The 129,443-nt window shown below is 48.4% G+C and overlaps 1 protein-coding gene across 2 annotated transcripts; it reads right to left on the bottom strand.

The window, feature by feature from the left end:
- Positions 1 to 8,262: 8,262 nt before the first annotated feature.
- P3H2 (prolyl 3-hydroxylase 2) lies at positions 8,263 to 117,191 on the bottom strand. Of its 2 annotated transcripts, XM_020806564.3 has the most exons (15): positions 116,124 to 117,191; positions 46,042 to 46,188; positions 44,198 to 44,387; positions 40,478 to 40,609; positions 36,276 to 36,418; positions 31,843 to 31,932; positions 28,606 to 28,646; positions 26,809 to 26,903; positions 22,845 to 22,972; positions 21,644 to 21,739; positions 19,709 to 19,859; positions 18,254 to 18,371; positions 17,482 to 17,557; positions 14,033 to 14,173; positions 8,263 to 11,100 (listed from the first exon to the last, which is right to left on the bottom strand). In XM_020806564.3, exons 1-15 carry the CDS (start codon positions 116,634 to 116,636, stop codon positions 11,008 to 11,010), a joined length of 2,154 nt encoding a protein of 717 aa, XP_020662223.3. In that variant the 5' UTR covers positions 116,637 to 117,191; the 3' UTR covers positions 8,263 to 11,007. The 2 variants fall into 2 exon arrangements, with proteins under 2 accessions (XP_020662223.3, XP_078245828.1); XM_078389702.1 differs by lacking the exons at positions 8,263 to 11,100; positions 14,033 to 14,173 and adding an exon at positions 16,184 to 16,924 and having other exon boundaries at positions 17,443 to 17,557.
- Positions 117,192 to 129,443: the final 12,252 nt, after the last annotated feature.

The following is a 129,443-nucleotide window of genomic DNA, read 5'->3' as shown; positions in this document are numbered from 1 at the left end:
GCCCATTTTTAAAAAGTGCTACTAGATCAATGTTGTGTCTTTTAGAGACCGCCAAATTGTTTAGATCACTTTTCCCTCAACTGGTGTCTCTCAAATTTCTTAAGATAGCCATGAGGGCAAGGATGATGGTCATTGTGATCTAACATACTCAGAGGATGCTAAGTTGGGTGAAGCTGGAGTTGACTCTGCCAGGTCCACTGCCTCCTTGGGAAACCAAGTTAGTCTCAAAGCAAAGGGGCCGGGGGGGGGGGGGAGAATAAGTGGCAGGATGCTCCAACTTCTAAATCTCCCTGTGGAAAGAGCATCATCTTAGCTGCTCTTGCGTGACTGCACATATACAAAACTAAGCAGAGAAAAGTTCCTTTCGAGGCTCCGATTCCAGCATGGCTAAGAAGATCGTGTTATCCAACTTCTGGGACGTTTAATTTCAAAAAGTCATTTCCCTGGGACTCCTTTTCACCCCTTTTTTTCTAGTACCTGGACAGGTAATAGTTTCATACTTCTTTTGCAAAGCGCTGATGGGTTATGTTTAAGGTGGTGCAGCGGTCAAGCTGCAGTCCTGCCGTCCAGCCACTCTGCTCACTCCCAGAGTTCAACCCCAACAACCTCAGGAACCCGGCTCACAGTTGACCCAGTAAAATGCGTGCCCAGCTTGCTGGAGGAGGCAATGTGTAGCCTGCATTCTTAAAGGATAGCATTTGCTTTCCCTCCTTTTCACAATCTCGTTCTTTAACTTATTTCTCTAAATCGTATTTCTTTTTTCAACTGTGACTTGGCGAACTACTGATGAATTGCTTTTTTTATATAAACAATTAGGAATCATGGAAATGAACTATTTAAAACTTAACTTTCCAAGTTAGGGAAGGATGGTTTTGGAGCCCGGGAGCTGGAAAACCTGACGAGATGGTCAGAAGCTTGGGAGCGTGTCTGTGTTGGTGTATGATTCCACGTCGTGATGATTGGTACTTCTTATGAACCCAGCCTTTTGACTGGAGGCTGCCTTTACCAGCATTGCTGGCTGTCTTCCGCCCCTGCCCTGTTAAACTTTACAGTGAGGAGCCGACCCGTTTTGCCTTCGCTTTGACCACCCACATCCATCGCATGAGAGATGATTTATTTTTTGGCCGTTGTCTTTTACGTGCTAATCCAGGGAGGTGAGATTTCTTGGGGGGGGTGCCCATCACCCACAGCTGGGCTTCTGGGGTCCACTTTGCCCACAGAGGCCACTTTTCAGCAAAAATGATGCCAGTGGTGCTGCAGAGCAAACGTAGGTAAATATCTAGGACTAAAGAAAAACAACCCTGCAAGGGTGGGTTGGGTGGAAAAGGGCAGAGGAGTGTGAGCCCACTGAACTGTGTGAAGCCAGAAAAAAAAAAAGGCTCAGATCAGGTTTCCAGTAGGTCAGAGCTTCAGTGTTTTTGGCCCTCTTATTTCTTGGCGTTTTTGCAACCTTGCAGGCTGCCTTTAGTAGATTTATCGGGGAGGGACCTTTCAGGGCTGGGGTGATTGTCAATCAATCCAGCATGGACCAATCATTCCTTCCCTGCCTCTTCATTCCAAGATAACCCCGCCTCCCTGCTCTGTTTTTCTTCCCCTCTCTAGAGCCCATTGAAGTCTGTTGTTGAAGTTAGCCACGTTTATCCGTTTGCTTTTTGACCTGTTTAGCGATCAGCAACGAAGCCTTTTATTCTTTCTCTTACTAATATCTCAGAGTGAGTTATTGAGACGGCAAGCAACCATTGATGAGGAAAGGGACGGACTTCTCTGGGAAACATGAGGCTATGCTGTTCTGTGGACCCCTGCAATTCTCAGAGGAATTTAACCAAAAGTTCCAAACTCTGCAACATTATTAAGTAGCACAACTGGAATAAAATGTGCAAGCCAGAAAGACTGCAGAACAAACTCTGCAGAATGTAAGATACGACATACACTTTTCTGCGGTTTGCATCATATATTGTAAGCTGAGAATGGTCGCAATGACGAGATAGGCGGGAAATAAATAAATAAATAAATAAATAAATAAATAAATAAATAAATAAATAAATAAATAAATATATTCTGATTGCAGAAACTGGTGCAGAAAATAGACAGCACGGACCTACTTCTTTCCCCGTCTCTTCACCAGCTGGCTTTGCAGACTCCACGTCTTCCTTAATTCCCCTGAGGATCCCGTCTCCCTCCATATTCAATCTGATTTTTCACTGAACGGACCACTGGTTTTATATCAGGGCTCTGCCTTAAGCTGGGTGCTCATACTGGTGCATTGCCTACACTACCTCTGTCCATCATGACATCTGGACTCTTTTAAGAAATCAACCATGAAGGAAACAGCCGATCGCTTCAGTGGCAAATCTATTCCAGATGTTCTGCTGCAACTGCAACCAGGCGGCAAGCAAGGATAATTCGGCAAATATAATCAAGCTTGAGCTACAGAATTACAAGGTATCACAGATGTTTCGGGCGAGTTCACAGATGTGGGAGATTTCCTGTCAACTCAAGCTCAGGAAATCTTCCTGTCTGCACACGGATCACATTCTCTGGGTGAGGGTTTTGTTCTCTGTAACCTGTTGATCCCTCTGGTTTATCATGGCAGAGCTTCCACTTTCCCTGAATGCTTGCTATTTCATCTGCAAGGAGCGCTTCCACCTTTCGAAAAGAGGGAGGTCTTCATCACTGCCACCAGAGCCGCTCACACTTGCTCACACTTGTCCTTTTAAGGTCAGAGGCTGGCCAGGGTTGGACCTGGGAATTTCTGGACGCAGGATGGGTGGGGGGCTCCACGGTCTTCTTTCTGCACCCTAAGGAGTCTTCTATCATTTGCTGTAAGCATGAGATGGATCTTTTCTGCTTTGTGATGTCCTTTGAGAAAAGGATGTTCCTAAGACAGAGGTGCTAAGAAGGCGCTTCCTACATGCCCACATGAACCACGTTCCCTCTCCTGTTTGTGGACAAACACATTAAGGAGGAACGTGTCACCAGATTTCTGCAGGGCAATGCAAAATTCTCCAATAGTTTTTTCAGAGGTGGCATCCGGTGCCCACCCTTCACAGTGATTGTAGTGCAACCATCTTCTTTCTATTGCCAGAAGGATGTTGGGTTTTCAGGCTGCCGTAGCCAGTGGATGCCATTTTCACAAATGACCACCATTTTGCTTCCTTTATCATTGCCCTCTGCTGAGTGATATTCGAGGGCACCGGGGCGGTGATGAGGACACAGCTACCCCAAACAAAGAAGGAGCCTATTTTGGAAATACAGTGGTGCCTTGCTAGACGATTACCTCAGAAAATGGTTAATTTGCAAGACGATGGGTTTTTGCAAACGCTATAGTGGTTCACAAAACAATTTTCCCTATGGGCGACTTTTGCTAGACGATGTTTTGGTCTGTGCTTCGGAAGATGGGTTTTTTTCGGGAATGTTTTTTGCAAGATGACAATTTTGACAGCTGAGTCCATGCTTCGCAAAACGATTTTTTTTAAGGGATGGTTTTTCGCAAGACAGCGATTTTGACAGCTGGGTCCGTGCTTTGCAAAACGGTTTCTCTATGGGCGTTTTTCGCAAGACAACAATCCCCCCCCCCATTGGAACACATTAAATGGATTTCAATGCATTCCAATGGGGAACCACATTTCACAAGATGATGTTTTCACAAGACAGAGATTTTCGCAAAATGAATTAACATTGTCTTGCGAGGCACCACTGTAATACTGGAAATGCTGTTGCGAAGAAGAAGAAAAGTTTTGGCACTTCGTGTCATACATCAGAGGGAAGACTTCCTCCAAGACATCCGAAATGTCACTAGCAAAGGGGGGGTAAGGAGGGGCTGCAAGATAGCAGGGCTCAAGGGAACAATCTCTCTCTCTCTCTCTCTCTCACACACACACACACACACATACACACAGACAGAGAGAGAGAGAGAGGAAAGGATTTCAACATTCCCTTTGAGCAGCATGACAGATATTCTCCTCCTGGGAAGTTTTGCTCCATCTCTTGGGGCCGTGGAAGGAGGGGAGAGGAGGCTGGAGATGATGGGGAAGATTTCTCAGGAGAAAATGTTCCTGGTCCAGCTGGAAATTCTGGTCGGGAAGGAGATGTTCATCTCCTGTCAAGGTGGACCAACTTGTTTTCCCTCGGCTGGAACCCTTCCTGTTATCCTCCCACCCCTTCCGTGATAGTTTTTCCCCCTGCCAAGAGTCATTTTGTCACCTGCGGTTGTTGTAATATCAAACTGGGACAGATGTGAAAGAGCTGCAGCATGGGTCAGGCCAGGCAAATGGAAAAAGGAGACCAAAGAAGCATCTCACTTAGAAACACAGTAGTCTGTAGCCTGTAGTCTGGCTGAGACTGGAAGTCCGTGGGAGCTCAGGTTTGGTAAAGTCAAACAAACCCGGGTTCAGCCTGTTGCCAAATTCCTTCGGTTCCTATTTTAAGCAGAACCGACCTCGTTGGGCACTTCCCGAAACAATACATGAAATGAAAAGGGGTCGTTCTGCAGAATTCTCTGCTCTCCTGAATTTTGCCGTGGCACAATCCTACCAAACCATGTTTATAAGAACTGCCTGCACTGGGGGAAAAGTGAAGCCAAGGCCTTTCTTATCTTTTCCAACGAGAAGGGAGCAGGCCTGGTGAGACACAAGCTCATGAACCAAACAGGGAAGTTACCCCACTTGTGAAGAGGGCCACCATCGTCGCCCACTTGCCAACACCTCCTCTCCGGCTGCAGGGTGAGGACCCTGGTGCAGGTGCGAGCTCTCGGGCTTTGAACGGGGAGCCCTCTCGTTTTCTAAGCCCAGCCATCTTGGGGGAGCGTCTGTAGTTCCCATGCTTCCAAAACATTGTGGTTTTTTTCAGCCACACAGTAGCTGTGTGATAAAGTTACCAAACCAGTCTGGGTCCCACCCTGCCCTGTTTTCAGCCCAGGGTGGGGCCGTGTGTGGGATAAGCCAGATTCCTGCAGCGCTCCGTGGCTCACCTCCCAGGGATAGATTTAATAATCCGTTTACTTCAGACTCAAGGTACTGTATTGTAAATAAATCTTTCATCCTCTCAAGGTGTGGCCGACGATTCGGCAGGTTTCCCAGCCCCACGACGACGGCTCCGTTCCTCACCCTGGAGATCTGCAGGCTTGAGTTGGCGCTTTCCATCCTTCGGGCTCAGTTTACCAAAACACACACCTGTACAACGGGCCCACCAATGGAAGAGACCTCGCTCACAACCCACAACTGGTTTTCCCATTCCGTTACAGTACGTAGTCCTTCTAGATGTGTTCAATGCAGCAACAGCACCACCTGCTGACTGTCCATGGGATAACTTCTCAATGCACTTCAGAACATGGCCATGTTGTCCACCTAACTGCAATCATTCTCTTTCTCTTTACGAAGTCACACTCACAAATGACATCCGATTGTCGTGGTTGGAGAGACAAAATGGCTTCTCATGCGCAGGATCATGGAGCAGACATCAGGGTGGTGGAAATCATTCCAAATCAGATAAATCCTATGTATGAAAACTTTTGGGGCACCATCTTCCGTGAAATTTAACTCCTGCATTCTTGTGTGATGTTATGGAATGTTTACAGTCATTAAACGGTTCAGAATATTTAGAACCTGCCAGTACATCAGGCCAGAGGACATTGTGGGTCCTGATGAGAAGGGAGTAATTCAGCAGAGAGAGAGAGAGAGAGGTGGAAGTAGTCCCATCACGGCCTGTGCTGGACTGTGCCTTGCAATTCGTGTCAATGGGAGAATGGCTGAGAAAAAGGTGGGACTTAAACGCCCACATGGTTAAGCCCAAGTTCTAGTTACCTTGGTTCGCACACCAGTAGCAGGTGCGTCGGCTGATCAAGACCCATCCTCTTTGATCACGCCTTTACTATTGGCAGCTGTAACTAGTACAGTCATGGCCTCCTTCCATCTTGGACAACAGCACACCTTTCTCAGCACAGTACAATGTTTTGAGCAAAAAAACCCAAACAAACAACATTTATCTTTCCCCAACAGCTCCGAAACAGATGCTGAAGCAGCTGCAAGGGGACAGGTACTTCAATCTGAGTGCTCCTTTCTGCCTTGGTGGTTGGAGCAGCCAGAGAAGATCGTGGGATGGATCGCCACCCACCCATTTGTAAAGTGCTTCTGAAATCCCCTTCCCTCATGTCAAATCGTGAACCATCTGTTGAAGAGATTATGAAGGAACATGAAAATGAAGTACATTATATGGACTTTTTCTGCCTGCCTGTAAGGGCATGGGAACATGAACTTTCACCCCCTGGAAACTGTCTGTTCACACCTCTTCCCTATCTCCAATCTGGGGTTACTTCAAAGGACTATCAAGAAGACTTCAAAGAGGAGCCTAACACTCAAACTTCGTTTATCTCTTCTGTATATCAGAGTCACCAAATTGTTGTATCTATAAGTTAGGAAGTTGGCATGCTGCCTTGCCTGAGGGTCGGCAGTTCTTGAAGCTGGAAAGGAAGCATGCGAGAATGATCAAAGAGGATTAAGAATAATTATGTAATGGTCAGGCCTGGTGTCAATGGGACATTCATGTGTCTAAAGGAGAATTTAGCTTTTGAGTCTTTTGAAGCTTAGCATAGTTTGGGGAAGCTGTGTTTTGTTTCCTAGTGGCTGAGTTAGTCACAAGTAGACCTCTGTCTGCCATATAAGAATTTGTGCCTGGGGAACACAGGTAGTGTCTCCTCAGTTTTACTCCATCACTCTACTCAGCTATGAGATAAGAGTATTTAGAATTTTCTGGTATTTCTCTTTTGTATCCTGTAATCCTGTACCCATAATTTGTCCTGTTGTCAGCCGGTCAGAGTGGTATAATTATACCAGATGGGCGGGATATAAATCAAATAAATAAATAAATAATAAATAATTGTTTTGTACCTGGAATTCCCATCTCCCAATTTTTGAATTGACCTTTAATTTTTTTTTACCTCTTCTTGTTCTTCTTTCTTGAAAAACTATACCAATCCTTTCAAGCCAGTATCTGGAAGGTGAGTGAGAGGGGAATTGTAATACTAACCTTCCAGTTCTTGCCTCGGTTAAACTCCTGAATGGCTAATATTGATTTCTATGGGAGCTAGTAGCCTCCTATCAGCATTCTAAGGTTGGGAACCTCTGGAGCACACATTGACTTGCAGACTGAAAAGCATGTTGGAGCAGAAAGATCCCAGCCATTGCTCACAGCTCTCCCCATTTTTAGTTCTTCCAGACATTCCCACTGAAAGGGAGAGGTAGCATGGCAGAGTGGCTACAGTCAAAAGCCTGGTTCAGGAACTGTGACAACATTGTGCAAGTACAGAACGAATTACAAACGGATCTGTTATGGTACTGCTCCGTTTTGAACGGCAGCTCCATGCTGTGCCCCGTAGCCACCCTTGATTGCCCAGCTCATCCTGGCTTGCCCCCTTTGTCCATTTGTCCCAAGGCAGTGCCTACACTTAATCCTTCTGCTCCAATTCCCCTACCCTTATATGTGCGGGCTGTCCCTTACTTCTCTATTTTAACTGGAGGTGGGTCCAAAGTTAATTCCAGAAGAAAATGGTGCTGTTTGTCTCAACTTTCAACTCAGATGGCATCTCCTTAGCTCTGATTCCTATGGATGCAGATATCACCATAAGTGCGCATTGAGCACACTTCCCAAAACAATGCTCAAGTGCTCTCCCAAACGAGATGTCTTGTTTTTTTTTTCTATGCATGCACAACTCCTGTGCATCAGCAAAAGGCCAGTGAAAAATAATGTTCACAGGTGACTAGACCTCCCAGCAGCGCTGCGGATGCTTCTTTGCAGTTCGCTATCAATGTGGTTCAGGCGGGTCAGGAATTGAACCAAAGATGCAACTTGGCTGAGGGAGTGAAAAATGCTAAGACACCATGCGGCATGAACCTCGTGAGAAGATACCACAAAGGTGAGCCAGTAAGCATCGCATCCCCCCCCCCAGCTGCTGGCTATTCTCCTGCACAAGGCTTGGTGAAAGAAGGGGGACTTTGGAGCTGATCCTTCTGAAGTACAAGAACTGGCAAGACGTTTGGATTGCAGGAAAACAGGAAGCTTTCCTTTCAGATGCCATTGACATGGTGACAAAAGCAGACCAACCAGAAGGATCATCGGGCAAGAAATAATGCTTCTTCTTCTTCTTCTCCAGATGGAAACATAGGGAGGGTTGCAGTGACTGAAAAAGACTCCGGTTTCCGGTTTTAGTTCCTTCTCGTTGCTTTCCTGAAAATCAAAATAAAAAAGGAGACCGAACACACACAGATCTTTTTTTTTCTGAGTTTAATTTATTTTCCCTGGGTTCAGACACAGCTCTGTGGTTCACTTCGCACCCCCCCCAAACCAACCCGGCAGGGCAGGCATGATCTAGGAGCCCCCTCCCTGCATATTCTTGGATGCCGCTTATTCTTGAGACCCATGAAAGTAGCGCCAATGTGTGGTCCAGGCTTGATTACAGATCAGTTGTGGTTTAAAAAGCAAAAACAAAACACACATACACACAAAAACTACCCAGAGCACAATCTTGTGGTCGAAAGCAACTCAGAGTGCAACTGCATTGAAATATACTCCTCCACTCACTTCAGGTTTAGTATGATGCGAATCAATTCAAATTTCCTGATTACATGACATGATTGTAAGCGCGGGGAAAACTCACACTTTTCTTCAAGGGATTGTGTCTTTTAAAACACCGGTTGGTGTTCAATAATTTTAAATCACTCTACATTGCTGCTTTTTGACCCCTTTTTTGGTTGTGTGAACGGTTCTGTCATTGTATTCTGGAGGTGGGACCACTCCCTGCGGTGACATCTTGGTCATGTGTTTGAGGTCGTGCAGGATGCTGTTCCATCAAGAAACCAGCAATTATTCCTGCTCTCTGAACTGTATCCCTTTTAAAACAGTTTTTAAACTAACAACTTGACTTTAATGTTGTATCACCTAGGGGCTGGAGCCTCTCTGTCTATGACTCACACAGCGCTATGCCGCTTAGAATTAAAAAAGAGAGGGAAAAATAAGCGCTGGACAAGGTTATGGACCAAGATAGAATTCAGGACACAGATGGAGTATCAAAGTGCCAGTTTAGGTCTATTGAAGCCAAATTAAATAGTGGTGTAGTTTCCTGACCCGAAACAACATGGTTCAAATTGAGGCTGCCCCGGGAGAACAGCGACAGTGATACAAAGAACATGTGGCATGAATCAATACCGAAATATCATGAGACAACTCTCAGATTATTTGGGCAGTGTAGTTGCACCCTGAGCCAGAAGAAACAGAGGACCAAACAGCCAGATGCATCCAACCCAATTCTGTCTCTGGAATTCTGCTGGCAGACAAAGCCTCCACCGCCGACAGAAGTAGAGCCTCTCTTTCTCCTGTGTCACAGAATCATAGGTCCTCAAACTTTGGGGATTTCTCATTCATTCTTTACTCATCTCTCCTTCTTTCCCTGGGAAACAGGTGATAAAACTATTCCCATCTCAAAGACTGGAGCTCCTTTCTATTTCCTTTGGGGTTCCCCCAATTCTTTTTTCCATTGTAAAACTCCCTGGAGTGTCAAGGCTGGCTTATTTGGGGCTCCTCCAATCAAGGTTCTGGCATCGCGTTCAGGAGGAGCGCTTCCTCGCTCAACACACTATGGAAGCCAGCCCTGGAGATGAGCCGTTTTGCAAATTGGTCTGACAGATCCTTAAGAGTGGGGACCTGCCTAAAGAACAACTAGAACCACCAGAAAGCAGCACACTTACATGCCATAGGGTGGAGGGCCAAGAGCAGACAGAGGAAGAATTTCCATCCATTTACAGGAATGTTCTTAACCCAGGCCAGACCCCTGTTTCTCTGACTCAGGATTGTTCAGATCTACAAGCAGATCTTCAAAGTTCCAGGCTGTGGAGGTTGTTGTTGTTTTTTTTACCCCAGTTGAAAAATTAAATTTTTGGAACAGGAGTCCAGAAATGTATGGCTGTTCAGTCGCCAGACATGCTGGTTGACTGGTTTTGGATGCTATGGTCTCCAGAAAAAATAGCAACTACAAGATTTGGATGCTCTTCCCATCACCTGCCCTTGATCGTTGTTCAGATGGCGATTGGAGGGGTGGTGACGCTTCTTCAGGAAAAGTGGAGGGTTCTCCTCTGACTTGGGCTGCCACTCTTGGGATCAAAGGGTTGGCTATTGACAGAAGTAGCAGGGGTTAGAGGAACCTTTGACTTTGGCTAACCCAGCCTGATCCAATTTTCCTTTCCCACCAAGGATGAAGAAATCCAGAGCAGGATGATTTACGGTTTAGAAAAGGGGACTCTCACCGCAACCCCCAATACAAATGATTTAAAAGAGATTCATTTGCACCAAAAAGCCAAATGAGGTTTCTCTAGCACATGGCCCAAGGTCCAGCACAAAGGGGCTGAGTTATTTTTAATACCAGGGGACTCAGGCCTGGCACATTCTTGGGCATGTGGGAAAGAAAGGACTTGCATCCGAGGAGACAGGCGAAACCTCGGACTAGAGGCAAAGCAGGCCGAGAGAAAAGATCCAGGTTCACGCTGGTACCATTTGGCCAAAGGAGGGAGGAGACTGGCTGGTAGAAACGGGGTCCGGACCGTAGTTTAGAGCACTGGTTCTTAACCTTGGGTTACTCAGGAGTTTTGGACTGCAACTCCCAGAAGCCTTCACCACCAGCTGTCCTGACTGGGGTTTCTAGGAGTTGCAGTTCAAAAGCATCCGAGTAACAAAGGTTAAGAACCACTGGTTTAGAGCAGGAATCCAGAAAAGTGTTTGGGGAGACACTCGAGATGCCCAGAAGACGCATGATTTGCATCCATGATGCGGGGAGGGGGAGCAACGTCCGCTAATGCCCAAGGCAGGAAGTGGAGCGTGGGGGGTGCTTTGGAACCATTCCATGTCAAACCCGCCCCTGTTAATTTATACCAAAGCTTTGTACAAAAATAAAGGGTTTTGATAAGATTTTTTAAAAAAAACAAATATTAAATAAATATTTTAATCGGGTGTCCTTGGCCAGGTTCATAGCTCATCCTTGGGGTTGATGCCGAGTTCGGTGGACCCAAAGCGTTCTTGGTCTAAGGCCGCAATGACTTCATCTGCCTGGATTCGCTCCTGGTGGGGGGAAAAGAGGAGAAAAAACGTGATAGGTGAGAGGGATGGTGGTGGTGGGCCTTCGAGACTCCATTACACCTTCATGGTTCAGTTGACGTCTCTGTTTTAAGTGGCTGGGTCCAGTCGGCTGTGCACAGCTAGCTACCTTATTTGAAACTTGCCTTTATTTAATAGGAGCAGAAGGAGGGAGACGGAAGCATGACGGGATGGGTGGCTGTTCTTCCTACCTGGCACGTAGAGATGGACACGAACCAGAAAACCCAACGAATCTGGCTGGCTTGTGGTTCGGTTTGCGAACTGGTTCGGGGGATCCTATTTTGCTGAAGCAAAAACAAAGCGTTGAACCCTCCCCCCCCCCGTGCTTTGTTTTGACAAAACTGAAACCCGTCTGCTCCTTTTCCACTGCCCTCTCCATCACCTTACTTCCTCGTCCTGCTGCGGTGATCATCATCATCATCATCTGCCATCATCAGAGACAGCAGGCTGGCTTCCCTTCTAGGAGCCGGCTCAAAGCCTCTGCGCATGCGCCCGCTGCCCAGCCGATAGCGGGGTCCTGGGAAGGGGGCAGGCAGGCACCTAAAAAACAAACTGTGAACTGGTTCATTTTTTGGGGCGGGGGAATCACGATGGTTTATGATTTGTGGGTAGCCACGAACCATCATGAACCACCCCCGTTTCCTGGTTTGCACCCATCTCTGCCAGTAAGTTTTAGATGGTTGGGCAGGCCTTCTGTATTGTATTAGGCACCATGCTAAAACAGAGAAGCTAAAATATTGGGATATGTGACTTTGTTGTTGAAATCAAGAGGATGAAAGGGGCTTAAATTCTCTCCGTCAAATAGCCTTTACTCCCTTTCTGCTGCACCGATGATGCATAGGACTCAAGACATTTCCATAAAGACCTCGGTGTGATTCAACCGCTTTCCTGTTTTTCATCCACTGGAGCCGTTCCCCTTTCCAGCTACCTTTCTAGATCCAGCCAGCAGGGGGAAGGAGAAGGCTGGAGAACTCTTCTTTAAGCTCCATTAAGTTATATATATTTTTTTCATAGAGTCTCTCTTTGGCTTCAAGAGTCTTTGGGGGGTTTCTCAGCTTGAATCATTTAGCCAGCTGGATCCCTCTATTCTGGCAACGTCTCGAAATGGATGGGACAAATTTCCTAAGAGAGAACAGGGTGGCCTTCTGCAGCACCAGCCCTGCTGGGCTCCTCTCCACCATTACTCGTGAACAACTATAATGGCAGGATTGAACCTCTCCTTGCTCATTTCAGACTTGGAGGGTTTTCTCAAAGCCCGTGCATTTCTCCTCTTTACGTGGTTTAGAAAACTGGGTCCCTGTCCTCTTGAGAAACAGGGTGAGTTGGTGGGATGTTCTGATGGTCAAGTTTCCGAAGTGGCTACCAAAGAATCTGGGCCCACAAACCTCAAGAGGTTCAAAGTACCTAGTTACAAATGAAGTTGTTCCTGCAACTACTTCCGTACTTTCCCGCCACAGACTTCAACGCGATGCTTTGAGGGAACACGTGCTCTGTGAATTCCCCAAATAGGCCGCCAGAGGCCAGAGTCGTGCTTTAGTTTCAGCAACACTGCCGGGATATTGGAGTTGCGTGTGGAGGGTGCTTGATCTGGTAAAAGCTGTCCAAAACGCGTGCCGTCCTTCAGGGACGTGACCGTGGGACATCAGCAGGACCTCCGTCAGCAGGACCGAGAAGCGGACGCTGAGAAAGACTTTGACAAGATCCCCCACCAAATGAACAACATACTCTGGGGCTGCACACAATTCAGCCGGCAACAGCTAACGCCTACGGTGACTTCTGAACTTGAGTTCCTTTGCCTCCAAAAATTCTTGATTTCTTTGATTTCTTTACCACCCTCTCAGTGTGACGCACTCTTCTGGGCGGTCTACAACAATGAATAAAACATAGCTAACAAGCTACAAATAAACAATAAAAAATGAAAAATGTTACGATAAAGCAAACGACACCAAGAGTGAGTTCTCAACGAGACGGCAGGACTAGAGGCCGAAAAGTCAAGCAGGGTCAGCGTGGAAGGCCTCCCTGAAAAGCAGCATTTTAAGTCACCTTCTAAACATGAACAGGGAGGGAGGGAGGAAGACAGGCTGTATGTAGGAGCTGGTCCCGTGTGTGTGTGTGTGTGTGTGTGTGTGTGTGTGTGTGTCAGCACCACTGCAATACCATTTGTGCTAAAAAGCAAAGTACGCTGGCTGTATTACCACCTCACCGCACTTAATTTCGTTGTATGTGTATATACTTACAATGACAATAAATTATTATTATTAAATCACTCTCTGGGGGTTTTGCAATTTAATCATGCACGCTACACACCGCCTCGCCTCCAATGAGCCGGGTACTCTCTTGAGCAACCTAGGAAGGATAGAAGGCTGAGTGAACCTCAAGTGGGCTATTTGAGCCTGAGATTGAACTCCAGTCGCGAGCTGAGTCTTCACGGCCATGCTGCGCTTCAACCCCTCTGCTACAAGGCTCCTTTTGTTCCCTTAGCCACAGCCTTGGCTTGAAGTCAAGAATACCAGTTTGTGAACCGTTCTTTGCCGTTTGTCTCTTGATCATTTTTTGGGTGTATCCAGAGGGCACTTTTACCGTGCCCCTTTGGGAGATATTTTTGGAGAGTCTCGGCATGGTCGACATCAGTCTGCAGCCCTCCCACATCTTCTGCCACCCTTCTTCGTGGATAGAAAATCCCTGAAGCCAAAAGGTGTGGATGGCCCTCCGCCTGCCTCCAGGTGCCAGCGGAAATAAGCCTGCAGGGTCTCCAGATTTCAACCTGTCGGCTGACTCGCCTTTTCCTGACCAGAGAGGAAATGCACACCCAGAGGAGGGGACCCTCCGAGCTTTGGGGACCTCTCTTCCCCCACATGCCCTCGGCTTGCATTCTCCCCATCACGCTCCAACTCACCAGCTCCCGGTAGAGTGGGTTGAGAGTAAACCACAAGGCAACCGCACACCTTTGGCCCCGGGTCACTGCCTTCACGCCGTGAGGGTTTTCCCCGCCGGAAGAGAAGCTGATCATGCGCCCACATTTCGGTGTTATGGAGGCCTGATGAGAAAACAACAGCACAGGGATAATGGAGGAAGAAAGAGTCCCACCAGACTTGAGCATCCGGCTGCCCGATGCATCTTGGGGAAGTCCAGGCACGGAGGCAAGCCTCTCACGGCCCCGATTCTCACCTGTTGAACATTCTCACATTTTAAAAAAATAAACAATAGCATCAGGTTTTAAGATCTGAGTATTTACTGCTGTTTCCGTTGCCAGAAACACTCTGAAGATTGACTCCTACAGTACCTGGAGCTAAACCCTGTGTATTCCTCCTGTCTGTCTCTGACTTTCTACTTCTTCCACTTACATTTTTTTCTTCCAAGGACTGACAGCAAAGAATCATCCCATACATTGCAAATAAATCACCCTCTAGAAAGCTGTTGTTTTAGAAGAGGTAGCCTTGTTAGTCTGTGCAAGCATATCAGGCCAAATCCAAAGAAAGAAAAGAAAGGGGGAAAAAAGAGAAAAAATTACATGGCACCTTAAAGACGTTTACATGTTTTAAAGAAAGTATTTTTAAGGCACTACACAAGATTTTTCCACGTCTTGGTAAGTTCGGTTGTTATTTCTAGATCCGGCCAGCAGGGGGAAGGAGAAGGCTGGAGAACTCTTCTTTAATCTCCATTAAGTTATATATATATTTTTTCATGGAGTCTCTCTTTGGCTTCAAGAGTCTTTGGGGGAGTTCTCTGCTTGAATCATTTGGCCAGCTGGATCCCTGAACCCTGGCAACCTCTTGAAATGGATGGGACGAATTTCCCAAGAGAGAACAGGGTGGCCTTCTGCAGCGCCAGCCCTGCTGGGCTCCTCTGCACCGTTACTCGTGAACAGCTATAACGGCAGGATTGAACCTCTCCTTGCTCATTTCAGACTTGGAGGGTTTTCTCAAAGCCCGTGCATTTCTCCTCTTTACGTGGTTTAGAAAACTGGATCCCTGCCCTCTTGGGAAACAGGGTGAGTGGGTGGGATGTTCTGATGGACAAGTTTCCGAAGTGGCTACCAAAAAACCCAGACCCAGGAACGGCAACCTTCCCTGTTCCACAAACCTCAAAGTACCTAGTTACAAATGAAGTTGTTCCTGCAACTACTTTCGGGCGAGGAGTAATGTAACCATGAACTGCGAAGTTACTCTCTTTTTTTGGTGTAATGAGGACTAACCAACAAGGCTACTGGGTTGAAAAATACAGAAATAATGAATAACACATTGGACAACACTATTGCTTATCATAGAAAATTGCACAAGAGTAGGCCCACTGAATCAATGGGAATTCCTTCAGTCAGCTCTTCTGTACGCTCCATTGAGTCAAAAGGGCCTACTCTAACTACCGCTTTCTTCAGCACAGTGACAACGAGAACTGCTGGATAGCTCAGGGGGGTTGAGGTCTCTGGCTGCAGAGCTGGAGGTTGGGGGTTCGATTCCCCCACGGGGCCTCCTTGGGAGGGATTGGACTGGATGATCTCACAGAGTCCCTTCCAGCTCTGCAGTTCAAAGATTATTATTAGAGTAGTTCCATTTGAATCAGTGGAACCTGGCTCACTAATTCCTCTTTGATTCAATGGGCCTACTTTAGTGCAATTTATTGTGTTAAGAGACAAGATTTTGACCACAACTTTTAAGGGTAGACAAGGATTCCCTTCCCTCCCTCCCTCCCTCTTCTGTTTAGAAATATTCCTGAGATACAATATTAGAATTGGAAACCAGAGGAAACCAGAGAGTATTTCTCTACGTTTTCCTGCTCAGTTGGTAGTGACTGTTCAGTGGCCCAAATCCTCTAGTAAGCATCCACTAGAGTAGACCTATTGAATCAGCAGAATTTGCAGAGGGTTTGACTCAACAAATCCCCATTGATTCAACAGGCTAAGGGTGAGGCCGTGTAATTTTATGGAGATCTTGTTGTGACGTTTTATTTTGTGATCTCAGGCTTTCTGTATAAAGCAGGCTGCCTTATCACACCTCTGGATTTTATACTCAATTAGCCCGACTCACAACCTCCCAGGCCGGTGGGTTAAATGGGCGAGTGGAACCCAATCCACGATGGCTGAAATCCAGTCCTATGTTGCAACTAGAGCAGGTCCATAGAACCGACGGGACTTATGTCAGAGTTGACTCACCAAATCTCTAGTGATTTGATAGTTCTACTCTAGTTCTGACATACGACTGGATATCAGCCAAGGGTTTAATGAGGCACAACACTGGCTGAAGTCCAGCAATGAGTCGTAACCAGAGCAGGCCCACTGAATCAGTGGGGATTTGGTGACTCCACTTCTCTGGAAGGTCCACTGACTCAAGGGCGCTACTTTAGTTGTGACTCTCTCCTGGATCTCGGCCAGTGCATTCCTGTGAACAACAACTCTTTGGCTGCTGCTGAGAAGTAATGGATAACATGATGAATTCCTTTTAAAATGTAAGGTCCCAAATTGTGGTTGATCCCACCAACAGTCTCAGCATCTTCACAGTGATGTGAAAGGCTGCCAAACACCGGGTGTGCAACTAAATAAATAAATAAAATAAATAAATTTCAAATACAAAACCCACCTCACTATAGTCAACCCAGTTTCCTTCCTTTGTTCCTTCTATCCATCATGAGCTCCTTCCTTCCTTCGTTCCTTTTGTCCAGCATCACTTCCTTCCTTCCTTCCTTCCTTCCTTCCTTCCTTCCTTCCTTCCTTCCTTCCTTCTGTTCATCATCAGCTCTTTCCTTCCTTCCTTCTCCCTATCTGTCCTTCCTTCCTTCCTTCCTTCCTTCCTTCCTTCCATCCATCCATCATGACCTTCCTTCCTTTCCTCCCTCCCTCCCTCCCTCCTTCCTTCCTTCCTTCCTTCCTTCCTTCCTTCCTTCCTTCCTTCCTCTCTCACTCCCTCCCTCCCTCCTTCCTTCCTTCCTTCCTTCCTTCCTTCCTTCCTTCCTCCCTCTCTCCCTCCCTCCCTCCCTCCTTCCTTCCTTCCTTCCTTCCTTCCTTCCTTCCTTCCTTCCTTCCTTCCTTCCTTCCTTCCTTTTATCCATCATGACCTTCCTTCCTTCCTTCCTCTCTCCCTCCCTCCCTCCCTTCCTTCCTTCCTTCCTTCCTCTTTCTTTCTTCCTTTCTTCCTTTCTTTCTTTCTTCCTTCCTTCCTTCCTTCCTCCCTCCCTCCCTCCCTCCTTCCTTCCTTCCTTCCTTCCTTCCTTCCTTCCTTCCTTCCTTCCTTCCTTCCTTCCTTCCTTCCTTCCTTCCTTCCTTCCTTCCTTCCTTCCTTCCTTCCTTCCTTCCTTCCTTTTATCCATCATGACCTTCCTTCCTTCCTTCCTTCCTTAAGGAGGTTAGCTTACCGTAACTGTCTTGGCATCCATCTCAGTGAAAATGAATTCGCCACCATCAAAATCGCTGTTCATGTAGAGGAGGGCACTAGGAAGAAAAGAAGGAGGGATACTGCATGAAGGTTAGTTTCAGGGGCTGACACACAGAGATAGACCTACTCTGGAGAAAGTCCCGCTGGCTGAAATCCTGTTGCTGTAACTCTGTCTGTGGAAAGGCAACAACATCAGTAGGAGCAGTGACTTCCAGTAATTAACAAACTTCCTACTTCTGCCCGGTGGCTTTTCTGACTCCCATGTAATCCCTTTCATTGTGTGGAAGCCCTGGAAATGATGGGACAGAAGGAGGAAGTTTTTATTTACTGGAAATCACCCCCTGCTCGTGACAACATCACTCTTCCAAAGGGATAGTTATGCCTGCAGCCTTTCAGCTCCTTTGTGTCTTGTAGCTTCATCTAGGTTAGGGTCACATGACATGCAACGGACAGCATCTGTTTGTTGCAGGAAAGGACACTTCAGGGAAATGTCTGTAGAAAACTCTAGGCGTTCACATTTTTTCCAGACTTGTTCAGAGTTTGTTCAGCTCAAGGTTTGGCCATCCAAAAAAATTCTAGTTTTTGCAAGCTCTGTGCCTAGCCAGAGTTGAGACAAGCAGGGTCCTTGCAGAGGTGTGAGGTGCGTTCCGCAGCTGAGACGACGCAATGTCCCTATGCTTCTGGACCTAAGGACTTTGCACAAAGGCAGAAACTGGGCAAGGTCTCCGCGTCCTCCAGGGTGCGAGACCTACCTGTAATCTCGGAAGGTGTATGCTGGGGGCTCTTTCCAACATTCATTGGCTTCGGGGTCCAGGAGGCAATTGTCAGCATGGATGGGGTGGCTGAGGTCATTCCTTCGCTCCTGTTGGCCTGCACAGGACAAGAAAGGGGGCTTTCAGCCTCTCGTTCCCTAAGGGGACCCTTAACGCATTTGTTTATTGGCAGATGGTGGTGCCATTCTAGCAGCGAAATGATGTGTTTTAGCACATCCGTAGTGGGGAGCTTTGCATTTGGGGCTTTGCTGCCTTATGGGTTAAGCTTCAGTCACCTGAGACTGCCATCGGGTTGGGAAGGAATGAGGAAGAGGCCCTGGGGCCTTACTGGTTCCCTCTTTGCCCAGGGAGGAATGGCCAGAGGTTGTAAACACACTCAGGGGGAGGAGTGGATTCGCACACAGCCTTCCAGCAGAAAATACCCAGAGGTGGCTTTACACCTTTCCAGCAGTGCATTTTATGTCTAAACTTCAGGGCCCTGGCTGAAGCTCCATGCAGTGGTGAAAGGGGAGGTATGCTAGTTTTCTTTCAGATAGAATCCTTCCATCCTTCCATCCATCCATCCAATCTCTCAGTCCATCCATCCTTTATTCTCTCTATCTCAGTCAATCCATCCATCCATCTCTCTCTCTTCTCAAGCCATCCATCCATCCGTCCGTCCGTCCGTCCGTCCGTCCGTCCGTCCGTCCATCCATCTCTCTCTTGTCAATCAATCAATCAATCAATCAATCAATCAATCAATCAATCAATCAATCAATCAATCAATCAATCAATCAATCAATCCATCCATCTCTCTCTCGTCAATCCATCCATCTCTCTCTCGTCAATCCATCCATCCATCCATCCATCCATCCATCCATCCATCCATCCATCCATCCATCCATCCATCCATCCACCCATCCATCCATCCACCCATCCATCCATCCATCCATCCATCCATCCATCCATCCATCCATCCATCCATCCATCCATCCATCCATCCCATTGAATACCTTTTTACCCCGTCTTTCCCCTTGAGAAGGACCCAAGCTGACTTACATCATTAAAAAACAATATTTAAAGGCTAAAAACAATGTAAACCAACATTTAAAAGAATCAAAGAAAAGCCACACTTAAAAAGCAATAAACCAAAGCAACCCCAAAACCCCATTCAACGCAGTAAAGGCACAACCATCCAGTTAAAAACCCCACTCAGGTTGGCAGTCATGCAGGGAACTACACAACCTTAACACCGGCGCCCATCCATCGTGTCAGAGACATGTTGTGTGGCCATCTCTGCACAGAAAGCCGAGGAAGAAGAGGGGGAAATGGCATTGTTGGTGGGAGTGACGCAAAGGCCAAGCCAGGCGAGAGACGTCTGGCCTCATTCTAACGCCACGAGGAGGGGGCGAAGGGGCGCTCCTACCCGGGACTGTCGCCTCATGTCAGCCTTACCTGAGAGGGCAGTCCGGCACACCAGGTGCGTGTAGGAGAAATAGAGGGTGGAATTGAGCATGAAGTAGGACTGCACGATCTTGCGGGCTTTCTCACTGACGTCGTAGAAGAGGCGGGCGCTCTTCAGCGGGACACGTCCCTCGTAGCCGAACTGGAAGCCAACCAAATCAGCACCTTTGAACGATTTCTGATCATTTCCCATCCAACCAACAAGAGACTGGGTCAGGGCGAGAGCTGGCCTGCCCCAGACAAGAAAGGGGGTTTCAGCCTTTTTGGGTCACCTCCTATTCCACATGAGAGACTCTTCATGCATTAGCTTGTAGGCAAGGGGTCATGCCATCATCCTCACTGTGGGACAGAAGTGTTGCTAAATGGCTGTTCTCAAGAAGGCAAGATAAATGAGGAGAAGGCAAAAGTATTTCTCCCAGAGTGTTGAACGGGGAAGACCAACGCATTTTCTAGAAGCAAACTCCTAGGTTGTAAGAGCTACTTAGATTACTACCCAAACTGCACTGTTGAGAAGGAAGAGATAGTACAGTAGGAATCCCTTATCCGTGGGATCAGTCTCTGCCGATTCACTTATCCAGGCACTGAAAATATTAAAAGAAAAAATCCTAGAAATACATATTTCTAAAGACGAAGTTACCAGAACTGGCCACTAGAAGGAGCAAGAGACCACAGTATTCCTATTAAAATTCTCTTTGCTCTAATTCCGGCTTTCCATCATCCATGTGTGTGTGTGTGGGAATTGGAACTCGGCCCCCGCAGATACAAGGGTCCTACTGTATCAGGATGCTACCATTTAAAGAATGAACTTAAAGAAGTAAAAAGAATGAATTGCTATTTCTAAAATTTAAATTTTTATCCCAACTAATTCAAGACAAAAGCCATGTCATGCTTCTCCTTACTTTCACAAGTACAGTGGTGCCTCGCATTACGATCGCTTCGTTTAACGACAAAATCGCATTATGATGAACTTTTTGCGATCGCTTTTTGTGATTGTAAAACAATGTTTCCTATGGGGGAATTTCGCTTTGCGATGATCGGTTCCCTGCTTCGGGAACCGATTCTTTGCAAAACGACGATTTTCCAACAGCTGATTGGAGGTTTCAAAATGGCTGCCAGGTAAATAAAATGGCTCCCTGCTTTGTTTAGGGACAGATTCCTCACAGGACAGGCAGCGAAAATGGCCGCCCTATGGAGGATGTTCCCTGGACAGTGAGTTTTAAGCAGGTTTTAATACATTTCTATGGGCTTTTAAATTTCGCTTTACGATGTTTTCATTCTACAGCGATTTCGCTGGAACGAATTAACATCGCAATGCGAGGCACCACTGTACCCACAGTGGTCGGCCAGGCTGAGAAAGAGGAAGTGGTCCAAGACAGCTACTGAGCCTGTGGCTCAGCTGGGGACGATGACCTCCAACTCTCAAACCCCTTACTCTCTTTCTTGTCTTTCTAAACAATCTGATGAGGATTGAGTCTTCTAAGTGGGGGGGGGAGCAGAATCCTTGAAGCCTTCGGTCTGACTCAGGATGGCTGTTCTCAAGTTCTCAGTTCTGCTCAGCCCCATGCAGTCTGGGCATGAGGCACACAAGAAGTGGCCTTTTCCCACGTTAGACCCACGACTCAACGAGCCTTGGTTTGCCAACTCTGAATGGCAGCCATGGTCCTCCATGCTGTCTGCCTCTACGGGGAGATCCCTTGTATTCCCTGGCGGGTGTGTGTGTGGGTGTCGGTGTCCCCCACCTCCAAGTGCTTACCAGACCTGACCCTGCTTAGCTTCCAAAATCAGGTGAGAGGAGCGATCGGATTCAAGGTGGCGGGAGGGTGCCGCCAGATCTTTGCTTTCCTCCAGCGGTGCAGCAATTGGCATGAACCAAAAGTTAAAATGGGGACACGGAAGTCCCAGGAAAGGCGAGACCAAACGTCTTACCTTAAGAGCTTTGAGGACAGTGGCCCCTTCAAACTTCTCATTGGGGGTGTGGGGGGACGTCTTTCCCCGGTATCCGTCACCAGCCAGCAAAATGCCCTGAAACGGAAGGAAGACAGGTCAGGTATTGAGTTCTAGAACCTGTTTGGCGCCAACACACCGAGCCCTGTGTCTTTTGGGGCATTGTGAACACCAAATCCTAGCTATCAAGCAGCAGGAGCTACACCAGAGGACGGCATCACAGAATCATAGACTAATGGAGTTGGGAGGAGGGCCAATAAGGCCATTGGGTCCAAGATCACAGAGGTGGTGGTAATGTGTGTGTGTGTGTGGGAGGCAGAAGAGCCTGATTCTTAAGAAAGACACAGACAACCCATTCAGTGCTTCAGAGTCTTAAATGTCATCATAGAATCATAGGATAGTGAAGTTGGAAGGGGCCTATAAGGTCATCAAGTCCAACTTCTCTTCGATGCAGGAATGTAGATCAAAGGAGATCTCCCAGGTGGTTGTCTAAGTTTCCTCTTGAAGGCCTCCAGTGTTGGAGCGCTCACCTCCTCTTGAGGTCATGGGTTCCATTGTCGTACTGCTCTAACAGTTAGGAAGATTTTCTTGATATTCAACTGAAATCCGGCTTCATGGAGCTTTAGTATTATGATGTATCCTGCATTCTGGGATGGAGATCAGATCCTAGTCTCTGGCGATCCAATATATCACAAGAAAGTAGAATACTATCTTACAAAACAGGAAAAGGCATCCAATGTGGCTGTCCATTGATTTCCTCCACTTAATCCAGCATCGAAAACTCTTTTGCAGCGTTGAGAAGAGAACCGACTGCCCATCGGCTGCTGAGACACGACAGGTACAGCGTTGGAGTCGCGCTGGGGAATTACAGCCTCGTAAGAGGCAAGTCCGAGTTTTCTAACATTGCAGCTCCCCAGAAAGTCTACGGCACCTCAGGGTGAAATCCAGGCCCACAGCCGTTCCCCCGAACGAGACCCGTTTCCTCCATTAACTCCAGCCGCCTCCAAGAGAGCAGGCCAACCCTAAAACAGACCTCCCCACAGTGTGAACGCTGGAACGCCTGACACGTCAACCACGGCTCCCCTGGTTTTGTTCCCATCAGGAACATGGGCCCACTCCCCCCGCCATCAACCCCTGCCAATCCTGTGGGTGCGCTCAGTGATCCTGAGTCGCCGACGCTCACATTAGCAACCCGGTGCAGCTCCCGGCACTCTTCCTCAGAGATGACGTTGTCCAGAAGCACCCGCTGGGTCCCATTCAGCTGCTCCGAGTTGTAGACAAATTTCACCTCGCTAAAGAGGAGGGGGCCTCCTGGAAACCAAGGACAGAGACAGTGAGAGCGAGAGAGAGAGAGAGAGAAGCAAAGAGAGAGGGAACCGAATCAGACCAAAGACGCACACAGGGAGAGCGGTCGTAGGCTGAGTTGGCTCGTGGCCCAATCAGCTCCCTCTTGCCCATGCGGACCGGTTGCCAAGGCTCTCCATGGGGTCAACCCAAGACGGTTTCAAGCTTCCAGGACCAAACTGGAAAGGCTCACCATGGACAGAAGGGCGTCTAATACCAGAAGCGAAGCAAAGTCTGCTGCTGGTTAGGGATCGCTCTCTAGCGCTTAAAGCCCTCTCTGGGTGGATGACCATTTGGTCCTGCCAGCTACACACTTGGCTTGTCCAAAAACAGCCACCAATGAGTTGGGCACTCAATCTACCAACCTCGGAAGGATGGAAAGCTGAATGAGCAACCTACCTGGGATTGAACCCGGGTTGTGAGCGGAGTTTTGGCTGCAGTGCTGCAGCTTAACCATTTTGCCGTAAGGCTCCTGCCCTTGAGGAAGGGCCTCTCCCTCCTCTCCGGGAAGCCCATGAGTAGGACGCGAGTGGTTCCCCCATCACTGCCATGAATACCTGCCCAACACCGCTGGCGGCCACCAGCGGCCTCCGTTTTCATGCCTTGGTCTCATCTCCTTTCAAAGGCACCCCAGGTTGTTGGTGCCGACCCATGGATGAGCAGTCACACCTACTCAGAACGGCAGAGCTGGAAGGGACCCCCTGGGGATCATCAAGTCCAACCCCTTTCGAGGAGGCCCGGCGGGGAATCAAACTCCCCAATCTTGCCTCCTCCTCTAACCTTCCCCTTCTGCAAAGCCTAAAGGGACAACATGACCCTGCTTAGCTTCTCCCAGCAGCTTTGTATCATGGCGTGCGAGCTGCACACCCTGAACTCAGAAAAGAAACTCTTCAATGGGCAGCAGTCGGCGGCCGCTGGGGATGCCCGACCCGTGCTGCAGGCAGAGCCACATGGCAGGATGCGGGCCATCCAGAACCTCCATATGCACCACCAACACTTCAACGCCCTTTCAGTCGGCACAAAATCTGAACCCCTCAGCCTGCCCAGGGGAGTTCGCGTTGTAGTATTTCAAAAAAGGGGCAATGGTTCTAGCCAGTCTTTATGGACCTCGGCCGTCCCTGATTCTTGGGCATTCAGCATTTTTCTCGTTTAGATTTGTTAATTTTTGCAATGCTGAAACAAAAGGAATTTTGACTGTGTTGTGTTAAATCTGCTTGCTGTTGGAGAGTGGCTTCACACCAACCTCCGGGGGGCTTCAAGGAAATCGAGGGCTCAGACGCCACGGATTGACAAAAAGGCTCTAGCCGGCTCCGGATGCCAAAGTGGGAGAAAAGAGCATCGTGTAAATCCTGAAATGGAATCTCCTCGAAAACATCACCGGCCATTTAACGGTGTAGAATTTGGATCTCCCGCCTTCATGATTGAGGTGCCCGACTCTCCCAGCAAGGAGAGTTTCTTCAACCCAACCCACGTTCAGATTTGTTCAGAATTGGCAATGGGGAGGCTGGAGAGTGAGGGAGTTTATCTTATTGATCAGATCTCCCTGAGAGGTTCTGCTATCTTTTGCCATGTTTATAAGGAGGGGAGATAAAGATGCACTAGTGTTGGAGAGAAATGATTCAGGCAGTCTTTCATGTTTGGGAAATCAAAGTTCCCTACTCAAGTCCAGTAGACCAATCACACACAAAGCACGTGAATTTGCACACTCAGATTTTTAGGGAGGCAAAAGGAACTCCACTGTGACACACACAACCTGTCCTTAACAATCTTCTAATGATGGGCTGTTTCTAATGCCTTACGAAATCCTGGAAATTGCTACCAGCTAAGCAAAAGTCCTTACTGACACAGTACAGCATCTCCAGAGTTTTGAAAAATTAAGCTTTGTGACAGCCACCATCAAATCCCCTGGGAGGCTAGGACCTGTAGATCAATAAAACGATTTACCAAGTTCTAACATTCTCAACTCTTGAGAGTCCCTTGGACTGCAAGGAGAAGAAACCTATCCATTTTGAAGGAAATCAACCCTGAGTGCTCCGGAAGGGCAGATCCTGAAGCTGAGGCTCCCGTACTTTGGCCATCTCATGAGAAGAGAAGACTCCCTGGAAAAGACCCTGATGTTAGGAAAGTGTGAAGGCAAGAGGAGAAGGGGAAAGACAGAGGACGAGATGGTTGGACAGGGTCATCGAAGCGACCAACATGAATTTGACCCAACTCCGGGAGGCAGTGGAAGACAAGAAGGCCTGGCCTGCTCTGGTCCATGGGGTCACGAAGAGTCGGACACGACTGAACGACTAAACAACAACGAACAATCTCAACATAAAGGAGAAACCTTCTGTTATAGTAAAACTATTCAAGCAGCAGCGATGGTTTTGGAAAAAGCTGTTTGCTGCTTCGCAGGATTGGCGAAGACCCAAGGCAGATTTCAGGACAACCAAGCACCCTCCAAATTGCTGTAGATAATAACAGGCCTGCCTCCGGAACGAAACCAGCCCCATGTTTTTCTGACCACTGTTGGAATCCATGGTCAGTAGAGGCCTATTAAAATTTTATTCCATTTTATTTTTTTTTTGAAGATTGGATGGATTCTTTGTAATATGTAATCTAGCAACCCAGCCACGTGTCCTATGAAACCTTGTGGGGGTATAATTATTTCCCTCTTTGCCACTGAACTGGTTTAAAGCCTGTTTTTTTCCCCCCTCTGGCACGGGGAGAAGGGCCTGCTTCTTTTCCCCAGCTTAGTCTGACAAGGAATAACAACCCCCTCCTCAAAAAACGTAAATAAATTTGAGAGAGGGAGAGAAAAGCCGGGCCTTCGAGATCGGCGAGCCCCATGCCCTGGGACGGAGCAAACACGAACCAAACCAGATGTGAAGAAGGTGCAACAACTTTATCCTGTGTGAAATTTTGCTAAGCTTACAAAACAGCAAAGGATTTTCTTCCTAAAAAAAGGCAGGGGAGGAATCAAGGAGAAAAGCATCTGTCTAAACAGTGACCCTATGGAACATTTCAATTAAAGAGGATTCATTTTTTCCCTGCCCTAAGCCAGAGAACAACCTTTAGTCTGTGGCTTCCCAGGTGACCGGTTTGGGCCTGCAGAGAAGGGTTTGACTGTATAGGAACAAAGTCTATAAAATTCCGTGTACAGCCACCTCCCGACAACCCCCCCCCCCAGGACTTTCTTTCTCCAACTACAACTCCCACCATCTCAGCAAACAGACTGGGAGTGATGGGAGTTGTAGGACTAGCCGTGGATGGCAGGGAAAGCATCCTTTACAAGACAGGAAGAACCTGCATTATTTATTGGACAGTAACTCTCAGGACAGCCACGTCGACTGTGACTGTAGTGATTCTGGAAGCGGTCACTGGAAAATGTAATTTTCGGAGTCCTTAGGTTGGATAACGTGTTAAGTTGAACCAAGGAAAATCTTTTCTTGTTGTTTAGTCGTTAGGTCGTGTCCAACTCTTCGTGACCCCATGGACCAGGGCACGCCAGGCCCTCCTGTCTTCCACGGCCTCCAATTCACGTTGGTCGCTTCGATGACACTGTCCATCCATCTCATCCTCTGTCATCCCCTTCTGCCAGGCCACGCCCCTCGCAGCTCACACGCAGATTTCAATCCTTCTTCCACATCCCAGCTAAATGCATCTGGCATCTCTGCCTCTTCAGTCCAGGCACATTTCATGCGGAATGGAGGGTCTTAAGTTACCTTAAGGTGATTTCTCCTCCTCCTCCTGGTGCTATTCCTACAGAAAACTCCCCCTTCTCTCCTGGGGAGACTCCAGGCCTTTTGAGAGATGCTTACCTTCCCTTAGTTCCCGGTCTACTCTGACGGCGGTCTTTTTTCCTATCAGCTTCTCGGAGTTGTCGGTTGCATCACCCAAAACTCCCGACGGGATTCTGTGGAGCAAAAGCCATCCAAAATTTTTGTACGCGTTTATGTGTGCTGAAAGGGGGAAAAATCACCACGGCACCCCCATTGAGCAGGGACAGGTGGGGTGACATGTAGAATCAGGCAACCCCAGGGCACCGAAATTGAAGAGGACACTGGAATCTAGAGGTGATCCTACCGGTCAGTGCCAGGAAAATAAACAGCCCGGCTTCCCAGGCTGATGAAGGCTTGGGAGCTTTTCTCTTGCTTTTGTAGGGATTCATACCTACAGAACAGAGACGGTGTTTTGTAGGTATGAATCCCTACAAAATTCATACAACAGAGTCGGTGGGAGAGGGTGTTGGTGGCCCCAGGGGCCAAAAACAGCTAAGAAACGGCTCTGCTCACGGGGGCAGAGTTTGCTGGAATGATCGCAAACGTCATCTGCTGCCTTTCAAAGGTTTTGGCTGAGAGGACTCGGGTGGCTGTCAGTCACACTCCAGCAGTGACCAACGGGAGAAAGAATAAAATTGTTTTATTTTAAAACTGATCACAGTTTTATTTTACTCTCTGCCTCACCTTCTGGGGACAGCCACGCCTTTCTCCTTAACAATATTTCCCCCATTCTTTTTCAGTCTGTGGGCAGTTAAGAGTTAGTTAGAATGCAGTTATGACTCAGTTAAGCTCTGTTTCTGTAACCAGTCATTATTTTTCTACAATAGGCTGTTTTTTATGTATTCAGAACTGTGAGTAAATAGAACTTTTTACTCTTTCTCCTACCACTGTCTCAGAGTGAGTGACTGAGACTGTAAGTGCCACCTGATGAGAACAATAAGAGATGGATGGTCTACTGTGGGAAGCCTTGGAGCTAATTCTGCTCTGGAAGTCCCTGAACCTTTTTTCTACTATGGACTTTAAGCTAATAATTTCCATACTCTGCCAAGAGACTCTCGCTCCCTCCATAAACCAGGCTCAGAAGGATGGCTGGCAATCTCTGGGGTGCATTTGAACAAGCTAGAGGTTGCCCCAGTTTCTGCCTGGACAAGGGTTTTGCAAGTTCCCACGTGCACAGATGATGCCCAAAGAGAAAGTGGGCGCAGAATGGACTGTCCTGAGGGCAGCTAAGAACCACTAGGATATCAGCCAAAGAGGAAAGGCTAGGTATTAAGGGGAGTGTGTCTTTCCTGGGACTAATGTAAGCCGCCCAGAGACCTCTGGGTAGTGTGGGCGGCATATAAATTGAATAAATAAATAAATAAATAAATAAATAAATAAATAAATAAATAAATAAATAAATAAATAAATAAATAAATCATTCAATCAATCAATCAATCAATCAATCAATCAATCAATCAATCAATAATGTGTTTGTCTTCCTACAAATGTGATTTCCAGCACAGTCAGACATCCAGATTAAACCTGGGTTTACCTTCCAAAGACTGATCACAAAACAAAATATCATGAATGCAAAATGTATTGGTATGAAAAATAGTATGCTGTGACAGAACAACATCTTTCCCATTTGAGAGAACACTTCTTCAAAATACATGCTCAGCACCATTGTCTAGTTTGATCCTTATGATTAATGAAAGAAATTCTGGGCCACACAGTTTATTTTGAGGGGTACAGGGCACTCCCAAGCCCCCATTTTTTCCTTCACATACTCCTGCCTTAGAAAGGAACATTTCTGAGCAGCAGCACTCAAGAACTGCTTTGCGTGGGGAAGCCTACCTGTGTTCATCTTGCCGAGCCCCGGAGACGGTCCAATAATTCTGAAATGAAGAAGAGAGGGCAGTTGGTTATAAAACATGGCTCCAGCGAATTAAAGGACACTTAAAAGGAACAAGCCTATGAGAAAAAAGTTCTCTTTGACTGAGATTTTGATCAAGACAGGCTACCTGAACATGACAGAACAGCTTGCAGACGAATCTCTAGTCACGGCAAAAAATAAAAATAAAATAAAATAAATCTCAGATCCAGCAGTGTTCCCGCTGACCCAAGTTGACTTTTGCAATTTGTACAAAACGATAGTCTGTAAAGCGAAGCACGCATGCAAAACTCCAAGCACAGAAGAAATGGCTTGATTGATCAAAGAGATGAAAGCAACCCATCGAGTCCTATTACTCTTATGGGTCAAAACATCATAGAATCATGGAGTTGGAAGGGGGCCTCTAAGGCCATCGAGTCCAACGCCCTGCTCTGTGCACGAACCCAAATCAAAGCAGATCTGATAGACAGTTGCCCAATTTTCTCTTGAAGGCCTGGAGGAGCGCTCAGCACCTCCCGAGGTCATGGGTTCCGTTGTCGTACTGCTCCAACAGTTAAGAAGTTTTTCCTGATCTTCAGCCTAAATCTGTCTTTCTGTCGCTTGAGCCCATTCTTACATGCTGTGGCAATCACCCTGCTTTGGTTCATGTAGGAGGTTACTGGCATGAACCAATAGGAGCTGTTGGGAGCAAAGCCAGAGAAACAAGAAGGGAAAGGTGAGTCAGATAGGAGGAGTTTAGTCAGTCTGTTAGAGTCACAGAGGAGAGTCTGAACTAGAAGTTAGTCTGTGGGGATTAGAGAGTGTGGTAAAGTGAGGAGTTAAGGGAGGCAGTTAAGAGTGTGGAACTTATAGAGTTAAGAGTGGAACAAGTTATTACTAATACTTTAAAGTCTGAAGAACCTGTTTAAGTGAACTGTAACCAATAAGCCTGTTTTGTTCAACTTTATACGCAACATGGACCTCAGTCTTTCAAATTAAAGAGCGTTGACAGAGGTCAACTGGTGGCAGCATAAAGGAGGGAATGTGTCGTGGACCTCAGGCTAGTGAAATAATCTGGGGGCACATTAGGGGCACTTCACATGTGTCCTGCATTCTGGGATGATCGAGAACAGATCCTGCCCCTCCTCTGTAGGACGGCCTTTCAAGGATTTTAAAAGTGCTCTCCTATCACCCCTCAGCCTTCTTTTCTCAAGGCTGAACATTCCCAGTTCTTTCAGCCTTTCCTCACAGGGCTTGGCTTCCAGTCCCCTGATCACCATCCTTGTCGCCGTCTTCTGAAACTTGTTCCAGTTTGTTAGCATCCTTCTTGAAGTGGGGTGTCCGGAACTAGACACAATCCTCAAGTGCTGAATTAGAGGGGGCCTGGCACCTCATGGGATTTGGAGACCAGACTTCTATTAATGCAGCATACATTAGCATTTTTCTTTTTTTGCAGCCAGACGGCACTGTTGGCAAATATTCAGCTTGTGATCTACAACAATTCCCAGGTCCTTTTCGCTTGTCGAGTCAAGTATCCACCATCTTGTAACTATACATTCCCCCCCCCCCGCAGGTGTAGAACTTTGTATTCGTCCTTGTTAAATTCCATCCTGTTGTTTTCAGCCCAGTGCTCAAGCAAATCAAGATCTTTCTGAGTTTTGTTCCTGTCTTCCAGGGTATTAGCTATTCCATCCAATTCAAGGCCAGAGTTAATGTCCATGTGACAAGCGAAACGTGAAAAACCTAGCCTTGGAGGTGTGAAAAAATCTTTATCTGGTTGTCATCCACTAAGGTAATTTCTTTTCCTTTTCAGTTGCCCCAATTTGCTTCAGAAGGACACACCAAGTCAGCAGTTCGATAAACAGGGACAAGAGGATGTTCTGGAATGAGGTCTCCCGACAGCCATTGCAGGCCAGTGAGATGTCCGTCTTCAGAAACAAAGGATGGCTGAAAATGAAGGACTTTCGCCAACCACCATGCCCTGATTATGAGCTTCTGGAGGCATTTGGCTGGATCATGTTTGTAAAGAGAATATTGTACTCCGTGGACCTCGGCTCAGCCCAGCTTTCTAAAAGAACAAGGTATGTTGAGCTTAACAAAGAGGCGACTGAGGGCAGACATGAGAACCGTCTTCCAAGATCTGAAGGGTTGCCCCAGGGAAGAGGGCATCGATTGATTCTCCATTTCGCCCGAGGGTAGGACAAGAACCCATGGGTGGGAACTCGTCAGAGGGAGATCCAACCTGGAAACAAGGAGGAATTTCGAGACGGTGAGAACCATGAAGCCGTGGAACGGCTTGCCTCCCGAGGTGGTGGGTTACCCATCGCTGGAGGTTTTCAACAAACGATTGGGCAGCCATCCGTCCAGGATGGTATGAAGTCTCCTGCCGTCGGACTGGAAGACCTCTGAGGTCCCTTCCAGCCCTTTGATGATTCTGTGATTCTATCATGATTCTTGGCTACACAGCCAGTCCTAAAAAAACTTTGTTTCTCATGGAGGCTGCAATGAAACTTGGGCGCAGCTAATTGATGACTCCTAATTTGTCACAATGAGGATTTTAACACCCTCACCACCGACATTCAACTCTGGAATAACCATTAACATGTTCCATTAATTGACTTGGCTATTTGGCACAAGGGAATATCTGTGGGCTCGGGATCCTTTGGGCTACTTTTTGGTGGTTTTAATACTTTTGAAATGTAAAACCAACACAAAAAGAGTTAATGTAAGAAATTATTGCTTTTTAATGTCCTCTTGACAGCTTAATATGAATGCATCCATTTCCTTTATAGATTTGCTGAAAAGGCCAGTCCTTCTTTATGGAAAGGTACTAAACACAACATCGAGATGGTTGGACAGTGTCATCAAAGCAACCAACATGAATTTGACTCAACTCTGAGAGGCAGTGGAAGACGGGAGGGCCTGGCATGCTCTGGTCCATGGGGGTCACAAAGAGTTGGGCACGACTAAATGACTAAACATCAACAACTAAACATAAGCTAGACCATGATCAGTCAAGGGAGCTTTTCCTGTAGATTTCTTTTCCTTGAGGATCCTTCCAACTTCACAATTCCATGATTTTTTGATTCAAAGCTCAATGCTAAACATTCAACAGGGATTTCTTGAGCCGCACCCCACCCTGGTCACATTGGCCACACAAGCACCGGGTCCCAAACATCACCCCACGCTTCCTTGGTGGCCCCGCAGAATTCTATCCTTACCGGCTCCGTGTACAGGAAGCCCAGGCCAGCTGCTCCTGTCTGTAGCAAGTACGCTTCCAGCTTATGTCGCCTCAGGAATGTCACAGCTTCCTGAAATAACCGAGAGAAAGGTTTAAAGCCAAGCCAGTTGTGGGAGGATCACTCCCAAGGAGGTCATGCAGAGCCGACTGTTGTCTGCAGCTCCTCGGGAAATCCATGCTGGCAAACAAACCGCCCAACAAGAGAGGGTGATCGCAAGCCAGAGCCGTTGTGAGATACACAGCATCACAAATGCAACCAGTCACTCATTGCTGTTTCTCTCACTCTTTCATTTATGTTTCTGGAAATATACTCAGCGAAGCCATCACAACACAGGTTGGGGGCACAGCCCCTAGTTTCTCCCCAGAGGCTAAGACTCACAAATCTCATTGTACATGATGCTGAATTGAACTTCCTTTTTTGGGGATTGTTAGACATTCAGATGTTAAACAGAGAGGGTGGCCCTGGAGGCCCCTGGAGCCAGCCAAGGGCAACGGCCTGCCCCGCCATCCATGCCCACTGACTTGTTTCGCTTCCTGCTCTGTTGCTCGGTAAGGGAAGATCTAGGAGAGCCCAGGATTCATCAGGAGTCACATCCTAAGGTTAATGTTGAGGTGGTGCTGGGTAGGGGAGCCACTGAGGTGGTGCTGGGTAGGGGAAGGAATGGCGGTGGGGGTAGAACATGCCCGCGTAGGAGAAGAGAGGTTAGATATCTTACATCTATCCCCTCTTCTAGTCCTACCTCCAACCAGATGGTATCAGGCGACCATATCAGCAAACCCTCGAGCCACACGGTGCTGTTGATGAACGCCAGGTCAGTACAAAACAAAACTGCCCTCATCCATGATGTAATTCTGGATGAGGGGGCTGACCTGGCGTGCATTACTGAGACCTGGGTGGGAGAGGAAGGTGGTGTCCCCCTCTCCCAGCTGTGTCCTCCTGGGTACTCAGTCCAGCACCAGTGTCGCTCAGAGGGTCGGGGAGGGGGAGTTGCTATAGTCTATAGGAGTTCTATCTCCTTGACCAGGCTTCCTATCCCTTTGAGAGGAGGTCTTGAGGGCCTGTATTGTGTGTTGGGCTCACGAGACAGATTAGGGATTCTGTTGGTGTACCGCCCACCCTGCTGCGTACCAACAGTCTCCCTACCTGAGCTGACGGAGGCAGTCTCGGACCTGGTGTTGAGGACTCCCAGGCTGCTGGTGCTGGGGGACCTCAACATCCATGCTGAGGCTGCCTTGACTGGGGCAGCTCAGGACTTCATGGCCGCCATGACAACCATGGGGCTGTCTCAATGTGTCATCGGCCCGACACATGAGAAGGGCCACACCTTGGACCTGGTTTTCACAACGGGACTGGAAGGTGGTGGTTTGGATGTGGAGGGGCTGGTCGTGACCCCATTGTCATGGTCAGACCACTTCCTGGTCAAATTCAGTCTATTAGCTTCTTCTTCCCTCTGCAAGGGTGGGGGATCGATTAAGATGATCCGCCCCCGGAGACTAATGGATCCGGATGGTTTCCTGAATGCTCTGGGGGAGTATCCGTCTGATATGGTCGGCGCTCCTGTCGAAGCTCAGATCATCCTATGGAATAGGGAGATGACCCGGGCGGTTGACACGATTGCGCCTAAGCGCCCTCTCCCTGCTCGCCGAGCCCAGACAGCTCCCTGGTATACTTCTGAACTGCGGGCGATGAAGCAAGAGGGGAGACGGCTAGAGCGCAGGTGGAGGAAGTCCCGCTGGGAATCCGATCGAACACGACTTAGAGCCCATTATCGGGCCTATTTCGTGGCAATACGGCTGGCGAAACGGCAATATTTCTCCAGCCGTATTGCTTCCTCAGAATGTCGTCCAGCTGAGCTGTTTCGGGTGGTCCGGGATCTTCTTCAACCGGGAAACCCGGTGGAGGTCCCGGACTGCTCATCAGCTCGCTGTGATGAGTTTGCTATTCATTTTGAGGAAAAAATCGCTCAGATTCGCAGTGGGCTGGACTCCACTGTTACTGCAGAATCGGAAGATGTGTCCAGTGTGCCGTGCTTAGGTCAAACTTTAATGGATGAGTTTCAACTGTTGAGACCCGAGGATGTGGACAGGGTGCTTGGATCTGTCCGTTCTACCACCACGCCGCTCGACCCTTGCCCATCTTGGCTAATTGGAAGATCTGCCAGGGGGGTTCGCACTTGGGTCCAGGAGGCCGTGAACGCCTCTCTGAGAGAGGGAGTGGTCCCTACCGCCTTGAAAGAGGCGGTAATTCGACCACTCCTTAAAAAGCCTAACCTGGACCCAAGGCTGGTGGTCAACTACCGACCAGTGGCGAACCTCCCTTATTTGGGCAAGGTGTTGGAGCGGGTTGTGGCCGGGCAACTCCAGGCGCTGCTGGATGAAACGGATTTTCTGGATCCATTTCAATCGGGTTTCAGGCCGGGTTTTGGTACAGAGACAGCCTTGGTCGCCCTGTATGATGACCTTTGCCGGGAGAGAGACAGGGGGAGTGTGACCCTGTTGATACTCCTGGACCTCTCAGCGGCTTTCGACACCATCGACCATGGTGTCCTTCTGGATAGGCTGGCTGGGTTAGGAGTTGGGGGCACTGTTTTACGGTGGTTCCGCTCCTTCCTAGCTGACCGTATCCAGAGGGTGGTGCTGGGGGACAGTTGCTCTGCCCCATGGCATTTATGTCATGGGGTTCCTCAGGGCTCGATACTGTCCCCCATGCTGTTCAACATCTACATGAAACCGCTGGGAGAGGTCATCAGGAGGTTTGGGCTGAGGAGTCAGCAATATGCTGACGACACTCAGCTCTACCTCTCGTTTTCCACCAATCCAGGTGAGGCGGTTTCTGTGCTGAACTCGTGTCTGGACCTGATAATGGACTGGATGAGGGTTAATAAATTGAAACTCAATCCAGACAAGACGGAAGTGCTGTTAGTGGGTGCTTCGCCGGACAGGTTGGAGGGCCACTTCCCTGTCCTGAATGGGGTTACACTCCCCCTAAGGGACAGGGTCCGCAGCTTGGGGGTGCTCCTGGACCCCAGTCTAACACTGGAAGCCCAGGTGGACTCGGTGGCCAGGGGCGCCTTCCTCCAGCTGCGGAAATTATACCAGCTACGGCCCTACCTGGACGAGCGGAGTCTCATGACAGTTACACATGCACTGGTAACATCTCGTATTGATTATTGCAATGCGCTCTACGTGGGGCTGCCTTTGAAGACGGTCCGGCGACTGCAACTGGTCCAGAATCGAGCTGCGCGGCTGGTGAGTGGTGGGGCCGCCAGAGAGCACATCAAGCCGATTCTGTATGATTTACACTGGTTACCAGTTGCTGTCCGGGCCCAATTCAAAGTGCTTGTTTTGACATATAAAGCCCTAAACGGCTTGGGCCCTGGATACTTGAAGGACCGCCTCCTTCCATATGAGCCTACCCGGCTGTTAAGATCTAGCCAGGGGGCCCTTTTGAAAGAGCCATCCCTCAAGGAGGTAAGAGGGATGGCTTGTAGACAAAGGGCCTTCTCGGCAGCTGCCCCCAGACTATGGAACGCCCTCCCAACTGAAATTCGCCTGGCGCCGACACTGATGATATTTCGGCGCCAGGTCAAAACCTTCCTGTTCCAGAAGGCTTTTAATTGAAATAACATTAACTGTGGGTCTTAATGATGGCAATTTTAATTGTATTTTTTAATTGTATTTTAATTGTATTTTAACTGTATTTTAATCATTTTGTTTTACTGCATTGAATTTTGGTTGTTGTGAGCCGCCCAGAGACCTTTGGGTAGAGTGGGCGGCATATAAATTAAATAAATAAATAAATAATAAATAAATGTTGAGACCCAACTCCAGATGCGAACCCTTTTGTCCTTCATCTTCGTTCCCACCTCCCAGCACCAGAAGTTGCCATCTCTGGGAAGGATCAAAGATGGTGGCCCCCAATGGACCGTCGACTGGTGTCAGGCCAACGGAAGGCTGGCACTCTTCATAATTTTTGTTTTAAAGAAAGGAAACAAACCAGGAGAAGGGAGTGTTTTCTGGTATCCATTACATCACCCCTTTTCTCCCTTTTTATATATTCCTAGATTCCTAACGTGGTGTAGTGGATAGAGTGACGGGGTAGGATGCTGGAGAACTGGGTTTGAATCCCCACTTGGCCATGGAAACTCACTGAGGGAGTGGAACCGGTGAAGCTACTCGTTAAATATCTCAGTTACCTTGAAAGCCTTCGTAGGGTTGCTATAAGTCCATTCTGACTTGACAGCACAGAAGAGGCACTGAGCAGTGAGCTCTCATTTCAACACCCAAAAAATGCCCCAGAGAGACCTGCCTTCTCATCAGCCAGGAGCTCAGAGGGCAGGTGCCCAGGAAGGCAGGAAGCCCAAAGCCCAACTTACAACCATTATTGGCCAGTCCCAGGGTCACGATTCTCACCTGTCTGGGCTTGATGTTTTCCAGATCCACCGAGCCTTCGAGAAGACTTTCGTAATAGCTCTCGTTCTCTAAGACATCCTCGTCATCCGGATGGAACAAGAGGTACGACCTCGTGCACTCCAGCGCTCTGACATAATCGCCAACTGGAAGAAAGAGGGCGAATGCAATTCTCGGGCTGCACTGTTCGCTTAATGTTTTGCAACATCACAGCAAAAACAGATCTCCAGAGAGAAGAATCGGAAGGGTCAGCAGGGACGACCTCCGGACCTATATGGTCCCAATCAAGCCGCTTACGGCCCATTTAAGGGCTCAGGAAAACTTCCTGTGATTCTCAATGGCTTGCCTGGGCTGCAAAAATGGTGTGTGGGGGGCATTCAACAACCCAGGAGGGCAGAAATGTGACAGGTGAACTGTGTTGCGCTTGGCAAGTTGCTAACTGTGTACACCTGCTGTACAGGCTGGTCAATGGAAGCTGAGGATCACAGATGCAAACATAAAAGGCCTTGCATCTCCCAGGAGGTACATTTTCACTTGTTTCGCGCTTGCAGTGAGAACAACAGGCTTTAACGTTTTGTGTCCAGGGGTGAGGTGGTCAAAGACTTGTGCCCATTTTTCACACCATTTTTTAAAATTTGCAATCACTGAGGATGCTGTGGTTGCTGCCGTTGCTGCACAAAGAACTTGGTTCATTGTGCAATTCATCCCCTTGCAATTTGCTTAGGGGATGCTCCTGCTTATGAAAAAAAAAGCAAGTCTTTTGGTCCTTCCACAGAAGTCAGACGTCATGCAGCAATGAGCCTACTGTTCAACATGTCGAGATGCTGTTTTTTTTTTTTTGTGGAGGGCAAGAAAAATTGTCGGTATTCCTGACATCGTTGGTTCCTAAGCAAATCTGTACACAAGCAGAGGCTTGTGGGAGATTCACTGGGGAAGAAGCAGAAGGTGAAGCTCTCTCTCCAGGAGGCCCGACGTTCTAAATCCCACAGGTTGTACACCATCCACTGTCTAGCCTCTGTTGCGCCAAACCCCCATAGTACCAGTCAATTGTGACACCCTGGGATCCACTGTCCTCTTCTATGGAGCACACTGAATGAGCCACTCCACCTCTGCAGGAGAGCCATGGTGACCTTCAGCAAATGGAGGTGCAAGACTTGTCCTCTAGGGGGCATCCTTCTCTCAATATAAAAACTGCTTCCCAGCAAGGCTGCATGGCTGAAAACAGTCAAGTCAATGGCCGTGAGGGCCACTCTCTCTCGCTTGTACCCAGGGCCATTGACTGGACTATTTTCAGCATCAGCTGCATAAGCAGGATCTTAAAACTGCAGAGCCGGTGGGACTAATTATTTGATTTGCATTTGCTCAAGTGGGACTCAACGGGACTCAGTTGCTCCACAGGAAGTGCTAACGAGTCAAGGGACTCTTGTCTTTATAATCAAAATTTGTCAGATGTTGCTAAGGGGACAGCTAAAAACCCAACCTCCAGCTAGTGGTGAAAAGGTCAACCAAAGGAAGTCAACCACCCGATCCCAGCAGGAATCAGTTCTTACAATAGAGGAAACAAAACAGATGGGTTACGAAGGCAGAGAGAGTGAACGCTCCGTGGCTCTGCTGCAATCCTTGGCTGCAGGAATTAAAAAACAAAAATTGCACAAAGCGAATTGTGGAATATTCACTGAACGCAACAAAACTTTCCAAAAATTATGGAGGGTTAAGGTTAGAGTGTGGGACTTCCTATTTTTCTGTAGTTCATTACATTGGCTGGGACAAAAAAAAATTATCCCAGTGACAAACATCATGTCTGGACCTGTTTTTCTCTCTGAGAGGTTTTTATGTGTTGCTGCTACCTGCTGTCAAGTCACCTCCAACTCATGGTGGCCCTAGGAATGAGCAATCTCCAAAATGTCCAGTCCTCAACAGCTCAACTCAAGTCTGTGGGTTCCTTCAGGATCCGTCTCCTATTGGGTTCTCCTCTTTTTCTGCTGCTTTCAACCTTTCCAAGCATTATTGTCTGTTCCAGAGAATCCTGCCTTGTCACGACGTGCCCAAAGTAGACACCATCAGTTCTGTCCTTTTTGCCTCCAGAGATAGATAATAATCCAGAGCAATGTAGCAGATAGACTGATGGACTGGGACTCTGTAGAACAGGGTTCGAATCCTCCTTGGCTAGGGAAACTCGCTTGGGGAATGGAAATGGTAAAGCCACTCCTTAAATATCTCACTTACCTTGAAAACCCTACTAAGGTCACTATAAGTTGTTTCCAACTTGAAGGCACAGAGCGACAGAGATAGTTCAGGCTTGATTTGATCCAGGACCCCGGTTGTCTAAGCAACTCGTAACTAGTAATGGAGTTTCAAAAGGAGTACAAAATTGTACATATCCTGTAGTATCAACAAAAATAGTATGCCATGTATTGCATCATCAGGAGACTCTTTTTTTTGCAATGGTTCAGATGATAGCCAACAATCACTGACCTTGTAGGTCTTGTTCCCTGTGGACTGTGTAACCCAAAAGGATGCTGGGGAAACCGAGATATCTCGTCCTACGGGTTAAGGATCTTTTATGGCATCAGGACATTCCTTTTCTGAATTTCACCTCTCCGCTAACGAAAAGCCTAATGACGGAGATGCCGCTCCTAAGCCGGGCGTGTCCCAAAGCAAGCTTGGCATTGGAAAGGAATGTGCCTCCAGACTTGACTCTTCCCTAATTTCTGTGCAAGTTCCAACCGGCCAGGTTTGCCCCCACTTGGCCTGCAAATCAACCGGCCAGCTCCCGCGAGCTCACTTCCTGCACTAATGTAGTTAGTTAGTGGTTTTGTGGGTCTTGCTCTTTGGCACTTTTCTTCCAAACTGGAATACGTCTTCATCGTTCTGTGCATTCTACTCTTAATAAACCCCCCAAGGTTCATTTAACTGTATTTATTTATCTGTTTTCATGGGTAAGCCGCCTCTCTTCCAATGAAGGGGCCCAAGGCAGCTCACAGGTGATCAGAAAACAAACTAAAACCACAAATAACATTGTAACACCAAGTAACAATTGAACATGTAACGGCATCGAAACCGTTTGTTATAAAGATTATTCAAAGCTCCTGAAAACACGTTAGAAACAGACATAAAATAAAAACGGTGTCCAGCAAACAGCATCAAAAACAGCCCAGCAAATTAAGAGTGGTCTTAACCGACCAGATAGGCAGGATATAAACAAATAAATAAATAAATAAATAAATAAATAAATAAATAAATAAATAAATAAATAAATAAATAAAAGTTTGTTTAAACAAGATTGTCTTCCTCTGTTGTTGGAAAAGAAAAGGAGGGGGGACCAGGCCTCCCAGAGGAGGGCTCTGGAGCTTAAAAAGTAACTTTTCCAAACTCTGGTCACAGCTCCCTGTCACCACCAAACCCACGGCATAAAAACCATGACGATGGTATAAACTAGACAGATGTCACATGCATCTTACATGAGCGGCTGTATTTCTCCCTATGAAACAACATTGCATTTAATTTGGGCCTTTTTGAATCTCAGTCTTGGAGCAAAAGTGCCTTTGAACTTCCAAAAAGTTCAGCTCTTGGAAAGGTCACCTCGGAGACAGGCCAGGCCACGAAGGTGCCCAACTTCCCTGGACAGCAAACTCTGTAGTCTTCAGTGCAGCAATCCCACAAGGTAGGAAATACAGTAGGACCCTCTCATCCACAGGATCAGTATCCACTGATTCACTTATCCACAGTCTAAAATTATTAAAAAGGCAAAGGTTCCCCTTGACAATTTTTGTCCAGTCGTGTTCGACTCTAGGGGGCGGTGCTCATCCCCGTTTCCAAGCCATAGAGCCAGCATTTGTCCAAAGACAATCTTCCGTGGTCACATGGCCAGTGCGACTCAGACACGGAAAGCTGTTACCTTCCCACCGAGGTGGTCCCTATTTATCTACTTGCATTTTACATGCTTTCGAACCGCTAAAAACACTTAAAAGAAAATCCTAGAAATAGATGTTTTTAAAGAAGTTACCAGAACTGGCCACTAGAGAGAACCAGAAACCATGCTATGTATTTTGCTATGTATAGCGTTGGCTGTAATCCGTGTTTTTCAGAATCTGCCGGCCAGGGGTGTGTGTGTGTCTTGGAACGGGTCCCCTGTGGATATGGGTGTGTGTGTGTGTCCTACTGTATTTCAATTTGTTAGGAAAATCCAGAAAAACAAGCCGTACCTCTGTAATAGGCAAACTGCAAGAAATCATAGTGGAGGGGGAGGTAGTTGTCAATGGGGGAGAGCCGCCCGGGTCGTGTCGCCAGCTCCCTCACACACTCGTGTTGACACACCAGGACCTGCATGTAGTGATCTGTGGGGGAAACAGACGGGCATGAAAGAAAATAGACCTCACAGGAAAAGAGCCAGATGTGGCTGCTGCTGGTGCAACCATTTTGTTGGGCCAGTTGGATGACTACAGTGCATTTCCTGGCACAGCTGCTCCCATTGCCTCCTTGTTCACACCAGTGAATAAGACGTTAGTCAAAACATGTTTGGTTTTGTAAACTTATATAACAACAACAATCGTCATCATCATCTTGAAATTGCATTGCTTGAAGGGGACCCTATGGGTCATCGAGTCCGGCCCCATTCAAGGAGGCCCCGTGGGGGGAATCGAACACCCAACTTCTGGCTCTGCCGCCAGAGACGCAAACCATTTCTGTTGCTCCATTTTATAATGCTTTTCTGCTAACGGCCAGGCTGCATCACTGTATGGAGATCTTGTTGCGGTCTATTATTTTGTGACGGCATGCTTTCAGGGTCAAGAGGGTGGCTTCCTCTCATCTCTGGAATGTGTAAGTCATCAGCCTAAGTCACATCATCCCAGTTTGGCAGGCGGCGGGCTCAGTGGAAGGGCTATAGGGGTGACTTTCATGGATGGATTTTGGTCAAGGAACATGGCTATTCCCTATGACTGAAAAGTGGCGTTAAGAACAATGATGTTCAAGCCAGCCCTTTCTTCCCCCCCCCCTCTAAGTGTCAGGAGGATGTTTTTAAAAAAATCCTACTCACAGGCTTACAACTAGACACAGTAAACGGGAGGTCCAAGAAGGGGGGGAGCTTTAGGGTGGGGGGGATGTAATTTTAGAAGACTGGGGGACCCATTTTCCATGACCAAGAGTGATTCCAGCCACTCCATGAGGAAAACAAGCCGGTGTTAGCACATCTAGAACAAACTTTCTGCAAAATACCTGCTCCCCCCGCCCCCATCCGCATGGACAGGGTGGGCTTAGGAGACAGAAGGTCTCATATTAATCAGGGTCCGTCCCTGACGCCAGTGATGTCAACGTTCATTGACTTGTGAGAGTTTCTCGTTTCAGCTTTCCAGCTTGGTGGTTGGAGTGGCCGCAGCGCCCCCGGGGAGAAGACCCAGAGGGTGTGTGGCTGATGGGCTCACAACACCCTGCCCCTGAGGGACACATGCTCTGCCCTCCTGCTTCTTGCCCTTTGCCTCACTGATTAAACTCAATGCCTGATGCCTGGGTGAAAACGGTCTTTTCATGAGCTGAAAGGGGACGGCTTACAGACAGGCTGTGTCAGCTCTCGTCTCCTCGAGCCAAGGTCATCAATTCCAGCCTGCCGATCCCTGCTTAATGGGCGGTGAGCATAACCTAACTCAGCAGCCTCTTTCTGTAGATGCTCAAGTGCTTAAGAAACAAACACAGGCTCGGAACAAAAGCCACATTTTATTTTATGTTTTGCTCAGTCACGAGAGGAGGTTCCCGGATGGCAAAATGACTCAGGAGTGATCTATCTCCATCAAGAAGAAAGTTCAACCCAACTCCCCTTTTGCTGAATGGGGGTATCTTTAGAATTGGGTGTGGGTATGAAGTCTGGCACCCCCATCTGCTCCCCAAAGCTTGTACAGATGGGGGGAAGCTTCAAAGGAACCCCATGAACCCCCCTGGAAGCCCCCGAGTTAAGTCACAGGTGGGCAAAAGCGAATGAAGGTCCCTTCAAAGGAGTGCTCTGGGGAAAGGTGGGAACAACGAGCCGGTGGTAACGAGCTCTCGGAAACTATCAGGAACAAGGGGAAACACCTGCTCTGAGTAAGTTCCAACTCATTCGTTCAAGGTAGTAAGGTATTCCTTGACTATTTCTTTATCCATCTCCAGCTGCAATCCTGTCTCCCCCCCCCCCCAACTTGCACTTCCAATTTGTTTAGAAGTTCATAGTCTATCTTATGAGAAAAGATGGAGCTAAAATAAGAATTGAGCCCCACTGCCTTTTCCTTTTCCTCTGTTAGGATTTTTCCTTCTCCAATGCGGAGCAGTGCCACTCTGTCTTTGGTTTGTCTTTTATGACTTTCATACCTGAAGAATGCTTTTTTTATTGCTTTTAGTATCTCTAGCTAACTTCAGCTCATTCTCAGCTTTTGCCCTCCTCAGGCCATTCCTGCATTTCTTTGCTACTTCTCTGTACTCCTCCTTGGTGGCCTGGCCTTTTTTTCCACTTCCTGTACCTGTCTTTTTTGTTTGTTTGTTTTTAGGACCTCCCTGAGCTTTTTGTGAAGCCACACTGGCCTTTTTTGCCACCTCTCCCTTTTCCCCCCCTTGTTGGTATTGTTTGTAGTCGTTTCCCCTGGTGGCCAATCGGGCTGTTTATGATGTCCTTCATCCTTAGCCCAGCCAGGCGAAAGGCCAAGGACAGAACTGGGAAGATGAAAAGCCAACCATCCCATTTCTCTCAGCAGATTTCAATTACCCTCCTCTTTGGGGACAGCCCAGCACTTGCTTCTTACATCCTTGGGGGCTGACCAGGCAATAACGGGCAGCGAGGTTTTCACAGACAGTCCTAAGAAGGTGGGCAAAGTTAACCTTCAGGGCTGGAAGACAGCAGGAGACTTTGGAAAGAATAAAAGGCCTAGGGGAGGATCAGAGCTGGGACCGAAAAGAGGTAATCTTACAGATGTTGTTGAACCACAGCCCCCATGAGCCCCCTTCCCAGCACAGACAAGGGCAACGGACCATGGGAACTGGGCACAACACCATCTGGAAAGCCCCTTGCCCCGCAACTCTGCCAGTGGCTACAGAGCCAGAGGATGGGAGCTCGATCCCCCCCCCCCGGGCCTCCTTGACAGGAGTTCAACTCCATAATCCACAGGGTCCCTTCCAACTCTGCAGTTCGATGATGATGATGATGATGATTCTTCAAGAGTGGGTCAAGGAAATGGTTGATTAGGAGAGGTGGATTATGGTGGGGTCAGTGCTTGCTGGCTGGGGAATTCGGACAGTCCCAAAAGTAGTAACTTTTCCAAGTTCTAGTCAGGACTGAATACTGGATGGTTGACCCTGAAACCCCACCCAATGCCTGGTTACTGAGTGTCCCAACCCAGGGCTGCTCTGCACATTGTCTGCAGTGTGGAAACCGGAGGGAGAGACAGAAGCCTGGAAAGCAAAGTTCAACTGTGATGATGAAGCTGGAAGTCGGGCTACCGGGGCTGATACCAAGCCTGGCCAAGCCAAAAGCTTAGGGCTGTGGGTCCATCCAATGCTGCTCAGTCCCTCTGTACCTGAAGAGGATTTGGGGACAAAGAGAACTTTCTCCTACGTCGGTTCCCCCCTCCCCCACATTTTATGCAAAATGCCCTTGGGGCATGGGGGGGTACGTAAGCAAAACTAGTGTCCTTCCTCTAATCAAAGCAAAGCAGGCCCTTGGCAAGGCAGGAGGATTGGCTTGTTATTTAACAACAACAACAAAAAAGCTGCGAGACACCCATCCCATGCTTCAGATTTTTTGAAATCCATGAAACAAAGGTGCAGCTATGGCATTTCTCTGCCACATTGGCAGGTTGCGCATCCATAATCTGGGTCAACCCCGTGAGACATGGGGGGGGGGAGTCTCAATCCATGTCATCCCAGCTGGCATGAACAGCCACACCCAGCCACGTTCAGCTTACCTGCAATTGCTTCATAGAAAGTGGCTTTATAGTTCAGATATTCATAGTCCTCAAATCTCTGGGGTCCCTCACACAAGACTCGGCACGCTGTGTCGGCAACGTTGTATTCGGTCAAGGCCCGTTCGAGGAATTCAATGGCCAAGTGATACTCTTCCCTGTCGTAGTGCCTGATGCCGGAAAGGTAATCCTCCTGGAAAGCCAAGAACAGCAGGAATGAGAGAGGCATCCGCGTGGGGATTATTCGAGACAAGCGACTACCAGAGTGCTGGATCTGAGCTGGGAGACCGGGTGGAACGTCTGACATTCTCTTATGTTTGTTAAGTCAAGACGCTGGTTGCTTTGGAAAGATGCTCTTCACTTACCAAACGTGAGAGGTTGCCAACTGGGCCCGTCAAAATCCTGCATTTTGTGACCTTCTGTGTATAGGTTAGAATCCTAGAATCCCAAAGTTGGAAGGGGCCAACAAGGCCATTGAGGCCAATCTCTTGCTCGTTGCAGTAGTTCAAGCCCAAACAGATCGGACAGAGAGTTGTCCAATTTTCCTTTGAATGCTTTCAATGTTGAACTCCTCACCACCCCTCAAGCTTATTGGTTTCATTGTCATACTGCTCTAGCAGTTAAGAAGTTTTTCCTGATCTTCAGCCGAAATCTGCCTTCCTGTAGCTTGAACCCACTCTTACGCATTCTGCACTCTGCGATGATCGAGAACAGATCCTGACCCTCCTCTGTAGGGTCTTTCAAGTCTTTGAAAAGGGCCCTCCTATCTCCCCCCTTGGACGTCTTTTCTCAAAGCTAAACCTGTCCATTTCTTTCAGTCTTTCCTCATAGGACTTGGCTTCCAGTCCCTGGATCATCATCTTTGCTGCCTTCCTCTGAACCTGCTCCCGTTTGCTGGCATCCTTCTTAAATTGCGGTATCCAGAACCGGAAAACAGGACTCTTGATAATGAGGCCTCTGCCGTGCTGAACCAGTTAGGCAAGAAGATGAGAAAGACAGCTGAGGGGTTGCCTCCACTACTCTAACGTTCGCCCTGCCTGTGCTGACCATTTGTCATGGCTTTTGTGTGTATGTGTGAGATCAGGAGGTGAAAATGGGACCTGATCACATTATAGAAACCTGGCTTCCCCTTTCTGCACTTTTCCAGTGTTTCTCTCCAAGGGCTCTGAAAAAACCCTTGAGTGGTTTTGGAAATTCCACCCAAACCCTTGAGATGATTTGCAAGGCCAGGCAGGCATGCAGGGCAGCTAATAAAATAATTACCATATTTTTCTGTGTATAAGACTATACTTTTGTCTCATATCTTTAGACTAAAAATTGAGGGTCGTCTTATACACGGAAGTAATCTGAGGAGAGAACAAAAACAAGTGGAAGGGAAAGCAGGGATCAAAGTGATCCTGCAGTGCTTTGATCCCTTTCCTCTTACACTTGTTAAGCCCCACTTTGATTTCTTAATTTTCAATTGGAAAAGTGGGGGCGTCTTATACATGGGGGGGGCGTCTTATACATGGAAAAATACAGTAGTCAAAGAACGCTGGATGCAAAAGGCCTTTGGATTGATGCCACCCAGCTTGTCTGATATTTTCAGAGGAGGGTGAGGTCTTGAGCTGGGGGGGGATTTGGACTCGAGGGCCTTAGAGGCCCCCTTCCAACTCCATGATTTCATGAGCCAATGAGTCTATATTTCATTTCTCCTGTTGAGACATTTCCAAGTGCCCTTAACGTGGCTGCCTGAAGAGGATACCACTCAAATGTGTTCCAGAGTTTACTTCTAATTCAGTTCAAAGAGCAATTTTATGTCCACCGTGCGGTCAGGAGGACAAACGTGGCCCCGTGTCCAGTTTTACCATGTGCGGCCGGGCCTCGCGATCCACCAAATCCACCTTCCCTGACGTGGTCTTGTAGTTCTCGATGTCCTGCTGGATCCCCAGGTGCTCCGGGTTGGCCAGAAAGAAGGTGTGGGCGGCATCAGCTGCCTTGTCCAGTTGGTTTAACTAGAGAGCAGGGAAAAGCAAAGGAGAGGGAAAAAGGGGGGGAAAGGGTTAAAAAGGCAAAAGGGGAAAGGACTTTTGCTCCACAGCGGAGATGGGCAGGAGCTGTCGGTTCGCCAGTTCGTGCTGGTTCGTTCCTCAGCTAAACACGTGTTTAGCACTTCAAATCCCCATGTCTTCCAGCGAGCACCCACTTAGAGGAGGAGGAGGGACAGGGAAGCCAGGCACGGCTTCTGAGTGGACACTCACCGGAGGAGGTGGGGTTACAAAGTGCCGAATGCCGGTTTGGCCGATAAACGAACTGGCACAAACCTATCTCTGTTCCATAACAAATAATTCATTCATTCATTCATTCATTCATTCATTCATTCATTCATTCATTCATTCATTCATTCATTCATATGCCACCTTTCTCCAAAAAAGGACCCAAGGAGGCTTACATTACTAAAACAGTATTTAAATCTAAAACTGTAATTATACAAGAATTAGACTTATTGTAGTGTTATTGTTCATTATTACTTCTTGATAAGCTACCGGTTCTCATTGATACTCGCTTTCTCTACACATTGAAGCAGCCTATCCCTAACTCACGGATCTCAGCAAGTGTGCTTGCCTCCACCAGGAAAATGAGGCGACAGTTGTTCTGTTACTGTTTCCAGAACTTGTGTCTTCCACCTTGGCTAAGCAGAGCGTGCACCAATAAGCACAGGCGGCCTGCCTGATGGAAGCAAACAACCCATCCGATGCTTCTGATTTTTCTAGGCTCATAAAATAAGGCAGCAGCCATTATAGCTTTGCTATCCAATTTCTGAGGTTTTTTTTTTCTTTCTCTGTTGCAAATGCAAATACCCTCAAGCCGCAGACCTGCGGGTGTTAACACCAAGAGAAGCCGACAAGACATGACCAAGGAAGGGGGGGGGCTTTATCTGGAGTGGCAACCCTCCCTTTGGAATGCCCTCCTGGAGGAAACAGACCTTTAAGAAGCTCCTAAAAGCAGAACTTTTCAGAGAAGCGTTTGGGAAGGCCCTCCTCCGTTCATGGGAGAGGGGAGGAAAGAAAAAGAAAGAAAGGGCAATAATTAGAATGCCTTATTGTCAATTTAGCACTGCTTGTTCAGCTGCATAGTAGTTATAGTTATTTATAGCACTGGTTTGTAGCTGGGCGATTGGATCATATATTTGTCTAGACGTACTGTTGTAAACCACTGAGAGTAGCTGGTTTGCTAGAAGGCTGGTATAAAATAAAACAAAATACACGCTCTCTTTGAGACCAACAGAAAGCACTCCACTGTCTTATAGAAAGAGAGAGGAATATGGTGGCAACTTCTCCAACATGGGTTTACACCTGGAATCTACAGAAGCTCCTAAAGACGCCAGCATGAAAATCGCAGCAAAACAAGATTAACGTGATGCAGCAGTCAACGTAAGGTGCAACGTGAAGATTTTACAAAGTTGGCACCATGGCTGGCCAAGCCAGAGCCCGCCCGGAGCAACCCAGGTGGGGAGGGTTTCCTCGCCCAACCCGTGCCCTGAAGGAGTTTCCTACAAATGTGTTACTTTCAGGAAGCTGGAAGCAGCTGCTGCCCAAGTCCATAAAACCCGCTGTTTGTCAAATTGGCAGGAGCAGACCTCTCTCTTTCTCTCTTTCCCTGAACTGAACTGTACGTACAGTTCAGCAGAACCTCGGGAAAACATCCCCTTGAGAGACAGCCCTACGGTTCAGTGGTGAGAGCCCGGCTGGCTGCTCCGTGTTCAACAAGAGCAGATTTCGGCCAAGGAACGGATGAGGACGGCTGCCAAGTTCCTCTCGGAAGGGACTAAAAGGGGCCAATTATGAGCAGCACTGGCTGGCGAGACCAGTTTAAATCCCTGCTCGGTCACTGGGGTGGCAACGGGCAAGCCAATCCCCAGGAATCCCGAAGACTTAAAAACCCAACAAGGGTCACTGTAAGCCCCAAGCAACTTGACAACAGACAACCCAAAACTATGTAGTCTATATCTTAAGTGTGTACAGTATGGCCATGGTATCTCCAGGCGATCGGTCCCAATCACCTCCGCGGATGCCGATAAATGTGGAAAAAGCGAACACTATGCATAGCATAGTGCCCTGGTCCACGGCGTACTCTGGTCCATGGGGTCACGAAGAGTCGGACACGACTTAACGACTAAACAACAATGCATAACATGGTTTGTAGCTCCCTCTAGTGCACAGGTTGTTAAATACACTCTGGAAATACATATAAATTGTATTTCGGGGGAGTTTTATTTAGTATGTTCAGGGCTGTGAATAAGTGAATCAGCGGATACTGATCCCGTGGATGGGAGGGAGGCTACTGTATTCTGTATCTGTGGTCTGATTAGTTTTTAGGAAGCTGGAACTATATACAAATGCTTTGTATTAGCGTTGAACTATTTACCTGAGATAATTGAATGTGTTTTAATTTGTGTACTTCTATTTAAAAGTAGGTCTACTGCATTGGTTCAGCTAGTGACAGGGTTTGTACTGTATGATTATGGCATTTATTGTATGCTGTGTTTTTTATTGTATGATTTTATTGTATCTTGTGAACCTCCCAAAGAGAGTTCGCACTAGTGGGATGGTAGTACTCCAGCCGTAACAGTAGGAAGAAATGGAAAAATTAACACAATTCAGAGACCTGGAAACAGAAATAACTCACTGGTGGATGGAACACATTTCAGTGGTCCCCATAGTCATTGGGGCATTGGGGAGAATGCTATGGAATGTTATTAAATATTACAATCAGCTACAGAACTATGGAATAACACCTTCAGAGTGGCGAAGAAACAGCAATGCCTGCCGGTTGGGCGCAGGGATCCCTCCACAACTGTTTTCAAATGCACCTCTGGTAGCGCCAGGGGGAGTATAAACTTAAGGAAGCTGGGCTCAGGCTCTGGAGCACTGGGTTCAAATCCCCGCTCAGTCTCGGAGCTTACTGAGTCACCTCTCTACCTACTGACCTACCTTGGATGTTTGGTGCGAGGATCATGTGGGGAGAAGGAGAGCCCGGTATTAAGTTCCTCAGGCACACACGATGAGGGAGGAGATAAAGGTAACCAGAGGAAAACCTCATTGTCCGGGGTCTCTTTTAATCAGACATAGGGCCGTCTCTTCCAATGTCATGTTTATTCTTGTGGCTTGTTTCAAATGAATCATACTGTCTTAATCAAGTGTGTCTTACAGTTTAATCCTTCAAAATTTAATGTACAAAACCACCAGGAAGAGAACTTTCTTGAGCAGACGAGTCAGAAATATCGAAATAAACAAATGCACAATAAATAACAAAAGGGATCTAAGCATACAAACTGAAGACCATCGGCACTACTGTCTTTCAGATTAGGCTCCCCATATCCATCGGATCGGTATTTGCAGTTCTACTTATCTGCAGTCTGAAAATATTAAAAGGGAAAAAAAACCTCTAGAAACACATATTTTCACAATGTATTTGCCAGAACTGGCCACTAGAAGGAGCCAGACACCATGCTTTGTATTCATCTTGTTGAAGAATACATGGCATGCTCTCTGGCTCTTTCTGGTTCCCTTTTTCTGACCCCCCCCTTTTACCATGCTATGTATAGCGTTTGCTATTATCTGCAGCTTTCAGCATCCACCGGGGGAGGCTTGGAACCAATCTTCGGAAGATATGGGGAGGTCCTACTGTACTGTGTACAGGTGTGAACGCTAGACAGTGGTGAGAGCAGATTTAAAATAACCCAATTCAGCTAGAGGAGAGTTTTGTGGCTACCCCAGACCATCGCAAAGACAAATAAGCGGGTCCTAGATCAAAGGAAGGTGGAATTTTCCCTGGAAGCCCAAATGACGGAACTGAGGCTGTCATGCTTTGGGTGTACCATGAGACGGCAGGACCCGCTGGAAAAGACAATAATGGTAGGAAAAGTGGAAGCAGCAGGAAAAGAGGAAGGCCAAATACGCGGTGGACTGACACCATAAAGGAAGCTTTGGGTTTGCAAGAGCCGATCAGGGTTGCTAATGTTGGGACCTTAAAGCCGCTGTTAAGTTGAAGGCAATTTGAAGGCACAAAAAACACCATTATGGGCCATGAAATGCTGGGTGCAAATCACAGTTTTTTATCACGGGCCTGCTTTCAGCAGGCTCAGCAAACTAGCCTCCTCCTGCCGCTCAGCAGGAAAGTCTGGAGAGAGAAAGGAGGAGGAGGAGGCTTTTGATTACAGAAGTCATTTTTTTTCTCGGCAGGACTTGGAACTCTGTTCTGTCGGAATCCCTCCACCCTGCAAACGGAAGACCTTGGCCACATGGCTCGTTTGGACAACAGCTCCCAGAATCCTCCAGCCCCCATGGCCACAGGTCCAGAAGAAGTAATATTTCCAGAGTTTTGCAAACCACCTCTCTCTCGGAAGCCGGTTGCACCGGGCAATCCTTTGAACGCTGTAGCCACGGCTCTCTGCTCTATTCCATCTAACCCAATAAAGAAGAAGCACAGGCAACCCCCTCAATGTGATCCTTAATCTTATTCCATCCACCTGGATTCTGGAGGAGGAGGTCAAAGGCTTTAATCCTGCGGTAGTCAGAAGCTGGCCACCTCTCCAAAGGGCTTAGCAGCCACGGCCCCTAAAAACATCCCGGAGATCATCAGGTGGAGCCCTGCCTCTTTCTCCACCAGGCTGAGGTTATGAAACAGGGTACTCCGTGTTCCGTACGGAGCGAACACACGTCTGGGCAGAATCAACAAGGCGAGTAAATAATCCCCTAAGGTGAGCCCCACCTTCTACCTTCCAAGCACAAACCTGCCCCTCTTCCTTCCGCCTTGGAACTTCAAACCTGCGGTTTCCTGAGTGCTTTGCATTTTTTCGGTGGCCACTTCAAGCAGCCCTTCAAGGTAAAACATCCAAGGGAAAGAACTCGCAGCTCTGGAGGCAGGAGCCCAAGGCCTGGGGCGGGCCAGGAGCCAAACATCATCTCACGGCAGGTGCCAGGGACGAAAGCTGCTTCGGGCAGGCTTCAGAAGCAGGGGTGCGCATCGCCTGGCCTTCCTCAGAATGCCTGAGAGGAGGCGTCTTTCCGCCTTCCTTCTCTAAAGGTAAAGGTTCCCCTTGACATTTAGGGCACGGTGCTCATCCCCGTTTCCAAGCTGTAGAGCCAGCGTTTTGTCCAAAGACAGTTTCCGTGGTCACGTGGCCAGCGCGACTAGACACGGAACACCGTGACCTTCCCACCGAGGTGGTACCTGTTTATCAACTCACATTTTACATGCTTTCGAACGGCTAGGTTGGCAGGAGCTGGGACAAGCGACGGGAGTTCCTTCCGTTGTGTGGATTCGATCTCACGACCGCTGGTCTTCTGACCTTGCAGCACAGAGGCTTTCTGCAGTTTAACCCACAGCGCCACCCACGTCCCTTCCTTCTCTAACAAGGTGCTAATGGAGATGAGGTGCTAACGGCCTCTTGCTCTCGTGTCCGTAAGCTGTGTTTTCCAATTGGACCAGCCCGGATAGTACACACCTGAACTCGCACCCATACCCACACCTTATCCTGATCTCAGTGTACCTGTATCATTATTTTCTTGCCTCAAATACTAACCAGGTGGGTTACTGAAGACTTGACAGCTCCTGAGCTGAAGATGCTACCTTGTCTTTGAAAAATCTGGGGGTCGGGAGGAGTCGGTGAGATTTAGCTGTACGGTATTTATCGGAGGTGGGCACAAACCTGGAAAATTGTGGTGATGGTTTCTGGTTAGCCATGGGTGACAAACCACCAGGAAGTAACTGGAAAACTGAACCTGGTTTGGGTTCGGTTTTCAGTTGGTGTTTCGGGGAGGGGGGGCTAACCTGATCCTGGCGCTCCAGGGCCATTCTTGCCACAGCCAGTTCCCCACCACCGCCAAGGACAAAAAAGTTCATTTTGCTTCATTTTGTTTTGGCAAAACAGAATCCCTGAACTGTGTTGTGAATTGAACCACAAATCACCCTGATTCGTGGGGTTTTTTTCTGGTTCGTAGTTCGATTCGTTCCCATTCCTAGTATTTATCTTCACCAAAAAGCCTCTGGGTGATGGAAGAAGAAACCTTCTGCATCAACGTTTACAGGCTCACCTTGGGAACGGATCCCATCTCCTTTCGGAAGGAAGATGTGGACGAAGTACCGTTGGACAAATCAAGAGAGAGCTTTGACGACTGTGCATTTAAAAAAGCTCCCTTTTTCAGCCCCAGCTCCCAGAATCCCTCAGCCGGGAATCTGGAGGTTGGCACTAAAAAAATAAAAAAACAAGCTCCTGGAGATGCTCTCCTGTGGCACAGGATCTCTTGATTCAGGGCGAGCCGCTGGATAGGACAAGCTTCCACATTTTATGCTCTCAGCTCTTTGGGCCTCTTCATAAAGACCTGGCTCAGAGCCGGGTGTTGGGATGCTGGTTTTAGCAGCGGGCTGAGCTTTCATAACTTTCGTTAACCCTACTAGCAACTTGAAAAAGTCAGAGGGGCAGACAAGGATGGGGAGGGTTTCTCTGTGGGACATAAAACTAATTTTGGAAAAGAATGGAGAGAGGGAAGAACACCATCGATTCCAAAGGAATTCTATATATTCTCCGTTTAAAGCCTATAAATCCTAAGGGGAACAGGAAGATCTCTCTCCAACAGTTAGAAGGGGGGGGGTCTGAAGAGATTTTATAGGAATGGGTTCCAGGACCTGCACTTTTGCTCTTCCTCAATTGATTTAGCAGAAGTCAGATCCTGTCAAAGTCAGCCATAGGCTCCTCCAAGTGCCAAACTTTTTGGAGGCCACCCCAGCAATGAACAAACCTGCTGTAACTTGAGCATGTGCCGTATTTCATATACAACTCACAAACCAGAACAAACAGGGGTCAAAGTAAGACATTAAACAGGACGTGCATTCACTCTGATAAACACAACTTTCTGCTCCAAGATGCTGTTTCCCTAGTAATGTGTGCCTCAGCAGTCAGGCTTGCCAATTAACCCGGGGTTTGCCAACGGCCAGTTTTGCAATAAGGCATGCGAAATGCAAGCTGCAAGGGGCAAAGGCAATTGTGCTGTTGGTAAGGTTGTGACTCAGAACTTGTGGGAGATTCTCTCTTTAAAAAAAAAGTTATAAGCATATTAGCCAGTTTGAATTTCCAGTGCAACAATTCTACTTCAGAAGGAAGACTGAATAGTTTTGGAAAAGCCAAAGGAAAATTCAGGTGAGACGAACTTCAGAAGCATCCAAACCAAATCTTGAGAGGGAGACAATTCCCCTGGGAACAGGTCTTGATGCTCGTCTTTTTCAGTTGGGTTGTTGTGCATTACTGCTTTGACTGGATTTTTAGTACTATTTGTGTTTTCCATTCCTCAGAGTGGCATTGCTTCTGAAACTTGTGATTGAACAGAACAATCAGTTTAATTATATTTTAATAGTTAGAACGGACCACTTTTTAAAAATGGTTATGTGCTTTCTTGTTGTTATTACGGGGTCACCCATGAAGCTGAAAGAGGTGGTGGGGGAGAGACTGGATCCAGAAACAGCCCAAAAGGAAAAGCAGGAAAGGAATGATTGGTCAATGCAAGGTAGATAGACAGTCACCCAGGAAAGTCCTGCCCAGGTACATCTACTTGATGAAGTAAAATAAACGCCAACAAACAGGCAACCAACGTGGAAGGTAAGAGAGTTGGTCAAAAGCAAAGACGTTCATCAACACCAATTGCTATGTATGCTACATATCCTATAGTAGCCAGAATTCTACTAATTGTGACTAAAGGACAAGGTGTCCAATGTGTGTCTTGGTCACATGCCTGGTCATGTGCCTGGATGTGCAACCGAGATGTGCCCCAGGTCCTTGTCACTCAACCCCAACTAACCGTGGCAAGTTATGTCAACCTTTGCAGGAACACCGACAGGATACCAAACTGTTTCATGCAGTCAAAAGTTGAGATCCTGCAGTTTCACAGTTCTGTTTGACATGTGGCTCCAATTTCCAAATCTGGAAATATTAGGAACAAGACTAAGGAAAGACAATTTTTGAGAAATGATCTTCCAAAGTCATCTTATGAGACGCTTGCATTTTATGGGACTCTAGCAAAATTCAGAAGACTGCACGCAGATGACACCATGCAATGGAAATACTCCACCGGCGGAAGCAGCAACACTCCTTCAAACACCACTTAGGCATTTTCATGCCACGTGAGAGGTCAAGCATCTTTTCAGGAAATCAGCTCTCAGCCGCATGAAATTATGCGTTTGTTTCTAACCCACATCGGAAAACCAGAAGCATCCAAGTCAGTGTGGGCTGGAGATGTGGACAGGTGCCCACGCTATAAACTTGTTTTTCTCAGAAGGCTGAGATGTTTTCAAATCGCAAATCAAGCCGATCTGCCATTCAGCAAGGCAACCATTTTGGCTACATTAGAATGAGCTTAAATTTCCTCTGAAAAAATCCGGAGGACCGTTATTCTTCCCCTTAGAGAGTTTAGCTGTCCAAGATGAAGCGGAAGGCAGGCCAGGAGGGCCTACGACTCTGTTTTGGTTTACGAGGACGTAAGAAGAGCACAGAAGAGGGATGTGGTGGGGCTGCGGGTGAAACCGCAGGAAGCGTCTGTGTTGCAAGGTTGGAAGACCAGCCATCGTGAGATCGAATCCCCACAACGGAGGGAGCTCCCGTCGCTTGTCCCAGTTCCTGCTAAACTAGCCGTTTGAAAGCATGTAAAATGCGAGTCGATAAATAGGGACCACCTCGGTGGGAAGGTCACGGCGTTCCGTGTCTAGTCGCCCAGGCCACGTGACCATGGAAACAGTCTTTGGACAAAATGCTGGCTCTATGGCTTGGACACGGGGAAGAGCACAGCTGGACTAAATGTCAAGGGGAACCTTTACCTAAGAAGAGCATAGATGCTGGATTTGACAGAAGGTCTCTCTGGTTCTGCACCTTGCTTCTGCCAGGGCCAACCCATGGGAGATCGATGGCAGCCTCCTAATTTGGGCTGAACGGCACATGCCCTGGACTCTGGAAGCCACAACCACTGAAACTCTTGCCTGCGATGGATCTGCCCAGTCCCCATTTGGAGCCATCACTCTGTTCCACAGGCACTGGGAAAAAGACTGCACGCCCTTTTACGCCCCCTGCGTTACCCACACCATTCGGCGTCACTGGATCGCCATGCAGGATTCTTGCAATAGGAGGGAGGAGGAAAAACTACCCCCCCCGCCTGCTTATTTACCCCACCCCACCCCTAACTTTATACTTTCCTATCAGGTGTGTCTGCTTCCTCGCCTTTTCATCTCAGCTAAAGAGGGGCTGCCCTCGCCCGGCTCCCGTTCCGGTCTTAGGAACCCGCACTGTGGCTTTAGGAGCCAGTGCATTCTGTGGCCTCCGTGGCTCTCTTGCGCCCATCTGTCCGGTACTTCTCGAAAGCCCCTCTCGGGAACGAGTCACGGTCACACGTTATTTGCAAGGACTGGGCAAAGTCCTCGCCGAGGAGAGTCTGTGATGGGTGCCCTGAGACCACATCTCGTCACGGCCGGACCCTCGTGGCATATGCCCTCCCAGGCACTGCCCTTCCCATGCCCACTGTTCGGCTGCCCTCCGAGGCAGAGCAGTCGCTCTCCCTGCGACCAAGATGAGCCGTACAAACAGCCGCACGGAGCCAGATGGGAAGACAGAGCCTGCTCAGTCTCTCCTGAAATATCACCGGCAGGGACTTTCCTTGCCCTCAGCCCTGGAAAGAACACACTCGCTTCTGATCCCGAAGACACAGTTATTCATTCGGTACAAATGACTTTTTGCCCGCGTTGCTTCCTCTCTCCGACTCCCCTCTCCTACAACAAACACATCACTTTCAAAAGCTGCAAGGAGGGCTTGACGCCCTGCCTGGGTCACCGTCCCTTTCCGTCCTCGGTCGGCCAAGGGATTGGGGTCTTCGCTCCTGGCTTTGGCGACAGGGCACCAGCATCTTGTGGGAGCTGAAGCTTGAGCCGCAAAGCCATCCATGATGCTATTTTCAGGGTGGTGCTGTGTGCATTGTGGTATTTTCCCCCTCAGTGACCTCACAAGAATTCCTTCGCCGGTCTCCTCAAGAGCTCGCTCAGTCCTGCTCACAAGTGCTCCTCTGTTGCCATGCCTGTCGCTTGTCCACCCCCGCGTCCCCGCCCCCTCTGAAAGTCAACATGCCTCACATTCTGTAAATGGGGGAGACTCAGAAATGCTATAATGAAAAAAGTCGTGTAAGGTCACGTCTGGTTTGGTCGTTGCTCCCTTTGAAAACCAGCCAGCAAGGAGGGTTTCCTACCGTCGCTGCTTCCGGCCAGACGAGGGTCCGTCTTTGCTTGGTATCGCCAGGCGGAGCTTCCAGGAGAAGAGGAGACAGAAAGTGAGAGAAAATCGGGGCGGAGATGGGGGACCCTTTGTGGATCGAAATGGAAACAGAAGAGGCTGCCAAGGAGGCTTCCTTGGATGTTGGCCAACGACCGTCTTTCATGAGGACTGCCAACTTGTTGAAATGGTGTCTATGGCATGTCCATGGGAAAGCCATTTGGTGGGTACAATGTGCATCGTTTCATGGCTAAACGCAGTGGAAGATTCTCTCAGGGAACAGAAAACAGCTGTGTATTGGACAGAACTTAGAAAAGTGACTTTTTTTGGACTAGAATTCTTGGGATCCCATCTTAGGGATTCTAGACATTGTGGTTAAACCAAACCAAACCCTCAGGTTTTGCTTTTTAAAGCGCATGGCGGCCTTTGCGCATGAGAAGTACATGGCTATCTAAGCTGGTTCAGAATGAAATGGACCAATTATCAACTTCTCTTGGCTGCCCAAAGGAACCGCCCTCACAGAAAGATCTTTCTCGGCTCCTTGTTCATTCCGGGGTCCAGCTCAAGACACCTCTTTTTCCCTTGATGTGTTAATTCTTGCTTATTCGTCTCCGGACTGAGTGTCTGAAGGACCCCTGCTTCCACACGAGCCAGCCTGCTTCCCTCACAGCCTCCCTTTACTCCAAGCACTTCTCACTTTTGACGTCAAGGGCACAACCGAACAACCTCAGAAGAGCCCTGTGCTGGATCAGGCCAAGGGCCCACCTCATCCAGCTTCCTGGATCTCACCGTGGCCCCACCAGATGCCTCTGGGAGCCCACGAGACCACGAGAGACCCTGTCTCCTGATAACCCTTCCCTTGAATCTGGTCTTTGGAGGTCCCATCCCCATCGTGGCTTGCCACCTGCGATGGGACTTTTCCTCCAGGAATCTTTCCCATCCCTTTTTCAAGACCTCTTGGCCAGATGTCATCACAATGTCCCGTGGCAAGGAGTTCCACAGGCTTACAACACGCTGGGTCAAGAAAGATTTTCTTTGGTCTCTTCCCACTCTCCCAGCACTCCATTGGAGTGGATGTCCCCTGGTTCTGGTCTTGTGTGAGAGGGGAAAAAAAGCTTCCCTCTCTCCTCTTGATCCACCCCCTGTTTGCGAGTGGCGTCCTATTTGTGGAATATTCTCTTCCAAGACATTTGGATCGAGCTCACTTTACTACGTCCTTAGCACAAACAAGGAAGAGGGTTTAGAGAAAACTAAAAACACTTTGGAGCAAGCTTGACACTACAGTTTTGGACTACAACTCCCAGAATCCCCCCCCCCCCACACACACGATATTTATTATGTGTAGAAAGCCATCCGCTCCCTTATGGAAGGCAGGCACTGTCTCACACTCCCTGTAAAAACAGGCTCCACAGCCCAACCTAAACTCCTTTACCGTCAGTAAAAGAAACCTGTAAGTCTGGAGGAACGAAGAAGCACCCTTGAAAAAAGTATGCTAGGCTCGTTGCTGGAATTAATGTGAAACGCACACTCAGTGCTCCAGCTTCTACGAATAAAGCCATTTATTCTCTTCAGGAAGAGACAGTCGAGTGGGCGGACACGGATTTGAGTTGGAATTTAGGTTCTTTTTGCCGTAAAACATTCACACTGGTCTCAATTTTCATGGTATCCTTGGGAGTGGACAGAGAAAAGGCAGCTGTTTTGGTCAACTCAAGAGTTTGGATGGAAAAAACACGAGTTGGACTCTTCATTTTTTTTCAGTCAAGCGTATAACAGCATCCTGCACCAAGGAGTTTTAAAGGCCCACGGACCCTTCGCCTCTGTAAAAAGTCCCCACCCCCGGGCCGAAGGCCTCTGCGGCACGCGCAAAAATGTCTCTCTCATTTCCCTTCCCTTCGACCAGAAGAACAGGTGCCTTATTCAGACGAAGCCCAGACTCTCGGATCAACGCTTCGACCTCCGAAAAAGCGGGGCAGTCATCCTCCTTTAGGGAACTTGTGCAACACAACTTTGTGCCACGAAACAGTCCGTTTTGCACAAAACAACCCCCCCCCCCCCCGGAAGGGAAGAACTCAACAGACAACCCCAGAAAATTCCACCGCGTCCTTGCTGGTAAGACGGCACATGGGGTGGTTCCACATGTTGACCTTCAAGGGCAAGACCAGGAAAGACCTGACACACGTTCACTCGACAATCATTCCACACAGTACAGCAGACAGACGCAGGGAGAGTTCGGGTCACGGTGGGACCGAGACCTTCTCTGAAATGCCCTTGGGGAAACTGAGGGCACAGGAGGGAAGCTGGGCTTCTAAACCCGCAGCAAGAACCAGGAGACCTCTTAAGACATTTAAAGAGGGCGTCCTGGAATTCTCAGGACAAGACACACAAACACACACACACACACACACACACACGGGCAGCGACAGACCTTCTTCTGCCCTTGGAAACCGTCATGCCAAAGGAGTGACAAAACGGAAAAATCCGTGTTTGAAGTGTGTAACGACTCCAAAAGGTCCAAATTGGCGGGGGGGGGGGGGGATGGAAGGCTAATGAGCGTCAGAGAAGGTGGGAGACTCGGAGGCGCACACTTCCATAGAATTGTGAAGTTGGAAGGGGCCTACGAAGGTCATCCAGCCCAACCCCCTACTCAAGGCAGGAATACAAACCCAAGGATATCTGCCAGGGGGTTGTCTAGGTTTTTGACATTCAACCGAAATCTGGCATCCTGCAACTTTCCGTTCCACATGCCTTCCCCCTGCGCCTCAATATTCATCAGTAGCGAACCTCAGGTCCATGCATGAGAAAAACCATGTTTTCCAAAGAAATGCCAACAGTGATTTCTGGATAAAAGCACTTTACCAAGTGCCGTCTGCTTCGCACTTCAACCCCCAGCAGAGGTGGCTCTACTGTCAGCAGACTCTCTGTGGACTTCCTGCTCCTACCACCTCCATGACACGTTCCATCCTTGCTAATTCATTTTATTTCCATGGGAAAATTCACCTGTGCACCGCTCACGGAAGAATGTTTGTGCGGGCATCAGAAACGTAACCAGAGTTGCTGTCCATTTTTAAAATGGAATATGTTACCAAAAGCAATACATCTGTGAAGATGCTCCGTCATCCAGGTGAGGTTATCTGGAAGTTGAGTCATGGTCAAGAAGAAAGACTTCGTTCTTATTAGGTTGAAATGTTTCGCTCCTCCTCCAAGTAGCTTCTTCAGTCTGAGCAAAGTTGGTAGGAGACCCCAGATATCTCCTCCACGTTGTCCATCCAACAAGCCTGTTCAGACCAGGGGGAAGTAAAGCCAACAGGGAGGATCTATCTGGGGTCTCCTACCAACTCTGGTCAAACTGAAGAAGCTCCTTGGAGGAGCAGCGAGACAGTTCAGCCTAATAAGAAAGAAGTCCAATGGCCACGACTCAACTTCCAGGTGACCAAAAGCATTTTGCCTTATGCTGGAAGGCCCTGAAAGCATAAGAGCTGACTATGCGAAAGCCTTTGACTGTGTGGACCACAGCAAACTATGGCAAGTTCTTAAAGAAATGGGAGTGCCTGACCACTTTATCTGTCTCCTGAGAAACCTATATGTGGGACAGGAAGCAACAGTTAGAACTGGTCATGGAACAACTGAGTGGTTCAAAATTGGGAAAGGAGTACGGCAAGGCTGTATATTGTCCCCCAGCTTATTTAACTTATATGCAGAATACATCATGCGGAAGGCTGGACTGGAAGAAACCCAAGCCGGAATTAAGATTGCCGGAAGAAATATCAACAACCTCCGATATGCAGATGATACCACTCTGATGGCAGAAAGTGAGGAGGAATTAAAGAGCCTTGTAATGAGAGTGAAAGAGGAGAGTGCAAAAAACGGTCTGAAACTCAACATCAAAAAAACTAAGATCATGGCCACTGGTCCCATCACCTCCTGGGAAATAGAAGGGGAAGATATGGAGGCAGTGTCAAATTTTATCTTCCTGGGCTCCATGATCACTGCAGATGGAGACAGCAGCCCTGAAATTAAAAGGCGCCTTCTTCTTGGGAGGAAAGCGATGACAAATCTTGACAGCGTCTTGAAAAGCAGAGACATCACCTTGCCAACAAAAGTCCGAATAGTCAAAGCTATGGTTTTTCCTGTCATGATGTATGGAAGTGAGAGCTGGACCATAAAGAAAGCAGACCGCCGAAGAATTGATGCCTTTGAATTGTGGTGCTGGAGGAGGCTCTTGAGAATCCCCTGGACTGCAAGGAGAACAAACCTATCAGTTCTAAAGGAAATCAACCCTGAATGCTCACTTGAAGGACAGATCCTGAAGCTGAGGCTCCAGTACTTTGGTCATCTCATGAGAAGAAAAGAGTCCTTGGAAAAAACCTTGCTGTTAGGAAGGTGCGATGGCAAGAGGAGAAGGGGACGACCGAGGATGAGATGGCTGGACAGTGTCTGCGAAGCAACCAACATGAACCTGACACAACTCCGGGAGGCAGTAGAAGACAGGAGGGCCTGGCGTGCTCTGGTCCATGGGGTCACGAAGAGTCGGACACGACTAAACGACTAAACACACACACACACCCTGAAAGCCTAAAAATGTACAGATTTCCACCAGCAAATTGCAAACATTTCCACAGTCCGTCCAGGGGATACAGACAGGTGAATCCATTTAATACCACTTTGGTGGAGCAAGTATCCTACACATACGTAACCCCCTAGTCCTATGCAAAGAAGGGACAGAGAAAACAAGCCATGTTTGCAAACACAGGTCTTCACTCAATTCTGGGTATGTTAGACCCACATTTATTGTGATTGAAACAGAGAGGATGTGCTGGGAAACATGAATGGCACAGGACCCACATGTGCAGTACAATTTTATCCCATTGACTTTTTATTCAACGGGATAAAATTTGACAGAAGAAGATGTCCTGGGTGTTTTGGCTGCCTTGTCTGCTCACCATAGGGGATTAAAAAGAAAGACAAGAGGGCCCGTAGACATCTATGTTCCTTGGTCCTAAAGATCCGCACAACTCAGAGAGACGTTGCCTACATCTGCTGGAAAACAAGCACCCGCTTTTCATGGCGGAGAACCAGCCTGCCTGAGACTGGCCGCCAACTCATTGCCTGTTTGCTTCCAAGCAATGATGTAGATACTCAACCTCCTTTGTCTCAGCCGGCAGCCAGAGGCTGGGAATCCAGACAAGCAGGAGAAAGCTGGGGACTTTCCATCCATTGAGAAGAGGTACATAAAGAGAGGACAATGACTTCACTGGAGAAAACAAATCACATAATGTATTCGTGAAGGCTTTCATGGCCGGAATCTAATGGTTGTTGGGGTTTCCATTACTGAAATACTGGACAACATCAGCAATCACTATGTCAGACTGCACAGGGAAGCCATTAAAATCCGCAAGCACCAGCAGAACTTCAACAAAAAAGAGGAAAGTTTAAGACTCAACAAAACTTGGCTCCCAGCTCTCAAAAATACAGCATGCAAAAGGTCAACGAACTCTACCCAACCACAAGGACCAAAGATCACTACACACAAAAGACCAGCTAATGACACCCATCAATCACAGTGACAGATAATCTCTCCTCTTTATCACAACGACACACTAATCACCCATCTCCAGAAAAGGACAAAAGCCTATCTCACAGCCATAAATACTCCACTCCCGAGCCAACTACACCAGAGCACAGAGTGCTGTCCTCTGAAGATGCCAGCCACAGGGACTGGCAAAACGTCAGGAAGAACAACCTTCAGAACACGGCCAGAGAGCCCAAAAAACCCACAACAACCATTAAATCACAGAATCATAGACTGAAGAAGCTGGAAGAGGCCTCTAAGGCCATCGGGTCCAACCCCCTGCTCAAGGCAGGCATCCCAAATCAAAGAAGATCTGATAGAGGGTGGTCCAGTTTTCTCTTCAATGCTTCAAACGTTGGAGGGATCACCGGTTTCACTGTTCTACTGCTCTAACAGTTAAGAAGTTTTTTCCTGATCTTCAACCTAAATCTGGCTTCCTGTAGCCTGAATCCATTGTGACGTTTCCTGCACTCTGAGATGATCGAGAACAGATCCTGCCCCTCCTCTGTTGGACTCCCTTTCAAGTATTTGAAGAGTGCTATTATATCTCCAGCAAAACAGGCCTGGTTCTTTCCTGCTTCCCCCCCCCCCCGGGGCTTGGTTTCCAGTCCCCCGACAATCCTTATTGCCCCCCTCTGAACTTGCTCTACTTTGTCGGCATCCTGCTTCAAGTGTGGTGTCCAGAACTGAACACAGGATTCTAGGTGAGGCCTAGGTAAAGGTAAAGGTTGCCCTTGACATTTAGTCCAGTTGTGTCCAACTCTAGGGTGCGGTGCTCATCTCCATTTCCAAGCCATGGAGCGAGCGTTTTGTCTGAAGACAGTTTCCGTAGTCACGTGGCCAGCACAACTAGATACGGAATGCCGTTACCTTCCCACCGAGGTGGTACCTATTTATCTACTTGCATTTTTCCATGCTTTCGAACGGCTAGGTTGGCAGGAGCTGGGACAAGTGACGGGAGCTCACTCCGTCCCGTGGATTTGATCTTATGACTGCTTGGTCTTCTGACCTTGCAGCACAGAGGCTTCTGCATTGCCAAATAGAGGGGAACTAGTACCTCATGATTTGGATGCAATATTTCTGTTGATGCATCCTAAAACAGCATTTTCCTATTTAGTTATTTTTTGCAACCACATTGCACTGTAAGCTCATATTCATAAAAATGAAAAGAACAGAGTCACAAATGTGCACTGGCCATAGAAAGTTAAACCAGATGCAAAAGAACAGGGAAAACAGGGAGGGAAAAACAGTAATGGGGGGAATGGGATCGGCAAACGCGGACATAGAAAAAACTGGAATAAACTCACAGGGGAAACGTCCAGTAAAGAAAGGTGACTGAAAAGGAATTTGAAGAAAATAAACGATGATTCGATGGAAAATATTAATTTAATTGAGGTGGTTGGACAGTGTCATCGAAGCGACCAACATGAAATTGACAGAACTCCGGGAGGCAGTGGAAGACAGGAGGGCCTGGCGTGCTCTGGTCCATGGGGTCACCAAGAGTTGGACACGACTAAATGACTAAATAACAATTAATTTAATAGATCAGTGGTGGGCGGGGCATGTGCTCCATGGGAAAACGTCCCACTAATCAGGTGTCTTTAAGCTCTAGAAACTTCCAAGAGGTTCAGCGCAGGCGTAGAACAACCCAATTGTGTGCATTCACAGAGACCATGAAGAAGAACGGAGAGCTCATCATGACCATCAGTGTCCTGGGCTAGAGGGATGGGTCTGAGCTGGTAGGTGGCAGATTCATGCATTTAAGAGGAGGGACATCACTTCTAGAGGCTCCCCCCCCCGCTCCCCCTCCCCCAGCTTTTTCTGTGAGGGCCTGTTGCAGTGAAGGCTAGGTGCTGCTCTGCTGGCTTCCCTGCATGCTTTCCAGTTCAGATCATAGAATTAAAAAAAGTCATCTTATGTTGTCCTATTGGGTCCCATGGTGTCAGGAGTGAAAACTCTGGTGGGAATAAGCTCTAGGACAGAGTCTCTCTCTCTCTCTCTCTCTCTCTCTCTCTCCTTCCATCATGTTGCCCACTTCTGCAACTGCAGATGCTCAAGGAGGCATGGGAGATGGGTGATGATTGGCATCATCCCCATATTCAAGTGTGCTGCACGGTTCTGAGCCCCGAAACCCAAGCAGCCCTCCCCCCAAATGTTGATACAAGGAAAAACCTCTTTCCTAATTGCTCCTCCACCCAGTTTCTTTCTGGCACAGACAACCCCCTGCAACTTTTCCCTGTTTTCCGCCTCTTGGGGAATGTTCCCTCCCTGCGCGCCTCCACATCTCTCTCCCCCCCCCAACCTCTACAGATCTGAAACAAGAGAGAAAACCAGCTTCTGGCCCGAAACAGGGAGACGGCCAGATTCCGTTTGGCACCAGCCGAGGCGGCTCCAGTGCCCTGCACCATTTGCATCGAATTAAGCCCGCGAATTATCTGCACCCATCAGGCCGGCTGCTTTTAATTGACTCTGACAAACGGCTAATAGAAAAAGCAGTCCGGACTGACAAAGCGTCTGCTGTGTTTAAAGCTCCCAGTGCTTCTGAAAATAGAAGAAGAAAAAAAGAGAGAGAGTTGTCTCTTTTTTAGCCTCCTGGGAACGCACAAGGGAGGAAGGTTGTGTGTGTGTGTGTGTGTGTGTGTGTGTGTGTGTGTGTGTGTGTGTGTGTGTGTGTGTGTGTGTGTGTGTGTGTGTGTGTGTGTGTGTGTGTGTGTGTGTGTGTGTGTGTGTGTGTGTGTGTGTGTGTGTGAGAGAGAGAGAGAGAGAGAGAGAGAGAGAGAGAGAGAGAGAGAGAGAGAGAGAGAGAGAGAGAGAGAGAGAATGCAGAGGCCAGAGCTCTGACTCACCACCGGCTCCCTGCCAAAGTAGTAGTGCTGGAGCAAGGAAAGGACAGGAAGGCTTAAATTAGGCATGGGGCTGGGAGGGAGGGGGCAGGAGGAAGGAGGAAGCGCCCTCTCGCTCACGGTGCTGATGGCCCTTGGGAGCTTCTGCTCTTCTCCAGCCATGGGAGAACATCTGTGAGCCCAGGGAGGGATCAAGATAGGATTTGGGGGAATGGGGTTCCTGGCCATGCATTATTGAGCTATAGGATGCCCAGGAGATATGGGGGCGACCAGAGGGCACCAGAGACACTCAGAGCTCCAATAAGAAAATTGAGGGATGCAAAATGAGAAACAGAGCTAGCTGAGTAGCTTAGTGGTCCAGGTCTCTGAGTGCCGAGCCAGAGGTTGGGAGTTCGATTCCCCTGCTAGGAGAAAGAGCCAGCCTGGGTGGCCTTGGGCCAGCTGCACAGCAGTCCCAGGGATCCCTCCCAGAAGAAGGGGACGGTCAACCATTTGAGTGTCCTCTACCTGGAAAACCCTGGAAAAGGGTTGTCATAGGTCAGCATTGACTTGACAGGAAACAAATACTGTGATTACTAAAACGAGACATGGTGAAGACTTCTCTCCTTGCCACAACGTGGCCAGGTTTTGTTTTGGTTCCTGGCGGTTCTTGTGGGTGGCTGGATAAGATCTGCTTATTTGCGTCCCCGACTTTTGTGCCTTTCTCCTCCTAGACAAAACAGACAACGACAAGGGCTGTTGTATGTTGTATGTTATTAAAATGGTAGAAGCACGAGGCTCGGTTGGCCCGTCTGCATCTGCCGGATGGCTTGGCTCCTGCATCTTTCATGCCTTCCGTGTTCTTCGTTTCCCAAAAAGAAAGGATTCTAGAGATGCTTTGCACATATTGTGAAAAATGTGGTGAAAAATACAGCAAGCTTGGGGAAGAAGCAAAGCGTTTTCAGAAGAGCCACTTAATCTGCAGGTGCTTGTTTCGTTGTTTCCAGCTTTGCTTCTCGAAAGGCAAAGAACACGACAGATCCCTTGCACAAATCAGAGAGGGCGTACGTGCGTGCGGCGTTTGTCAACCCACCTTTCTTGCCTGGAGGCAACAAATCTCACGGGGCCTCGGCTGCCAGCTTCGCCGGCATCTGTGAAACCCGAGCACCTCCGAGATCCCTCGTGCAAGGTGAGCACTGTGATCCAGAGGGAAGCTGAAGGATGGGACGCTAGTGTGATCGTGCGAATCCTGACCGGAGGTCTCCATGCCCCAACCCCTGGCAGTGACATTACTGACCCGTTGACACTAATCTGGATGCATTTTTCTATGCTCACTGGGGAAACCACCCTCTGGGTGCCGGGGCCTTCCAGGCAGGGCGAGGCAAAGAATCTGGCTCAAAGCCCTTCGGCAACGACGGCTGTCGGTCAAGAGAGAGCAATCCTGGACCAGGGGGACCAAGAGATGGGACTCAGCACAGGGCAGCTTGCCCTTAAGGTCAAACGGGTCGTCAGCCATGAAAACCAAACACCCCAAACCGAGCCTTTCTTGGCAGGTTTAACCCACCGTTCTCAGATGGGGGTCACTCCACCACTGCCGACCCATTGAGGGTCCCAGGGCAGGGGCCAGGCAAGTGACTCCCAGTGGAATTCTAGGAACTGTTGCCCAAGGACGCCGCTTGACCAAGCTCTCCCCAGGGGGGCACAGCTCGCCTGTCCATCCAGGAGGGAACCTGCAGCTGGTGGAGACGTCCAGGGTCTGGTTGCTGCTTTAGTTAAGAAGCTTCACAAGACGGAGCCCATGACATCGGCTGGAGGTGCACCCAGAAACGAGCAGCCTGCTGGCAACCCAGATGGTACTGCAGTTCATCCGTTAGGTGCCATCAAGTCAACTATGGGTCATCATAGTTGACTTGATGGCACCTAACGGATGACCTTCCTAGGGTCATCATACTTGAGTTGCGAGCGCATAACGGTTCCAGGTGTTCTTGGACAGAAACCCCAGCCATCGCAGCTCGTGACGGAGGCTTCTGGGAGGCGCAGTCCAAGAAAACCCGGGTCACCCAAGGTTGGGGAACCACTGGTCTGCAAACAAAATTGTCAGATATGGTTTCCCAGGCCTCCTTTCTCATGGTGATTTTGGACCATGCGAATCTCACCCAAGGCTGCACAGGTGGCAGGGCGTGCACTCCATCGATGCCATGCACACTCTCTCTCTCTGAGCTCTGCTGGCCCTTCTCATGGGAAGCATCATGGAGATTTGAACTCCCAGCCTCCGGCTCTGCAGTCAGGCACTCCAACCCACTGAGCTGTACCTGCAGATGGCATTTTACAAGGCTCTTGGAAGGATTAGAGATGGGCACAAATTGCTTCATACTGGACAGGAAAAGTCATTGGCACAGCTCCACAGGTGCCCTGCATTCCCTTCCCCCACCCCCCGCTCTCCCAGCTCCCCTACTCACCAACTGACACGTGATACTTTTTCTTTCCTCTTCGGACAATCTTCCAGTTCTGGCAGAAACCCGGATTTCTCTTCTCTGCCTCCTCCGGCAGCTGCCCGCTCAGATGAGGAAACAGGGCAGGGATTTCTGCAGCACTGCCTTTGAGTTGGCAGCTGCTGGAGGAGGCAGAGAAGAGAAATTCGGGCTCTTGCCAGGACTGGAAGAAGAGGAGAAAAGTAGTGCACACAAGCTGATGAGTGGGGGGAAGGGAACACCAACGACTCATAATGACCTGGCATGAAGCAATTTGTGCCCATCTCTAGTAAGGATTACTGAGAAAATGTGTGACTTTGGAGGGTGGGCAGGCACAACATGCAGTCCAGCAGATGTTGCTAGACTGCATCACTCATTCCGAGCTACACTGTCTAGGCCCTCTAGGGCATATGGGAGATGTAGTCCAACAGTATCTAGAAGGCTATACGTTGCTTCTCTTTGCTTTAGAAATCATTACTGGAAGCGCAGCAGTTTTGCTAAGTGGAAATTACTACTGTTGCCGGGGAATTCTGTTTTAAAACACGATATGGTTATTATTCATATATAGAGACAGACGGAGGAGATATTCCAGAAAAGGTCTTGCAAATGGCTCCTACAAGGCCCTGCTTTTGTTTCCCTGCAAGAAGTTGCTGTCAGGACAAGACCTAACAGCTGCCAAAGAGAAACCACTCTGCCAGGCCGGAGAAAGATCATGTTGGCTTTTAAGTTTGCAGGCCTCCCATTGTCTCATGGAAAACTTTGATTTAAAAGTCTTGGAAAAGGTCAGCGTCCCTTGAGGTAGTACCATATGACCACAGCCATAGTTTCTGCACATTTCCCCTTCCTGGGGATTTATGGATTTTCCCCTTCCACCAGGGATTGATTTAAAGGGTGACGGCAGCGACAACGGCATTAAATCATCCTGGCGTTCTGAAAGGGGACTTGGCCTCCACAGCAAAAGCCACAAAGACATGTGTGAGGCATTACCCAGACGGATTGGTGGTGGAGCCCCAGAACCATCAAACTTTCTCTCTGGCCCAAGGACGGATCCGAGCAGACACGACAGAGACAGTGAAAGCGGGCAAGCATACATGGTTTCCTTCCACCGGCTGGTTGGCTGACTGAGAATACGACCACAACTATGTCATGCCAGGTGTCTTGATCCCACCGAGCCAAGGCGGGATCCATTCTCTGCATCACGCCTGGCATCCTCACCACGCTGCAAGAGGAGCTGGGGAGGTTCTCAGTCCTAAGAGATCTGGAGAGACGTGATCTCACAGTCCAGATGCAGCTTCTCAAATCTGCCAAGCTACTGTATGTCGGAGACGGACATGCACTTTTGTGTGTGTGTGTGTGTGTGTGTGTGTGTGTGTGAGAGAGAGAGAGACAGACAGACAGACAGACAGACAGGCAGGCAGGCAGGCAGGCAGACAGACAGAGGGAGAGAAAGAGAGCGAGACCTGGCTTCCCACTTCCACTTTATGGAAAAAACTGGACTGCTTGGACGTGGCCTAAATATAATCCAGGCTGGAAGCTGGTGAGTTGTTGGTGGAGGAAAGCCTGACAGCATAGAAGCCTCATGGTGCAATGGTTACATTGCAGCACTGCAGCCAAACCTCTGCTCACAACCCGGGTTCAATCCCAGGTAGCTGGCTCAAGGTTGACTCAGCCTTCCATCCTTCCGAGGTCGGTCAAGTGAGCCCCCAGCTCGCTGAGGTGGTTGGAGGTGGAATGCGTAGCCTGCACAATTAAATTGTGAAGCACTACAAGATAGTATATAAGCAGCACACGTTGCTTTTGAGCTCTTCCTCTCTATGTTGTGCACAACTTCGTTTCCACCCTCATCGGGACTTCTCTGGCCCCTGCTGCTCATCCTGTCCCCAAGTCTCCACAGACTGTAAGATTTACAGCCCCATCCTCCCCACCATTTCACCCAAATACAGCCCCTAGGTGGTATCCAGTATTACCAGTCATAGTCAACGCACCTCACGGACCGTAACTGGTGGCCACGGTCGGGAACCAACAACTGAGGGCAACCCTTCCATCTGCTCCGGCCTTCTGATTCCATGGGTGCCTAGCCAGCTGCTTTCAGAACAATCATCCTCACCAGATGTCTTGGGCCTGCAAATGCTGTCGTTCCTCAACTAACAATCCTTGTTGAGGGACTCTGGGAGTTGGGAGTAACCAACATCACGTGAAGCATCACGTGAAGGACAGCGGCTTTCAAAGCCCACAGGTGGAGCATGAATGCATCAGCCTTCCCCTTATGCTTATCCGAGGAAATTCACTCATTCAGATACGGATAGACTGCCCCTGAAGATGGACGTTCTGTTTTTGCTGCCTTTCTGGCAAGGCCATTAATTTCTGTTCTTCTGAGGCTCGGTGGCCATGGCCACTTCCAGCTAGCCACCTAGCCCCTTCCCCTTTATCCGTCAGCAAAAAGCAGGGAAGACCTCTGCAATGCTTTCCTCCAATGTTTCGGAGGTCTTCCCTGAGCCCAACGTTTTTTTTTTTTGTCTCTTTTTTTCCAGCCCTGTCCATTCATTTATATCAATTTATCATGCTCTTATTGGCAATGCTCTTTAACAATAAGTGGATTAAAGGGCCTTTCTGGATGGGAGATTTTAACCTGCGCTAAAACCCTGGAGCCTTTCGGCTTAGACATTATTCAAACCTGCAGGAGAGAGAGGGACGGAGGAGGGTTTAAAGACCCAAGAAAGATTTTCATTCCAGGGACTCACGAAGCCAGAAATATTGAAATTCCAAACCCAAGCTGCTTAAATTGCTGAAAAAGCACTCACTGCCATTTTGAAAAATGAATTTTATAGTCAGTTCAAATTTCTGAGGGAGGCTCTGAGGAAAAATCCTAACAGCTGGGGTCAGGCGTGGAATCTCCATTTTTTAAACAGCTTCAGCCTCCCCCCAAAGACACAAATTTCCAACATCATTCTCTTCCCTAAAACTCAAGCCTAAACTCCCCTTAGACTCTTATTTTATTTTGAAGGCTTGTTATTAAAGATTTGGGCAATATTTACAAGCCAATAAGAATGTAGCAAATGCTCACAAATTCTCTCATCCTGAGTGAAAAGGGGAGTCTGAAACTATTGAGAAATCGTGTTCAAGAAACAGCAAACTTTAGACATACATGAATGTGAAATGAGAATTATAGATGGACTGAATCAGTAAACATGAGAGAAAAAGTCTTAAAGATGTTCTATAGATGGCCTTTTACACCTGTAAAACGGGCAAAAATGACGTCAGGGGTTAGCAACTCATGTTGGAAGTGCTGTCAGCAAAACGGGACTTTTGTTTTTCATATGTGGTGGACATGCAAAAGAGTAAAAAAGGTTTTGGAGACGGATAAAAGATATTGCACACAAAAAATCACACAGCAAAAAATAGCTTTTAAACCAGAAATACTGTATTTTTTGCACCATAAGACTCACTTTTTTCCCACAAAACAGAGGTGTGGAAAGTCTGTGCGTCTTATGGAGCTAAGAAAACAGATTATATTTTCCTGTTTTCTTCTCCTAAAAAATTGGTGCGTCTTATGGAAAGGTACGTCTTATGGAGCGAAAAATACGGTATTTTTGCTGAATATAATGCCATAAATGGTTGATAAAAAATTTTAATATATGTTTGTGGCACCTATTTACAGTTGCACAGTTGAGCTGGGCCCAAAAATGGAAAAATCAGGAAAATCCGAAGACGGAGGAGCTGTTTAAAACAATTATTGGATATTGCAGAAATGGATACCCTGTCAGAGGCATTACGTGAAAATATATGTTAAAGAAAGCTGGAAAATGTTTTATGATTGGGCCCAGAAACAAACATGAGTACAGAATACAGTGGTGCGAGTGCCTCGCAAGACGAAAGTAATTTGTTCCATGGGTAGCACCGTCTTATGAAATTTTTGTCTTGCGAAAAGCGGTTTCCCATAGGAATGCATTGCAATGCATTCCTATAGGAAACCTCGCAAGATGAAAGAATTATTTCCGTCTTGCGAGGCATCAGTCTTGCAGGGGAGAAAATCGTCTTGAGAAGCACGGCCACAGAAGAAGCCGTCTTGTGAGGCACCACAGCAATCGCGAAAACCATTCGTCTTGCGGGTTTTTCATCCCGCGAGGCATTCATCTTGCGAGGCACCACTGTATAGCATAAGTTATAGATTTTAGTATTGTAACACAGCCATGGAGCCAAGATTATATTCGATATTGTATCATTGTAAACACTTCCCCCTGTCTTTCTTTTGTTTCCTTTCCCCCCTGTATTTGTATTCCTCTGACTGTTGTTTGTTTGTTTAATAATAATAATAATAATAATAATAATAATAATAATAATAATAATAATAATAATAATAATAATAAGAAGATGATGATGATGAAGAAGAAGAAGAAGAAGAAGAAGAAGAAGAAGAAGAAGAAGAAGAAGAAGAAGAAGAAGAAGAAGAAGGAGAAGAAGAAGAAGAAGAAGAAGAAGGAGAAGAAGAAGAAGAAGAAGAAGAAGAAGAAGAAGAAGAAGAAGGAGAAGAAGAAGAAGAAGAAGAAGAAGAAGAAGAATGAACAGCAAACTTTGCTCCTTTGTTGACTTTGTTCAACAGCTATATTAGCAAAAACAAGACCAAAAAAATCAAAATGTGTTTCTTCCCTAGCAAACAGCTTGTACTATAAGCGTTTGCGTGAAGCAGAAGTGGGCTTATACACACACAAACACAAAGAGACACACAGATACAATCGTGGGGATATATGTGTATTATTGCTCGTTTTGTTATCTACTTTCAAAATGCAAACCCTTGCAAAATTCTGATGGTGCTTCTACGTCCTTCACATAACCCAAGCGAGCGATGAGTGGGACTGGTTTCCACAACCGCCAGACCAGGAACGCATTCGGTGCCAAAGGGCCTCCTTTTCTCTCCAAGGAACGACAACCCTTCACATTTCCCGGAGGGTGCTCAACGCAAGCAGCTTGGCCAACCTCAACTCTCTGGGCCACCCTTAAGTAAGGACGTGACCCAGGGAGGTGGTGGGGGAGCAAGGCTGGCCCCAAAGGTCCTTCAGTTAATTAGCACAAAGTATATGTTATGGGTTCTGTTTAAAAGATTCCCTCACATCTGCTCTGGCAGCTCTCCACCTGTAGAAGATTCCAGGGATATCCTGACATGTAAACAAGCTTGTAATTAATTATCCTGGGCTCGAAATTAATTGGAGTACACCACTCTACTGAGGTCTCCCACCCCCTCCTCTCTCCCCCTCCCACCCCCCTCCCCTTGAGGCTGGATAGACAAAAGAGCCAAGGGAAGACGCACGATGAGCTGCACTTGGCTTCAGACTCAAGAGCTGACGGGAGTCTCTCCCCCCCCCCCCCACCTTTCCAAGGCAAACATTCTCTGGCCCCATTCTGTCCGGGCCAGCTACCCAAAGCCAGATGGATGTAAGACAATCCTTGGCTCCGTCCTTCGCGAATGTATAGCTGCAGCTGATTTACATAATGCAAATGCTTTAGGTTGGTTGCTCATGGAAAATGGCTGAGATCCAGTGGACTCCAGTCCCCCCCCCCCTTTCCAAGCTCCACTGAGGACAAAAGGAACAACCAGCCATGGATGGTTGCCTGCAGGAGGGGACAAGACCAGGCAGCCTCCAGTTCAGGGGAACCCTTCCTTCCTTCCTCAGCCCCTTCCTTGTTTCTCCCTATATTTAATCCTTCCTTCCTTCCTTCCTTCCTTCCTTCCTTCCTTCCTTCCTTCCTTCCTTCCTTAATTCCTTCCTTCCTTCCTTCACCAGCTCCTTCCTTCCTTAATTCCTTCCTTCCTTCCTTCCCCAGCTCCTTCCTTCCTTAATTCCTTCCTTCCTTCCTTCCTTCCTTCCTTCCTTCCTTCCTTCCTTCACCAGCTCCTTCCTTCCTTAATTCCTTCCTTCCTTCCTTCCTTCCCCAGCTCCTTCCTTCCTTCCTTCCTTCCTTCCTTCCTTCCTTCCTTCCTTCCTTCCTTCCTTCCTTCCTTCCTTCCTTCCTTCCTTCACCAGCTCCTTCCTTCCTTCCTTCCTTCCTTCCTTCCTTCCTTCCTTCCTTCCTTCCTTCCTTCCTTCCTTCCTTCCTTCCTTCCTTCCTTCCTTAATTCCTTCCTTCCTTCCTTCCTCAGCCCCTTCCTTGTTTCTCCCTATATTTAATCCTTCCTTCCTTCCTTCCTTCCTTCCTTCCTTCCTTCCTTCCTTCCTTCCTTCCTTCCTTCCTTCCTTCTGTCCATCTATCATGAGTTCCTTCCTTGCTTCCTTCCTTCCTTCCTTCCTTCCTTCCTTCCTTCCTTCCTTCCTTCCTTCCTTCCTTCCTTCACCAGCTCCTTCCTTCCTTCCTTCCTTCCTTCCTTCCTTCCTTCCTTCCTTCCTTCCTTCCTTCCTTCCTTCCTTCCTTCCTTCCTTCCTTCCTTCCTTCCTTCACCAGCTCCTTCCTTCCTTCTCTCCATCTATCATGAGTTCCTTCCTTCCTTCCTTCCTTCCTTCCTTCCTTCCTTCCTTCCTTCCTTCCTTCCTTCCTTCCTTCCTTCCTTCCTTCCTTCCTTCCTTCCTTCCTTCCTTCCTTCCTTCCTTCACCAGCTCCTTCCTTCCTTCCTTCCTTCCTTCCTTCCTTCCCTCCTTCCTTCCTTCACCAGCTCCTTCCTTCCTTCCTTCCTTCCTTAATTCCTTCCTTCCTTCCTTCACCAGCTCCTTCCTTCCTTCCTTCCTTCCTTCCTTCCTTCCTTCCTTCCTTCCTTCCTTCACCAGCTCCTTCCTTCCTTCCTTCCTTCCTTCCTTCCTTCCTTCCTTCCTTCCTTCCTTCCTTCCTTCCTTCCTTCCTTCCTTCCTTCCTTCCTTCCTTCCTTCACCAGCTCCTTCCTTCCTTCCTTCCTTCCTTCCTCCCTCCCTTCCTCATCAGCTTCCTTCTTTTCTTCTCCATCATCAACTCCTTCCTTCCTTTCTCTCTCTTTTCCTTCCTTCCTTCCTTCCTTCCTTCCTTCCTTCCTTCCTTCCTTCCTTCCTTCCTTCCTTCCTTCCTTCCTTCCTTCCTTCCTTCCTTCCTCAGCTTCTCCCTCCCTTTTATTTCCCCTCTTAAGGGCTTCTTCAACACACTTCGGATCACAGGGGCTTGGATTCTCTCACCCTACGTATCCCACACCATACAGTAGCTAGATGCTATTCAAGTGCCCGCGTCAACTCAGTGCGAGTACACCTCCCAGTATGTGCGAGTAGATAAATAGGTACCACCACAGTGGGAAAGCAACAGCGTTCAGTGTCTAGTCACGCTGGCCATGTGACCACGGAAGATTGTCTTCGGACAAAATGCTGGCTCTATGGCTTGGAGACGGGGATGAGCACCGTGCCCTAGAGTCGGACATGACTGGACTCAATGTCAAGGGGAACCTTTACCTTTACTTTAAGGTTTTTAAAGATGCTTGTAATCTATAAGCTCTACCACAAAAATAAGCCCCAGTTCAGTGAAACCCCCTGCCCTCCACCCTTGTGCAGCAACCAGAAGAAGATGACATGACTGTCTTTGAATAAACGTAGATGGTTGTACATGAAAAAAAAATCCCCTGAAAATAAGCCCTAATGTATTTTAGAGCAAAAAGTAACATAAGACTTGGGCTTATTTTCAGGGAAAGACAATACTTTGTTCCTGGCTCTTCTAGGGAACACAAAAAGGTTTCTTCAGTACAGCCAAATGTCACGATTCTGCTTCAGGGCTGGTGATGAAGCACAGCCCCTAGATCACCATATGCTAAAGCAATTTATAATAACGTAGAGACTGAGAGTACAGCAAAGAAAGGAGGGCTTTTAAGGGCCGAGCTTCTCAAGCTGGTCCATGACATCGGATCTTTTGGCTTGCTTTTTCTTTTGGCTGCAGGAGCACTTCCCCCAATTAACAGGAACAGGAAGTGAAGCCCCCCCCCCCCGTCATCCCAAATCTGAAGAGCAACTATCTGGGCCAACTTCAGCGGATGGGGGCATGCGGGGGGGGGGGCTTCTCTCTTCTTCAAAGGCTTGATGGTCTCTTGAACAAAAATCAACACGATAAGGTGTCGTAAGGAAGCCAAGAAGCCAGGCAAAATGGGATGGCCCTTCAGCTACCTGTTTTGTTTCACTAGTTCTGCTCAAGCGACCTGTGAGATTTTTTAAAAGATGCTTTTTAAAAAAATGCCTCAGCCTCTTCAAAGCATAAAAAGAATGACAAAGAGCCGGGAAATGGAAAGGCCAGGCCTAGCGGAAACAAAATCGCTGAGCCGAGGGGTGTGCAAAAGTCAGTATTTCACCAAGTAGCTCCTTCTGCACTCAGGACCAGCTTTCTAAGAAGAAGTCTCCCACATGGTTTCTGTCGTCATGCATTCTTAAGTGTTTCTATGGCCTCTACTCGTGTGAAAGGCCATTCTGCAGCTTAAATGGTGGATGACTGAAATTCAGTTGCTGTTCATGATTGTGTAAGGGCAACGGCACAAACAGGAGCTGTTTCCCCAGCTGTCCATCACATGCCTGGTCTTCCTCCTGCTGCGTGATCGGCTGTGCAAGTGGCAGTCACAGAAAACATGGACTGCATGTTGGCCAAAGTGTTCAAGATATTCCCTGGCAGGAAGACATCCATCAGGAGTTATATGCTGTCATAATGGGAACGAACAACTGAAATCCTGTTGCACAGCTTCGCCTGTGTAAGGGGAACCATACCATCAGTAGAAGCAGACTGGCATTGATTAAAGGCTCTCTTTTTAATCTCAGGGTGCACATAACTCACACACAGTGTGACAAAGTTGCACACACACCAGATTTGAAAGGAAGCCTTTAATCAGATGCCATTTGCTGCTGCTGCTGCTGAAGCTATTCCCATTATGCAGGCACAGATACGCAATAGGATTTCAGCTACTGAACTGTATCCATGCCTCGGCTTGGATAATTTATGGTTTCTGACCCGGGTAGAATATTTTGGGAGCTCTATTTCCAAAGGGGGGGGAGGGAATAGGTTCAAATGTTGATTAAAACACATTCTTGGTGGTTGTGGGAGCTGCAAGCGCTGCAAGGGCCAGTGAAGTCAGTAAAAGACAGCTTGATTTTCTCTTTAGGATCCAGAATGTCACTTATCTTTGGCCAAGCGTTGGTCTTCGAGTTCCTCCCAGGACGACTCCCTCTCCTCAATGGTTACTCTTCTATCAGTGTCAAAAAAAGGGGAGGTAACGTAGCAGGCGCACGACTGGGATTTTTTGACATAATCACTGGTGGGACATGTGTAGGCCACTTCTCTCCCCCCCCCCACGCCCCTCACTTCTGGGAAGTGCAAGAGAACAGCCTTGAACATAAACAAGCAGAGTTCACCCCCCCCCCCCCAATCCATCCATCTTGAAAGAAGAAATAAGACTGTGGCTGTTAAAAGACGTAAAAGGTTTCAGCTGGAATTTCAAGCACGGTCAGCGAAAGGAACCACTCCAAATAAAACAATATGAAACCAAACAATTCGAGAAACTGGGGTTGTGAACAGAAGGATGAGTGTTCTCGAAATACCAGAATCCTCTGCCTTCTCCTGCCATCGTGTGCCGTAACGGTCATCCTCAATGTATATGTGGTGTCAATGCCTCTTCCTGGACAGAACATGGGGGGGGGAGGGCTATTTATCCTTTTAGTTGCCTTTGTTTTAGTAGAAGTTGTGTGACTTCACCCTCGCTTTCAAGCCATTCATCTCCTCCAGCTACCTCCATGCAAGTTTGTCTATTTTGCATCCTCTCCCAACTGCCCCTTGAAACAACGTGCAGGCAACAAGAACTTAACATCATCCTTTCTCCGATATTCAGGAGAAGCCAATCATACTGGGGGAAGAGGAAGGCAGCAGGAGAAGAGGAAGACCTCATTTGAGATCGACTGACTCCCTAAAGGAACCCACAAGCTTGACTTTGCAAGAGCTGAGCTGTTGTGGGCAGGGTCGTTTTGGAGATCGCTTGTTCATGGGGTGGCCACACGTTGGGAGTAACTTGACAGCGCATGACAACCATAATCCTCAATATTGCCATTCAGTGAGAAACTATTTAATGACACAGAACCAGAACACAAGGACACCGTCTCTTACGGAGCGTTGATTGTTCCCGCACTTAACGAGGTGGCTTGACAATTTGTGTGTATGTACTGGTGCCAAAACAGAGAAAAGGCAAAATCTTGGAAAAGTTACTTCTTCGGACTCCGTGACCCAGAATCCCACCATTCCCAGGGAGAGGCTGCACGTAGCAGAGGCTTGTGGCTTGCAAAGCCCCAGCGCCGGATGGATCGGGCCCTTGAGTATCAGGCAACCCAAGAAGGGAGGTTTAGCGGGATGTCTACTATAGGGTTCCTTGATTGCAAACTCTTTTTAAAAAATAACTTTTGTCAAGAGTTACAAATGAAGGCTGGCCTCCTTCAGATTCTGCTCCAAAGGGAAACCAGACCCAACCGAGGGAGATAAGCAAGCGCAAAAAGTCCCAGGACCCTTGAAACTGCTGGCAGTCCTTCCGCTATCGGGATAAGCTTCCCTATCAGCAGAGTCCTCCCTGGTTGGGGTGGTGGAGGAGGAGGAGGAGGAGGGGGCTTCTTTAGCCAAGCCGTCCTTAAATTTGAAGCTGCTGGGGGAATATATATGGAGTCAGAGGGACTAACCACTCCACCTGGATGTTGGCAGAAAGGAGACCCGGAGAGGGAGGAAGGAAGGGGGTCCAATGTAAAGCACAGCGCACTTTTTTCCACTGACTTCATCGGACGCTGGCAGAAGCCCGGGCCATTCAAGAACAGAAGCTTCCTCCGGCCTCCTCGCTAGATAAATAATGAAGTCATGTTTCCAAGCACTCGGAGCAACCTCGAAACAAGACGACGTTTCCCTGAGACAGCTCCTTCCCACAAGAAGAGCTTTTGCTTGTGTTGGAGGCAACCAACGCCTTGCCAAGACGCTCCGCCGAGCCTCGCGTTCAACCGCAGCTACCGTCTCTCCTCGGAATTTCCTCGCCTTTCGGCATCTCCGCCACCGGCCCACTCGTGTCACGGTGCTTGGCTCGGCCCGTCTTCTTGCCTGCTCTCCAGAATCTGCCTTCTTTCTCAGACCCCCCCCTTCGCCTCCCCTTCTGGCCATTCATTGATTCTTTGGCCTGGCAGCCTCCGAGACTTGCTACCGTCTGGCACGCTTTGGCCCCCATCTTTGAGGGATTCCCACTCAAAGCCAAATGGCAGGAGATGTTCCACCCGCTTAACCTCCAAAACAATTCTCCCCTCCAAGACACAGTCTGTGTTCAACAGCACATCAGCAACAAACCAGTCTTTTTTTAAAAGCTTCTCTGCACATGGAAGCCTTTTTTGTCACTGTTGTGGTTTCTCTTACCCCTTTGTTAGAAGGCAAAAAAAAATAGAGCACCAAAACAGTCTGAAACTCAGCATTAAAAAAAAAACCTAAGATCATGGCCACTGGTCCCATCACTTCCTGGCAAATAGAAGGGGAAGAGATGGAGGCAGTGACAGATTTTACTTTCTTGGGCTCCATGATCACTGCAGATGGGGACAACAGCCACGAACTTAAAAGACGCCTGCTTCTTGGGAGGAAAGCGATGACAAACCTAGACAACATCTTCAGAAGCAGGGACATCACCTTGCCAACAAAGGTCCGCATAGTCAAAGCTATGGCTTTTCCAGTAGCAATGTATGGAAGGGAGAGCTGGACCATAAAGAAGGCTGACCACCAAAGAATTGCTACTTTTGAATTGTGCTGGAGGAGGCTCTTGAGAGTCCCCTGGACTGCAAGGAGAACAAACCTATCCATTTTGAAGGAAATCAACCCTGAGTTCTCACTCGAAGGACAGTTCCTGAAACTGAGGCTCCAATACTTTGGACATCTCATGAGAAGACTCCCTGGAAAAGACCCTGATGTTGGGAAAGTGTGAAGGCAAGAAGAGAAGGGGGACGACAGAAGACGAGATGGTTGTACAGGGTCATCGAGGCAACCAACATGACTTTGACTCAACTCTGGGAGGCAGTGGAAGACAGGAGGGCCTGGCGTACTCTGGTCCATGGGGTCACGAAGAGTCGGACACGACTTAATGACTAAACAACAAAATGATCACTTTACCCTTCAACATGAACTACATGGCAGAACCATAAGCAATGGCATGCCTTGTCCTTGTAAGGATGATGAACTAGAGAATTCTTCTCCTAGGGGCCTCTAGTGCTCTTGTATTGGTGAGAATGATGTTTTCTACAGGAGTAAACTGCCCGGATCACTCAAAATTCAAAGAGCAGATGCTTTCTTTAAGAATCTGAAGCACTGGGTGGGTTTCTCACAACTTTCTTAACATAGTCCTTCTCTCTGTGTGCCTCCGTTCCCAAGTGGAATGGGCACTACAGGCATTTTTTGTAAATAAGAGAAACCCAGAGGAGGAGAAAGTGTTATCTCCATCTCAGGAGATATTATAGACATTTAAAATTCCTGTCTAGTAGTTCTATGCAAGTTAGTGTTTCTGTCAGAGAATAATGACCAAGGAAGCAGCTGATACAAATGACAAAGAAACATCTAAGGAGTCACGATGTGATTCCTGGGTCAGAAAAGAGCTCACACAGAGAAACCTGAGATGCTGTAAGATCCATGACGCTAGTTAAAGGTTCCCCTTGACATTTAGTCCAGTCGTGTCTGACTTTAGGGTGCGGTGCTCATCCCCGTTTCCAAGACATAGAGCCAGCGTTTGTCCGAAGACAGTTTCCGTGGTCACGTGGCCAGCACGACTAGACACAGAACACTGTGACCGTCCCACCGTGGTGGTACCTATTTATCTATTGCATTTTGCATGCTTTCGAACCGCTAGGTTGGCGGGAGCTGGGACAAGAGACGGGGCTCCCTTCGTCGCGTGGATTCAATCTTACGACGGCTGGTCTTCTGACCTTGCAGCACAGAGGCTTCTGCGGTTTAATCCACAGCGCCACCACATCTCACCATAGTTAAAGCAGCCTAAATAGGACAGTGTGAAGAGGTGCAGGCTGCTCCTGCCCCCCTAGTGCACCATCTGGCCCCACCACACAGGTGGCAGGCAGGTGGGAGGAGAATATGTTTTCTCAGGATCGGGCCAGAGGGTGGGAGTCCATGCAACTGGAGGAGAGACCGCTTCCTGACAAGAAACAGCTGGAGGAGGAGAGTAAAAGGGCCGGATTGGGGAAGGCCGAGAGGGTCCTGGCTTATCTCTGAAGAAGAAGAGGACGTGTGGGAAGACACAAGAAGTTGCTTCCCATGGCTTGGTTGGTTTGTTTGGAGACAGGAGCCAGATGCCAGAGACACCAGCCACGTGCTGGGAGGAGGGCTAAGATGCCAATGCAGCGAGGGAGGCGAGGGAGGGCACAGGTAAGCGACAAGCTGCAGAGACTGACTCCTTCTGCTCCTCTCCACAAGCCTACCCGAAAAGAGGCGTTTTGTGGACCTAAGCTCTCCTCTCCTTCTTGCTTTCCAAAACAGGACTTGGGGGAACTCCAGTGAAGTTCACCGGGTCCCCAGGTTGGTAAGCAGTGTCCAAAGGTTTAGAGATTTTGATCCGCTCCTATGAGACTGGGGTGGGGTGAGGGTGAAAGCAGGCAGAAGTGATGTTGTACCACTAATAAAAACTGTTCTGAGTCAAGAAGCTTGTGGAGTTATTGCAGGGGGAACGCCACTCCCCATAGCACCGTGGAGGAGGGACCTGGTGGGACACAAGGGCAAGGAGAAAAGAATTTAGGCCACCTAGTGCCATTGCACTTCTCCCCTAAGCACCTCGCATGGGGGCATCACAAGGAATGGTCTCAGTGTGGACCCGATGCTGGAAGGGGGGAAAAAAATAAAAGACCTTCAAACTCAGCACACATTCCAGCCAAGGAGGTCTTACACTCCCCGTGTTTTTGGCAACCTCTCTTCGAAACTCTCTTTGCCAAGGAAGGCGAACGATACTGAGGCTTAAACTAGACAGGTGGACACATCATTAGAACCTCAGAGCTTCCTTAACTGGTGACAGGGGCCTGTTTGTCTTTGAATAATCCAGCCTCACCCTGCTTCTTGCAGCTTAGGTAGGGTTTGTTTTGTGATTTATCCTGGAAAGGTGAATAGGGCCCTCCTTTGCACGGCCAACTGCTTGGGCCTGGAGTTTTGAAGGAGCTGTGTGTCTAGAAGGAAACTTGCAGGTACCAGCAGAAAATCCATATTTTTCTTAATATGTGATTTGACTCTGTCTCTGCGGCCTTAACCAGGTCCCTCTTTCTCTCTATTCTCAACTAGGTCCTTGTTCTTCCCAATCCCATCTGCGTTTGCCGGCAGCCTCCATGGTCTGCCACGACGCTCACAGACTGGTTATCTGAAAGGGGTGCTGGGTCAAACCTCCAAAAGAAAACCATCATGTCAACTTGCTTCCCTGCATTATGACCTCATCCCCACCAGCGCTTGTCTAATATGTTGACCCTAATGATGATGATGTTCTATTCTGACTTGTAGTGATCCTTCCCAGGGTTTTCCAGGTACAGTGGGGTCTCGACTTATGAACTTAATCCGTATTGGAAGGCAGTTCTCAGGTCGAAAAGTCCTTAAGTCGAATCTGCATTTCCCATAGGAATGCATTGAAAACCATTTAATCCGTATCTGCTCTTTTCGTCCATAGAAACTAATGGGAAGCTGCTATTCCGCCTTCTGTCACTAGAGGGGGATATTTTTTCCTTTTTTTCCTTTTAACCTAAGATGACTTAGCTTTTTTAAAAAGGAAAAAAATGAGTTCGTAACTCGAATCTAAGTTCGTAAGTCGAGTCCATATATTCCTATGAGAGCGGTTCGTAAGTCGAAACGTTCGTATGTCGAGCCGTTCGTAAGTCGAGACCCCACTGTAGTACCCAGGAGGGGTTTGCTATTCCTTTATTGTGGGGGCACTCTGGGAATGTCCTGGCTGCCCAAGGCCACCCAGGCTGGCTCTACTCACAGGAGGCCCAGTGGAACTCCCAGCCTCTAGCTTTGCAGCCAGAGACCTAAATCACTAAGCTTTTTTATCCAGCTCATAATCTCAGAATGGCAGAGCTGGAAGGGACCCTGTGGGATCATCCAGTCTGGCCCCCATCAAGGAGGCCCAGTGGGGGAATCAAACTCCCAACCTCTGGCTCTGCAGCTCCAGAGACCTGAACCCCTGAGCTATCCAGCTAGCACTTATACAATAAGCCGCCCGTAATGCCATGAACCATCTCAAGGAAGAACAGGCATTTGTCCTTGAAACGCACCGAGAAGGCAGGAAGCCCAAGGTCAAGAGCTTGGAAGCCCTACTTCTCTCCTTTCACGGAGAGTTATTTCCAGGCAAACAGAGTCTCGTGCCAGCCCACGCCGGAGTCTCCTGGCATCCTCCCCGTGCTTAAGCTGAGCCCACTTTCCAAAAGTGAGAACTACGCGCTTTTTGGAAACGAAGCCCCTTTTGAATCACACATGGATGGCATTCACACCCAGGTGGGCAAAAAGGTGCATTTAAGAGTTGAATCTTCTTCTTTATCACCATGTTCTTTGGCCACAGTAATAAGGGACAGTTTCGAATCAACTGTCTCCAAGTTTGGGAAGTTACTGTTTAAAAATAACTCATTCCCATTATGGGTTATAGCCTTTCATAAAAGTAACTCGCTGCCACTACTTGTTGAAGTATCTTCTAGGGAATTATCATTTTCTTTTTAATACTTCGGTGGTTCAGGTTTCTGGTTGCAGAGCCAGAGGTTGGGAGTTTAATTCCCCCACTGGGCCTCCTGGGAGAAAGAGCCAGCCTGGGTAGCCTTGGGCCAGCTGCACGGTAGTCCCAGGGCACCCTAGAAGAAGGGAAAGGGGAAACCACTTCTGAGTAGTCTCTACCTGGAGAGTAGATTCTGCCATAAGACAGAATTGACTTGACAGTACATGATTGATTGATTGATTGATTGATTGATTGATTGATTGATTGATTGATTGATTGATTGATTGATTGATTTTATTAGATTTATAGCCCACCCATCTAGACAGATAGTCTACTCTGGGCGGCATTACAAAATTTAAAAACAATAGAACCAATAAAATGCAAAAATCCAAGATGTAAAAAATGTAAATATTAAAATGTAAATATTAAAATACTGCAGGAGGGAAAGCCTGCCTAAACAGCCATGATGATTATGATGATTATGCCTATGATTTTAAACATGAACTTCTTAGGAGAGATAAGAGAATAACAAAAATTGTACAAAAATAAAATAACAAATCCCACCACACACATACACAAAGACACACACGTACACATTCAAACACAGCTAGAGTCACCGTTTCCTTCCTCTCCTGGATTTCCTGCGGCAAACCATTTTTAGAAGGAAAAGACGTAGACAGAGAGAGACGACCGCAGATGCGCAGGACGGAGAAGACAGGGAGGAAGGATCCTTAAGGCACGTGTGGACCTTCGGGAAAGACAAGCACGACGCAGAGGGTGGGATGATGGAACAACGAGGCCGTTGCATCTTGGAACGGGAAACCGTATTGCTGCTTGCTCTGCGTTTCCAACGATCGACCATCGGACGTCCCACAGAACAAATTCATCTTCTGGGCGACGCTTGTCATTCCGAGGCTGTTCCCCCACCAGGTTGCTTTTCCTCCTACGGGAGCAGTAACTTTGCCACCTGCGTCCGAGACATCTCGCCCCGGACTGGGTTCCAGCTCGGGTGTGTCAGGCTTTGCACATGCTGTGTGTGTTGTACGGCGCTCTTTATTGTCCCGGGCTGCATCAGGAACATGGCTCAGTGTGCTGCATGTTTGCTGGTCTGCGTGAGTGGAATTTAAGAGACAATTCGTGAGGTCAATGGGAATCCTGCCCAAGGCTTTTCTGAGCCAGGACACCTCATCAGGAAGCTTTCTAATGTATATGTGTAGGATTTTTTTGGCCAAGATCTATGGACTTTCTCCATGTGGCAAGTAGACTCTGACATCACCGGGAGAGGAGGATTTGCAAGTGAGCGACGAACAGGCTCAGAGTTGGTCAGGTCGACATATTTAAGTTAGGGGAGTAAATCTTTGGTTTGCGTCCTCAGCACCTTTTAAAAAAAAAATCTTCCTTGCCCTATCACCAGTTTTCTGTCAAAATAGACAAGAACTTCGATTCTGTGAGAATGGCATCCATTCATTCATTCATTCACTCAATCTATTTTTAACCCACCTTTCTCTTTTAAAAGGACCCAAAGCAGCTTACAAGAATTAAAAATACAACACTGAAGCTAACAAAAGTGAGTATACCATACTAAAAGTATGAAATGTAAACATAAGCAACACCAAAACCACATACAAAACAAGGCAGAACAATCCATTTTAACAACCCCACTCAGTGGCAGTCACTCAGGGAAAGCCTGCCTGAAGAGGAAGGTCTTGGTCTGCTTGTGGAAGGAGAGCAAAGACGGGGCCCGGCTGGCCTCCAGTGGGAGGGAGTTCCAGAGTCTCTGGGAGCAGCCACCGAGAAGGCCCTCTCCCATGTCCCCACCAGATGCACCTCTGAGGATGAGGGGACAAAGAGAAAGTCTCTCCCGATGATCTTAACTCCCAGGCAGCTTCACGAAGGGAGACGTTAGGCCAGCCAGCTCCCAACAATCAACTGATCTGCTTCTAGCAGCAAGTGGTGGTGGGGGCAGGTGTTTGTGCTGCACACCACTGGCCCCCAACCTTGGGCCTCCAGATGTATCTTCCATAATCCTGCTTGGGTCACCCTAAGTAAGAAGCGACATAAGGACGCATCACCGCATTACAGTTATAAGGGGACGCTGACATTCACACACAAACACACAGACACCAAAAAAAGGATGCAACCTTTTGAGTCATCCAGGAGTCTTCGACAGACTAGTGGCAAGACGGAGAGGTCACGCTGGATATTTCGTCTTCATGAAAAACAAAGAAAACACCCCCAAAATGACCATCCTTTTGTTTCAAGGAGACTGGACTCTATTCCCTTCAGGCACGGATGCCACCAAGTCAGGGACCGAAACTCAGAATCAATGGAAACTCTTGTGCAACCCTCTGAGACTCGCTCATTCTGTCTGGCATCAGCTTTCACCCACTGCCCTTCTTCTGACACAGTCCGCCAACGTGTATGCCAAATAAAACATGGTGATCTTTAAGGTACCACAAAACTCTTTCTTCAGTTTGTTGCAATGGACTACGTAGACTCCCAGAATCGTTGTGTTGGTAGGGGGGCCTCTAAGGCCTCACATCCAACCCCCTGCTCGACGCAGGATACCAAATCAAAGCAGATCCGACAGAGGGTGGTCTTCATATTCTCTCAGAGGCCTCCACAGCTGGAGTGCCCACCGCCCCTCAAGGTCATGGGTCCCATTGTCATACTGCCCTAACAGTTAGGAAGTTTTTTTTTTTCTGATCTTCAACTGAAATATGTCTCGCCGCTCCTTGAGCCCATGATGACGTGTCCTGCAGTCGGGATTGATCAAGAACAGATCCTCCCCCTGCTTTGTAGGACTGCCATTCAAGCCTATGAAAGAGTGCTCTCGTCTCTCCCCTCTGTCTTCTTTCCTCAAGGCTCAACTAGCCTGGCACGACGCAGCACTCCCCAAAAACCACCACTTGACAGATCTTGCAGTTCAACCCACCACAACAGGCAGGCCTCCTTTTCCACTCCAGGATTTTAAGGGCACAACAATAGCTGCAGAGTAATGATATAGAAGAATGGATGCCTTTGAATTGTGGCGCTGGAGGAGGCTCTTGAGAGTCCCCTGGACTGCAAGGAGAACAAACCTATCCATTCTGAAGGAAATCAACCCTGAGTGCTCCCTGGAAGGACAGATCCTGAAGCTGAGGCTCCAATACTTTGGCCATCTCATGAGAAGAGAAGACTCCCTGGAAAAGCCCCTGATGTTAGGAAAGAGTGAAGGCAGGAGGAGAAGGGGACGACGGAGGATGAGATGGTTGGACAGGGTCATCGAAGCAACCAACATGAATTTGACCCAACTCCGGGAGGCAGTGGAAGAGAGGAGGGCCTGGCATGCTCTGGTCCATAAAGGGGTCACAAAGAGTCAGACACGACTAAACACAATAACAAATAATATAGACCAATAACAGCTGTCAGAATCATAATGTACAGTGGTGCCCCACATAGTGACGATAATCCATGCAGCAAAAATTGCTGCAAAGCGATTTCGTCACTATGCGGTTTTAAAAAGCCCATAGGAATGCATTGAAACCCCTTCAATGTGTTCCTATGGGCTTAAAACTCAACTTTAATCGAAAATCCTCCATACGGCGGCCATTTTCGCTGCCCGGTAAGCGAGGAATCTGGGCGAAAACACAGCGGGCGGCCATTTTTGTGACAAACCCAGACCTACTGGGATCTATCACACAGTTACTAAGCTGCCACCAACCATTCCCTATAATAAGTCACACAGACCAGGGATGGATTTTTAAACAATAAAAGAATAAGGTTTATTTTAAATACAAACAGGGTAAATAAAACAATCAGGTGAATAAAATAAAGTAACGTGGCTTATTCTCACACACACAAGCATACAGTTTGGTTCACCTAGAACCTTTAACTTAAAGCACAGACCCTGAACCCATCAGTTCTGGCTAACCCACAGACCCCTGAACCTTTCAGGCTGGTACTCTGACACACAGTAGTACCCTGTCAGACACCCAGACTCCCACAACAGCTTCTTCTTCCCCAGCTGCTGCTTCGTCCCAACCCAGTGTCTCACAGTCTGTCTCAGCATCTACTCTTCACCACACAGGCATCACATATTTATACAGTACAGCCCCTCCTCCTGATGTCCCGCCTTCCACTCCCCATAGGATGGAACTTTCCCTCCAAACCCATGACAGACAGGTAACATCAGTGCTGTTATGTAACACCTCCCCTCTTTAAAAGTTGTTTTGTAGGGGGAAAGCTAAAAGTGCTTTTCACCAAAAAAACAACCTGCATAAAATACACAACAACATTTATACATACCATATAATACTTACATATACTTACACTCCAAGTTAACCATAGCAAATATGCATTTAAACATTTTACCATATACAGTACATCAATTTACCTTTCTTCATACAAACCAATTCAAAAACAGGTACATTTTACTTTTTGTCATCATTATATACATATAGTCCATGTTCTTTCGCCGTCTTCAGTCTTCAGGTCTTCTTGATAAGGCGTCAGCAACACAGTTCACTGACCCTCTGACCACCTTCACTTCAAAGTCATAGTCCTGTAAGTTCAAAGCCCACCTCATAAGTTTGCTATTGTGGGTTTTCATAGTCTTTAACCATTGCAATGGTGAATGGTCAGTACACAGAACAAAATGTCTTCCCCAGATGTAAGGCTTGGCCTTCTGGATCGCGTAGACTATGGCCAAACACTCCTTCTCCACGGTTGCCAAATGTCTCTCACCTTTTTGCAGTTTCCTACTCAGGTAGGACACTGGATGCTGGTCACCATTCTCATCCTCCTGGCACAGAACTGCTCCTACCCCGCTGTTAGACGCATCGGTGTAGATGATGAACTCCCGGTCGAAGTCTGGAGCGCGCAGGACAGGATAGTTGATTAACGCCTCCTTCAACCTCTGGAACGCCGCCTCACAGTCGCTGGTCCACGGGATGCGGTCATCAGCCTTCTTCCTCGTCAGATCGGTCAGCGGAGCCGCAATCTCGCTAAACCTCGGGATGAACTTTCTGTAGTAGCCCACCAACCCAAGAAATGATTTGACTTTTTTCTTGGTGTTGGGTCTAGGCCAATCACTAACAGCTTCTATTTTGGCCTCCAGGGGTTTTATCATTCCTCCCCCTACCATGTGACCTAAGTATTTTATTTCTGGGCTACCCAGCTGACACTTGCTGGCCTTTACTGTTAGCCCTGCTGCACTTAACCTCTGCAGCACTAACTCCAGGTGTATCAGGTGATCTTCCCAGGTATTACTGAAGATCCCTATGTCATCAATGTAGGCCACTGTAAAGTCACTGAGCCCTGCCAAGGTCTGGTCCATCAGCCTTTGGAATGTGGCTGGTGCATTTCTGAGACCAAAGCTCAGGACTCGAAACTCATAGAGACCAAAAGGGCTGCAAAAGGCAGTCTTTTCTTGATCCCTGGGATCAATTCTCAATTGCCAATATCCCTTTACCAGGTCCAATGATGAGATGAACCGACAACCCCCTATGGTTTCAATCAGGTTGTCTAGCCTGGGCATTGGGTAGGCATCAGGAGTGGTTACACGGTTTAATTTCCTGTAATCAACACAAAACCTAATGCTCCCATCAGGCTTGTCCACAAGGACTATTGGAGAGGACCAAGGACTAGAAGAGGGGACGATTATGTTCTCCCTCAGCATTTCGTCCAGCTCCTTCCGCACCTTGTCCCTATAGGGTCCCGTTACTCGGTATGGGGATACTGCCTGCGGGGGTGCATCCCCTGTATGGATCCGATGCATCACTCCCTTCACTATCCCCGGCTTGTTGGAAAACACCTGTTGATATTTTCTAAGCAGCATTTTTAGTTCTTGCTGCTGGTCTTGGGTGAGTGCAGGACTGATCTTTACCTCCTCTGGGTTGTATTTTACTTCCCCTCTACCCTCCCAGAAGGGTAATTCAGCTTCCTCACTCTCAGCTGCTTTTATCGCAAATAAAACCCTCTGTTCCCCTCTGTAGTAGGGTTTTAGGGCATTCACATGAACCACCCTCCTTGCTTGGTTCTCCTCCTGCTCTATTAGGTAGTTCAGGTCTGACATCTTGGAAATGACCCTATATGGTCCTGCCCATTTGAGCTGCAGTTTGTTCTCCCTGCAGGGCCTAAGCCAAAGCACTTCCTCCCCTGGGTCAAAGTGCCTCTCTCTAGCTTTGTGGTCATACCATGTTTTCTGTCTGACCTTCTGAGCTTGCAGGTTTTCTGCTGCCAGCTCTAGATTTCTCTTTAGGTCATTCATCAAGGTGTCTATGTAAGTCACAACGTCTTGTGGGTCATCCTGGGTGATCTGCTCCCAATTTTGTTTGACCAAATCAAGGGGCCCTTTCACCCCTAAGTGTGCAGCAGACATGTCAGAGTGACCCCTTTGTAAGATCATGGGGCGATACTTTTCAGGTACCACCAGCTGACTTCTGATCCCATCTCCCCCTTTTGAGATATTCCTCAGGGTTTCTCTATATAAAATCCCCTTTTTCTCCAGAAATCTCACTGGGGTTTCAGGTGTTAGCTGGGCGTCAGTCACCTGTTCAAAACACTTTTGGAGAGTGGCGTCTGCCTTTTGCTCCTGTCCAAATCTGCTGTCTGTGGTTAAGGTTTCCACCACAGCTTCTGAACTCCCCCCACCTGCTTCCGTCTCTGGCTCATCATTACCCCCCTGAACTGTCCCTGTGGTGGCTTGTGAGCGTGTAATCACTAGCACCCGTTTCACATGTTCAGCCAGGTCATTTCCCACGAGCACGGCTGCTGGCAGAGTCGATGAAATCGCTATCCGCCAATCTCCCCTCCAGCCTTGAAAGTTGACAGGTACCTCTGCTACTGGCAGAGAGATTATCTGCCCCTCAATCCCTGCCACCTTCATGCTCTCATTTGGGATTATAAACTCCCTAGGGATGATATCTGGATGGCACAGGGTTACCTGGGAACAAGTGTCCCGCAGTCCCCTATACTGACGGTCAAGTATTCCTACGTCCACCCCTGCTGTCTCAAACAACTGAGAATCTGTTTTTATCAGCAAGCAGCGCTTCACCTCCATAAGAGGACCATTTTCCTCAGCCTGATCAGCAGAGGTAGCTGTTCCAGACTGAGTAGTCATGGCAACAGGCTCCCTCTGTGACAATGAGCTTTGCTCCTTCTGGACACAGAACACAGCTTTTGGCTTGGTCCCACTAGCATTCTGAGGCACCATTCCTTTTAGCTGCTTTAATTTCTGACACTCTGAGATTAGATGACCCTTTCCCTGACAGAAATAACATTTTCTGGCGTATTTTGATTCTCTCTCATCTTGTTTTGGTTTTCCCTCCAAAATCTGAGGTCTTGGTTTCATGTCTGAGGGCTTCCCTTCACCATGGGCCCCTCCCCCTTGCTGGCTTTTCCCTGGTCCCTGAGAGTACTTGCTGTAGGTTTCTTTGGGTTTACCTACAGATTTCCCCTCACCCAAGGGCTTTCTTATTTGGGAAATAAAATCTGCGATCTCTGCGGCTGCTGCCACAGATTTCGGTTTCCTTTCCCTCACCTGGAATTTCAATTCCCCCTGCAGGACTGAATAGAACTGTTCCAGGGCTATCAAGTCTTTAAGCTGCTCATAGGTCTCTGTTCCCTCCTGCGATAGCCATTTCTCAAGCAGCCTCACCAATTGGGCCCCCACTTGGGTAAAAGTCTGTTCTGGTTTTTTTGTGAGGGACCTGAATCTTTGTCTCAGCTGCTCTGCATTTATCCCATGTCTTGCAAACACCAGTTTTTTAAACTCTGCAAAATCTTTCATCAGTTCCTCAGGCATCTCGGCATAAACCTCAGCCAGGCTACCACTGATTAAAGATCGCATGATGGTCATCTTCTCAGTTTCCCTCACTGAGAAGTCCACAAACGCTCTTTCCACTAAGGAAAAGAACACCTCAGGACAATCTCCCTTGTGGTACACAGGGAATTTCTTCAGGTCAGCCTTAGACAGTTGGCCTCCCTCAGAATCCCTATTATTATTATTGTTCTGGTTCATCATTTCCAGTTTTCTTAACTCATACGCCATCCTTTCTTTTTCCAGAGCAATTTTCTCTCTCTCCATTCTTTCTTCCCTCTCCATTCTCTCTCTCTCTCTCTCTAATTCAAATTGCCTTTGTTTCTCCCTTTCCTCTCTTCTTTCTCTCTCTAATCTTTCCTCCATTTCCCTCACCCTCAGTTCATGCTGTTGGGCTAGGAGTATTTTTCTGAGTTCTGGGTCCTGCTCTCCTGTGCTGTCACCTTGCACTGAGCCAAATTCATCCTCAGAACCTTGGTCAATCTGGGGGTCTTTCACCTCACTCATGTCTGCTACTTGGCTTCGAGTCAAGGGCATACCCCCCCTCAGAACAGGCTGCTTTAAAAGTCAAGCCTCAAAATAAAACGACCACTTTTTTCCTTTTACCTCAGAACCAGCTCTCCCTAGAGATTGCTGCTGTTCTTCAGCACTAAAGTTGCAACAGTATCGAGTCAGAGCCTACCCCCCTCTGCTGGGCCTCTCAGCTGGCAAGCTAGCTCACTGTTGCTACGCAGATTTGCCTCAGCTTTTCCCGCCAAAACTAGGCTGCCTCAGAGCACCTAAATCTAAGTCTCCCCAGTTGGCACGTTCTTCTACTAGTGCACCTCCCCGTGAGGTACACCTAGAAGATTACCTACGCGCCTCAGACTGTCCCTGACTAGACCCCCCTTGCTCTGGGCACACCTGCCAAGGCTTTGCTGGACCACTGGACAACTGGACCAGTCGTATCCCACACGCTGGACACCAATCAATGTGACAAACCCAGACCTACTGGGATCTATCACACAGTTACTAAGCTGCCACCAACCATTCCCTATAATAAGTCACACAGACCAGGGATGGATTTTTAAACAATAAAAGAATAAGGTTTATTTTAAATACAAACAGGGTAAATAAAACAATCAGGTGAATAAAATAAAGTAACGTGGCTTATTCTCACACACACAAGCATACAGTTTGGTTCACCTAGAACCTTTAACTTAAAGCACAGACCCTGAACCCATCAGTTCTGGCTAACCCACAGACCCCTGAACCTTTCAGGCTGGTACTCTGACACACAGTAGTACCCTGTCAGACACCCAGACTCCCACAACAGCTTCTTCTTCCCCAGCTGCTGCTTCGTCCCAACCCAGTGTCTCACAGTCTGTCTCAGCATCTACTCTTCACCACACAGGCATCACATATTTATACAGTACAGCCCCTCCTCCTGATGTCCCGCCTTCCACTCCCCATAGGATGGAACTTTCCCTCCAAACCCATGACAGACAGGTAACATCAGTGCTGTTATGTAACAATTTTATTTACCCATCAGCCATTTTGGAACCACCGATCAGCTGTTGGAAAATCATCGCTATGCGATGATCGGTAAGCGAAACAGGGTACCAAACATTGCAATGCGATCGCAAAATCTTCATCGCTATGCGGATTCGTCATTAAACGGGGCACCTGTTAAGCGAGGCACCACTGTATAAGCCACAGGTTGATAGATGGATCAACATCACTGGAACAATGTAACTGAGCTTCTTTTCCCCCCTCCTCTCCTGTGCTTTTCTCGAGCTTTGTGTGTGGCTGGTGGGTTTGCAGCTGTTCGGTGCTGCAGCAACGGAGGCTGTTAAACTTTGCCTCCTGACAATCCCCCACAGGATGCAGCTGCTGGGCAAAATAGTTTCAAAGGGAAGCTGCAAAAAGAGAACGGCCGAGCCTGACGGGCTGCACTCGCTTTCCTGAAGATTGTCAGATGCTTTTGAAGGCCTTTTGAGCAAGGGCGAGAAAACCCCACCTCCTAAGGCTGTTTTCCTCCCCACACGCTGCCTCCGGGCTCTCCAAGCTGCCTCTTTGTCCAGCAAAAATAAAAATAATAGATTGACGCTCCTGGGAGCTGCAGGCGCTTCACCTTTTAAATGGGGTCAAAGCCTCCCTTCCCCCCCCCCACTTATCAGGGGGCTGGAAACCAAGCCTTACAGAATTGGGCCTGTTTAGCCTTCAGAAAAGAAGACCGAGGGATGATAGGATAGCCCTTTTCAAATCCTTCAAAAGTGTTCCAACAGAGGAGGGGCAGGATCAGTTCTTGATCATCTCAGAGAGCAGGACCTGCAACCATGGGCTCAAGGTATAGGGAGCCAGATTTCGGCTGAATATTAGGAAAAGGATCTTATGCTGCAGGCAATCGAGAAAGCTTGACAGTCATCTGACAGATCTGCTTTGATTTGGATTCCTGCTTTGAGCAGGGGGTTGGACTCGATGGCCTTATACATCGCTTCCAACTGCAGTATTGTATAATTCTACAATTTATGGGATTTTCAAAGTACGTGCAATGTTCAAGGACTGGGTCTCCATAGCTATTCCACACTGACTTTCCATGGCTGAGCTGGATTTGAACTAAGGTTTCATCTGACAGCTCTCCAATACTCTTTAATGCAACTTTTTTAAAAAACTGAAAGTGGACTTCCTTCCTTCCTTCCTTCCTTCCTTCCTTCCTTCCTTCCTTCCTTCCTTCCTTCCTTCCTTCCTTCCTTCCTTCCTTCCTTCCTTCCTTCCTTCCTTCCTTCCTTCCTTCCTTCCTTCTATCCAGCATCACTTCCTTCCTTTCTTCCCGGAAATCTACAGAGCTTTCACGTAGAAAATTGCCCCCTTAACCTATCTAAGTTTTCCGGCCCTGCTTTAAAGTAATGCAGTATCGGATCCTGCAATACTCCCCTAGCAAAACAATGGTAAGTAGATGTACATGCCCTGAAGCTCTTATGTGGAAAAACTTTCCACATTACTGATCAAAAGGCGGCTTTGCTATGGAGCAGGGGACGCCCACCGTTCTGAGGATCTCCCATGCACTCGCCTGCCCAAAACACGGGCTCCCCGCCATCTTTGCAGCTGTGGTGGCCAATCCCAACCTTTGGCTGATGAGTCATGAGGCTGGTTCCCACAACTGGCAGGGCCCCCCAACGATGCCACGATCAAGGAGGTTTGCAGAAGTGTGCCAAATGATGGGTTCTGCTTGTGGCAAACAAGACACGCTCCTCATAAGCAACGCGGTAAGATGTTCTGAATATGCCTTCATCACATTTTGCAAAGTTTTGCTATATTGTTTTATAAAATTTAGAGAAGTGCCTGTTGAAAGCAAGGTCCCTTCTCCCCGCTGCCCAAGACGGGAGTGCCAGCAGGGGTGGCAGAGGGAGAACGTGTACCTCCACCCCTCGCATGAAATGGGCTTGTCTGGCAGTGCTCACCTCACACAAGTGCTTCACAAGACAACCCTCAAAGTGGCCTTCCGCTGAAATGATTTTCACCCAACTAAAAGGAGAACCTGCGTATCTGAATGGAAGTGGACACCAACGAGCAAAAACCCCTCTGTGAGTTGCCCATAGCACACAATCATCTTCCAGTTCTTGTTAAGACTTCCTTACTCATCAGCCGCAGCTTAGAAAAGTTACTACTTGGAAGCTTAAATCATCCACAATCTCCCAGCCAGCTCTCTAGTCTAAAACATTTGCCTCCTGCTCTGCCACTTGGAGGTGTTCATTTGTCGCTGTGGAATGTCTGTCCTTTCCTTTTCTTTGAAATGATTTGGTTTTCGTGTTGCCCAGCTGGGCAAAAAGGGGCCAGAACCCTACTGATGTTCCCGGGGAGCATCGGGGGATTTGGCGCAGCTAACTGATGAGCTCTGAAGCTCAACATCAGAAAAACTAAGATCATGGCCACTGGTCCCATCACCTCCTGGGAAATAGAAGGGGAAGATATGGAGGCAGTGACAGATTTTACCTTCTTGGGCTCCATGATCACTGCAGATGGAGGCAGCAGCCACGAAATTAAAAGACGCCTGGTTCTTGGGAGGAAAGCAATGACAAACCTAGACAGCATCTTAAAAAGCAGAGACATCACCTTGCCAACAAAGGTCCAAATAGTCAAAGCTATGGTTTTTCCTGTAGTGATGTATGGAAGTGAGAGCTGGACCACAAAGAAGGCTGACCGCCGAAGAATTGATGCTTTTGAATCGTGGTGCTGAAGAAGGCGCTTGAGAGTCCCCTGGACTGCAAGGAGAACAAACCTATCCATTCAAAAGAAAATCAACCCTGAGTGCTCCCTGGAAGGGCAGATCCTGAAGCTGAGGCTCCAGTACTTTGGCCATCTCATGAGAAGAGAAGACTCCCTGGAAAAGATCTTGATGTTGGGAAAGTGTGAAGGCAAGAGCAGAAGGGGACGACAGAGGAGGAGATGGCTGGACGGGGTCACCGAAGCGACCAACATGAATTTGACCAAACTCTGGGAGGCAGTGGAAGACAGGAGGGCCTGGCGTGCTCTGGTCCATGGGGTCATGAAGAGTCGGACACGACTTTAACGACTAAACAACAACAATTGATGAGGTGCTGGGGCATATTTCAGTTGCACAGTGAGGCACATGACCAGGCACTGACCAAGACACACCCCTGCCCCTCATCAATGAGCCACAATCAGCTGCAGCAAGCCATGGAAACATGGCATGAACACCCAGAGGATGCTAACCGTCTTGTCTGAACGTGGCCAGAGTTCAGAACAAGCACCGTACCAGCAGCACTTCCAGAATGCTGGCCTCAGGTCAAATCCCAGCCCTCTTCAAACGTTTACCATGCGAGTCACAAACAGGCATGGACGTGTTCCAATATGGAAACGGACAAAGCCCATAGACTGGGCAGCGACGGTCCCTCCGGACACCTCCTTCCGCAAGTGCACATAAATGGTCTACCTAGTGAAAATCTGAAGAGTGGCATTTTAAGCAACGGCTCGGATCTAAAAGTGAGCTGCAATTCTCCAGAGCCACATTGCATCTACATTATGCTGCTGAAGAAGCAGCAATTTCCATCTCTTTTTTGAATTTTTGCTGGGAGGAAAAAAAAAACAGGAAACTTCAAATTTTCTCATTATGACATCCACAGCTACAAGGTTATTTGAGCCTCCGACTCTTGCTACTGACAACTTAACCGATCCTCTTGGACCCTTGTTGAGTGTTTAGACTACATCAATTTGCACCCTGCCTCAGGATTGAGAGCTGGGAGGGACAACCCACAGCTCTTTGTGGGAAAACTCCTGTAACGTCTTGGGACACCCTTTTGTGGTTAATGACGTAAGGACTGCTCACAAAGACAGACAGGATGCCATAAAGCAGAAGGAATGCAAAATATCTACGAAAGGCAACTTGTGAAGAAATCAGCTACGAGAAGGACCGCCAACGCCTGCCGCTTCTCCCGCTCCAGCCGGGGAACGGGCAGGCCTAGTTCTCACACCAAAAATGAGCCCAGACTCTGAAACCGCATCCCAGCCGTCCACCATCCATGATCAAGGCACTCCACCGGAACGGAGGATCTGCCAGCCTCTCAGCATCCAAAAGAACGGGCCAGTTGTTGTTTTTCCCCCTGAGGCTGATCCTGGAAAAACAGCTTCTGCGAGGCAAGTCCCAACCAAGAATAATGTCTGGACTGAATAGCCATCCTGGGTCAAAAGTGGATCCCTGGCACCTTCAGAAGGCTAGCGGGAAACACTCTTCTGAAGCCATGGTCAGCTCTGCAGCGGGTGGGGCTCATCCGAGCTAGGGTGGCCACGGGTCCCCTTTCGGGGCGGACGGTCTTCCTTTTGCAGTGGCCAGGGAGTCCCCCACCATCCACAGCGATCACCAGCACGCTCAGCAGCAGAGAGGCGCGTCCCCTCCTGATCCCTGTCTTCCCCACTCAAGTGAGATGCAAACCCATGCTGTCTAAATTACGAACGTCGTTTCAAATGTTGCACATCTGCCATCAGCCCGTGCTTTTTTTTCTGCGGGACGTTCTTCTCATCGCCTTGTCTAGGAATCAGGAATTGGACCAAAGGATGCTTCGGGGACCTTTGACTTGTTCCCGCTGATCCATGCCTGGCCTTGAAGGGGTGAAGCTGCTCAGAGTGCTAAAGAATTCAGCCCCGAAGCTGTCCCCCAGGCTCCGTACATCTGCTGAGCCCATTGCACACCCACATACACACACACACCTTGTGCCTACAGGGGCTCAGAGCACTCCCACCTGTGAAGGGGAGAGTCCCCTTTTTCTCAGCAAGGCTGAAAACAGCTTCCAGGGCTCTACACAGCGATGGAGGACAAAGGAAACCCAAATGTCTAAACGGAGCTTTGCTGATGAGAAAAAACGGATTTGGCCCTCATGAATGATAGCCCAGCGGCCACTGCTCTGGGCAAGATGGCCAGGAGGAGATTCTCCTGTAAGAAACCTAAAGGTCTGAGAGCAATTACAGATCTGTGTGCTGTTGGAAACTGGGTGCATGCAGATGATGTGAAGTGGTCCTGTTCTGCTTAGGATGAAAACCCTGGTGAGAGGGAGGGAGGCTGTCTACATCCCCACTGTCTTTTGACATGTGTGCGCATGTATGCACACAAAACCCTCAAGCTGACACTTGCTGACACTAGACTCCTATTGATGCAACCAAGAATCGCATTGGCTTTCTTGGCAGCCGCATCGCACTGCTGCCTCATATTCTTTAGCAAGTGGTCTACCAAGACTCCTAGATCCCTTTCATAGGTACTGTTGTCTAGCCAGGTGTCTTCCATCCTAAATCTGTGCAGTCCGTTTTTTTCTGCCTAGCTGTAGGACCTTACGTTTCTCCCTGTTGAAATTCATTTCGTTAGTTTCGGCCCAGGACTCTAATCTGTCAAGGGTCATTTTGAATTTTAATCCTGTCCTCTGGGGAATTAGCAACCCCTGCCAATTTGGTATCATCTGCAGATATAATCAGCATGCTCTCTATTCCTTCATCCAAGTCATTGATAAAGATGTTGAAGAACACGGGGCCCAGAACAGATCCCTGTGGGACCCCACTAGTCACCTCTTTCCAGGACGAAGGGGAGCCATTTTGTGATCACCCTTTGGGTTTGGTCAGTCAACCAATTACAAATCTACCGAACAGTCGCACTATCTATCCCACATTCTACTATCTTCTTTTCAAGAATATCATGAGGAACCTTGTCGAAGGCCCTACTGAAATCAAGATAGGCTACATCCACAGCCTTCCCTTCATCTATCAAACCTGTAACTCTATCAAAAAAAGAGATCAGATTGGCATGACTTGTTTTTGAGAAACCCGTGTTGACTTTTAGTGATGACAGCATTATTATTATTATTATTATTATTATTATTATTATTATTATTATTATTATTATTATTATTATTATTATTATTATTATTATTATTATTATTATTATTATTATTATTATTATTATTAATAATTTGTTTGTTTGTTTGTTTGTTTGTTTGTTTGTTTGTTTGTTTGTTTATTTATTTATTTATTTATTTATTTATTTATTTATTTATTTATTTATTTATTTATTTATTTATTAGATTTATACCCTGCACCATCTGGCAGCCAGGCCACTCTGGGCGTTTAACCACAACAAGACAAACAACACAATATTAAAACACAATTAAGAATAAAATAATACAAACCTTCAACAGATACAATAACTACTAGGATAAATTAAAACAGATGGCTATAAAGATGGTAGAAAGGAGGATGAAAGGATGGCAAAAAGGATGATAGAAGGGAAGGAGAGATATCAGCAACTTAAGCATTGCTTCCTAAGTCATAACAGTCTGTTTAATGATCTGCTCTAGAATTTTTCCGGGAACGGATATCAGGCTGACTTGTCATCTTTTTTCCCCTTTTGGAAGATAGGGACAACATTTGCCCTTCAAAGGCACAGGGTTGCGTCACTAGTTCATGTAGGAACTGCAAGAGGGTGAAAAGGAACTGCTCCGAACACACCCAATCTGATTCTGGAAGCTAAGCTGGATCCGGCCTGGTTACCATCTGGATGGGAGAGCACAAACGGGTCTCTCTAGCAAGGAAGCCTTTTTAAAATCCTGTTAGTAAACTGGCTTTTATCCTTCTGAGGCATGCTTTCTTTCTGTTCTGCCAAGGAGCCTGACACACTGGCCTGTAGTTATGATCTATGGTTCCCTGAAAGCATGGTTTGCCACGGGGAAAAAAGACCTTATCCACTCATGTTTCTACTTAAAACAGTCCACCCTTCCCCTTTAAGAGCTGTCCCACACCTTCTGAACATGAGGCAATGGCATGCAGTCTTTTTGGGAGGATTCACTGAGAGGCAAAATAGCTCTTTGTTCTGCCTCTGCTGGCCAGTACCTGAGTTAAAACAGATTGCACTGAAAATAAGGATCGCACCACTTGAAGCTCGGATCGCACCCCGTTTCACAGTATGGACCCAAAGTCTTTCTCTGATTCCCATAAGCACTTCCTTCAGGAAAGTCCACGCCAGATCCTGGCCGTTCACAATCTCTTGGCTGCCTAGATTGGTCCCGCAACCTCTCGACCCCTCTGCAAGGCAGACGGGTAAGCTGGCTGAGCAACAACTTTGCTGAAAGCGTGCTAGTGTTCCTCTTCCACATTATGGAAGGGCTTGCATCAAATCCTAGCATAACGGAGTTGGAAGGGGCCTCTAAGGCCATCCAGTCCAACCCCTTGATCAAGGCAGGAATCCAAGCCCAAGCAGACCTGACAAGAGGGTGGTCCAGTTTTCTCTTGAAAGCCTCCAGTGTTGGAGCGCTCATCGGAGGCGTGCTTGGGAATTCCTCATGGCCAAGAAATCTACGGGTCCCCCGAGGGGTTACCATCATCCTGGGAATGGGGAGTGGGGGTGGGGAGGTAGCAAAACCCACCAACATCTGCCTCTCCACCGGAGGGGGACCTTGATCTCCCTCCGAAGGAGGCCATCTGCGAACCAGGCCACCACAACAACCAGACACAATTTTTATAGGGTTGTTTACTCCCGACCGGCCAGCCCAGGGCCCAGCTGAGTCACACAAGGGCTGCGTCATGCTTTGCTCTGCTTCCCTCTTTGGCTTCAACAGCCGCGGGATTCCTGCAAGGCCTTTAATCTGGGAAGTCACACATCTGGCTTTCCCCTCCGTCGCCTTCTTTCCTTTTCTTTTTTGGGGGGTTGGCCTCTTGCAGTTGTCGTACCTAGAGGCAAGGGGGGGGGGGAGTCAAGAGCAAATCCCTCTTTCTGAAAAGAGATCCCCCCGACACACACACACACACACACACCTTCCTTTCTGGTTGCTCGGTTTTAGTAAGAGCGCTCCAGGCAAACAGCACGGATAGCCTTGCGCGCTTACTTTTGTACGCTTATTTTTCTCCTCCCCAACTTTTCCAGCTGTGAGCAGGTATTCTGTCAGTTGCAGTCCTAAACAAACACACACAGGAGTGTGTGAGAGAGACAGAGACACACACAGAGAGAACATTCCCCGGCTTTCTTGCAGATCAGATACATTCCACCCCATCACACGCCATACGGGCACATCGAACTGACAGGTAGAGTAAAAAAGACCACAAACTGGGGGTTGATATGTGAATTTCCATTCAACTCTCAGATTTCAAGTGCGTGCAGAAGCTACCGGCTCAGCCTCCAAGTTTCAAGCAACTTGCGTTTGCAGACCCAACAGCTGGTGGCCACCGTTTGTCTAAAAGGGAGACGTTTTAAAGAACCGCAGAACAGTTGCCAGGGTAAACGCCGCACGGCCGGCTCCCATCCGCACTCCGGCGGCAAAGGCGGGCACGACATCCCACGGCCAACTTTGACACGATGCCAACTCCGCTGCTTTCCCACTGCATCTCCAGGTCTTGGTGCAAACGCAGGACGTCCGGGGTGGGGTGGGGTGATGAAATGGGGCGATGCTTCTCATTGCTGAAGCTCATACAGTACCTCCCTTACGATTTTGGCAAACATATACCCCTCACGCCCCCTTTGGCATCTCAGGGCAGGTCTGTTTTGGAGAAGGAGAGATTGGGGGGCGTGTTTAGGGGGGAGCGTTTGTCCCTCTTGGTACCTAATCCAGCATTGCCAGTGGGGGGGGGGATGTTCGTTTTTAGCACAGAGGGAGCAGAAGATGGGGGGGAGGGAGATCCAACCGAGTATTTCCATCCACACAGATAATTCTAAAGGACAGCTTAACTGAGAAATTAAAAAAAAAATAGCTGCAGTCCTCTGTTGTCCACTCAGTAAGCTACAGACGACACTGGCCGCAGCCTCTCTCTGCTGGGTCTGGCTGATCTGTCCAGATCATAATTGGTGGTGGAAAATATTTATTGCTTTTTTTACTTAAAGCATGTATAGTTCCCAGTTTGAGTTACTATGCGCCATCAAGTCGCTTTGGACACATGGCAACCTAATAGGGTTTCTGAGGTGTGGTGGAGGGTTGCCACTAGCCAGCCAATTTCCATGGTCAAGGGTGGATTTGAACCCAGGTCCCCTAAATCTGTTACACCTCTACCCACTACATCAACACAGCCTCTCACCATATTTACTTTCGGGGTAAGATCAACCTCGATGGATCCCAATGGGCCAGGGTCCCACTTCCGAAAGGTCTTTAGAAACTTCACGACACCCAGCTCGACAGCAAGGGAGCCCCCTCCTCTTTCGCCCCCATCTAAGGTAGACTGCCTCTGCACAGGAAGGGGCAACTGAGCTGTCACAGAAGAGGGCTCTCGGCAGATCCTAGCCCTTCGGTATTAGCCAACGCTGAAGAACCTCCTTTTCTGGGCTAAAGCTTCCAGAACCCTTCCACCACCATGGCAAAAAAGAAGAGTAACTTCTGCAGCTTATAGGCATAAGATTGAGGACTGGAAAAAGGGCCCTTTTGATCATGGAACTGGAGATTTGGCCCGCTTTGGCTGAAGACTGAGACTAGATTTATCCCTGTTTTATCTCTTCACTGTATGCTAATGTAAAGGCAACCTAGAAATCACTTAATACTTAAACAGATAAACTGATCTGTTTTATATTAGCTTTTTCTCCTAAAACAGAGATGGGCAAACTGTCACCTCGCAGATATGGCTGGACTACACCTCCCATGTGCCTTGGGTAGCACACCCATGGTGAAGGATGCTGGGAGATGCAATCCAGCAAGAGCTGCTCGGCTGTCTTTGACGCCTGTCTTAAAGGGATCAAAGGCAACAGGCACTACCATTTCCTGTATCGGTGAGTTCCACTGGTGAACAATAGGATGGACAAAAGAGGACTATGTTTGCCTTGAAACTGCTGCCAGCCAACTTCACCTCATGACTCAAGAGAGACAGAGGAAAAACGCAAGCTGCAGAGCCAGTTTAAGGCCGAGCATTTCAGCAAGCGCCCAGTGTCCCCTTAAGCGCAACACCAGACTTCCTGGAGCTGAAAGAGGAGAAAACCCCAGGGCCCAAACCCGAGAAGGCAGACCGAGAACACGGGGAACAGATCCCTCTGGCCTGCGTGCCCCGTGCAAAGAGCGAAACGTGAGCCGCCCCTCAGGAAAGGAAGGAAACCTTCTCTGTCCAAGAATGCGGTGCTTCTTTTCTCAAAAGAGGCCACCGGACAAATGCTGGCCAGCCCCAGGACCCTCGGATCATCTCACGCTCCAGCAGTTATAACGGACGCTTGCCTATCGCGGCCTCAGGCTCTCTCCCCCTTCCTGCAAATCATTTTTACAATTTCTCCAGCCGTTCTGGGGGATGAAGGAAAAACAAAATGGAAGCATCGCCCTGCTTTGTAAACAACTGGTGTGTGTGTCCGACGGGATGCTGAAACCCCCCCGGGCATCCATATAGCCGTTCCTTGTTGGGGTTCCCAATGGCCTAGAGGACTTTACTCCAGAAAAGGCAAGTCAAAGATCTCCACAGACTTTCTGGGAGATTTTTCACTCTCCCATAATTATAGAACCCGGAACAATGGGTGGGTGGGAGATTCAGGACAGATAAAAGAAGGCAGTCTTTGCATAGTGCAAGCCGAAGCTGTGGAACTCACTGCCACAACATGCAGCTATAGCTGCCCAGTAGAATGGCTAGCAAATGCTTTCCTGTCCCCTCTGGGCTTCACCACAATTCCCACAGGGAGTGGGAGAAGAATGGAGTCCCCCCCCCAGAATGAGTCCCAAGGTGTCCCTGCCGTGATGCAAATTATTTGAGAGGCTGATCCTAATTGGGCCATTAAGAGCCACTGTCTTCGTAAAAGACCTGCTCCTGAATTACTGATATGGGCATAGCCAACAACTGGAATTTGTGGACTCTCTTTACGGGGGCGGGAGTGGGTGGGGAGGAACAGGTTCCCTGCCTGTAAGCTCACAATTTATCTCTTTAGAAAAAGCAAGCTAAGCTGCCCATCCTTGATGTTTTTACGTGGCCAGCTGATGTTACTCCATGCCAAAGGTGGCCGTCCAACTGTGCATGTCCGCCTCTTTCTTTCTAAGGGTAGCCACCCTCTCAGCCTCCTGCCTGCATCCCTCATTCCAGCCGTCAGGTGACCTTCAGGTAGGGTTGCTCCTTCAAGCCAACAGCTTCACCCTTACCTCCTGGCTCTCCATGGAGATTCCTCACCTACTCGCCACCCATTTCCTACCCCTGGCTTACGCGGTGGGACTTGAGTGGGAAACGCTGGGTTAAAAAAAAAGGGAAAGTTCACAGTGTCTCCCTTTATGCAAGATAAAAAGATGATTAGCAGCTCTCCAAGAAATGCAAAGCACTAAAGTGGCTGAAATTTAGAAACGAGTCATTCCTTATCTGAAAACTCTTATTTCAGGCTCCTTGTACAGTTGCTGTTTGTACAACGCACACGCCAGGAACGGACGAGCAACGAAACCTTTTGATGAAAAGAAATGCAGCCAGATGGCCCTTTGGGACGGCGAGTTAATGATTTCTCCACCAGGACCAAGGAAATGGGCTTTATAAAGCAACATTCCTAAGTCATTCCAAACAGATGAATTCTGGACACAACTGTGGAAAAGTGAAGCATGTTGACACAAACAGCCGGAATGCAAAAGATTTTAAAACAGGCCCACAATTGACCCCACACTGTGGGGCAAAGTTATTTTTCCCGTATCTGTTCTGCAGACAGAGCAAAGCTGGCCCAGCAATGGGTCCCTGGAGGCGGGTCACTTATTGTCCAGTTCCAGAGAAATGTTGCCTTCAAACATCTGATTCCCAGGCTCTGGACCGGCAGTGATGGGACCTTATTTATTTGCTCATTTCTACGTCCTGCCTTTCGGTAATACAGAGTCCTGTAAGACGTGACTTGCAAACAAAACAAAAGACAAAAGAAGCAGAATGAAAAAAAAATCTAGGCTCTCATCTAAGAATCAGGGAGAAAGAAGCTCAACTAAAAAAAATCAACCAAAGTACAGTGGTGCCTCTCACAAGGAATGCCTCACACAACGATGAATTCACACAACGATGGCTTTTTCTGAAAAATTTGCTGCCTCACACAACGATGTTTCCTATGGGGAATTTTCGCACAACGATTTTGGGACCATGCTTCACACAATGATTGCGTTTTGGGTCCCCTGTTTCACTGAACGATGTTTGCAAAAAAGAGCAGGAAAGGTGGCTGTTAACAGTTTTAAATGCTTGGGATCATTGAAGCACCTTCTAATACGGGTGCACACCTGATTTGGCTTTGATCTGAGTCTTCGTTAATTTATGGTGAATATTTTTGCGCCCCATAGGAAACAATGGAGCTGTCAGATTTTGACAGCTGTCAAAAGTTGGTGGGGGGAAAAATTCAGCAAAAATTAACGAAAAGTGAGATCAAAGCCAAATTAAGTTTGCACCCGTTTTAGAAGGTGCAGAAGCTATTCCAAGCATTTAAAACCGTTTTTGACCCTTTTATGACACACTTAAATTTGCAAAAATTGACTTCGCTAAACCATTAAAATGCATTGGAAAGGCTGCAATGCATTTGAATGGAGGAAACATTGTTTCACACAACGATGTTTCCTATGGGGATTTTCGCTTAAGGACGGCAATCCGTTCCAATTGGAACGGATTAACCGGTTTTCAATGCATTCCTATGGCAAATGGTGTTTCGCAGAACGATGATTCACACAACGATGAATTTTTTGGAACCAATTAACATCGTTGTGCGAGGCACCACTGTAGCGTGATAGCAAATAAACCCAGCAAGATCCTGTCCCTCCTCTGTAGGACTAGGTAAAGGTAAAGGTTCCCCTTGACATTTACTCCAGTCACGTCCGACTCTAGGCCGTGGTGCTCATCCCCGTTTCCAAGCCGTAGAACCACTCACCTTCCGAGTATGATTCTGTAGCCAATTGTGTATCCACCTGACACTTGATCTATCCAGCCCACACCTAGTTAGTTTGCTAATCAGAATATTATGGGGCACTTTGTCAAAGGCTTTGCTGAAGTCAAGATATATTATGTCTATAGCATTCCCTCTCTCTATCACTGATCAAAAATCGAGATCAAATTAGTCTGGATGAGTTTATTTTTGACAAATACATGTTGGCTTCTAGTTCTTGCTGCATTGTGTTGAAGATATTTGCAGAGGGACCACATTATAATCTGTTCCAGAATTTTCCCTGGAATTGATGTCAGTCTGACTGGCCTGTAGTTCCCAGGTTCCTCCTTTTTGCCCTTTTTGAAGATAGGGACAACCTTAGCTCTCCTCCAATCCTCTGGCACTTCAACCATTTCCCATGACATCAAGAAAATAAGGAACAGTCATTCTGACAGTTCTCCAGCCAGTTTCTTCAATACTCTTGGATACAAAACCCCAGGGATTTGAACTCCTTTAAAGTAGTACATCATTCTTTAACCATTATTGTTTATCAATAAGCTCAGGCTGTAATCTTGCCCCCTCCCTTTGTAGCTCACATTTGCTATCTTTGAAGAGAAGACTGATCTGAACCAGGAATTGAATTCCGCCTTTGCTTCGTCATCTGTTACCATTCTACATCCCCGCTGAGTATCTGAGCCACTGTTTCTTTTCTCTGTCTTTTACTACGAACACACCTGAAGAATGCGTTCATCGCCAGGTTAATCTTATCTGATTTTCTGAATGGAAAACCTACCTGCCAGCCTGCTTCTCTTGCTAACACTTCAGCTCATTCTCAGCTTTATCCCTCCTAACACCATCCCTGCAATTCTTTGCTACCTGTCTTTATTCTCCCTTTGTAGCTTGGCTTTCCTTTCACTTTCTATAAATGTCCTTTTTAGATTTTCAGGTCCTGTCTGAGCTTTTCGTGAACCATGTTGGTCTCTTTTTTTTCCCTTTTCCTAGCTGGAATTGTCTGCAATTGTGGCTTTAGAATTTCCTTTTCCCACCTGTCTTACACTCCTTTTCCTGCTGGGAACTCCTGCCTTGGAACCTTACCTATCCGTTGACTAGCAGCTCAAAACACCCGCCTTCAGTTGGTGAAACCCAACAGTCAGGAAAGACATTGCCCATGAAAATTCGGAGCAAGGGAGCAGCAGTGCCAACCCGGGCGGTGCCAACAGCGGGCAAGAGCAGGAGGAGCAGGTAGAAAACCAGGGAGAGCCATGTGCAGGCCGCATGTCTTTCTCATGTGCGAGCATTGTCAAACCTTCATTGTTCTATAGCCGGAGGCCCATGAGTGATTTGTGTGTCTGTTTACTTGCTTTAATGTTGACAAGCCCTCTCCATTTACTTCCTGATGCCATGTTTAAGCCTGCCACGCACCCCAAGCACTTCTTGACTGCTTTGTTTCGCCCAATGACACCCTTGGCCAGGGTTCTAGCATTTTCACTAGGCTCAGTCACGCGTGGCACCTCACAGCTGACATGTGCATCTTTCTTTCCAGCCAAAGACACAGACAGGCAGCCCCATGCCAGCAAAAACACACACACACACACACACACACACACACAAGTACTTTTGTATAATTAAAGATGGGGGTGGAAGAGAAGAAAACCACAACAAACCAATTAGAGTACATTTGGAGAGGAGAAAACAAACTTCCTATCTGCTTCCAAGGATCTGGCCGAGTTTACACATCCTACACACGGCATTTGACCATGATGGTGTACAGAAGAGACTCTGGGGGCCAAAAAGGGCCGCCTGGTTGCCACCAGAGTTCAGACAACTTCCTTCTGTTTATTTCGTTTTAGGACTACAATCCCCAGCATCCCCTGGCCAGCCAGCCACAAGCCTCATCCTACCATGAAGAGGTGGAGACGTGGCTTCAGAGGCCAAGAAGAGCCGCCGGGTTTACAACCCGTGGGCGCAGCTTTCCTCTCTCCGACTTCCCCAGCCAACCAAACTGGTTGGGGGATTCTGGGAATCGTAGTCCAAATAAGGAACTCTGCTTGGACGTCCAGGTCTGCGCAGCCTCCCTTCGGAATGAGGCCCCTGTGACTCCCTTTCATCTGCCTAAGGAACAAAGTGTTCTAAAGAAACATTTGGTTTCTTTCTTGCTCCCACCAGAGGAGAGGGGCCATCTTTCGCCAGATTTCCCCCCTTGCCGAGGCCTGGACGTCACATGACATCCAAGTCAGAAGGTTTAAGGCCCGGTTTTATGAGCCGCGAAGCACAGCAGGACACGGTGGCAAGAAATCCCCGGCAGCTCGTTTAATTGCTGCAATCAGTCAGCGGCTAAAGCAACAGCCTCTGAAGCCAGACCTCGGTGATGAAGCTCGCTAATGACTTCCTCGACACAGAAAGGAGGAGGAGAGCTGGCTTCAAGCCGAGGGCGGGGCAAGAAAAGGTCCCTGCCACCTCCCCCGTGCAAAAATCCTCCCTGACCCACTGCCACCTCCCCTTGCAAAAACAAAGCAATGCAAAAGAAGCAAACAAACCAAAAAACTCAGATTCTGCAAATGCAAACTTGTTTTTAAAGCCCGCTTGGCCCTCGCCAGGGACTCTGGGCAGCACCTGAAATCCACACAGCCTTTCTGTCCCCCTTCAGAAGCAGCAGAGCAAGCCAGAAAGTTCTGTTGGGACTAACAGAGAACGTTGTGTGGTCCTTAAACATTGCTGATGTGGATGATTCCTTGATACACCACCAAAGAAACCATACGATCTGCTAGCTTTCATGGATCAGGACGCCCAGTCTTCCTCAGGCTTGCATGGGGGTCTTGCTGTTAGCGCAAAGAACTTCAGCGTCCCAAAAGTTCAGGGCAGAAAGATTTTGCCAGGTTTTTTTGGAAAGATACAGGCGGCACTGAAGTTGTGGCTTTAAAGTTACAGTGGAGGAAGCTGCTCAAGGGGCAGCTGTTATGTTGCTGTTTAGTCTGTCCGACTCTTCATGACCCCATGGACCAGAGCACTCCAGGCCCTCTCGTCCTTCACTGCCTCCTTGAATTGGGTCAAATTCACGTTGGTTGCTTAGATGACCCTGTCCAACCATCTCACCCTCGGTCGTCCCCTTCTCCTCTTGCCTTCACTCTTTCCTAACATCTGGGTCTTTTCCAGGCAGTCTTCTCTTCTCATGAGATGGCCAAAGTACTGGAGCCTCAGCTTCAGGATCTCTCCTTTCCGTGAACACCCAGGGTTGATTTCCTTCAGAAGGAATAGGTTTGTTCTCCTTGCAGTCCAGGGGACTCTCAAGAGTCTCTTCCAGCACCACAATTCAAAAGCATCAATTCTTCGGCGGTCAGCCTTCTTGATGGTCCAGCTCTCGCTTCCATATATCGCTACTGGAAAAACCATAGCTTTGACTATGTGGACTATGCAGAGCAGCTGTTATGTTTCTGCTAAGACATGATGACGTGCTGCTTTTTCTTGTGACATCTCTACCACATCTGGAGAGTAGTACTTTTCACACCTCTTTGGCCATCATTTCAGGCAAAAATCGTGGCTAATTTACCCCCATTTCCAGAGTATTTTGGATCACGGTGTATCAAGAGATGGTTGGAAGCGTTTGGCAATGTTTTTTGAAACGCGTGCCATTGTTTAAGGCTCAGGTGCTCCTGGAAGCAAACAAACCTTCTTTGTTTTTGCAAATGCCAAAACCTTAGGGTTTTTGCAGCAGGCGTCTGCCAGACAGGAGAAGGCCTGGCTGATTCACAATTTCTGCATGTCTGGGATGCGCTCTACAGCTGGCCAGCATGCCCAGTGACTCACCCAGCTAAGCTAAGGCAGTGTGAGTCCCTCAAGGTCTATTTCTGTCCTACAGTCATGTTAACCTTTCCAAAAATGTCAAGGGACTCTTCTGCTCAGAGAAAGAAAGAGCAGAACACAAGCCAAGCTGGAAGGTTCGGCTTCCTCGCCCTCTATGCCTGTGCATAATTACACCAAAATGTAAATGCCCAGGAAGGACGCATTTTCTTATGCTGTTCCTTGGTTTTCTTTGGCATTTCAAACAGCAGGGACAGCCGAGCTGAGGAAGAGCCTCTGATTAAAGCAGCAACACCTAAGGAAGAAACAACTCCACAAAATCTTCTTGGTATGCATCCTTCAGTCTCAAGAGACTATGGTAACATGCTCTGTATGGAGGACTTGGTGCAGCATCTAGTGTGGCTGAGGAGGCCAATTCGAGAGTGACAATCTCTCCCACACTGAAGACAAATCCAGTCTGTCCCTTGTCCAGCTCCCTGGTTTTGCTTCCTTTGTGACTTCCTCTTTGCCTCAGCCTGCTGGACAAGGGTCTCTTCAAATTGGGAGAGGCTGTGATGCAACGCCTGCCTCCAGGCTGAACGATCAGATGTCAGAGTTTCCCATCTGTTGAGGTCTATTCCTAAGGCCTTCAGATCCCGCTTGCAGATATCCTTGTATCGCAGCTGTGGTCTCCCTCTGGGGCGATTTCCCTGCACTCATTCTCCATACAAGAGATCTTTTGGAATCTGACCATCAGCCATTCTGACGACATGCCCGAGCCAACGTAGACCAGCACTGTTTCCAAACAACCAACTGAATTAAAGATGTTGATTCCCAAGTCCCAGAATTCAGTCCAGCCACCACATTTTAGATCTGCTGGAGATTCCATGCTGTTTTCACACGCAGCTCTCATGTGTTAAGAAAAACACATATTTCCTATTGTTACAACTGTCACCACCACCCCGCCCGGGGCACTGAATTCCTTCAAAGCATCGCGCCTGCATGCAAACTGACATGCTTGCATCTGATTCTAAACTAAAAACAGTAAACGGAGCATACTTTGGAAAGCAGAAAGCTCCGGCTTGCTCGTTCGCTCGCTCTGGCAGGCAACATGTTAAAAGGATTAATGGCTGTGTCCTGGCATAGCTCAGAGTGTAGGGGGCGTGGATGAAAGCAAACGAATAAATATTCTTCTCTAATTGATAGCCCTTTAAACTTTCCCAGGAATGCTCCTCGTTATTCTTGGCCTTGCATTTTGCTGAATCATGGAAAGCTGCACAAGGAATCCATAGCCCTGCAGTGAAACCCACCATGATCTTTACTCAAGAAGGCCCAGGAGTGAAAATCCCTCTTTTCTCCTCCCTTTAAGGTGCCTTAACTCAACAACAGGGCAACTTCTGTTGAGGTTTCCAAACTCCACAAAACTTCTTGCTTCGAGGTGAGCAGGAGAGAAGGAACACTATTTTTTCTATTCAAGGGCGCGGCAGCTGTCCCCAAACCGTCGCTGCACAAAACAACAACAACGAATGTCTTTTCTCTTTGAGAAACAAAGCACAGAGTGGAAAGGAGAGAGGGTGCTTATTTCTTTAAATTATTTTCGACCCCACCTTTCTGCTTAAAAAGGGCCCAAGGCTACTTACACCATTTTAAAAAAACAAGGTTTAAAAACCAAAAAGATGGGGCCAGCCTGGCCTCCAGTGGGAGGGAGTTCCGCAGTCTGGGAGCAGTAACGAGGAGATGGCCCTCTCCTGTGCCCACGCCTGTGAGGGTGGTGGGTTCAAGAGAAAGGTCTCCCTTGATGATCTTAAGACGCAAGCCGGCTCATAAAGGGGGACTTGGGCCTTGAGATCGCTTGGACCCCAGCTGTTTCAGACTCTATAGGTTAGAACCAGCACTTTGAATTATGCCCAGAAATGGACTGGCAGCCAGTGGAGCTGCTGTAACACTGGGTGGTGGTCGTGGTGGTGGTGGTGATGGAAGGGGGTCTCTGTGACCAACCCCACTGAAAAGATGCAAACATCCCAGTGCATGTGATCTTCAAAAGTCCATCTAACCAAGGATCACCCATCAACGCTTTGTGGAACTCTGTTACTTGCTAAAGAGTGCCTGATTTGGAGAAAAACAATCATCCTAATTCTCGCAGGTCAAAAATGTAATAATTTGCACAACAATAATTTCGTGGCACCTCCATCCCCTGCAGGAAGGAGAGAGAAGCTCCAGATTTACCCCCGTCGCTGTCCAAGAGCAACCGTGCCATCCTGCCAGGGCCTTTCCATGCTCCCTAACCCTACCAGAAAACCAGCAGCTGGAAGACAGCATGGGAGGCAGAGCTGGGTGAGAGACGGGACGGGGTGGGGGAGGCGAGCATTACGCCTTCGACAAGGACGGGCTCTCTGCCGCGCTGTGGGCATCGTTTCCTCGAAAGTCTTCCCTCCGCAGGCCTCTAATTATCAAAAGCACAGGGGGAAGGCTAGCCCGGCAGCTGTGCTGCTGATGTGGGCACTGGGCGAGTCCCCCTCCGCCCAGTCACCCTGCGAAGGAGCAGCCCTGTTAATGCCACCACACCGTGTGGTCTGGCGCTTGTAGCATCACCAGAAACCTGGTCATCAATGCATTTAGGAGCTGGGTGGGGAAAGAAGCATAGCTTCCCACTGAAATTCGCCAAGAGTTGATGATAGTAATGATGATAATCTTAGAACGGCAGAGCTGGAAGGGAGCCAACGGATTGAGTCCAGCCCATGTCAAGGAGGCCCAGGGCTCTGCAACCACAGACCTGAACCCCTGAGCCATCCAGCCAGCTCATAATCTTAGAACGGCAGAGCTGGAAGGGACCCTGTGAGATCATCCAGTCCAGCCCCTGTCCAGGAGGCCCGGGGGGGGGATCAAATCCCTAACCTCTGCCTCCGCAGCCAGAGACCTCAACCCCTCAGCTCTCCAACAGTTTGCACTAGATAAATTTTTAACACTGTGCTCATTCCGTTTGATGCATGAGCCAGCGATTCCGCATCACACGTTGTTGTGTATCAGTTCCTTCTTCGGACAGCAAACCCCCGAGAGCGACCGTGTAGGCTCAGCCTCCTCCACCCTCCTGTGGTTATTCCTCACAATCACACACCTCAGTGGATGCTGGGAGCTGTTGTCCAGGGAGGAACTTTCCTTTCCTCTGCCAACCCCGGCTCTCGTCTGCAATCCGTGCGGGTCTACTTCCGTGAGACTTAACTCCCGGTCAACGGCATACTGGGTTTGCACCCCAAGGAACTGTCCCTGCCGACCCAAATTTTAAAAAAAAGCTCTGGGTTATTCATTCTCATCGGGTGCAGCCAACCCAAAAAGCGGGTGGTGTTTTATTTTATTTTATTTTCAAGGATTCAGGTCACTCCGGAAACAAGCAAGCAAGTGGAGAAAAGGTCAGTGGGAGGAAGGCTATGAGAGCCTCCGCTCTCAACATCCTTCAGCGCGCCTGATGATTTTGCAAACTCGGCCGCTCTCCCCCACAGGACAAAGAAAACAAAGGTGCCGAACTCAGCCCCGCGGAACGACTGTTCGGGGACGCAAGGCAGGAAGCCCGGCCTAATCTCATTTCCGTTTCAGCTTTGGAGAAGCTAAACCCCGGGGTCGAAGGACACCATGTGTGCTTAGCTGCGGATCCGCAACCAGGAAAATACAACTCTAATCCCTTTCTTTGCTCAGGGATCTTCTGCAGAAAGCGAAGAGGTCTTCGCAATGTTAATAAAGGAAATGAGATGATCCCAGTGCAAACCTTCCCTGTGGGTTTTGTAAATCTTCCCAGGCGGGAGGACAGTGTCGCTCCAGAAGCCTTTGGCTCGAAAGACACTTGACACACACCCCAAGGCCCAGACGATTTGGCTTTTAAGCTTCAATAATCTCGTGATGAAGGACGGGTCCATCGAGAAGTACGAGGCACTAGCGCTGTACAGAAACCTCCCTGTTCAGCAGCAGTCTACCACTGTAGTCAAGCCAACATGTTGGGATGTGTATCGTATCAGCCTCCTCAGCTATACTAGACGCTCTTCCAAGACCTCTATTCAGAGCATGGTACCATAGTCTCTCAAGAAGGAAGGAGGCCTACCCGGGGTGTGTATGTGCCAAGGAACACTCTTGCCCCTCTCCCCACTTCAAAATCCTTCCTGCCCTCCTGAAGATCCATCTTGCCCTCTCGTTCTTCCATGGATTTCCACCCCTTCCGTAAGAAAGACCCAGAGAAGCCACAGAATTGGCCTGGGTGGAATATGTGACCCAGCCCTGAATGGGTCCTTTGCCAGAGACAGTCCTATGAAGACCAGATGCTGCCGTAGGACGTGCACTGGCCTCCCCTTAAAAGATATTTGATGCGGCAGCCCAAAACGGTGCGGTCACTTTGCAGCTGGAGAAGGCAGGTTCGAAGAATCCCTTACCTCGCATTACTTCAGCTAAGCCGTTACCACTCCCCGGTCAGAGAGACCAGCTTCATTCAGAAGCACAGATCTAAGGAGGGCAGACGACGGTTTGCTTCTGCCCACCTAGCCATTCCACCGCCACGGCAAGATCAGAACCGGAAACGTCCCCTCTACAGCGGGGACACCCACACCACAACCCTAAAAACAGCCCATTTTCTCCAACGGGCACCGTGGTTGATGAGACAGCACCTCAGCTGCCTTGCAGTAAGCGATGGGCTGCCTCCGTTTCACGTGGACCTCTCCTGTTTCCACATCCCCATCAAAGAACTTACCCCGTATTTTTCCATGCACAAGATGCCCCCATGTATAAGATGCTCCCCCTCCCCACTTTTCTAACCCCAAATTTCTTTCTTTGCAAGGGAGGGATCCAAGCGCTTTGATTCCTGCTCTCCTCCTCCACTTTCTTTGCAAAATTATATACTAGTGTGTATAAAATGACTCTCAATTTTCCCTTTAGTTATTTGAGGGAACAGTGTACTTTTATGCATGGAAGGATACAGCATGTACATCCACTGTAAGCTGGGAGCCCACAAAGCAAGTCAGTCTTCATTAAGGGGTGGCTCAACTTTCAACTTCTCAAGCCCGCCCAAGAAGTTGCATCTTCCAGGACTGAGTAAACTCTCTTAAATAACGTCTGTATCTGCACTGCTAAGTTCTAGCGCTTTTGTGCCCTTTGACCTGACATGGCTGCACCAGAATTCAGGATTCCCTCTCATCAATACCTAGAACCCAGCCCCCATGAGCATCGGCAGAGAATTCTTAAGTTCTCACCACACTACGAATACCAGCATCCAGCCAGACGGCGTGCAGCACATTCACACAGGACCACACTGCCCTTCATCCTGCCTTGCTTTCTCTTTCCTTCCCTCCATCTACCTACTGTTGCCGGTTTAATGGGCTGGAAAGCATTCCTTCTCTGCTGAGGGATTCTCCAGTCTGCAGCCCCAAAAATGCAGAGCCTTTCAAACAGACAGACTCCAGAAGGGTGTTTTGACACTCATCACAACCAACAAACCATTGCACTTCGCACAGCACCGGTGTGTCACGGCACAGAACAAGCTTTTAAGTACATGTCTTCCCTTCAGAGTCAATATTGCCACCTCCTGAAGCTCCCTCCTGCATCTGCACCAACCTCTTCCCTATTCTAACAAATTCCTTTGGAAGGAGGAGGAGACTCTTTTCTCAAACGTTTAACAGCAGAGAAAATGCAGGACAAGCAACAACGGGTGGCACCAAGCCGTGGGAGAGAGGAGATCCCCACGCAGCCCCCTTTGGACAAGACTTCAGGGACTCAAATTGCCAGACAGAAAGTTGATGTTTCTCATGGGGGTAGGATCACAGGAGGCCCTGCCAAATCACTGCAGCCACCCTCTTCCCTAAGGATTCTGGCAAGAGAGGTGGAGAGGACCGCCTGGGGCCACCGCCTGTCTCTGGACCTCGAGGGTGGTGGGCGGACCGTCCATGGCCCAAGCACTCTTCCTTTGAAAAGCCGGTTCTCACACTGCAAGGTGCAGCGCTTTGACCCCAGCTAACCTCATGGCAAGCTACCCAGGGATGAAGGAAGGTTAGTTACTGCAGAATATCACATCCAGCGTGTGCCACAGAGTGCCTCATCCAGAGGGAAGGCAGGTTGATGGCTGGAGACAAGAGCCAGGGAACAGGAACGCAAAGATGAAAAGGATGGCTGGGGAAGGTCTCTGATCAGGTGAGTCCAGGCTCACCTGGAGGTAGACATGTCCCAGGTATGAAGGGTGTGGGAGAGTGACCTCCCATTTGACAAAAGGCTTTTCTTTCTTTCTTTCTTTCTTTCTTTCTTTCTTTCTTTCTTTCTTTCTTTCTTTCTTCTACTGCATTGTTACCCCACCTTTCCACCTACTGCATTGTTACCCCACTCCTGAAGGCAGCTAACCATGGCCGACAAACACAGATGAGTCCATTTTAAACCATAAACTCACAACTACCAAGGACAGTGAACACCCTTTTAAGACTCAGGCAGTGAGGAAGGTGTGTGTGTGTGATTGCAAATACACTTTCCTCCACTGAGGACTGCTCCACCCTGGCCCCCTAAAAGTAGCAGCTCTACTGATGGACTGATAAGGTCCAGCTTGGCCATGGATCAGGGCCATGCTGTACAGATGTTCCACATGTGTGGTATCCTTGCTGAGCAATAGCTCGCTCTGGGCTGCGCCTTAAGTGGTCCAAAATGGGAGCGATAGGGCTCATGTGATCACCACACCTTTAGGAGAGCCAGCAGAATAGAGTACAGTACTGGAAAGGCACACTGGGGCCTGGGGGGGGGGTATCTGGGTTCTCCTCCCCCACTGAGATGTGACACTCCTTCTCTCAACCTGGCCTATGGCACAGAGTTGTCTGTAAGGCTATGAGTGGAGGAGAGTCACCTTAAGGCTACCTTGAACTCCCTACTGCAGGATGTGAACTGCCAGGCACACTTCCTTCCTACTTCTCTCTCCAGATTCCACCTGCCCTGGCTCCAGCAAGACAGAGGGAAGGAAGGAGAGCTCCGATACCAGATGTCACTCTTCCTTTAGCCATACATAACTGGAACCTGGGCTGTACTAGTGCTCAACTCCCTTTGGTTCTCCTTTTCCCTCCGCCTCCCGTATTCCTCCTGTGTCACGGCTCAGGTTTTCGACGGAGTCCTCTCTTCTCCTTTTGGCTAAAGGGTGGGCTACCCAGGCATCCCGTCAAGGGCGCCCCCGAGGGTTTCGGGGGGGGGGGCTGCCGAGGGGGGAAGGCGCAAGGGCGCAGGGGAGCCCCGACGGCAATGGGGGCCGCCGCCTTACCTGGATGTAGGCTCGCTGCAGGTAGCTGTAGGGCAGCCGGCGCTGGAAGTCGGCGCGCACCTCCTCGCTGGCCAGGTGCCGGGAGTCGGCGCCCAGCCCGGCGGCGCGGCGGCAAGCGCGCAGGCAGCCGGCCCGGCGCAGAAGGGCGGCCTCGAAGGCCGGGGAGCGCAGCGGCCGCGCGCCCTCCTCCTCGTGGTCCTCCTCGTGGTCCTCGTCCTCGCCGGGGCGGCCCAGGGGGGCTTCGCGGCGGCAGCGCAGCCCGCAGCCCAGGCGCGCCTCCCGCAGGCGCCGCTCGGCCCTCAGCGCCCGCTCCAGGCAGCGCGCCGCGCCGGCAAAGTCCCCCCGCGAGTGCGCCTCCACCCCGGCCGCGTAGAGCGCGTCGAAGGGCTGCCCCGCGCCGCCGCCGCAACCCGACGGCGGCGGCGGCGGTGGGGGGGGCTCCGCCAACAGCAGCAGGAGCGGCGGCAGGAGCAGCAGCGGGAGGAGCGGGAGGCGCGGGCCCGCGGCCACCATGCCCGTCGAGCGGAGCGCCCGGGGCCGGGGAGGCGGCTCGACGGCAGGCTCCGGGCAGGAGGCACGAGACGCGGCGCCCGGCGTCGGGGGAAGAGGAGGAGGAGGGACGCGGGAAAGGGGTCGGCGGCAGCAAGCCCCGGTCCTGGGGGAGCGGTCGGACCCCTCCTTCTTCGTCCCCCTCCGGCTTGGCGAAGGGATCGCTCGATGCACCGACGAGGAGCCCCCCTGAGCGGCGGCGGCGGCGGCGGCGGTGCAGGCAGGGCGGCCACTCCGTCGGGTCTGGTGGCGGCGGCGGCAGCGGAGGAGAAGGAGGAGGAGGCGGCGTCCTCGCCCGGCCCCGGCCGCCCTTAAAGGGCCGGGCGTTCCCGGGCGCTCGCCTCCCTCGCCCGCCCGCCCGCTCGCCGCCTGCCTTCGCCCGCCCGTCGCCGGAGAGGAGGAGGAGGCGGGCCGGGCCGGGCCGGGGAGGAGCGAGGCGCCGTCGGAGGCCGGGCCGGGCCGCCCCCTGCAGCCGGCCGAAGGGCAGCCCCGGCTCGTGGCCCGGCGGAGGCAGGCGCTCTTCCCCGCCCGCGCGCGCCCCCGTCTCCGGGGCGAGGGGAGGCTCCTCTCCTTCCTCGCGGGGGGGGGGAGACACCTTTTTTGGGGGGGGGGGGTAGCTTGGAAAAGAAGGTGAACCCGCGTGAGCGAGGAGCGATGCTGTGCTGTGCGCCGTGCGCTCGGAAGAGTGCCTCCCTGTGCAAGAGCAGGCTACCCTCCCAAAATCCGTTGCTGCCGAGGCAGAGGGGAAGGAAAGAGCCCGCCCCGGGGATCGGACCCTCCCGGAGGGGTGTCCTCCTTTACCTCGACTCAGCTTGCCCCCAGGTCCCACCTTGTTCAAAACATGGGTTGCCCTGCGTTCAAGGAGATGTGGAAAAAATTATACTGTGATAACGCTCGCTCCTGAAAAGTGGGTATGGGAGCCAGAGGGTTCCGTGCACCCAATTACCTGCGTCTTTACGTTGTCAGGGCTGTCCCTGGTGAACGACTGGCTGTTTTCTCGAAGGCTTTCACGGCTGGGATCCGATGGTGGTTGTGGGTTTTCCGGGCTGTTTGGCCGTGTTCTTAAAGTTTTTCTTCCTCACGTTTCGCCAGTCTCTGTGGCAATGGGCATCTTCAGAGGACAGGACCAGAGGACAGGACAGAGATGCCCATGGCCACAGAGACTGGCGAAACTTTAGGAGGAAAAACCTTAAGAACACAGCTAAACAGCCCGGAAAACCCACAACAACTGGCTGTTTTCTTTGTATCTTGCTTCCTGGTTTGTATTCATGTGTATACTTATTTGTCCATTGTCTTGTTTAGTGGAAGCCCAAAGGTCCCCTTACTGTATATTCATTGTTTGACTTGTCTGTGTGTTCTGTGTTGCCTAATAGCGACCCTCTTAGGGTTTTCAAAGTAAGTGAGAGATTTAAGGAGTGGTTTGAACAATTCCACCCCCACCCCACCCCCAGTGAAGTTTCCATGACTGAGCGGGGATTCGAACCCTGTTCTCCAAAGTCCTAGTCTGTCACTCTAACCACTACACCACACTGAGAACCCAAGGACTTATATCACAGCCTTATCCCAGGTTGGAGGCTCACAGTAGCTGAATCTTACTTTATAGACAAACTATATTTGATGTTTAGCAGGCTGTCTTGGATTTCAGAAAAGCGAATTCTTGAAGCAGCCAGTGGGCTGAGCTTGGCTTCCTCAGATTCAAAAATAGTTGCATAATTCAGAGTCTTGACACGAAGGTGTGCCTTCGGCCGCGGTCACACCAGGCAATTATTACCCACTTCTTTTTTTATGAATTAAAGAAAAACAATAAGAACAATACTAACATAAAGGGTGTACTGTATACAGAACATACATACTGTGCACTAATACAGAGGTCCCCAACCCCCAGTCCGCGGCCCGGTGCAGTCCATGGCCTGAGCTGGACCAGGCCGCAAAGACAGACCTCCCACCCCACCCCCCACATGCACTCTCCCCACACACAGCCTGTTTGTGCTTGTGTGCACACGCCAGCGTGCCTGTATGAGCGCCGTGCCACCGTTTGCGCGTGTGCACCCACACAAGTGCCGCGCTGCCATTTGCGCATGAGCACGCACACCCACACAAGTGCTGTGCCACCGTTTGCACATGAGCATGTGCACCCACACAAGTGCTGTGCTGCTATATGTGCATGAATGTGCACCCCCCGCACAAGCACAGTACCGCCATTTGCGCATGTGCACAAGCATGCATGTGTTTGTGTGAGAGAGTGTGTGCACTCATTCACACATGCGCACAAGCAGGGGGTGGCTCGCCTTTCCCAGCCGGTCCGCGGGGTGAAAAAGCTTGGGGACCCCTGCACTAATATACCCATTTCTAATGATATGGCCCATAACTTTGTTGTAATGTGGTTACATCTACCTGGGTGAACATCCCAATGTATTTTAACGTTACTGATTTTATTTTCTTCTATCTGGATCATTATGGCCGGCTTCAACAGGTCCCTGGTTCATTCTCTCTATTGTTTTATGGGGCACTGTAGTCCTTAAAGTCTTTTAAAAAATCAAAAGATACATCGCTATGTCACATAGTGTTTCCTGATGGGTAGAATTTCCTCTGTTACGCTGACACCTCTGCAAGCAATGGATGGCATACCGTGGACCTGGGATCCCTGCCCAGGGGTGTGTGGCTTGCGAGACCGTAGGTGGAGTGAGGCGACCCTGTCCCATGCCTTTAAAGCTGATGACATAAGTTTGCCACCCTCCCCGACACGCCAGCCATGAAGAGAGATATATATATAGATATATATATAGAAGTGCAGCTATGTGGCTTGAAAAAGTATCAGTATGATTATACACACTTGCCATACCATTAAGGAATACATATTGAAACACCACTGAATCTTAAAAAATAAAATTAAAAGAAAACCCCAGAATCCTCTCGGTGAGTGGGAATTGAACCGTAGTTTCACTGCTGGCTCATGGTTGTGCGCTGTGTGGCTGCAAAATTCAGCTACGATATAATTTGAGCATAAGCAGGGAACGGTGTCCACGGGAGATCTGCTATAAACTTAGCTACACTCCTTAACTTACACCAAAGGCTGGGATTTCCCTCCTGTTGCTTAAAATAATGATTTCCATGGCAGTGTTTCTCCGCAGCCCACATTTCCCCATTCACACAAACCCACCCCACAGGGATTTATGGCACGAATGTATCTCACAGCTTGGGGGAGTTAGTTTTCCGGAGTACGATTCCCAGTTTTCCCTAGCCGGGATAGTTACTGCTGCCTGGGGGATTTGGGACTTGTAACCCAAAAGGAAACCTTCCCAGCTTCTCTGTTGATTATACCCAAGTTTCTTAAATTTGTGGTACCCTTGCCCTTATCAGAGGGGGAAGGGGGTCTACACGAGGAATGTCAAGCAGGGGGAGAGCTCCAGGCCAGCCCTCCAGACTGACAGGCGCAGTCGGGTGGGAGAGCGGGTCTAGCCAGGAAGCCCACAGAATCTCCAGAATTGTTTCTACTGAGCATTATACCAGACAAAACAGATAAGACAAAGAACTACCTAGTTTTATATATATAGTCACTGCAGCCAAAAAATTTTACACTAAGAATTGGAAGAAATCGGAGATACCGAAACAAGAGGAACTCGCTGAGAAGATAATGGGAAGCGGCAGAAATGGATATTCTATCAGAAGTGTTGAAAGACTGTCCAATACAAAAGGCAACTGAGCAATGGGAATTATTAAATAAATAGCTTGGGTCACCAGACAGAGCTTGAATAACATAGAATTAAACTAAGATGTAAGTTGAAACCTGGAGGGCAATCAAATGGTAGAAAGGCGAACAGTCGACTTGATATTGCAACATGAACAGACTGGATGACAGTACATTTTGTGTTCTCCTTCCCCCTCTATTTCCCCCATATCCCCCTCTATTTGTACTCCTTACCTTATCCCTAGTGGTTAAAAATAAATAGAAAAGAATCTCCGTGTGCTGCGCATAAGCGGTTTCTTGGTGGCAACTGCTCAAGTCCTTCTCAACTTGGAAAGAAGGAACCCTTTCTTGCCAGGTGCCTTTCCCGGCATTTAATAATAATACCCTTTGAACAGCAGAGCTGGAAGGGACCCTGTGGGTCATCCAGTCCAGCCCCTGTCAAGAAGGCACAGCGGGGAATCAAACTCCCAACCTCTGGCTCCGCAGGCAGATACCTCAAACACTAAACTATTCTGCAGTTCTTAATTAAACGCCTCTGAGTGCATCTTGGAGAACTCTGCTTCTGGCTTCTTTAGCCTCTTCTCTGCCTGCACCCTAGGCTCTCTGCTCCCCGCCCTCCATAAATCACCCCAGGATTAGATGCAGCCAAGTGGAGGGATCCATGAAACAGTCTGCTCAGAACCTCTACAGCTGCACGTACAACACTGGAGTTCCCCGTTTTTCACCTCTGTGGCATCTGAACTGCCAAGAAATTACTCAGAATAGAATCATCCTACAACAGATATTTTCCTTTGTTTGGAGATATATACTGTATATATTTCCCCAAGGAGTTCACTCTTGCAATTCAGTGGACTTTTGGAAAATGGAAAACAGGCTTACAAAATAGATGTCGTTGTTATAGGTCACCCTGGTGATTTCTGACTTACGGCGAGCTTGGTAGGGTTTCTGTCACCTTCGCATGGACGGTCTTTCAAACTGTTCTCTGTGAAAGAGAACCTGTCATTACTTTAGGATGATTTCTCTGATTTGTGTAGGAGATCGGAGCGTGGCCAATCCTCACTTTTTTCTAAGGTTCACTTTTAACAATAAAAGTCTTCACCCTCTCATTACAGGCGTGGAGTTCAGACAACAGTGAAAACGGAAGGTAAGTAAATAATGAAAAAAAGAGATCCAAACAGTGCAAAGTGGGTTTTTGCTTCGTTTTGTTTTAGTTTTTTGCCTCTAGCCTTGAAGTTTGGCTACTGCTCCCTTTTACAGGAGAGCAGAGCATGAAGTAGGAAAACATGGCACACGAAATAGGAAAAGACAGGGTGTGCATCGCTTCCTATCCTGATTCGCAACATCCAGAATCTCTTGACAGCCATACCCAGAACCTTACCTTGAAAAAACAGCCTTAGGGTGTTTTTCTCTCATTCCAACATGAACTTGTAGGATTGGCACTTTTAAAATTAATATACTCTCTGAAACAGTCACATACGGGCGCTCAGACTTGTCCTAATTTTGCAACGTAGTTTAACAAACTGAACAAAATAGAGAATTGTGTAACAGGATAAAGCTTTTGCAGTAAAATACACATGTTGGCTATAATAGCTTACGAAACTATATGAAGGCTTGCAAGTGCGTCTCTTTGGAGAAAAGCACTCTGAAGTTCATGTGAGTGTTTGTGCAGGGTTTTAACAAATAAATATCAGGAAAAAGTGTGGGAAAGGTTCATACTTAAGATTTTTTTGTATGGTACCAACAGTGCTTAGAGGTTCATCTGCTCCCTTTGGAACATTCCAAAGGATGGTGTCCATCAACCACGAACTGTCCTCCTAGGCACCACCCTTGGGCCACTTTCTACTGTCTCATCAGATGAATGTTCCTCCTGAGAGCTTTCCTCCCACTTTCATCTGCCTGACAGTGGAAAACATATGACGAGGAAATGAGCAATGTTGCACGTCTCCAGTCTATAAATCAGCAATACCAAGATGAAGTCAAAGGAGCCCTCATGGGCCGCCCATGAGCGATTCTCCAGTCCTCCCAGGCTGGGATGAAAGGGGGAATTCTAACTGCGCAACAACCCACCTTGTGTTTCTCGGTCGTTGGCTCTTCCTTCCCACAACGTCGCTTGGAAGTTCGTTTTCCTAACGACATAAATAGAGCCATATGGATGTTGGAAAAGAAAAGCAAAACAAACAGAGACACAACCTCTTGACTATCTGCAGAAATTCATCCGCATGCATGGCTCTTTTCTTCACACTTTGATGCCGAGGTGAGCAAAATTTGCCTCATTCCGGCTCCTTTAGCCTCTTCTCTGTCTGCACCTAGGCTCCCTGCTCCCCGCCCTCCATAAATCAACCAAGGTTTCAAGTCACTCTTTCGACAAACTACCAAGAAAATGACCCTCCGTGGCATGCCCCAAAGAGCCCACCACTGGCTTGGCGGTGGACTTCAAAGCTGAGAAGTTGGTGGAGAAATTAAGCATCCCGGCTTCTACCCCTCGGTAGCTCAGGCCTGATAGCCCTGAACCCAGGCCGGAAGAGACATCCCAGAGACAATGAGGCCGAGCACTCCAAAACTGAGGCCTGCATGCCAGCACCGTTTGGACCTGGTGCTAGCCCTAGAGCAGAGTTGCCCTCCTCCAGCAGCTCCATGTTGTTGTTTACGTAGTCTTTAAGTCGTGTCCGATTCTTCGTGACCCCATGGACCAGAGCACGCCAGGCCCTCCTGTCTTCCACTGCCTCTCGGACGTTGGTCAAATTCATGTTGGTCGCTTTGATGACCCCGTCCAGCCATCTCGTCCTCTGTCGTCCCCTTCTCCTCTTGCCTTCACTTCACTTCAGTTCCATATTCCTCCGCTATTGTGGGGAGCCGGTCCAACAGTTGTCCTTGAACAGGAGGGTACATCCTAGGTTTCAAGGCAGGGCGCTGTCTCTTTAAGGCAGTGATTCCCCACCTTGGTCCCCAGAAGTTCTTGGACTCCCAGAAATCCTGGCCAGCACTGCTCATGGTGAAGGCTTCTGGAGATTATAGTCCAAGAACAACTGGGGACCACCGCTTTAAGGCTTTCCACTTCTAGAAGAACAGACTGGCTTGGAAGGTGGCAGACGCTCCTTCCTTGGAGGCTGGAGGTCCATCTGCCAGGGAGGCGTCAGCTGCAGATGCCCTCGGTTGGCAAAGATTTGGAAGGACAACCCCTCGAATTCCTCCTCCCAACTCCGTTGTCGTTCTCGCCAGCAAGTCACCTCCAACTATGAATGGGTGATCTCCAAAATCATTAACTGGCCTGCTCAGCAATGGTAAACTCATGGCCCACGGCTTCTTTTATGGAGTCAAGAAAGAAGGGGAAGAAGGAGGTGCCCAAGCAGGACTGCAACTGAACAGGAAGAAGGCCAAATTCATGACTCCGGAAGAGCGTCACAGCTTTAATGTGGGCCACGAAGAACCTGAAAGAGTGAAAGATTTTGTGTAGCTTGGTTCTGTCATCTGCCAAGAAATCAGAAGACGACTCAGGAGGATAGCCAAGAAGGAGCCAGAAAAGATCGTCCAGTGGAAGGATACCAACCCTGCTATCGTTTGGCACTCTCTCATCCATGCATCACCCTGATAAACCTTTGAAAATGGTCCAAATCGGTACGGGCCGGTGGTCTCAGGAAGATTGGTACCTATTTGGTGCTGTAGAAGGTACACAGCTTCTGCCTCCCCCCCTTGTCCTGGGGTCGCTCTAGCCTGCAGCAACCACCCCAGCATTCCTGAGCCTCCTGCGTTTAAAGTAACTCCTTCTCTCCTTCCGCCTGTCTCCCTTCTAACCCATTAAAAAGCAAAGCTTTGATTCTTCAGCTCCTTAGAAACTTGGACTGTGGCGTCGCACTAGAAACCAGTAAAAACAAAGTTTGGAAAGAACATCCTAAATATACACCTTCTACCAACACTCCCTTCAGGTCCCTTCAAAGCTTACCTTTGATGATCACCTTGATTAACCCCTTGCCCCCCCCCACATGTCTCCTTGTTGCGGGGATGGGGGGGGGGAAGAGCACAGCAACCTTCCTTTCCCTTTTGAACAGGGCGTTTCTGGGCAAATCCTGGCCAAGGCGGTCTCTCCCACATGCTGTAGGAAAAGAGGCTTCTTGGCAAAGAGTGGAAGAGCAGAGGGTGCCTCCAGATGGGGAGGGCATGGAAAAGGATGGAAAAGGTCCCTCCAAAGGGACAAAGGAATTTTGGGGAGGAACAATCCAGTCCTGTTTGTGGCTTAAGTAGGAAACGGGTGATGCCCGATGGGAGGTGGATTCTTCTCCAAAATGTTTCCCCTGAGCGATGCAAGGGGCAGGAAAGGATCAATGGGTGCAGCTGGAATTGGGTTGGGGGTATAGACTAACCCTGTCTCCTCAATTTCACTCTCTTCCGTCCCCACACACACACATACACCCTTTTTGTTGCAAACAAGCATGCCCGGCTCTCCCAGAGCAGTAAAGTCCCATCCTGGGACTTTTCTCCTGTCCGATTGAGCGCTCAAGGCATTCAAGAGGAAATGAGGACCACCGTCTGTCTGATCTGCTTTGATTTGGGTTCCTGCCTTGAGCAGGGGATTGGACCCGATGGCCCTCAAGGCCCCTTTCCAACTCCCTGATTCTGGGATTCTATGCTTCTATGACTGATTAGCATCAAAGCTTTGAAACACTCCTTTTTTGGCCGACGACTCCCAGAATCCCCCCCAATCAACACGGGTGCTGGTGATGGTAGGTTTCTGGGAAGTGTAGTACAAGGAAGGAAAATTGCTGGGCTTTGGCTTGTTGTACCCATGTGCCTTACAAAATATGGAGCCCCTTTTTCCTTATAAACTGCAGAAGCATTAAAATTGGGGGTGAGGTCAGGACACAGCCAATGGCCCTGCTGGCTGGGGGATTCTGGGAGTTGTGATCCAAAAAGGCATAAGTTGTATTCAAAGTCCTGGTTTATTTGTATAGGTTGCATTTCAGAGATGAAGCGGCACATTTATAATGGCCATTCAAGTGGTTTCCTGCCTCTTGTCTCACAGAGTCAGTCACAGAGTTGGAAGAAACCACTGAGGTCATCCAGTCCAACCCCCCGCCATGCGGGAACATCCATCAAAGTACGCCCGAAAAATGGCCAACCAGCCTCTGCTTAAAAGCCTCCAAAGAAGGAGACTCCACCACCCTCCGAGGCAGCCTCTTCCACGGCCAGGAAATTCTTCCTAATGTTCAGATGGAATCTCTTTTCCTGTAGTTTGAAACCATTGCTCCATGTCCTAGTCTCTGGAGCCCTAGAAAGAAAACCTGTCCCCTCTTCCACATGATATCCTTTCTCTTCAAAGTTTATTTCTTTCGATGCTTGTATCTGCCTTCCACTCACCTGGAAAAGCTTGATCTTTTTGCCTCCCATGGCAACTAGTTCTGGGTCTTGCCTCAAGAGACACTCCTCCTTCATTTGTTGGGACTGTATTTGGAAGACAACGGCCCAAGGCGATGGAGCCGGCACTGAAACAGAGAGTGGCTGTTTTCTCGAAAAAACGCTGTAAAAATAAACACCCTGGAACAAAAACAATATTCTCTGTGGCTGTTTCTGCTGGAGTTAAGCAGCAGCAAGAAAAGGTGGGTTGGGAAGTCGTCAGCCTTCTTTGAAGTCAAGGAACCCGGGTAGGGCTGGGTGGACCTTCCCCCAGATTTCAGAGACTGGCAGTGTTGCTGAACCCTTCTGGAGAAGCAGAGAGGCTTGCAAAGTGTTCAGTGATGTGATGATCACTGGTTTGACCGGGAGGAATAGTTTGTGCTGCTGCCGCAGGTACCAGAATGGCTCTCTGCAGCTCTGGGACCATGCAAGAAAAAGAGACAGGACAAAAAAAAACCAGCTGACCTTTATGGATCATCAAGTGGAAAGAGTAAAGCGCATTGAGTCCACCACGACTCCTTTGGCTCAAAATTGCAGCTTCTGTAGCTGTTGGTGAATGTTGTTGATATAGGCATCAGTTCATAACCATATTCCCCGTTGACCCTTTAGTCAAAACGACTGTGTCCAGTAAATAATTGGCCTGTTCTCTGGTACAAGCTAGAAAGACTGGTAGTGTGATCTAGGAGGCACCATGTTCTCCTGAAAACAGGGTCCTCTGACTGGAACGGATGATGCGTACAAGCGTGCTTGCACAGCCAAACGTCCTTGCAGATTGAGAGGGCCATCTGCACTAGAAGATGCACTATCGTTTTTTGCTTAACTGCATTGAAAGTTGGGTCAGGATTGATTGATTGATTGATTATTGATTGATTGATTTGTTTGTTTGTTTATTTGACTTCTACGCCACCCACCTGGCTGCAAGGCCACCCTGAGCGGTTTATAGCACAATAAAACAATGATACATTAAATACCTTATATATCGCGAGCATAATGGTTAAACAAAAATCAAAATCAAGTCAAAGTCATAATACAGCATACAATCATAAATAGAACGAACAACACTGATATCAACATAAATATCTCTAATTCAAAAGACAGGATGGTGGAGCGGAAATAAATGCTGAGGCTACAACTGCGCTATCATGATGTAATCTCTGGAAAAGTCTGTCTAAAAGCCATGTCTTCAACACCCTCACTGTGTGACCTATCCACTCAAAGTCTAAACACTCATCTGTCCACAAGCACACACAAACACACAATCCTAATAATGTGGTCATACTTCAGTAGAGGCTAGTAAACTAAGTGAAGAGAGAGAACAAAGGAAAAGAAGAATATTCCAGAAAGGGAAAAGGCTACCTAAAGAAAGACGCCAGTCTTTTTTCTGTTCACCCTACAGTTCCACAGAGCAGCTGCAAGGGAACATCTGTTGGACATGGTGACCTCAGTCTGGACTTTTCCTAGCACCTTGAGGGTTGCTGTGCCCAGGGGAGGTGTTGGCCTGTATTGGTGGGTTCTGCTGTCACTCACCTTTTCATTTGGTACCAACCCCTCAGGTTGTCCTCAGTCCTTACTTTAAATCATGGAGTGTCTTTGATTTTGTATTTTTAAACCCCACGGATGCAGAATGGAACGTGAAGGATCCATGGGGTGTTGTTCCACTCTGTGGTCAACCAGTGGCTCTTTCTTCTGCCCTGTAGTCGCCCTGAAATTGTGCACACCCCGTTGATTTGCTCCATTTTTGTACATGTGTTTGAAGATAGCTCATATCCCTAGTAATGCATGTGTAGTTAAGAATTGGTCCACAATAAAGTAGACACTGTTTGTTTGTTCAAAATATTTTCGCCCTGCCTTTCTCCTTAAAAGGACGCAAGCTGGCTTACATCAATCAAAGACAACGTTTAAGGCCAAAAACAATAACTATACAAATAGTAAAAGGATCAAACCAATATCATAATAAAAACTTAAGCAACACTGAAACATTCAATGCGGTGAGGTACAACCATCAATTAAAAACCTCTTACTCAGACAGCCATTTATTCAGAGAAAGCCTGTTTGAAGAGAAAGGTCTTTGCCTGCTTGCAGAAGGAGAACAAAGATGGTGCCAGGCTGGCCTCTAGTGGGATGGAGTTCCAGAGTCTGGGAGCAGCCTCAGAGAAGGCCCTCTCCTGTGTCTCCACAAAGTTCGCCTGTGAGGGTGGTGAGGAACACCTCCCCTGATGATCTTAAAGACCAGGTAGGCTCATAGATCCTGCCAACCTAGAAGTTTGAAAGCATGTAAAAATGCAGGTAGATCAATAGGGACCACCTTGGTGGGAAGCTAACAGCGTTCCGTGTCTAGTCGCGCTGGCCACATGACCACGGAAGATTGTCTTCGGACAAAATGCTGGCTCTATGGCTTGGAGACGGGGATGAGCACCGCGCCCGAGAGTTGGACACGACTGGACTAAATGTCAAGGGGAACCTTTACCTTTACCTAGGCTCATAGAGGGAGATAGCTTGGAGACAAGCCATTTAGGGCTTTGTAGGTTAAAACCAACACTTTGAATTGTGTCTGGAAATGGATTGGCAGCCAGCAGAGTTGCAGTAGCACGCTTTTAGTGGTGGGCATCACGTGATCCCTGTAACCAGGCCAAGTCAGCAATCTGGCTGCTGCATTTTGGACTCTCTGGAGCTTCTGGACAAAGGTCGCCCCATATAGAGCGTTAGAGTAATGAAGGCACGTGTTAATGTGGTCAGATCAGACCTATCCACGAATGGACGCAGCTGGCACACCAGTTTAATTGTGCAAAGGCACTCCTGGCCACTGCCAAAACCTGGGCATCCAGGCTCAGAGATGAATCCGGGAGCACTCCCAGGCTGCACAGCTGTGTAATAAGGAAATCCTACTTAGATCAGACTGAAGGCCTGTCTAGCTCACCATGCTCTCCCAACAGTGATCCACCAAATGCGCTGTAGCCCTCCGGAAGGACTGGACGGCTACAGCGCATTCCCATTCTTGTGTCCCAGCAACAGTTATGGAGCGAGGCATGCTGGCTCCGCTCCTCGAGGTAAGAGGCAGCAAGGTGTCTAGAACATAAGGTGACTAACAGCTGCAGGCAGCCTTATTCTCCTTATGAGTTTCTCCAAGATGGCAGCCTTTCCTCCTTCTTATGGAAGGAAATTCCACAGCTGGATCATATATTAGACCAAGGAATTGCTTTCCTTTTCTCCCAGAGTAGACACAACTACGGGAAGCAGTGGAAGATAGGAGGGCCTGGCGTGCTCTGGCCCATGGGGTCACAAAGAGTCGGACACGACTAAACGACTAAATGAAACGAAGACATAAGGAGAGATATGAATTAGCTGCCTTTAGAACTTGCTTGCCTCTGACATGTGATTTCCGCTGCGAGAGGAAGCTAGACAATTGTGGATGAAGCCTGTCATGACCTTCTACAACTGTGATGAAACATCTTGCTCTAGTGGGAAGATAGGAGCTGAAAGAAAGCATCTCCTTTCACAAACAGGCATTCTCTTCACTTAACGAACCCCTGTCTCTAATGACATGCCATTAAAACCCCCTGCCCAGAGCAAGAGCCCAAGTCAAACCAACTCTGGCAAAGTCAGTGTTGGCTGTCAGTGTTTAGCTTTCTCTTGAATGCCTCCAGGGTTGGTGCACCACCACTTCCTCTTGAGGTCATCGATTCCATTCTCGTACT

Source organism: Pogona vitticeps, chromosome 3 (assembly GCF_051106095.1).
Source record: "Pogona vitticeps strain Pit_001003342236 chromosome 3, PviZW2.1, whole genome shotgun sequence".
Lineage (NCBI taxonomy): Eukaryota > Metazoa > Chordata > Lepidosauria > Squamata > Agamidae > Pogona > Pogona vitticeps.
Note: the sequence above shows the minus strand (reverse complement) of the source record. Positions and strands in the feature narration are given on the sequence as shown.

Bases quoted from the DNA above. Each gene is read 5' to 3' on its own strand.
- P3H2 (XM_020806564.3), bottom strand. From the start codon at position 116,636: ATGGTGGCCGCGGGCCCGCGCCTCCCGCTCCTCCCGCTGCTGCTCCTG. The intron at 40,610-44,197 runs GTAAGCTGAACG...TTTCCCCCACAG, and splicing joins TTTCTATGAAGCAATTGCAG to ATCACTACATGCAGGTCCTG. The intron at 21,740-22,844 runs GTGAGCGTCGGC...CTTCCGTTTCAG, and splicing joins AGCTGCACCGGGTTGCTAAT to GGCATTTTGCTGGCTGGTGA.